Source organism: Homalodisca vitripennis, chromosome 5 (assembly GCF_021130785.1).
Source record: "Homalodisca vitripennis isolate AUS2020 chromosome 5, UT_GWSS_2.1, whole genome shotgun sequence".
Lineage (NCBI taxonomy): Eukaryota > Metazoa > Arthropoda > Insecta > Hemiptera > Cicadellidae > Homalodisca > Homalodisca vitripennis.
The window spans coordinates 47,835,990-47,980,168 of record NC_060211.1 but is presented as its reverse complement, the minus strand read 5'-3'; the positions used below and the strand labels follow the sequence as shown (position 1 = coordinate 47,980,168).

The 144,179-nt window shown below is 34.7% G+C and overlaps 2 protein-coding genes across 4 annotated transcripts in view; one reads left to right on the top strand and one right to left on the bottom strand.

The window, feature by feature from the left end:
• The first annotated feature begins 72,166 nt into the window (after positions 1-72,166).
• Positions 72,167-126,017, top strand: LOC124362111 (monocarboxylate transporter 6-like). 3 transcript variants are annotated; one of them, XM_046816309.1, is made up of 11 exons: positions 72,167-72,461; positions 77,204-77,251; positions 82,202-82,286; positions 88,304-88,436; positions 88,979-89,122; positions 94,032-94,286; positions 97,699-97,776; positions 97,955-98,099; positions 122,248-122,561; positions 123,719-123,910; positions 125,039-126,017. In XM_046816309.1, exons 3-11 carry the CDS (start codon positions 82,209-82,211, stop codon positions 125,191-125,193), a joined length of 1,494 nt encoding a protein of 497 aa, XP_046672265.1. In that variant the 5' UTR covers positions 72,167-72,461; positions 77,204-77,251; positions 82,202-82,208; the 3' UTR covers positions 125,194-126,017. The 3 variants fall into 3 exon arrangements, with proteins under 3 accessions (XP_046672265.1, XP_046672264.1, XP_046672263.1); XM_046816308.1 differs by having other exon boundaries at positions 72,169-72,457; positions 122,245-122,561; positions 125,039-126,016; XM_046816307.1 differs by having other exon boundaries at positions 72,169-72,461; positions 122,245-122,561; positions 125,039-126,016.
• A 9,865-nt stretch (positions 126,018-135,882) lies between these two features.
• The window catches only part of LOC124362110, an 18,052-nt gene continuing 9,755 nt past the window's right edge, over positions 135,883-144,179 (bottom strand). The window contains exons 2-3 of the mRNA XM_046816306.1: positions 141,659-141,722; positions 135,883-138,779 (exon numbers count right to left, since the gene is read on the bottom strand). Of these exons, the coding sequence (XP_046672262.1) occupies positions 136,156-138,779; positions 141,659-141,722 (2,688 nt within the window). The 3' untranslated portion in view covers positions 135,883-136,155. The remainder of the gene's footprint in view (positions 138,780-141,658; positions 141,723-144,179) is intronic.

Sequence of the window (144,179 nt, the reverse complement as noted above, 5' to 3'; positions counted from 1 at the left end):
ATTGTTTAATTGTAACGCACCTGTAAGTTTAATGATATTTGAAGACAATAGTTTATAGGAGATAAATACAACGGAAGCAAACTGATCATTCCAAACATTAATTCTTGTTAATCCCAAAATTGGTAGAGACAAACACAAGCGAGTATGACGAGTCGTGGATTACGTAGATTTACGTGGATTAATTAACATATGCATTGCAGTTTCTAAAAGATTCTTCTAGTACATTTTCTACAATTGAAAATCGAACAAGTCATACTCGATAATTTCATTTGAGGCAAGTAAATTACTCATTAAATTACTTCCATTGACTCTCGTGTTTAAGATTCAGCGTTATAAGGCCCTGGAGACTATTATAAGGGTGCACATAAACGTTTCTCTTAACGCATTTTGTCGCAAATCAATTTACAGACATCCACGGTTTGTCAAAAACGTATTCATAATCATAAGTCTTTAATGATTGACGTAAAGTAACTTACACTCAAAAACTTATTTCATTGAGAATTTTGCTTATTATTTGTGAGAATTGTGTTTACTGCAATTCCATGTCAAGGGTGCCACAATACTTAATTTACACAGCTTACCGTTGGAGGAAAGTGTTGAAAAAGGTCACAGTTTTTCAATTTCCATAAATACTATAAGATTAATTTCGCTGTAGAATTTCACTAAGGACTGCACAAATTGCATGACTTTGTCAGTGAGTTCGTTTAAAGTTATATTTAACTTCGTGTCAGTAAAGAATTTGACAAATCAATGTGTGTCAATTGCATATAAATTAGCTTAAGTTCATGTATGTTCTCAAAAATATTCCTTAAAAGTGTTTATGCAGTGTGCATGGAAAAATAACCAAATTATATAAATTCCAGGCACCTTTTATCGTCTGCAAAAATGCTGTAAATTTGATGAAGAAGCGCTCATTTGCAACAATAACCCTCATTGCAACATTTTAGCCTCCACGTGTGAACGTCATTTAGCGGCGGAGTCAATAAAATAATGATGAGCTCGCGGATTACGGCAGGAACAAAGTCGAACAAAGAGTTTGGCGGGTGATCGGGATACATTAACAAATTTCACTTTTGGAAGGTGGGGCAGAGCCCGGGCCAGAGAGCGAGACCGGGGGCGGCAGGTGCTGCCAAGTGGGCCACTGTCTGTGCGGTGTGCGAAGTGGAAGTGCCGGTCAGCCAGCTGCCCGAGTGGAGGGGTAACGGAAGTAGTCGATTTCGGAAGTTGATGACTTAAGTCGAACCAAGAAATTTATAGCAAAAGGAGAAAGACATTTGTATGGCCCTCTGTGAGACTGAGTTTTTAAAGTGACATTATGTTTTCCAACATTCTGACAAAGATTTTTCCGGACATTTGCCATCGTTCAGTGAAACAAAAAAATCAGTAACACTACGTTTCTAGATCTGCAATCTGATCTCTTCTTCAGGTAAATAACTAACCTGACACATAATTAAAAACTAGGCTAAAATAAACAAATCATGCCAAAGCGTGTTACTGATTTTTTTGTCTCACTGAACGATGGCAAATGTCCGGAAAAAATCCTGTTTCCTTCACAATCCTTCCATCGTGAATAATAAACTTCAAACAAAGAATTCAAACAAAATTTGAATCGCCATAATTTGGCTTTGATGCACACCCAATCCCACAATGGCTGCAAACCGCACTTACTTTAATCCTACCAAAATTTTATTAAATCCTGTGTTCTTTATTGTTCTCGATTTTTTTAATCCTTTCTACGCAATTATAATGCTGTAGTGTGACCCCCTTATTTGCTTTACAAGTACTTTCTTTACTTTCAGTGAATTGTATTACAAGCAGACAAAAATAAAAATGTATCAAATCTTTCACTTGCCACGTTTTCTACACGAGCGGAGCATACAATTTTGATGATTCCACTTTATTGACAATTCTATTTCTTCATTAAAAGTGAAATCTTTGTCATCATAAACATCTCAAACATAACAAGAAAGAAAGAAAGAAAGAAACACTTCTTTATTGAGGCGAAATTAGGACCATATGGTCCTTTCTTACATTTAACCTCTTAAAAAATATGTCTTAATAATGCAAATTAAGGCTAATTAACTATAACTTACACTTACAGTACTCCATTCACTCTTCCATTCACACAGTCACGATCCAGGTATTTTCGTCTCAGCTCCGCCACAAACCGTTTTCGGCTCTCAATTTGTTTGACAGGATCTGGTAAGGAGTTCCATAATCAACAGGCGGTAACGGTGAAGGATCGGTTATAGGTTTTGGTTCTGTGTATTGGAATTCTGAGACTTAGTGCACCAGACCGAGTCTCTCTTGCGCCACTCGCCGCCAAAAACTGAAAGTTTTCAGATAAATATTTTGGTGAATCCGTATTAATAATAGAGTACAACAATGACAAAATTCGAATCGATCTTGAATCAGCTAATTTTAGAATTGATGCTTGAATAAAATATGGTGTAACATGATCCCTTCGACGTAAATCAAACAGAAAGCGAATGCAGTAATTTTGTGCTCTTTGCAGTTTAGTGCTAAGTACAAGTACAGTCATGTCATTGATTACAGCGTTGCAGTAGTTAAAGTAAGGAAACACAAGTGACTTGATCAACAGAAGTTTAATGTGAAATGGTAGAAGTCCTTGCATTCGTTTCAGAGTGTGCACAGCAACGAACACCCTGTTACAGGTGTACACCAATGCATCGGTCCATCCAAGTGTGTTGCTTATGATTAGTCCTAGACTTTTTACCCTTTCAACGTATGGTAAAAGTTTTCCGTCTACAGTTATTGTCGGTGTATTTTGTAGGTCAATGGAGTTGGCAAGTCGTTGATGACAGACAATCATGGGTTGGGTTTTATCCGGGTTAAGTTTAAGTCCATTTTTTAAAGCCCATTGAACAAGTCGTTGTATGTCTTTACTCATCCACTTCACAGTCTGGTTTATGTCGATAATGTTAAAGTGTGAGTAGATTTATAAGTCACCAGCATAACAGTGAAATTTGCAATGTCGCAATACAGTGTTAATGTCATTTATTTACAAAATAAAAAGTAGTGGGCCAAGAATTGATCCTTGCGGAACTCCGCAGGTTACAGTTCTGAAATCAGACGTTGAGTTGTCATTGCACACACACTGCTTTCTGTCCCTCAGATATGATTTTATCCATGCTAAAGCATTTTCAGAGAAACCTAAATTTTGAAGCTTTTTAAATAGAATGTTATGAATGATTGTATTGAAGACCTTGCTGAAATCGAATAGAACTAGTAAGGTATAAAGACCTCGATCCATGGCTAATCGAATGTCATCAGTTATTTTCAGAAGTGCAGTTTCTGTACTATGGTTTTGGCGAAAGCCAGACTGAAAAACATTAATAATATTACTTTTAGATAAGAAATCTGATATTTGGGAATGAACTATTCGCTCAAGCCCTTTCGAGAGAGCTGGTAAGATACTAATTGGTCGGTAGTCTTGGGGTTCAGATGGAGATTTAATTTTATTTAGTGGACGAACTAAGGCGGACTTCCATTGTGTGGGGGAAACACCTGTTGTGAGAGATTTATTATAAATTGCTGTAATGACAGGGAGAATAGCAAAAAGAATTTTCTTATCTAATAAGATTGATCTAACTAACAAGGAGACCTTTGAAGATGTAGTGAAACACTAAACCCACTAATACGTCTTAAGGTAAATAAAGTTTACAACCTCATTGGAGGAGAGTGTTCAGGACAAAACAAGTTTTACAACCAGTTCACAATCTTGCATAGCACTAGAGTAATCATTATTACAATAAAAACACGTGTTACACTTTGCTCTGGAATAATTCAAACCAATTAAAATAATGATCAAAACTTACTTGTATGCAAAATAGACTTTAGCACATAATTGGTCTACTAAAATACACATTTTTCAAGCGGTCCTGATAAATTCGAGGTTAAACCTGTCTGAGGAATCTGCCCAGAGACATCATTTAGACATCATTTACCATTAGGAGATTTGGATAAACAGGAGATATTATAATAGCAATCAGTCAGTGTCTATCGAGCCTCCGAAATTAGTAGTGGCACATAATGACGGTGTTCACAAGTAGCAGGCTTCTATAATCACGATTACAGTTGGCGGGAACTTAAACACGTAGTTTATAAACTATTTGAAAGTTTATGACTTGCGGCGTGTTCTTCAGCCGTCTCTGTTAGCCAGTCGAGGCTATTCTGCCAGGTTGTTATTACCCCGAGGGCGGTCATCCTGCGGAAGATTGGCCGAAGTTGAGGGATGGCCCACTTGTAATTGTTAGGGACCCGGGACGCTCTTGATTGAGTTATCCTGTCGGCTCGAGCAATTGGATTGGTGGATTTTCAATTTCCGAAATGTGTTGTTTGACGCTGGACGAGGACCTCTGTTTTTCTCCTGTCTCGGACCTTCCACCGAAGACATTAATGAGATGGGGCGTTTTTAGTGAAGGAGAGGTTTTCTAGTGATTATATACTGCTACCTAAGTGGATCTAATGCTCTCAAGTTATGCAATATTTTGGTTATAATATTTCCTGCTTTGATACCACGGGTTCAAAGAAGTTTTGGCAAAGTCCTCATTAATACAGACCATTATTTTATTTGATTGTACTGCAAGAAAAGATGGCACGCGCGAGCGCGTGCGTGTTTGTGTGTCTTTGCATTCAACTATAATCTTCTGTTTTAGATTTTCCCCATGAATTTAAGTTGTAACGATTGTTTTTCAGAATAATGACATTTACTAAAGAATATTTTTTAATGGTATTACTCGTTAGAAAGAGTTATGTCTTTCAGTTGAAATTTATTTTATTTGAAGGTAATCCAATCTCTTTTTGCATGTTTGGATGTAGAACATGAGACATGGTTTGTGTGACGAGAATGTGTAACTTTATCAGTTTCCTCTAACCTCTATACATATATCTCTTTAATGCTCTGTAATAGATTATCCTATGAGGGCACAGGCATACTAATTATATCCCACTTGCGCAATAAAGGACTATATTATGTATATTGCATTATTTACTTTTGGGTTACTATTAAGAACAGATTTAAGTCAATATACTTACTAGTTTGCGATTATCAAAAATATACCTTTCTTGGGAAAAGTAACATATATGTATATATTGTGTTACGTTATTTTGTATTGTTTTGATTTTAGGATGTCCAGATTTACCTTTAAATGTAATGCCAAGATAAAATTGCCCTGTATGGGTAACATTCGATTTCAAAATACGATCTAACTTCCTGTTTCTTCAAAATTTCTTATAAAATCTAAGTTTATGCTATATTACACTTCCCGCCCTCTCCTCAAGTCCTCTACCTTCTTATCTAACCTTCTTCTTCTTCTCATCGCAGTCTAAATTATCACACTTCCCTCCTATCTCCTTCATCTCACAGGCCTCCTCTTGGTTTTCTGGTTTGCTGTCATATCACGCTCGGTTTTATTCTTGAATATGTTCGACTTTTGGCTAACTCCACACCACCATCATCAGTATTCGTAAAAGCTTAAAGTATTCTCCACACATTCGTAAAAGCTTAAAGGTATTTCGAACGGAAACATTAAACATAACCACTTCCTGCTAAAAATCCAAATCTTCGGCTGTCCTACGAACATGTGGTCAAAACTATTAAAATAGTTAAACATTCGAGATGAACGAAGATCCACAACTGGGGTTAATAATAAAATGGGAAATTTATACTGAAGTTCAGGGCGTGTAGACTTAGAAATAAATCTTAGCCTTCAGAGCTGATAATAATCATGTATTATAACACTCTGATGTGATGTCCTGACAGTTTGCTTGTGATTTAACTGAAACACGGCCTTAGTTTAAAATTATTGTCTCATTAGTCCTGATCCTGAAGAGTTCCTCAAAGAACTCTTATTTCCTCACAATAAAAATACTTTACTTTAACTGGAGCATGAATCTTGGCTCCCGGAATGCAGATGACCATGAAAGCTGATACCCACAAAATGATCTTGACTCAAAATAATCGACCAAAAACATTTTTCTGCTTTGAAATTTAACACAAACTAATTAGCTTTAAGCCGAGAAAGAAAAATTGCTTCTCCAGAATGCGTAAAACGTACAAACATCACTCATTACTGGTTTTAATTATTAAAAATAAACTGTAAGAACTGGATGACTTAATAATTGATTGTATAACACATAAATTTAATACTCACAGAGAGTTCTCCGCGTAGTAATGATTACAATACGCAAAATTAAATATTGAGACAGAGCTTTCTGTTTCATTCTCGTGTCTGGGGCAGACCATTTTGTCTAACGGAACTCACTGTAAAGGCTATATGTAAAAAATGGGCGACGTTCAGTGTGATAGATTATATTACAATTTTATTTTATAATTATTTACCATGATGAAGATATTTGTAGAAACTGGTCTCAACTAGTTTTCTAACAACTAAGCAAACTCGTATCACTTGAAGCAAAGTTTCTACATCTTATGTCATTCTGCAAGGTTTTACTGCAGGATGAACACATCATACTTTTAGAGTCCAAACAGAGAAGACTGAAAGAATGCACGCATAGGTCAACAACACCGGAGTTATGCCTGATCACAGCTGACCACGTGACCACGACATGCGTGTGACTCGGGGCCGAGGTGGGTGTAAGACGATCGGATATGGTAAGGCCGGTCGTGGTCGGACCAGGGGTCGATGATTGCTTATCAGCAGAAGCAGCCGACGGACTTTTTGTTTGAGCAACGGGAAAAAGAAATGTGAAAGAGAATCCGACAGTCGCGTGCCGGTGCGCGCGCGTGCCGGTGAGGGCTCGTGTGGGAGCGTTCGTTTGCGGTAAAAAAGAAGCCGTCGACGAAATGGGAGAGGGGGGAGACGAGGAGAGAGAGAGTAAAAGAGTGAGAGAGCGAAAACTGGCCGTGCACCTGTACCTTGTTAGCCCTGTCAAAAGAATACTTATTTAAAAAACCTACCTCAATCCATTCCCGAAAAAAGACCATCCCGGAGTCAAAAACCTCTGGCCTCCTCCGTATAAATACAATTACTAACCTACCTTACTCTTTGTTTCCATTGAGTTCCCACCATTCACTCAGCTGCCGTGTTTGTCGATCTTTCATCGGAATTTGATTCGGTTGTCATCTCGGAGACGGTGCTGAAAAGTAGTGCAGTTAATTCATCTATCGTCATCAATTCCAATTGGACAAGGGCCCTACGTGTTATTACATATTTAATATAAACCTTTCTTTCATATTTTCGTTCCAGAGTTTATGATATGAGGAGTTATTGAATGCGGATGACTTGTGTTTTCGACTGTATTAATATTTGTAGGCCAAGGTTGGCTCATTCGATTGATTTCCTGGTGAGGGGGGGATCTTGTTAATCCATATCGAATTGTTTTAGTTTAGATGTAGGACGATCTATTAGTCGGAGAAGAATTCAAAGTTTTGATGTTCCGGATTTTAAGTGGCCTGTTTCTTAAAAGATCAAACATTGGAAGGCTTCAAAAATTTTTAAACTAATGAAAAAAGTAATGTATGAGTATATGTCCATTGTTTGAGTATGTGAGTATGTCCATTGTACTTATATCTACTTTTGTGATGTATTTTTGTGTTAACAAAATTATTGTAGTGTACTTTGGAAATAAAGATGCTTGATTTTTCTTGGTGTACTTTTACTTATCACAGCGTACAATATACGAAACCCAATTCATATTTTATAATAAGTATTGGAAATATTCTTAAGGAATATTTCACATTTCAGAGAACATATTATATGATTACAACAGGAAATCTTCCTCTGTAAGAAGATAAAAAGCTCTTTGTGTAGTCCAAGTTGAATGAGTAGGGGGCTATAGAATTTAACGAAGTAGAATATTGTTGTCAAGTGTAAGACAACGGACGGAAATTGGACGGGACAGATGAGATGGGTAAAATACGCCGAGCCCAATTTGTATTTGGTGGGCAGCGCTCTCAGCCGCCCCCGCCGCCGCCACCACTGCCCCCGGCACTGCGTCTTACCATTGACTGTCGGTCGGGATTACTACAAACATATATTAAGCGTTCTCAGGAGATGACAGCCAAGTATCCCCTGAGGAAGGTTGTTCCTCAAATAATATCAGAGTTTGATGATCATCATAATACATAGGCTGTATAACAAACATAAATAAATGTATTTATATAGGTCATTACATATCTGTATAAACGACAGTAACCAAATTTAATTTTGACAGAGAGATTGATTCTATAAAGAATCTTGCTTTAAGGGGACACGACCATATTTTACCAATAAAGTTACCAATAATATCTCCCTTTTTTAATTCAATTATTTAGTATTTGGCATTTTCTGCCGTATACGTGTTCAGACACCAAACTAACATGTGATAAAAAGGTAAAAATACATACAAACGAGTTTAAAATACATTGAGTTTGTGTTAATGGGAATATCCTACTTATATACACATCGGAAAGTTTTATGTCCTTTCTTAAACTGGGGATCAGAAATGTAACATACGACCTAGGAAGGAATCTTGGCCTATCCAGTCAGGTGCTGAATTCTTCCAAGACAATAAATACTTATAGTTAATTTATTTGATGAAAAGCCTTGGAATAATAAAGTATTAATTAATATGACTTTTTTTGGAAGAGGACTGACAACCGGCGCTGGAAGTGGAAATATTGGAAGGTATATGTGGTATGAGAACATCTATTGTACGTTTAACTGGTACTTTAATTTCGTAAGGTTGTTAAAATTTTAAACAAATAATTCTGGCGATTGCATGCATATGTACATAATGTCTCAGGCAATAAAGAAATTTGTATTTTATCTTTTTAAAATTAACTTATTTCTTTTTTTGCTTGGTTGGTTCTTTGATCTGTTGAATGGGTTTCAGGAAAAATCATTGTTACTAAAGAAAAGGAAATACAGATAACACGTCTTGTTATATTTTTTCAATAGAAATTTAAAATTTCTGTTACGTTATTTATGTTGGTAAAATAAAATCCATCCTACACAATACAGCAAATACTGTATAACCAAATTTTTTAACAAAATGTATGATTTTTGAATACAGATTCTAGAAAACCCTTGTAAAACATACAAACACACAATATACCACCACCAATAAAAAGGCAAATACAAAAATAAATTTTTGTTTCCATAGAAATTACCAACATTTACGGGCCAATAAACAGATGTTTAACTTTTCATGAACTCGGCCTTTAAATTCTAAAAGTCTAACTTTCATATGAATATTTTTTGTATGTATTTCACAAAAACAGGTTTTATTGAGTAAAGGGATTAGGAAACTGAACAAGGTCACGGACGTCTGGAATGAAAAATTACAATGTTCACCAACACGCCCCTTAATTCATACAAAAATACTGGGAATGTAAGAGCACAGTAAAGATAAGTACTGAAGTAGGCAAAACTGATACAAGTTCAGTGGTGTATCTTACACACAAAACGACAGTGACTGCCGTATTTCGGTCAGTATTCACTTGCAGCACGGTAGGTACCAGAAGCGATGCCGGTCTCATTATCAGATACGATCTCCACCTTGATGTGAACATAAATCCACTTCTGATGGCAATAACCATCTGCGATTCTTGAAGAACGAGTGCGCGAATTTTAAGTGCGTGTGAGCGAAAGTGATACAAGTGCAGGTTGGTAGCCTGCACACACAACCACGATGGTTGCCTCTTGTCGGTCAGTATTCACTTGCAGTACGGTAGGTAACGGAGGCGATGCCGGTCTCATTATCAGATACGATCTCCACCTTGATGTGCACATAAATTCACTTCTGATGGCAATAACCATCTGCGATTCTTGAAGAACGAGTGCACGATTTTAAGTACGTGTGGGCGAAACTGATACAAGTGCAGGTTGGTAGCCTGCACACACAACCACGATGGTATCTCCACCTTGATGTGCACACAAATTCACTTCTGATGGCAATAACCATCTGCGATTCTTGAAGAATGAGTGCACGATTTTAAGTGCGTGTGGGAGAAACTGATACAAGTGCAGGTTGGTAGCCTGCACTCACAACCACGATGGTCTCATTATCAGATACGATCTCCACCTTGATGTGCACATAAATTCACTTCTGATGGCAATAACCATCTGCGATTCTTGAAGAATGAGTGCACGATTTTTAAGTGCGTGTGGGAGAAACTGATACAAGTGCAGGTTGGTAGCCTGCACTCACAACCACGATGGTATCTCCACCTTGATGTGCACACAAATTCACTTCTGATGGCAATAAATTCACGATGCAATAACCATCTGCGATTCTTGAAGAATGAGTGCACGATTTTAAGTGCGTGTGGGAGAAACTGATACAAGTGCAGGTTGGTAGCCTGCACACACAACCACGATGGTATCTCCACCTTGATGTGCACACAAATTCACTTCTGATGGCAATAACCATCTGCGATTCTTGAAGAACGAGTGCACGTTTTTTGTACGTTTGGGCGAAACTGATACAAGTGCAGGGTTTGTAGCCTGCACACTCAACCACGATGGTTGCCTCTTGTCAGTCAGTACTCACGTGCAGTACGGTAGGACCAGACGCGATGCTGGTCCCATTTTCAGATACGATCTCCACATTGATGTGCACATAAATTCACTTTTGATGGCTGCAACCATCTGCGATTCTTGAAGAACGAGTGCACAATTTTAAGTGCGTGTGGGCGAAACTGATACAAGTGCAGTTTGGTAGCCTGCACTCACAACCACGATGGTTGGCTCTTGTCGGTCAGTATACACTTGCAGTACGGTAGGCACCAGAGGCGATACCGGTCTCATTATCAGATACGATCTCCACCTTGATGTGCACATAAATTCACTTCTGATGGCAATAACCATCTGCGCTTCTTGAAGAACTAGTCACGGTATTTTAAGTACGTGTGGGCAAAACTTGTAAAGTGCAGGGTTGGTAGTCTGCACACAAAATTACGGTTGTGTCACTGTTCGGTCAGTTCATTTGTAATACGTTAGCTTCCAGAGGCGAATACCATGTGGTACAATACCCAATCCAATTCCAAAGCTGACATCAGCTCTCAAAGTGGTACAATCAGGACATACCAGCGAGCAAGTACAAGATGTAAGGTGCAGACGATGAGATTCAAGTTACCCAGAGCATTTGAAAGTGCAGGGTACACACGTGTAGTACTGGTAGCGGAATGTTGTGGAACAATAGGCGGCCAATGACAAGGCCGGTGCGGTACTTTGAACTCGAGTATAGGGGCGGCACAGGTGACTTTACAAGCAAGAATCTGATACCGAGTTATAACGTGTGAGGTCTTCCTTCTATTGGGTACTGCCTCCTATTGTTTGACTGGATTATTGTTTAACAGGTTGATGCTTTATCTGAAATGCTTCTCTCATAGCATTAATGTCACCGCCTCGGTTACAGAGTTTTCGAATATAGTCTACCAATTCTTCCATTAATTAAAATATGGTACGTAAGCGATATATATTTTAAAACAGTTTCTTAATTTGTAGCACATTTATATACAATTATAATGAACAACCATAGTTTCTGTTGCTAAAACGAAAACGTTGTGTACAATTAGGTATTTAACTTCATCCCTATAAAGTGCTATAGTACAGAGTATGTATAGTAGGTGTGCTCTTGTTATCAACTTACGATTGAGTTTAATTTTTATCTTATAATCTCCAAAAGCGCATGTGTTACATGTAACTTGTCTATAACGTTGATCCTAGATCCTGCAGTCTAGAAAATTGTAAAAGTAAATTAAGGATTGGCTGGTCGTGATCGGAAGAGAAGGTGTCGACGTAGCGTTAAAGTTTATAATATTTAAGAGATCTGTTGTATTTACTTTCAATTTACAACCTTATGTGTGTACAAAACGAATGTGTCTATTGTGAATTCCACGTTTAAATCATACGGACTAAGCGACAATCTGAGAATGCACATAAATCAATCATTGTCATATTGTGTTGTATTCTGCCATTGCTAGCTCTGTATTATTTTATACTAGTTGTATTTTTTACTGCACTATATACACTGTACTGCCATCTTATTGCATATTGTATGTAAATTGGCTGCTTGCCGTTAATAATAAATAAATCAAGGTAGCGATGGTGCTGTGAGGTGAGTTGATGTTAGGAAAGAGAAGTAGAAAGAGTAGTAAAATCGAAAAAGAAAGATAGAATGAGTGAATGAGGATGGAAGAAATTGAGAGAGAATGGGAGTGTGTATGTAAAAGAGACGGGCTTGACGAGGGTTAAGATAAGGTTGTTGGTTTACTCACGATGTTTTGGATGTCTAGTCCATATTTATATTATCACAATGTATTTCCACTAAGAAAGAAGCTTTAGTTCATATTAAATTCTCTCATTCAGTTATGTAAATTATAAATATTACTATACTTTATCTTGGTAAATTACTAGATTTACGTCTTTTGCCTAAGTTAAAATTGTCTAGTCCATATTTCTATTATCACAATGTATTTCCACTAAGAAAGAAGCTTTAGTTCATATTAAATTCTCTCATTCAGTGATTTAAATTATAAATATTACTATACTTTATCTTGGTAAATTACTAGATTTACATCTTTTGCCTAAGTTAAAAGTGTTCCACCTTACAGGTTACGATCTATGTGGGAACTTTCTCACGCCAAAGTATGGTCCGATGTACGAATTGTATGTGATGAGATAGATAAATAAATTATATTTGAATTTGTGTAAAAAAATCAAAAATACAGATTCAGAATGGATAAGCATCACGAGACAGTTCCTTTGCCGTTATATCGGGATTCGGAACCGAGTGAGACAATAAACGTGCTTGAAGACGGTACAGACAGTAGTCAGCTCTTCGCTGTTCTGAAAGAATCGGTGCACTTCGACTACAATGAATTACGATGTTGGCGGCACACAAAACTGGGAATAAATGGAAAAGGAAAGAAGACTCCAAGAGCAGAAATAAAGAATCCATTGATCGGCACATCAAAGCCCGAGTGAAGGATCTACAACGCAAGGACGACGTGTAACGCGGTCTCAAAGCATCCGTTAGAATGATATGTCACAGCGTCCTCAGACCTCTCCACTTTAGTCACCCAGCCTAGCAGAGGAGATGGAGAGGGTGGGTCTTCTTCAGCGCTTCAATGGAGCGGCGGAGGATCCAAAAGGCAACGAGTGCTCTTAACGGTAGAGGATCGTCTCTTGAATTAAGAACAAACGCAGTTGCTTCTGTTAGATTATCTTATTCAGACAGTTCGATTCAATTCAATTTCAATTCCATACAATTCACTTTTTTCATGAGTTTTGTGAAGTGATGTAATAAAGTTTTACTAAGTTAAGTAATGGATAAAAACTTGTATTTATAATCTCATTATTAAGAACCAGCTGTACTGGCAGCCATCTCAATTATTCAATTATAGCCTCTTAAGAACAATATTAAACCTCAAGTACTTTTACGAGCTTATTTTTAGTCCTCAAATTATTGTATATCCTTCATTTTATTGATAAAATTAGTACGCATCCAAATGTTTTATGTTTTATTTTAGATTTATTAATATTTTAATAGGTTATGCAGGGAAAATCTGAAATTCAAACCACACTCGATTTTCGTTTAGTACAAATAAGATTATTCACTTCTCCTCCCATCTTGACTACGGGACTCAAAACACATCAGTTCGCTCCCCGCTCTGTTTTACACCGCACGTTAACTAAGTCGGCACAACTTGTTGGAGCGATTCGGTAATAAAACGCTGCCATTAATAATTTATTGCAAAATAAATTGTTCTTTATTGGAGCATCAAAAAAGAATTTTGGGTTATAATTAATTATTCCGACGACACACTGTTTTACTGAGCCATGCAAATAAACTGGTTCCCGGAATGATTTCTTCCCTCAAAATGCAAATTCCTCTCCGCACGTGTCCTGGACTGACTCCAGAAATTGTCAATAATTAATGGAGATTGTTGCTGATGCACGATTAATATTTGGCAAGCCTCGGGTAACAGCGCATACCGTTGCTGCTCGCGTCGCTGGGCCAATCCTCCTTAAAATGCGGAAACGTCTCTTAAATGAAACGACAATTTAATACTAATTTCATGGATTTTTGAATGTCGAAGTACTCGCTTGCTACAGTTAATTAGTTACGGTGAATGTCGAGTTTAGCTCCAGTTCACCTTCGTCTTAGTGCAGCGCTGTCACAGACCTGAATCCTGTGTTCATCGGAAGAGATAAAAAAAGTCGCCGACGAAGAACGCTGCTGCACTAAGAGGAAGGTGAACTGGAGCTAAACCCATTCACTTTGAATCAACACTTCTCACCATAGGCATTATGTGTAATTAGTTACCGTTAATTTTGTAACTTCGTAGTACATTACATCTTTCATGCCCTTTAGAAAGACTTTTTTTTATCTAATGCGGCTCGAATATTCTTCAATAGGCATTTTAAGGTTACATAAATAATGGTTTAATAAGAAATCACGCTATAATTCAATTTTTTATCTTATTATTTAACATTATCTATACATATTAGTGAGTGAATTAAGAATATTTCTTAGTACTTCCTTTGTGTTAACAAGATGTAGTTTAACCGATTGTAAACCCACAAGTTAACTGTTAAAATATAAATATTTTAAATTTGTTGGTGCTTTTTTGCAGAAGAACATTATTGTGTTACATATATGACTTTATTTATTGTTTTGTTTTAGTACTTTGCAACTCTAATAGAATCAAGAACTTTAGTAGAAGAAACAAAACGTACTTTTTTTAAGGAGAGGCCAATCCCCTTTTGATCCTTATTCTGCCCGTCCTCATGGGCCACTGGCCTGTGCGAGGATCTTATCAAACAGAATAAGGAGAAGAGTTGATACAGTACAAGGTCGATGATACTGATAAAAAGTGCAACGGGTCACAGACAGGATTTGAACCTGCGCTATCTCTAACTCAGACCCAAAGTTCAACGTCTTAGACCACTCGGCCATCGGCACTCCCACAACACATTAACAATCAGCTATTCACGGCGTTACACACAAGTTCCTATTTGATAACAGGAACATCATTAGGAATGTTTGTCATGCTGTTTAAAAAGCATATGTATGTACCCTAAGATAAGTGTTGGTCACTGGAAGATATTTCAAACTCCTGATACATTTCAGAATAACTGGAAGTTTAAAGAGCAGTGTTTTGGCACCATAAAGTTGTAGAGTGAAACGGCTTTCATAATTACAACAAAACCACTCAAACTTCTCTGCAAGATTCCATAATATTTGAATGGATAGCTTCAACAGTTTTAGTTAAACTTGAACTATTTTGTAGACCAGTGGGAAGTTTACTGGATTATGAAAGAATATGGGATCAATACCGAAATAAAAACTACACGCCAGATTAAAACAATCCTACAGCGGGCAGAAATTATGTATTTTTACGTCGCTATTCTAAATTTACTTTTGTACTGCTGTGAATAAATTTGTGAGTTGAAAGAATTCTGTTATATTTTAGAATTCCAAAACATATTTCTCAAATTAAACTTATAGAGGACTATACCTGTACTTTTGAAAATTAACAAAAACTGAGACATTTTAAAATTTATGTTACCGGAAATGCAATTTTAAATTTACTTTATTTTCAGTACTCGTGCCCCGAATTCCTGTTTGACACTGAAACCTGTCCCTAAACAAATTTCTCTTTGAGATCGACTCCACCTAATTAAAAACGCACCAGCGCGCGCAGTCATACATTTAATGTCCGACTTCTTATTATTGGTTCGGAGAGTGCACCTGCGGTGAATTAATTAGGCCAACAATATAAAGTGGAAATGCGCGTGCGAGTGTGAGAATGCACCGGTGTTATTCCCTCGGTAACGGACCGCTTCTTGATTCTCTCGGCAATAATCGTTCATTTTGGGGTTCGGCATCTTCAATAAATCGCGGCCTTGTTCGTTTATAGCCGGGACGGACCAGTTAGGAGCAGTTCCTGTGCCTGACACTGTTTGAAATGGTGATTTCCAATTTCTGGTTCGTATTTTGGTTTATTCAATGTCTCGCCTCTCTGTAGCGTGAGAGTCGTGCCGCCCGCCACCACGCCACCGCGCCGTTATATTTTGATGAGGCGTGTTCGAGGTCCGGTCGGGTTTGCCACTTCGGCGCATCCCGAACATGTGTCGCCTTACATCCTTATACGCTCGCTGTAATTGTCAGCCCATAATGGGATAGCGAGGTTTAATGAGATCGCTATCCTGTCTCATTGTCGCTTGTGTTTCAAGACGGTCGTCTCGTCTTCAACTGAAGAGACCGACAATCTCCACACCTGTATACGCGTATATACGTAGTATGTTTAGAAGTACCACTCATACGGAAGTTACTTTGTAAGCTGTGCATGTGAAACATATTAAAAATTAAATGTTATCTGTACCAGTTTGAAGCTTAAGTATGTTTTTCTTTAAGCCTTGCTTAGCTATAGTGGAAAAAGACTTGTTATCCACTGAGACTGCCATTTATTCCTTCCTCTTCCAAAATACAAGCAATTTGTAAAGCTTAGCGAGGTCTACACTCAGGAGGCCATCAAAATGCCTCTTGTGCTTGTACATCCGCAGGATATCTCAAGTAGTAATTCAGCTTTAGATATGAAATTCACAAGAAACTTTTTCCCCTTATTGGCAAGATCGAGTTCGATGATGGTGCATATCTTTCCGTGGGATATTTTTCGCCTGCCAGAACATTGCCAAGGGTATGTCAATGGTCTCCTCATAGAAGAGGGGAGGCAAAGGTTTACAGGGCAACTCTTTTGTGGAAGTTAAATCAAGGTACTCTTCGGACAATGAGAACAATCTTTTACTAGGATGCCCTTGAGAAAATATCCATGGCTTCACCATTCAGCGGAACCTGACGCGTGTCTACTCGTACTCCTGTTTTATACGATTTGAGACAGTTCTTGACATTTAGCTGGGGATCTTAATCGATTTTGTCGACTTTTCTTTAATTTGGCTATACTGAGAAATTTAGAACGTCGATAGCACCAGAGTCTCCATAACGAACGAAAGAAAAGACCAACAAGATGGTTAGGGACATAATGTTTTTCTTTGCGATATCTTTCTTGTGTTATGATGACTGCTCGATTTGGCCTGTGTTGAACATGTCACAATCATAATGTCATCTATCACAAGCGCTGTCAGTTTCATATCAAGAGGGTTTCTGTATAAACAACTTAATTGCCATTACTGGTATAATATTTCCAGAATTATAGTTGTTAAGTTGAACAGGAGTTTGAAGAGTAAGTGAAAATCACGTTGGATTAGTTTGAAGGTAGTCGAAGTGACAAGTGGGATGTTACAAGTTTACCGCGTCACCTGTGGTGTAACACACGAAGACCCACATTTTTTGCCTTGTACATGATGTTGATCCAAGGTGTACATTTTATCTTTTAGAGCTAGAGTCAGCTATTTTCGTCTTTCGCTGAAGATCTTCTCTTATTAATGGAATCGGAGAATTTCATTTTCATCATATGGCATATAATCTGTACCCAACCACATCAACTCTTGCATTGATACGGTTGGGCACAGATAGTGTTTAGTTTTTTTTTTCTGTAACCATAGTTAAAAACGCCAAATCAGTTGCAGCCTCATCATTCAAATTGAGAAAAGTATGTTTGATACTCAGATCTATACTGGATAGGGATAATATTTATCTAAATGTGAACCGCAAGATCGAACCAGGCCAGAAGAAGGGCCGAAGAGACTAATTGTTAAACTTATAAAATTCAAACTTAACTTATAAAAGAATGTTAAGCTTAATCAAGAGTTTATTTCAAAAGGGTTCCAGAAACAAATAGGTTTTTTAAAACGGCGATAACCCAATTATATTATTATTTTTTGTGGTTAAATAAACAATAAATAAATGAACCATATCAAAGTTTTCATCTTAAAGAAATCCATACTTTACTATTCTTATAGGTTAAATTTTTCATAAAATCTTTCGATTTTTTTAGGCTTTACAGTTTGAAATAATTAATATTATTTTTTATATAAACGAAATTTTGAAAACTCATATCATAATTTTCTGATTTTTTCCAAAACAGATCTTGATTTTTCAAAACTGTTTGAACAGTTTGAACTTTGTATATTTATTCAATTTAAAGATATAGTTTTGTCCCTAAACACACAAACAAACAGACGGACGGAAAACTAAGCAATATAGGAATATACTTATATTGACCTGACAAATCAAAACTGTGAATTTTAATATAGCAACTTATGGACACCCTTTATGAGTCATCATTATATACGGATGTAACAACAGTTTACTGCTTCGCATGGATATTGCGAAAGACAAGCAGAATCCTCCTACTGGAGGCATTACTGCACGACCATTGTAAGCCACCTGCGAGGAAATAACTGAGTACTTCTCAATTGATCTGAAGGAGGACCCAAATATCACGGTACAGTATCACACGCTATGTGCTGTTCCTTCAAGGCAAACTCCATGAAACAAGATATCCACGAGAGCTCGGGGGATGTGTGAGGTCACATTTCATTCACCCATCCCATGTGTGAAAGTTCGGTAAAAAAGTTTCGGATCAGTTACTTTTGATACTTTCTTCACTCGTTCCTTTCACGCTTTTCCCGTGTGGTTCCATTCATACAGTTCCGTTAAAACAACACTAGTTGCAAGCTTGTAATCAAAACGTACTTAGCTAATGCGTACGTACATATCGTATAAATAGCTTTTAGATTTAGATTGTCTCTTGAATTAAGAATAAACGCGGAAAATTCAGTTTGAAATTGAAATTAAAATAATTAGTTCGATTCCATTCAATTGTCAGTTCGATAAAAGTTTATTTTTTGTCTAGTTTTCACATCCATGGCCTTAGTGGAATTGTGTAATTAAGTTTTATTCAGTTAAAGTAATGGATAAAAATGCTTCTTTTAAAAGTCGCCACTACTAGTGGACTGTACTACGGGCCATCTTGGTTGTAAACACGTAAGAACAATTTTTAAACTCATGCACTTTACGATCTTAATTTCAGTTCTCAAATTATAGAAAATTTCATTTTAAATATATAAACGCATTCATACTTTCTTTTAGCTTCTTTCTATACTCTTATAGGTTAGTCAGAAAAAAATCAAATTGTTTGCACTTCATTGTTTATATATTAGCAAAAGTTGTCAATAACTTTTAACAACAGCATCGTTTTCGTTTATGTACTAATTATATTATTCACTCAGAATCCCCCTCCCCCTCCAACGACTACGGTATTCAAAACATGTCAGTTCAGTTCGCCCGACCTGTTAACTAAATCAACACAACTTTATTGTTCTTTATTAGAGCATGAAATACGTCTATGTATGTAGCGGAAAGAACGTCGTTTTAAACCGTAATAACAAAGCCCTTTAAATAATCAAAGGAGATAATCGAATAATATAATGGACGTTGCTCACTTGATTGCGTTGCTTTATCTTCACGACATTCTTTATCTTTTTGCTTACTGTCAATAGTTGAAACATATCGCTTTTCAATCTGTAAAATATGCGCAGGCTTTTATTTACAAGATGAAACAGCTTTGGAATCTGAATATTGATAAAAACCAAATCGACTCGTCAAGACAATTTTAAAAGATCACGTTCAAAAGAGGTTTGATTATGAAAATAATGTGTTCACCCTGCTCAATAATTTGGGAATGATTTGTGTTTCAATTTGGGAATGCCGACTCGTCCGGGAGTCGATAATTGAAACGAGAGTGGAAGGGAACTGGACATCGCGGTTAGCACACTGAGGTGTGAAACACAGTTATAACGGCTAGAGCAGGTTCTCAGTTCGCGCCAATACAGCGGATGTTAATTGAGAGGTGGCCACAACTACAGACCTCCAACGTGTTTCTGGACAACTACCAATTTCTCTACCGGGATCTGTGGGGAATTAACTGTTATAATTATTAAAATATTCTATTGCATGATTTGTGAGAGTAAAGAGGCTAATTTTAATGTTAATTTATTCATGAACTATTCAATTAACTATAATGATTTCACATTAAACATGTCATAATTATTGTAATCCCCAATAATAACAAATTGTTCAGTTGAATATTTAAAAACCTATCAATTAATTAAAGATTACTTTATATAGAAAGAACCTGAGTACTTTTAAACACACATCGTGTTAAGTAAAACTATCTTGCACACTTTATCCATCACAATTAATTATGTAGAATTAATTGGCTGAGCTTTAGCAAAGCCTATTACTCGAAAGGCTGGAAAATATTTATTTATATCTATCTTTTCGCACGATATTTCGAAAATCCCATTACCTAAAGACCTGTAATTTTTGCATGAAGCCTCATTTCTATACAAGCTAAGCAACTCAGATGCGTGGAATTTGGCTGAGCGTTAAACAATAGAAAAAGTTTTTCATTGGTCTTATGGGTAGCCATGACAGCAACGAGGAATTGGAAGAATAAATAAATATGTACAAAAATCTGAGTACAATCATACAAAGCTGCAACATGTGACATTTTTATTCATAAAGTAAAAAGAAAATATAATAAAGTGGAAGTTCACCCTTAAGAGTCGTTGAAAAGATATCATTTCAGCGTACTCTTGCTACCTCTCTAGTTCAGCGGAACTTCTGTTATTTGAAAACTGCTGTGAAATCTGACTTGAAGAACAAACATTTAAATGGATCATGTAGCCAACTATCACGAGAAAGGTTTCATCTGTAGACTTTTTAAATTTTACATGAAACTTCATTCCTAAATAGGTAAGAATATATGCAACATATTATAATATAGCCAACAATGGAATTGGCTGAACGTAATTTTGGTGTAATTTTATTTTCTGTTTAATTTTCTGTCTACCTACCTGCCAGCGGAATATCTCGAGAATGAGATGAGTTTGAAATTTTGCATGCCGTCTTAGTGAAGCTTGTTATGCGTACACCTAGCGTACTCCTACCATGTACGTAGTAAGGGCTAACGTACTGAGAGCGAACCTTATGTAGGCTATTGCGTAGATGCATGTTACGTAGAAGCGTAGGCCGGTAGTCGTCTGAACAGCTTTGTAAAGATCGGTTACATAAACTACTACAAAATGTTAGAAGGAAATGCCAATATCCTTTCAAATCGTCCATAGTCAATAGTGACTCAGGTAAGTCATATCTTCTTATCTCAAAACGTATTAATATACCATATATTGAACAATGACCTTGATACTGATACAACAAGAACGTTGTCCAGTTATAGTAACCTAATTACTTTTTGCACATGAAGAAGCTTTTAACGCAAGCGGGAATTAAATACGCTTATATTCTGAAAAGGGTATCCATGAATCCAGTATACCTGCTTCTATATCCCACAATCTCGGATTGATTAATGTATTCAGCCCATTAACTAATCCCTGGAGAACTCAGCTGTCAGCTTGTCTGCTGTTTACCAACTGGGCAGAGACTGTTTACTTGGATGCGATTTGGTTGTATTATACAGTTTCGATCAGATTCCATTATATACCCCCGAATCTTAACATTTTTCTTCAGGCAAATAACGATCTAAAGCTGTTATTTTCATTTGTTATTCTTTATTGATAACGACTGTTAAGAGCTGGCTTTAGAAAAATTACCTGGAGTTTTTTCTTGTAAGAATAACGTTAAACTTCGTGCAATTTGACGCCCTTTTTCTGGTCGTAGCGTTATGCGATTCTCTTCTTAAAGATATAATTGATACATATCTAAACGCTTTAATTTGTTTTTGTTAAGTATATACCTGAATATTTAAATAATAGCGCACAACAAAGTTTGAAAATTCTGCTGAATAACTCATAAACCTGTAAAAAGAACTGACAAGTATATTATTTATTAGATATTTTAAATAAGATATCTTCCATTATCATACGACTAAAAATTATGACGTAAAACTGCATAAGATTTAACAATGTTCTTATTCATTTTATTACAGCCAGCTCTTAGTTTCATGGCGTTATCAATGAAACTATCAAATGTCTTATCGCTAGAGATAACGGACTTACAGCTGGTCAACTGGCTTGGAACCCCATCTCTTTCCTATAGAATACATACATTCAAATGATTTTAAAATATTTTATAGCTCTCTCAGGCATTTGAGTACCAATCATTTGGTGGTTATAGATATAAAACAAGATTTAGTTACTAAATTCCTCAGTTTCAAAACAAGTTTTGTCCCGAATGCCATAATACAATATTATTAAAATACCGATACAGTCTTTGTTACTTTAGGTACAAGGACTTTATCAAAACACTTAGTAGGTGGTACGAGAAGATGATTCTTTTTTAATTATTCATTTCGAAACTGAAAAGATGAACTTGATGAGAGCTCTGACGTACTCCCCCGAGGGGAAAGGTGAGGGAGTCAGATGTACTCCGCTCACGGTTGGGCCTGTAATCACAAGGAAGGTCAGTGAAGAGGTCAACTGACCATTGTTATGTCCTCGCCTGCGGCACTTCTAGTAGGGTTGTTCCTTACACCTGCTCTATCGTAGCTTCACAGCCTTCTTGATTAATTTACGAAATTATCGTACATCCTCTTCTTCTAGACGATTGATTTAATATATCTAGGAAGAAAAATCTATATTGGTGTGAGAATTTATTTTTGTTTACATCAAACTATGCTCGTTAACATTCAATATGGCTAATCTTGGATCTCCGTTAAAAATTCTAATCATTCGTTTCTCACTGAATTTGATACAGGTTATGTGTAACAAACGATTGTTTCGAAGTAGGGAGTTTTATTAAGTTTAACACTTTATCTTTTTTCTTTTAATCTCGTGGCTCAGAAATGATGACGGTGATAAATAATACGAATATCCTAATAGTTTCCAGCAAAGTGGAGTTGAACTAATATACCAAAGTTATGTTTACAGAGCAAAAAAATTGTATTGCTTTTCTAGAATGCATAGAAAATCACATTTGACGATTAAATACTGTACCATGGTAAACCTATATTGTTTTTAGGATGCTAGTATCCATAACTAGCTATGTTTCTTTTTACAGAACCTGATTCAAAAATATGAAAAACGCGGATCACGATGACAAACATGACAAACCTATATTGCTTTTCTAGAATGCATGAATTCAGAATCCGTTATGATTACTTTTATAGATCCAGATTCAACAATACGAGAAAAGCACGGATCACGATCGAATCATTGAGCATGGAATCTATATAGTTTTTGGAATACATGGTTCCAGAATCGGCTATGTTTATTTCACAAATCCAGAATGAAAAGTAGGACAATATTGATCATGGTCAAATGAAAATGAACATTGCTTTGCTGCAATGTGTGGAACTAGGTAGAATTAGCTTTTTATTAATTTTTGTATCTTTTGTTTTAACTTTTCAACCTGATTAAGATACTGAAGAGCATAAATCAGTTCGAAATCTCGTATTCTATTTTCCTCTGACGGGTGCCAATTTATGGGTACATTTGCAATTTATCCATGCAAAATATTCACTTACCTAGGAGTTCAGTTCACAGTTCAAAAATCTTTATTTCTACAATATGTCATAGCAAATACATATTGTCAAGTGCAGTAAGCACGTGTGACAAATCTTTACACATATCACATATAATTGTAATATAATTTGGTCGACTGCACATTAAATTAATAAACTAAATCCTGCTACTACCATTATTAAACAGTGTTTATATGGTATATAACTTATACTATATTAAACTAAAGAAATGCCAACAACAGACTCCCAGCTCATACCAGATCCAAGTTTCACATATGACAACCATAATAACAAGTCTACATATTCACACATATATTCATAAGTTAAATATAAGTACATATTAAACTATTAATACAAATAACAACAATATACATCTATATATTATAATAACAACAATAAATAAACAATTCAAACAAAATAACAATTGAGAATAATGAATTTATTCCATAATAACTAAAACAATTAAATAACATTACAAAAACCTCGGAATTACACTGCCACGATTTCCAGTTATGTGGCAGCGCAACTAAAAATATAATATATAAATAAACAGAGTCCAGTCCATCACTTTAACTGCCATCTTCTGTGTAGCTTTAAACTAAATAAAATACACCTTTAAAGATATAAGTCACCAAAACAAAGAACAAAAAAGTTTCCTTTTAAATATTGGAAAATCTTTCTACATACATACATAAACATATCCCTGTACATAAATATATACAAATCTATAAATAAAAACGTAATAATTTTGCTATTTAACAAACCAAAAATAATTTGTTTTTTTTTATTAATGGTGTTTTACATTATTATAGGTTTAGGGCTATATACAAAAGAAAAATTACAAACAAAAAGATACTAAATTAATATACTGTTTAAGAAATTAGTATCCTCCAACGAGAACAACCACCATTTAAACAGATTTATCAAAACTATTAAATGAGTTACATAATTTTATTTCAAGCGGTAATTTGTTAAAAGTACTTTGGACCAAGATAATTAAAGGATTGCCTAAATGAAGATCTGTTGACTTTAGGTACTCGAAAGATGTTCTGAAAATTACGTCTAGCACTATAAACTAATTCAAAAGTTCCAGTATTACCACTTCTGATATAAAATACTCTTAGTACCTTATATAAAAAAAGGTGCTGTATAGGGAGAATTTTCAAATGACAATAAAGAGGATAGGAACTTTCTCTAATAGATTTTCCTAATATGATTTGAATAAAATGATTTTGTACAACTCGCAATTTTTCTACGTGGTATTTAAAAGTCCCGCCCCAACATTGAATTGCGTTTTGCAACCTGGATTGTATTAAGGCGTAATATAAGATTCTTAATAACTTTTCGTCACAACAATTTTTTTAAAAAATAAAATTTTCTGATACAAGATTTTAATTTATTTTGTAAAAACAATATATGCTTATCCCAAGATAACTTTTCATCGAAAAAAACACCAGATACTTAAATTGATCCACCTTTCCAATAGTCAAACAATTACAAAAATTTCCAGTACAGTTTTGCTCGTGATATTTTACTAATTCGTTAAAACTAAAACCAACAAAATCAAAATTCATAAATTTTGTTTTATTTACATTAATTTCCATTTTGTTTTCATCACACCACTTTCTCAAAACTCGTATATCGTCCATCATGTTGTTCCAAATTGTTGAGGGTTCTTTTCAGAATAAAACATGGCAAAATCGTCAGCAAAAACGCTTGGCTTTCCGTGAAACTCCTCCTCTAACAAATCGTTAATAAAAATTATGAAAAGGGTAGCAGACAAAACGGAACCCTGGGGACCCCTGCTGAGACAGTCAGGGGGAAAACTCAGAGCACCACATACTTTTACTCTTTGCTTACGATTTGTGAGAAAACTTCGAAACCAGTCTTGTGCTACTCCTCTTATACCAACTGCATGTAATTTATCTAAAAGTATTTCATGATTGACTAGGTCAAATGCCCTTTTAAAATCAATAAAAAAGACCAGATGTTTTATTTTTACTGTTGAAACTTTTATAAATCAGATTTGAGCTATTTAACAAAGCGTCTTCGGTAGATCTTCCTTTCCTAAATCCATATTGGTTATCACTAAAAAAAAATTCAATCTATCTAAAAACTGTATTATGTGTAATTTCATGAGTTTTTCAATAAATTTTTGAGAATATTGATAGAAGGCTTATTGGTCTTAGATTATCAAATTTAACTGATAACCCTTTTTTAAAAATTGGCACGATTATATTTGACTTCAAATTTTCAGGAAAAATTCCGTTTGTAAAACTTAAATTAATTATGTAAGTCAAAACGGAAGAAATTTCATTTGCTATAGTTTTTATTAAAACAACATTGAAGCCATCAAAACCAGAAGATTTTTTTTATTTTCAAACCATTAATAATGGAAATAACTTCATCTTCAGTTGTTGGATGAATGAAAAACGAAACTGGCCTTTGCGGTAATGATACGGTAGAGACCGGGCCCTTTATCGCAAGAAACCCGATTGTGCCGCGATTAGGTAATTGTTTATTGTTTCTGCTACACTTAATGGTTCCGTTATAATTTCCCCATTATCTAATTCCAGCTTATCAAAACAGCTCTTCACTTCTCCACCACTTATCCTATTTATTACTCTCCATTGAAGAGAAATATCTCCTTGACAATTTTCAATTAATTTAGAAAAATATTGATTTTTTGCTGAGTCAATTTTCATTTGATACATTTTCCGAGTATTTTTTTATAGTAGTCTAAGTACTTGTTGTCATAAGGTCTCTGTTTTGGAAATTTTATAAAGCTTTTTTCTCCTTTTAAATTTGTTTAACAGTTTTGCAGTAATCCAAGGATTACGAGAAAATCGATTTACTTAACCTATTTTTTGTACTTACATTAAACTTACAACTATCAACAATATCAGATAACAGTTCGTGAAATCCATCAAAAACAGATGTTAACATCGCTCGATTCAATACAACTGCTCCAATCAAGAGCTTGTAACTTAGTTTTTAGTAAAACATAATTAATTTTTGAAAAATGTGGTTCTCTGAATACTACTATTTAATTGGTTTATTTCTCGATTAGTTAAAAATTCTATTTCTTAAAACCTAAAACGCAGTGATCTGTGAGGTTAATATCAAAAACCTCGCTCTTAAATTGGTTTACGAATTTGTGTCTGATAAAAGATATGGTCTATGCACGTTCGCGAGTCTTCTGTAATACGCGTTGGCTTATATACAAACTGAGTAAAACCATAGCTGTGCAAAAGAGTTAAATAATTTTGTGGGTTTTGTTTATCAGAGAGTATGTTAATATTTAAGTCACCTATGATGACTGTATGTGGTATAATTGAGGTAATTTCACAGAAAGCTCGTTAATAAAGTCATGTTCCTGAAAACTTTGTAATCTATAAAACAGAGGAGGTTAAAAAAACGAATTTTGAAAAATCAGTTTAATTAATAATGAATCTGCTGTTTGGAATTCTAATTTTAATTGAACTGTGTTTATCTCTTCTGCAACATAACACATTACACCGCCTGCTCTGTAAGTTTCATTACAATAATGAAAACACTTTATATCCCGGTATAACTATATAAATTTACCTCCTCACTTTTTATCCATATTTCGCTGAAAACAATAAAGCTGATTTTACTACCTATTTGATGGAATTCTAAAAGAAATGAATTAAAATTTTTTTTCTCAAGCTCCTGATGTTGGCATAAATTAAGTTTAAGCTACTCCCATTATTTACATTGTTGAAAAAATATTCCAAATTATTTACATTATTTTCTACATTAAAACCTGACATATTTCTTGAATAAAATAAAATCTAATGTAGCCTATTTATTTTTGAAGTTTACTGCGATAAAAAAACAAAGAAATAAAAAACCTGTATAAAGTCTATAATGTATGACAACGAAAATGATTAACAATTAAGGTAAATGCCATTTGTACCATATTTAGAAATTATAGTTAGAACTAAGTAATAAAAATCTTGACGTGTAAATAAAAAATAATAAAAGAGCCATTTCAGTTGCATATTACATTTTTCTATTTTACTTAACAGGTTTAAAAAGAATACAGAAAAAGTATAGACACAAATAATACGCATTAATACGCTATCGTAACTTAAGCTATTCAAAACTGTTAATTTGGATCGAATCATACAAATCTTTAGTAAAAAAATACAAAATTCATACGAATTACAATACATAAACAGAAAACATTATAAAATCTCTAATTATAATAACAATACAAATACCATTTAAATAGATAAATAACAAATAACGAACTGTAATAAATACAATACTATAACAAATTTGAGTCATTATAAATCAACAGAAAATACACCAATATCGTGAAATATAAAAACTTTCAAGAATTATTCATTGAAAGAAGGGTTATAGACTTGGACAGATTCACATAATATTGTTATGAATATATTCTTTGACTTTCATTTTGAATTTGGGCTTACCTTGAAAAAGCAGATCATTACCACATTCCTTCAAAAATGTATTATACATTTTAATACCGTTATAACAAAATTGGTGCCTGGAGATTTCTTTCGTAAAATTAGGAGCTATTAATGATATTTGACTAGATGATCTAAGATTTAGTATACTTTGCTTAACACTGTAATTAAAGATATGGTGTTGAATATAAATTAAAATACGTGACACATACAATTTTTTAATGTTCGGTATACGTTGTTCCATAAACAAATGTGAGACAGGTTCAAATTTCATTATATTGTTAATGTTTCTAACTCCAAATCTCTAATTAGTTATAATTGGTTTTAGGATACTCTCATATGTTCCTCCGTAGTGTAAAATACAAAACGGTATGGTGCCTTCAACCCAGGAAGTATATGAATGCTTCAAATGTTCATTTTTTATATAATCTCTTAAAAAATACAAAATATAATTAATTTTTCGTAATTTTCCTACTAAATAGTTTAGAGTTATAGAGTCCTCAATAAATTAATATTTCACAAAAAAGAATTGCCATAATGAGAAATAACTTCACAACAAAGTGATCTTTATATCTGATTTCACTTTTAAGTGATGAACAATTCAATTTTAAGTGATGAGGACGTTTTCAATGTAACCGAAAATGTATAAGAAATGGTTTAACTTGTTGATTTCAATGCTGTTTAATTAATAGGTAATAATTAATTATTGATACAAATACTGTAACATATTTTGGGCACAAATTCGTTCAAGTTTTACAACAATATTCAAAGTCACATTTAACCTGTCAAGCTAGTGTACTGTTTCATAAATCGATTACAGTGAAATTAACAAACTATGTGGTCAGATTGTATGTGATATTATATTATCTTGTGTAATACTGAACTCTTCGTACATAAATACCATATTCAAGTAGTGAGAATGAATTGTTTGTACGTGGAATGCTGGCACTTTATATAATGTAGGCGATAACCCCGATACAATTACGGAGGCTGTGGCGGGACAGGTGAGGCAAGGTAGATCTGGCGGCAGGTGCACGGCACGCGACCACTGCCACTGCCTTCTTGTTTACTTTTTCCTCTCACTTCTCTTTCCTCCTCTATCACACAGCCGTGCTTTCTCCGCCGTGCTCTTTCTCACTCCCTCCTTCGGAATTAAAGCACTAAATTATTATCCTGGCGAGAAATGAAGGTAAGCGGTTTACACTTGTTTTGCTTATTCTTTCCGCCGCCACCTTGTAAACAAACCGGGTAAGTCCGAGATTAACATCGCCCCACGGCCGGCCCTGGATGGTCGATGCTCCCGGGAATGGTCAGTTCTGGCGTGCCATTCACCTCTATAATCGCCCGAGGCTTTATCCCGTTGATAACTAGAGGCGAGTTGAGCCTTGCGCCAACAGAGGAGGTGGTCTGGCGGGGAGGATTAACAGAGACGTCTGGGGCGAGCTGGGACTGATCGAGGTTAAGTTAGATATCATCTGCATTAAACAAACAGCCTGCGAGCAGCGTCTCGTATCTCCGAGATCCCAGAATTCGTTCTAACATCGAGGTATCATTCATAATAAATTTACCCTTCTTTATGTTTTAAAGCAGTGTTTTATGTAGATTGTGTAAACAAAATCATCACATACCAAAAATGTCTGCGTAACTTCATGGACCATGACCAAAGCTATCACCCTTTCCAGAGTTGACATATATATGCTACATAATATGGCTAGTTAAAACGATAACTTTTCCAAAATAAGTTGAAATTTTGTACAACAATTTATCTTAAGAATATCTTCTCTAAGTTAGTTAGCCTACTTGGTACACTATTTCGTTTCAATATGGCGGCCGTTAAAACTTAAAAAACACAAATTTATTATCTACGGAACTGTTTTTAAGATTTTGAGTACACGTAAATCTCTTGAGAAATTATCCACTAACATACATCCTAAAAATAAGGACGTAAATCTGCACAAAAATTAACATTGTTCTTATGGAGGAAAACTCAAGGTCATTTTATTACAGCCAGCTCTGAGTTTTACGGCGTTATCAGTGAAACTATCAAATGTCTTTACAGACATTGTCATGTCTGTACCATTACCATTAACCATTAATTGGTGGTATTTGTTGTAGTGCAATATTGTTTCAAAACCTACCCACTTTTCCCGACTGAACCGGAAGGACTATTTTGTCTTACGTTAATAATATGTACAAATTATATCTAAAATAACAAATATTTTCTTTTCCCGAGATTATATAAACATACTTGGTCCATCGATATTAAAATACTACTTGAATAAAAAATCAATCTTCGACAACCATATTACTTGTCACAATACAGCCTTCGCTGAGTCTGCATGTAAAATTTTAAGTCTATAGCAGCTACAAGTGTTAATATGTCTCATGTTACAATTGCATGTTACTGTTCCAAATTTGCTTACAAACTTGATTTATTTTGCATCTTTCTCGTTGCCATATAGCATAATTACCCATAACACCTGGAAAAATGTTCACTAACGCTCAGCCAAATTAGTGAACAATTATGGTGTGACATGCACCTTCATTGAACTGAAATCTGTTTTTGTAAAAAATGAAGCTTCATATAAAATTTAAAATATGTCATTTTTTAGATATCGTGCGTAGGCTAGGTACAGAGAGACAGCAAGGAAATTGTTGGATTAAATCAAAATTAATGTGTTATATTCTTATATCTAGATCAAACTAAAATAATGTACTAAATTTAGCAGGTAATAAAAATACCTATTGCAAAGTTGTTCTATAAAATTCCTTGGCACTCTTCCAAATCGTAGGACAAATGGCCACAGACGTGATGATCCTGGTGAGAATTTGATGGACACAGTCTTCGGTTGGATATTTATAGTTTTAGGAATACTTCGGCCACTAGAGCTATAAATCTCGGAAGCAGCGTGATGTGGCTCAGCGGAGGTCCAGGTCACAGCCTCACCACAAATCTCACAGAACCACTGGCAGTGGGTCCTTGCAAGAAATCTCTGCCGTCGCCTCAGCATCGGTCCTGACTGACAGCTTCATTCACAGAATGCACTGGCAGGCGCTTATACTACAGCAGTGTTTTTTTTAATCAGGGCGTATACAAATGAAACTCATAGCCCTTAAGATAACTTCCCTGAGCACTTAAAAAGTAAAAAGGTTCTTACCACTTCGCGTGAAATTACAAGCATTGAGAGAAGGTTTAGGCAATTTCGTAACCAGACCAAAATAAAAACAAGATAAAAAATGTATAGCTTTATTGAGTGTCCTATTTTGTTTAAGGTGGAAGAATTAATTTTGAGACTGGAAAATATATTAAAATGAAACTCATAGCCCTTAAGGTAACTTCCCTGAGCACTCAAAAAGGACAAAAGTTTTTATTACTTCGCCTGAAATTACATACATTTAGAGTAGGTTTAGCAAATTTCGATATCAGACCATAATAAAACAAGAAAACGTGTTAGTTATAGCTTTAGTGAGTGTCATGATTTGTATTGATATATTGTTCAGGGAAATTGTATGTTTGCAATGAAACTTAATATTATTCCTGTATATAACTTGATTTTTAAAACGTTATTTCCTAATTAAATCAAAGTTTTAACAAGTAAGAAACATGTTACTCCCTGAAACTATAACCAATGCACACACTGTAAAAGAGGCATTCTTAAAATAAAATTCTGATAAAGGTACAATCATCTATATATTTTTGAACTCAAAAGGGATGCTCCTATTAATAGTCATCTTGTGTACATGGTAACAAATAGTTTCTGACATTTTTCAATTAAGCCGCTTTCATTTGTGCCTGACTGTTTACAAATACCCTAATTGACCTACTTAAAATGCCTGCCATGTCACGTGGGAAGTATAAAAACATTGTACTCATGTCCCTTAATCATGTACTACCTAAAATCATTGTACTACTTTTTCTGTACTCAGGGAAGTTACCTTAAAGGGGTATGAATTTAACATAAAAATTATTTCCCAACCACAAAACAGGGTTTAATTTGGATCGCATTTGTCGCATTTTGCGAAACGAGCCGAGAAAATGCGACACTGTTGAGAAAAGCTCTCGCAAAATTGCGATGAAAACGTGAAACAACAACTAAGCTGGAAAAGTATATCGCAATTTTTAAAATCAGTTTCCAGGGTCAAAAATATTATTTCCCAAATTTCATGTTTTGTGATGAGATGCAATAAGCAAGCTAAATTGTAATTTACCTCCCGTAATTTTTACTAAACTAGTTAGTTTGTAGTCAACGTTTATACTAGGTTATCTATACTTTTGATGCGAGAGTAGTATCCGACGAACTGCCGTGCTTGTTGCTATGACATCGGCTTGCACACATACGATTACGAACAAAAACAAACACTGTACGCTTCTAAACGTCTTGTTTTGTCGTTTGTAAACTAGTACTGGAGAAATTTTGAGGTTATGTTATAGTTAGATTTTATTTTGAAATGTAAGACATTAAAAAAAGACTAAGTAATAAAATGTAAGCAGTTTTTTAACTATCTCTATTGGAGGTACTTATAGAAAGTACTCATTTTAAATGACGTTTAAACATTGGTGTTTAAAAAACAAAGAAGGCTACAAAGTTAATGATGTTGGTGAGGCCTACCTAGTTTTTTAAAGATAAACTTATGTTAAAAGTAACTTGTTTTAAGAAATAAAAATCACCATAATATTTAATGTTATACTGAGTGAATATTTAGTTTTTTATAAGTGATCATTTTATTTTCTAACTATACTGTTTTTAATCAAGCATTTTTACAAAAAATCTTTATTGTGGTTCTAAATATTTTAACAACAGTACCTACATTTATTAATGTAAACATTGGTTCTGGAAGCTCAAATATTATAGAACTTCAGACAGTTTGTCGACAAGTATTACTGGAATCTCCGTGAAACACATAAGTGCTACAGGACAATTATTTTTGCTAAAAAGTCTGAAGAGCTTTGTAGCATTTTTTCTAAGAAAAGTTTCATCTCAGCTTAAATCCTGCCACAAAATCGACCACAACGCCTTAAGTAAGAAACACTGTAATGCATCGATGAAAGTACGCAGATTAAATGAGTACCCGTTATGCGAAGATCCGTTCCTGACCTGAACCAATTTTTTGCGTTGGTGATGTTAGATGAAGCAATTAAGGGAACTTTGGTGAATTCCTGGCGGGATTCTTTCTTTGGAAGACGTTCCGATTAATTATTTTAATGCGAATCTCCACGTTTCTGGAAGATTGAGAAGGTTTTTATTGACTGAATGTTTTTTCCGTTTAGAAATGTTAACGGTAGATGTATCTTTGTCATATGATTTATTCTAAAGTAAAATTTTCCTAACATTATATTGTTGGTTTGAAAAACTTAGTGCAGGTATGAGCACCTAAAATTTAATATAATTTAATAAAATTTCTGAAATGTAACAAACGAAACACGCCAAATCCATATAATATATTAGCCATCAACAAAATAAACGATGCGGCAGTTTATACAATGCTACATATTAACATATTGTATAAATATTATTATCAATTAAACACGATTTGAAAGAAAACAAGTTTTCTTACATTTGTCATCATTATGTGTAACAATAAATAATGTTAAACATACACAAAACAAGTTAAAATTGTTATAACATTATATTTTTAATTTGAAAACACCACATCCAGGTATACCACCTATAATATAATATTCATATAATTTATTACTCAAATGTAACAAACTTAATAGGCCGAATCCATAAAATGTATCAACCACCAGCAAATTAAACGATAGAACTGGTTATACAAGATATAAACATGTTAACACTCTTTGTGGTAAAATTCTGGTAAATGTCTCTTCCATACAAGGCCTAATCATTCTTAACTATAAAATATCTTTTTGAAAATACCTATAGCTTTTTTAAACTTATACATAAAGATAAAAGGCTTCAAAATAGATGGTTATGGTTACGAAGTTAAGAGCTAGAATTCCAATGAATACAGCTATTTTAATTCATATTATAGATATAAGGTGATTTGAAAGAATAACAAGTTTTCTTACGTTATTACGTTATATTACTGACATCAGATGTTACTAAAAACAATGTTAAGCATACACTAAAAGTAGTAAATATAGATAATATATAGTGATGAACTCAGCCACTGTTATGGTACCAACATAACAAGTTCTACATAAAAAGCAAACTTTCCTTATTCAAAAATGTTAGACAATAAACTACCAGGAAATCATTGAACTAAACGGATTAGTTTTATCTCAAAGAATTGTTGTTTAATTGTTGATAAATTTTTTTATTTTGTAAAACCATAGAATTAAAATTAGAATAGTTCTGCACAAAGAAACCCCAAGGTAAACTAAGATTAGTTCTAGAACTAGAACGCCTACGGTTCTGAATAGTATTAAAACATTAATTTAGAGGACCCGTGTATTAAAGGTATTCATAATAATTCCAAAAAAATGTAGGTAGGGGCCGCCTCTTGTCAAGATTCACGAGGAAAAATTTAGGGCACTAATTTCAAGTCATGTTCTCTGGGGAAGCTAGCTCTGAACCAGCCTCTCCAGTCACACGGACATGGGGTGGCACACCCTTATGTCTAGACTAACAAGAACCTTTGACTCTTCAGGAACGAACCCTACCAACTCCAACAGTTCTTCCAGTTCTTCCATCTCCGCGGTAGACTAGACCTACAGAACTACCCTTGCACCCCAGAATCTCGACATTTGTGGTTAGTGACGTGCCGCTCCTGAACATCCATAAGGTTATCCAATTTTAAGTGACTCATCGGATTTTGCTGTGTCCAGTGTGGGTTCAACTGGAAGGTATAAACCAGCAAGAAATGGACTCTCCTGAAACAAGTCACATAGTCTTTAATATTTTTTGTCATCTTTTCCTCTTATTCCCTTGCAATTCAAAAAGACTCTAAACACATTTTACGGCGGGTTCTCGTTTACCCACCATATCATTTACACTATCCAGCAAACCATTGCCAGGCTGAGGGATCTGTACAGATTCAGATGCTTGTTACCAGGTTCTGTCATGCTCAAACTCATGCAGTCTTTGATCCTGTCAGTATTTCAATACTGCTTTGTTCGTAGAATCAGATCCGCTTTGTGTTTTCTCTGAGGCGTTTTGACCATGTGTCCTAGCTGGTAAATTCATGGATACTGTGTGCAGGATGTTGAACAACTGCATGACTCACAAGTTTTTGACGCTAAGAGAGTCGCAATACCAAGGCCTTCCATCGCAGCTCCCGTAATGATCATCAGCTTCTATCTCGCAGAGTGAGGACTGATGTGGTTTTTTGCCCAATATGTTCGTTTTAAATTATTTCTTGACATTTAGTGGTTTTGTAAACCAGTAATACTGAAATACTCTCGCAATAAAAGGTATTTATTTATTTACAGTGGTTATATCAACTACTCAAGTTCTGGTATTGTTTGATGGATCTGTTTCCTCGCACTTAGACCGAGGTAGCTGACCAACCGAGGACCGCCCCGAGGCTCGACAATGAATCACCGGGATAGCAGGTTGTGTGACTTATGGCCTGTATTAGAATACATTAGCACAAGCCCCTGGGCTCACGGGCTCTCTTACGAGTAGTTGTAGCAACCAAGGTCGTTGTGGAAAATTGTAGGTGTCTCAGTGTGTGAGACACAGACAACATCTTCTGGATAGCCAGGTTCTTGTAGACTTATTATCATAAAATATGGCGAACTTGCGCCTTAGCATCGCGTTAAGTCAGTGCTAAATTTAAAACTATAAGTGGCGTAAAAAAGATGAATAAATAAATTGTTTTGAATGATGTAACAAATTTCTTTGCTTATTTTGCAATCCACGTCCAGTTTTAATGGTTGTTGCTTCAACGTTTGATATGTTTTTCACTTGTAACTGTAATTGTAGCCTGCATTATCAATTACATCGGAAATACTGTGTTAACATAAATATAAGTCATAAAAATTTATTGATTATTATTAAATGTGTAACAATAACCACACTAGTGATTTATTTTCGATCCGACACTATTACAGCTTATTTTAAAATGTATTCAAGTTAATTTTGATGCATTTATTTGGTTTATATTTCCGATAACAGTATGGTAAGCTGTATGTAATTAAACAAAGTTTTAATATATTAAATTACTGACAAAGTTGAACTTTTAAATGTTATTCGTTCGATTTTTTTCATTAAATGAACCGTTATTGAAAGTTTTCATCAAATGGAAATTAATGATGGTTTTTAGCTTTGTTTCTTTTCTACGGTGTGATGTTGGTGCGAATAAACTCTTCCCACCATAGCTGTGTGATGTTGATGTTGATAAATTGTGTCAAATAATATTTGGAAAGACGTATATAATTGGTTTCAAAAATATATAAACTTGGTAGTTTACAAAACGCTTAATTTGCCTAATTTGGGCAAACTTATACTTTGTCTAAAGCAACCAACTGTAAGTAGTATTCGTTGACACTCCCATAGAATCTCAACGTGATAACGAAATGTGAAATGCCGTGGGTTAGGCCCAATTAACCTGGATTATAACACAATCTCGGTATAAAATACTTTGTATGACAAAAGTATTACGTTTTGGAATAGATAGGTCTTGATAACTTATTACGATAGCAGTTACTGCCTTTTTTCAAAACGTAGCTCAAATAGTTGTCACTCAGTAATTACTCATGTCGGTATTTTTAATGATTTCTTAGGTTAAACAACAAAACAAATTGAACGATTTTTTGCTGACGAGTATTACCGTCTTATTCGCTTTGATATTTCATTCTGAGTCCTGCCATTGTGTAGCCAGCAAGCATTCTGAGACGTGACGTGACGTCCTGCCACCGTGTGGCCAACAAGCATTCTGAAACGTGACGTGACGTCCTGCCATTGTGTAGCCAACTAGCATTCTGAGACGTGACTTCCTGCCACCATGCAGCCAACTAGAATTCTGAGACGGAAGTGACGTCCTGCCATTGTGTAGCCAACTAGCATTCTGAGACGTGACGTGACGTTCTTCCACCGTGGCCAACAAGCATTCTGAGACATGACGTGACGTCCTGCCATTGTGTAGCCAACAAGCATTATGAGATGTGACGTGACGTCCTGCCACCGTGTGGCCAACAATCATTCTAATACGTGACATGACGTCCTGCCACCGTGTGGCCAACAGTCATTCTGAGACGTGACGTGACGTTCTTCCACTGTGGCCAACAAGAATTCTGAGACATGACGTGACGTCCTGCAAGCATTATGAGATGTGACGTGACGTCCTGCCACCGTGTGCCCAACAATCATTCTAATACGTGACATGACGTCCTGCCACCGTGTGGCCAACAATCATTCTAAGACGTGACGTGATGTCCTGCCACCGTGTGGCCAACAATCATTCTAATACGTGACATGACGTCCTGCCACCGTGTGGCCAACAGTCATCCTGAGACGTGACGTGACGTTCTTCCACTGTGGCCAACAAGAATTCTGAGACATGATGTGACGTCCTGCAAGCATTATGAGATGTGACGTGACGTCCTGCCACCGTGTGTGGCCAACAATCATTCTTATACGTGACATGACGTCCTGCCACCGTGTGGCCAACAATCATTCTAATACGTGACATGCCGTCCTGCCACCGTGTGGCGAACAATATTCTGAATACGTGACATGGCGTCCTGCCACCGTGTGGCCAACAATCATTCTAATACGTGACATGACGTCCTGCCACCGTGTGGCCAACAATCATTCTAATACGTGACGTCCTCCTGCCACCGTGTGTGCGAACAATCATTCTAATACGTGACATGACGTCCTGCCACCGTATAGCCAGCAATTATTATGTGATGTGGCGTGACGTCACGCTAATGTAAAACACCTAGTAATACCTAAGTAATGTGTAGTAAAAAGATCACAATTTTGCCAACTCTTATTTCAATAGTAATACTGTAGTTGGTGTTACAATGCTGTAGTTCCCATCGACCGACGTCTGACTCCCAGAACGCCTGTTAATAGTCGATTGTTACCACTGCTCTAACAGCTGTAATTTGCTACCATAACCTATTGGCCAACTATACACTAGCTCTAGCTATTCACTTATCTCGAGCTCCTGCTCTACTATCAGTTACTACGATCTCCTCTCGGCTTCTTCATGGGTCTGATGTCGGGTATTTGTGTGATCACTGTATTTTCAACCTCAGTTCTTTTGGAATCATAGTTCATTCATCATAGTTTTTACAGTTCTCGATTTACTGTCCACCACTTTTTTATTTATAACACGTTTATGTTCCACAGCAAACTATTGACATGAGTTTTCAATAACAGTGGTTGGTACTGCAACATAGTTCACCTCACACTGTCATCCTCAACTTTAGATAAGAGGAGTGATCCAATATTGTATCTAAAACGTTGCGACAATAAATGATTTGGTACGCATCTACTCTAGCTTATTTGTTTTTTATTGCTGTTATTGTAAATATTACTATTTTACAAACTGGTGTCAGAATTTAATATTTTTGTAAAAACTGTAGTTTTTAATAATTTTATAAAATAAATATTTACATGTACATGTAGATGTCCATAGGCACAATATTGTTCGAGCTATTGCTAAATAACTTGGGACTTTAAAAAGATTTTAGTAGCATATGTTTTATATGTATGCCTAAAACACCTATGCAATTATACGTATATGACAGATTTACTTGACTACATGTATAGTACTTTATAAGAAGATTTGCATCAAATACTAAAATCGGCTGCCACGCTCTATGTTGCAACGCTCTATGTTTTTTATTAAAGTATTCAACCTTTAATAAAAAAATGTTACAATAGAAAATATCCAACATATTAAATTTTATACATAAAAGTGCGATCATTACTATAAGATTTTAAATTCTTAAACTGTACAATAATTGCTAGCTATAATGCATGTAGTTAAACAAGAGATGCATATGGTAGCGCTATGTAACTATAAGAACAGAACCAGCTTTGCCGAAAAAAATGTCCACCACATAATCCCCGAATGAGCGTAAGATCAATTTTCCTTCAAAGTCAATTTGTACTATCCTCCTGGCATGTGTATACCAAATATCAATATAGTAATTTTTAATCCTCAACTATGTAACATATAATTTGTTGAGTAATAAAAAAGTAATTTCACAGTAACATTACATTACAGTTTGGGTATATTGTAATAACAAACCCTAGATAAAAACCTGTTTAAGTAATTACGACATACAGCAATCGAACCGCTGTGGAATAAAAACCATCCTGAATGTAAACTAAGTGGCCGACCAATCATAGGAAGTTAGGTTAGGTGAGGTTAGGTCGTCCACCATTAGCTGGTGCTAGCGTCTGCCGCCCAGTGGCTACAACTGGTAATCACCGGTTAATTCTAGTTCTCACTTACTAGACTCGTTACCATTTACCATAACGGAGACTCCGACAACACATCTATCTGTGGCGTACCCCAGGGTTCACAGTTATTGCTCGTCGGTCATAAGCGCGTGATGAGTGTAGCAAATGACTAAATTAGACGTTTCGACTGCCGTCCACGACCTAGTCTACATCTTTGCCCCATCTTTCAACGCCACGTCTACCGTTCGTTGATCTGGTCCCTTCGACTCATCAACGAGTCGGCGTTTTTAATCAACACCGACAGTCCGTTCGGGAGAGAATTTACAGCTTTTTATCTGGGCAAGGAATTTCATTCAAATTCTGTCCCGAGGAATCCACCCAATCCGTTTCTGAAATATATCCAGGCCACGCAAGTCTTTAGTTTGTGTCCGATAAAGAATCTTTTATTTTTAAGAAACCACATAATTATTTACTGACAGACGTGAAAGATAAGGATGTTCCTTACTGACAACGCGATCCGTGTTACCAAAGTCATCACAGTGTTGTCTTCTTGCATTCCTTACGGGCGTCAGAACACGAGTGGTCTGAGCGCACAGTCTATTTCAAACATCTATTCAAATCTTGGTCCGCTACAGTAATCAGGATGAAAAGCTTACAGCTGAGACCTACTGTTAAGGGACCTTACTAGAAAGCCGCTGGATTTATGTAATTATACAATGTGTCCATGAAATTCTCTATCAAAAATTTGATGATTGAGTTCAAAATAAATACGAAATGTTGTAGAAAGTATAGTCCCATCTTACCGTTTGTCTGTCTGCTTGTGTTCTTAGGGAGAAAATTGAAACTTTAATTGAAGTTCAAACACTGCAAAAATGTTTAGTCCAATTAAGACCTGTTTTGAAATAAGGTTTGCAGGACAGGATATAACCTATACTTTATATGATATTTCTGACTTAATGTGACCTAAAAGATCAAATAATGAAATGTCATAGGGTAATTTACTTTATCCTGCATATTGACTTGATTTATTACAAAAGGACATATGTATGTCCATGGCGCACACAGTATTGTCAATGACGCAGTGTAGTGGATACGGCTGTTATCGCATAATGATAACCGTATCAAGCATTGTCGAGCGTGGCTGCTGCTTGGATGGGTGACCGCTACATCCTGTCCTTGCAAGCAACACGTCTGCCCGGCCATTGATGGTGGTTCTGAAGTCACGTCTAAGCGTTGGGCCCCAGGTTAAGTGTTAGTGAGGGCTTCTTAGCCCTAACTGGTCTTGGTAAAATAAGACATTCTTTAACTTTTTTACTTTGTGAGAACTTTTTTACTTGATCTTATTTGTCAGAAATGCACAGCATGGTCATGTTATTGCCGACTCATGGACACCAACCTTACAATTTTGAAGTCAAGAAGAGCAAATCCCAGAGAAAGGACAATAAATCTATGCCTATGTATGCGAAATGTCGCGTCGCCTGATTGTACGCTATCTGCACCCGATTTTCAGCTCAATGGAATTGTTTTTTTTTTTTTAAAAAGGAGAAGCCGATCTCCTCTTATGCCTTACTCTGCCCGTCCTCATGGGCCACTGGCCTGTGCGAGGATCTTATCAAACAGAATAAGGGGGAGAGTAGATACAGTATAAGGTTGATGGTAGGGCCTACTGATAAAAATTGCAACGGTCACCGACATGATTCGAACCTGCGCTATCTCTAACTCAGACTCAAAGTTCAACGTCTTAGACCACTCGGCCATCGGCACTCTGTCGGATATGTGATGGAAGATTCTGCACAATGTTGTGATAAGTGTTAGCTTCTAGACGCCTCTGTTATTCTGAGCTTAAATATGTGATTTGAAACATCCTGTAACTACAAACCAAGGACCTCTCAAATCTACTGGTTTCATGTGATGTGCATGTTCCCCTCTCTACTCCAGTCGCTGTGCACCAACTGTTGAAGGCCCTGGTACCTGTAAGTCCTCAACCTGTGAGTTTAACTTGCAGTGAGGAGTTCGTGGTCTTTGGTTCCATTATGCCTCTATTAATATTCTAGAGCCCAGGATCACGGTTAACACTCACTTGGACTAGAAGGAAATATACGTGTTAACTTCATTAACCTCAAAGAAATGTTTTCTAAATTCAATGCTAAAACAAAGGTCTTAGCTGTTTTAGAACTGTTTTGATTTATGAGAATTAAAAAACTTAATTAAATTGTCGAGTTTTATGTATACCACTCAAAATCTCGTTGTAGTAAAATTTAAAACAACATGGGTTAAGAAAATTACAGCCTCGTAATTATTTAATTCACAACATTAAAATGCAGTCTTAAATCATGCAAAAGTTTGTTTTAATTAAGTGAAATATTAAATATAATGCTTGATAAACAACGCATTTTTAGTATAATACTTCCAAGAGTTGATTGATAATCATTTCACAACTGAAAGAAGGCTGCAATGCAATACATCAAAACTCAACAAGCAACAACGTTTTATGGTATTAATACATTTACATAACTTATTACAAGAAGCCCTTACAAACGCTCTTCGTCATCAATAACTTTTTGTTCGTAGGCTACAATTTTTGAAATGGAATATCAATGTATGTTTATTTGAAGTGTTTTACATGCATACCACTATGCTAGGATTCATATTATATACTTCATATGTCATATTCATATTACTAATGTTAGGATCAAAATGTTAGGCTAGTTTAAATCGTCACTAATTATATAGATTAAGTGCATGTTTTAGAGACAGTGTGCATGGGGTTTACAACAGCTTCTTTGTTTGAAGTTTGTTTTTGACGATAGAAAAATTGAGAAGGAAACAAGATTTTTCCGGTCATTTGCCATCGTTTATTGATAAAATACAACAGTAACACTACGTTTCGAGATCTGCAATCTGATCTCTTCTTCAGGCAAATGCCTAAATTAATGCATGACTAAAATCTGGGTTAAAATTAGCAAAACCTACCAGACGCTGTGACTCACAAGAACAACAGCAGCCATGTTGTGTGTCTATTCAATGCGCTCTAACTCTGAAACATGCTCTTAATCAAAATACTACTGCTGAAACTGTAGGTCTGCACTCGCCGGCCAACCAAGTAAAACTGTTGGAATGTTATTGTGATCCCACAACGTAATGATATGATTTGTTCATTTAACATACATTATATTATCTACGAGCTAGGTTAATTATCCACCTGACGACGAGTTCAGATTTCAAGTTTCGAAACGTAGTGTTTCTGACTATTATGTACCAATGAGCGATGCCAAATGTCCGAAAAAAACAGTCGCTTCACAGACAATCGTATATGTAATTTATGCTCACCTCCAATACTTGCGATCCATTATCATTTGTCTTTAGATCTTTGTATATATTGAGGAAATGTGAAGTGTGAAATGACGTTTTCAGGAACAGCTCGTCTCCCAGCAGGACTGCAGGACAGCAGGACATCCCCAGGAGGTGTCGGTCGTCACTGTTTCGCCAGAGCCACTCCCGCGAGTGCGAGAGGTCAAGTTCGGAACAGTGGGAAGCCGCAGCCCGCCAAATAGAGACGTCTCGGCCCGGTCGACCCTCCTTAATGGAAATTTATGGCAAATTTATGCCCCAATACCGTTTTTGGATCCGGAGAAAAAGCCGTATCGGAGGTAATAGGACGGGCGCTCTGCGGGAGCTACAGGGGCTGTCATCTGCGAGGTGGGCTGCTGTCTTTGCCTTACTTACCTCTAGAGTCGGGGTTAGACAGAGGTCTCAACGCGTTATAAACGAAATTTACAAAATTATAATAACAACGAGTATCGTAAGCAAACCATTATCCAAAAAATCTTTCAATTCCTAGAGTTTAATCCAATTCCTAGAGTTTCGAAAGTAAAGTAATAACTGAAATTTCTTAATTCGGAAATCCTAAGAATTTCTTACCTAGGTTGTCGTCGTAAATCATATTCGAAGACACTGTAGCTTATTTACAACATTATTGTAAGCTAAAAACCGTGCATTGACAATTCTAAACCCGCATTTTACAACTGGAGATTCAAAATAAGACAATACAAAAACCTATTAGAGTTCTCAACAAGTGACAACATTGTTTTTAGAGAACAAGGTATCATTACACCACACGAAGTAACGCGTAAAAGGCTTCGCTGAGGTTCAGTGCAAAATTTCAAGTCTGTAGCTCATTCCATTATTTACAGACGGAATGAAAAAATTTTGTCAGTATTTACAGACTGACAACATTTTATTAGAAAAATAAAATTTTCTAGAACTCGCGATTTTTACATTTTAAAATTTTATATGGTCTTTATCTCACAGCATTATAGATATAGATGGCATATAGACAAACAGACCCACGCAAATTAATTTTTCCAGCCTCTGCAGTCAACGATAATATACAGGGTGTAAAAAAGTCCCGCACGGGCTTGATAATCTCGAGTATCTCGAGATATCTTTCGGATAATTAAGGGTACATGTGTTAGTATATCACATGTTAAAATGACATATTGATTGCACTCCGTGTGTTTGTTTGTTGTTGTACATCACTGTTAGCCATAAAACCAATGTAAACATGTTCAATAACGCTCAGCCAAATCCGATAGGGTTGACATGCACCATCATCGAACTCGAAATTTCTGTATAGAAATAAATCTTCATACAACTTTCTTTAAATCAGTTCGTTTTCGTGATATATCGTGCGGACAGACAGGTACAAATGACATTTTTCCAGCTCCTTGAATAATAGGCTTCGCTTGCGCTCAGCCAATTAGGCCACATATTTTGGTAATTTGACTCAGACTTTCAAATGATATTCCAAATTTTCTACTATGAGTCGACCTCAATAAACCATAATATAAAGCACGATGGTGACAAAATAACTCTGGAGATTAATATTTACAAACCACCTTACACTCGTTAGCTATTCCTGCAAGTATCGACGAAGCCTGAATTATGAACTCGCAATGCTTCACCATTCAACGGGTCCGACAACTAATGGACTCGGGAACAACCGATATTTCAACCCGACACAGTCGCACGAGACAGACACAAAGCAGTCGAACTGTCACATCCGTCATCTCGATAACTTACCACTCGTCCTAAACAACCTCGTTAACAATACCGAAACGTAATCCTAATTTAGCGCCGAGCCTTCCGGACGTTGAGAAACGCACAGGGGTGTCAGGAAATTAATTGGAGTGCGAAGGGATTAAGGGAGTAAAAAGGCATCGGAGTGAAATTAAAGTTGTAGCCTCGGCGAAGGCGGGATCAACAAAGACATGATTGGTGGCGGCGCGCAGGTCCTGTCGGTGTCGTTAACTGCTAAATATATATCCTCGGCTACTTGGGGGAAGGTGTGAGAACCGAAAAGCGAGCCTCGTTTATTTTTTCGCTTGCTCCCGAAGATGAGTTCATTAGCGAGTTCAGTAAATCTGAAAAGTCAGGAAGGAATTTAAAATTTCATTTATATGTTTACTTTTGGGTCCGGAGGCACGCCTCTGGAGTGGCTCCCTAACGTATATCACCTATCCTGTCTTCTGCGGCGTTCTATCTCAGCACTTTGGTTCGGGGTTGATGATTTGATTCGGTACTTAAAACCGATACGCAAAGGAAATGGGTGTTCATAATGGTTTTTTTCAGGATTAGTGATTAATACTACTCTATAATATAATCAATAACGATTGTGCGAGCAGCTCTGTTATCAATAAAATTGAAATGAAATGATTCACTAAAGCTGGTCGTTCCAAAATAGTCCGATGACATTTGAGGAAATGTTGAAATATCTCTGCTGACCATCAGCTGTTCCCTAATGTTAAAGGTGGATCAGTAATGGTTTCAATCAGGTAAACCTGGCAACAGTACTGGGCGAGAGGTGTAGAGGAGGGATTGAAACACAATAACCACTATCGGACTATTCTGGATGTGCTACTCTAGTTGATTAACTATTTACACTTCAAATAACGTAGCTATGGTTGTAAGAGCTGATTCAACGTGAATGTTGAGTTTAGCTCTAGTTCACCTAACGTGCAGCATCTGAAATCTGATACGGTCGCAGACTTGGCTCCTGAAATCTAAAGTCATTTTTGTTTGAAGAGATCCAAAAATAGTCGGCGACAAAGAACGAAGAAGCTCAAACGAACGCTTTGCATCCTTTCAACATCAGAGGCACCTAGATGACAAAATCTATTTACACTTAAACTACAAATGTTAATTTTGTTATTCCTTGCAATACTCTTTATCGCAATGTTTAATATAATAAATGTTAACACATCTTGCATATTTTAAATTAGTTTCCCACTTTCAGTTTTTGTAAATCCATATCGTTTAGGATGGTTTGTTACGCGACACTTTATCTGGCGTATGCACCATTTAGGGGGGGGGGGGGTGACTCACCATAGACCTTGGTTTAGAACCCTGACTTTCCAAAATTATGAGTTCTTACAACAAACTCTATAAAATATCAAATCACATTTTCGTAATCTTTGTTAAATAGCCTACACTTTAATTCCATTTGAATGGTTTTAATTGTTTGTAATCTTTTTGCAGAAAACCAGACTCGTATACTAATTTATAAACCAAGTGACTTTGAAATACCTATATGAAATAGTTATTACAACAAAGGTATTATATTATTTTTGTTTATTAATCATTTATAGCATACTAGCAGTTACCCGCGGATTCGCACGTAATTTCGTTGGCTTTGCGAGTACACGAATACTTCTGGTTCGAATGAATTATATTTCCAACGCCAAAGTTGAATTTGCCTTGTTGCCACAACCAAGAAAATATTTTTAAAAGTGCAAATTTATGGTCGTTGCAATTTACTCTGGTTTTAGCGTTTTTGTTCCATAGTTTATTTTGCTTTGTTTCCCCAATCCAGAAAAAGTAATCACATACACAGGTCTGAGAGGCCTACTTCGGTCAAAAGACAACTAAGATGGGTTTATAGCTTTTAACACTTTTGCTTTAAGTACTTAATTTACAGTTAAAATTAAATTTATACTAACACTTTTTATTTTATTTTTATTATAGGTGTATTCTTACTCTGTACTCAATAGCGGTTCCAAAAAAGGTTGAAATGAGAAGTGCTGTTACTATGAAGATTACTCTATACTTTAAAAACTATAAATGTACGGTAGTTAAATTGATAACAGTGGTTGAATTAAGTAACATATGATTGAGCTTTCATACAAAATTCATTAAATTTAACACGCTCTTGCAATTATTAATATTTGTTTTTTGTAATACAACTTTAGAATCCAATATGGGATTTTCGCAAATTTAAAAACCAGTGTGGTGTATCCTGGAGAGATTATCGAAATAATGATATATATGTTGGCAACCAGGGATCAAATATTAATGCACATGTAATACTTCAGTATAATCAGACCAGTAGTTTTTAGGTGTTTGACTAAAACACACACACAAACACACAGACCGACTCTTAGATTTTTATATAATAGTATAGATATAGTTGTTGTACATATAAAATACTGTTATTTTATGATAAAATAACAAAACGTTGCTATTTAATAATATTTCCACACTCTTTTTAAATCGTTTGTAAGTTTGGTTTGTGAGTTTGTATTTTCATTACAAGATAAAGAAATGCCTACTTTACCCAATAAGTCACGTTGGTTTAATTGATTTAGTTTCATTTAAACATTAATCGTCAAATCTTTGATACAAAAGTATTCTTTACCGATCAGCATACATGCCCAAATGAGTGCTGAACATTGGACACAGCCTCTTCCATCTTCCAACTGAAATCAATTTTGCCGAGCAGTGTTTTCTTACATACAGTCAGTGCACAGTTGCAGCAGCTTCTTATCTTATCGATGACAGATAATATTATTCTTGCAACTATTGTCTATTAATACATTGTGCTTGTTGTATTCTAACTCTCCCTTCTACTGTAATATCAGTGCAGTAATGACATTCGATGGTGCGGGTCGTGATCAGTAATTTTTTTATTTACCTTACTCATAAATGTACAAGTTTCAATGAATAATTAGTTTAATAGAGTGTTTTTTGTAGTATTTATACTGTTAATGTTCGTTTGGTAAAAACTTATTCAGTAATGTGTTAATGTGCCAAAATCTTGTTATATTCAGAAATACTAGATTAAAAGTGTTATTATTATAAGTGTGTTATTATAAAAGTACAAAATATTATTTCGGACAGGTTATGTAATGAATACAACGGAGGCTGCAAAAAACCATGGTATTTTTTAAACTGAAAGCTCTGTAAACGGTGTTACAATTAATGCTTATACGATTGACAGTTGGATTGGCAAAGAAAATTAAATAAATGAAGAGAAACAAAATAGAATTGATGCTTATTTAAAGGGGACAATAAACCATAGAATACACCATGTTTACAATGAAAAATATTTTATATCTTGAAGAAAATTATACTAATGTCACTTTGTTCGCCGCTTACTACTATATGAATCCGCTTACTACGGATGTCAAAAACAAATCTTGCCGGGAGAGATTTTGAGAACTTTCACTATCTTGGGACCATTCAGCAAACTAAATGAGTGGAGAGAAAGTCCTTGCAAGCTAACAGGTGCTAGAAAAGAGCAATACTATTACATTGAGGAAGGGAACGGAACACAATAAAAAGTAATTCGTCGGGGAAAAACTGAATCTTCTAACTGTCATCACGAGGTGAAGCTGAAACATAACAAAAAATTGTTTTAAAAAATGGCATTTTCCCGTAAGTCTGCAGTAATAAGTAATAAATCAAGCGCCTTGTCACACAATGTTAAATTCTGAAATATAACACACCACTAGTAAATCGTTAAAAGTTGATTTCATCATGTGGCTATGCAATAAGAACATAATTTTGCCTGAATTCACAGTGGGCAGATATCATGATAATTAGGCATCATTTTAACGTTAGGAAAAAAAACTTAATAAAATAGCCTTGATTGCTTTGAATACATTATTTGGCTACCCTTTGCTCATTATGAGGTAATATGGTGGGGGTGGGGTGTTTATCTGAAAGGTAAAGTGATAAGCATTTAATTTGGAGATAGTATCTCAACTGGCAAAAGATATAATGTGTGAATTATTGAAAACAATATAAACACATGTCATATAACCGGACGTGCAAAGTGCATAGTGATTGGGCCTGTGATTGGTAATGTAGATCAGATTCAAGTAGAGATGGTGAAAGTGACATGGATGGCAGCAATCAACAACTGAAGATAAGTCGTGGTCAGTGTTCAACATTAAAGAAACCCAGGTAAGCCCAGCTGAATTTCATTAAGTCACAATGGTAGACATTATTACCGCTGTGTTTTGATGAGGGATAATTCAAAATTGTTTATATTAAAAGGCAACCATTTTCTCCCTTCACCTCAAACTTAAAATATTATAGTAATAAAGTATGCCATGTGCCGTATCAAACATAAGAGAATTCGAACATAAACGTTTTGGTGAAAACTAGAATGATATCGAATAGCTCGTTTTGTAGATATTAGAGTGCGTTTAAATGAGTTATCCGTTTAGGTTTTTGTTTTCACCAAAGATTATGTGTTTCAATACCCTTTAATTTGATGTCACTTAGGATACTTTAATATTTAGTTGAACTTTATAAGCTTGGGATGGGTGAGGGAATATGGGGAATAAAGGGGAGTTTGTAATACATATAGAAGTACATATTTCCCACTAACTCTGTGTTTATATCTCTTTATATAGTTTGTAAAAGAATAAATATGAAAGTAAAGAAAACTTCCATTAAATTTTTAACAAGAGCATTATTGCATGACACCTCAATTTAAAGGTCTTTATAAAAACAACAACTGTGAAAATTAAAAAGCTCTGAATTAAATGCAACTAGAGAGTTACAATTATGTCTTTGTTCAAATAGTGCCTATTTTGAATGAGGACATAAATAAAGTTTTCTTTTATTTGCGAGCGTTTCTCAGTTACAACTGGTTTTCTGAACAGCTCTCGTTACTTAAAATCTAATAACTTAGTATCGTTGCTAACTATTATGCTGCAAATAATTATATTCTGTAACAAGCTCCCTTAACCTACGCTTAAACGATTCTAGGGAGAACATTTTGAGGCAACCAGGGAGTTCATTGTATATGATCAGCCCAAAGTAGAATATCTTCCTTTCAGCTTTAAGTCTTACTTATGGAAAGTGAAGTTGACGGTCAATACTGGTGCTGCGTTCTGAGACCTCATCCCGAAACGTTAGCTTTTTACAAAAGTACTGTGGTTCCCGATGAACCAGTACTTTTTAATCATGCAGCTAGTCATAATCCTGCAAATCGTACTCATTGGGAACATTTCGTCAGCATCTCTATATGGGAACACGTCATCATATCGTCTCAATGTAAAAACAAAGAGGGCGACTGTTTTGTACACATTGAGTTCTTTGAACGTCTACAAACCTAGAACCAATGCCTAAATTCCCTGAAGTTCGTTGATACTAGTAGCAAATTCCTGAACCTGTACAGATCCCTCGATCATCCCATAGCACGCCTGGATACCGCGAGTGACATTGTCAGAGAAAGACAACTCTTGATCTAAAACAACTGCGAGTGTCTTTATGTTTGTCTTCGTCGCAAACAAACAAATTCTATTCATCAAGTTTGACCTCAGTATTACTCACGGTAAGGTTCTCCATCTGATTTTGAGGTGCTAGATGAAGGACATTGTACTTTTCTATAGTTTTAATCCATCGTCGGTTGATTATTTTAAAATAATATAGTTAAGATCACCGTTGATCTGAAATATGGCATCCATTGCTACTTTGGAGTGTAGCTGGCAATCATCCGTATATAGATGAAGTTTTCAATTCTGTACAGATCTAGGGAAGTCAGGTGTGTCAAAATTTAACAAAATTGGTCCGAGGATCTACCTTCAGGCAAACAACGTCTGTTACATAGAGCTTCGGATGCCTCAATCCCTAGTTTTGTGATATGGCATCAGTCCTCCAAATATGATTTTATTCACTCAATTTCCTTTCCACCATAATAATATGATATATTATCCATAATGATCAATGTTTCCAACAACATCTAGTGACTAATAGAATCAAAGACCTGAAAATAATCAAGAGCCATTGGAGCATTCAAGTCTCCTTCGTATGTACCTTAAAACGTAGATCCAAACAAGTTTACCAAGGCAGTGCATGCGCTGTGACCCATTCTGTCCTATCCAGACCGAGTCATGAGCCATATATTCTATATTGCATACGAGCTCCCAGATTTTATCTTTTATAGAGAGACGTCATTTCTAACCGCGGAAGACTTGATTTTACTCGATGCCGATTTAATGTCACTTTTTGTCACAACAATAAAATAGAGTGTGCAGAAATTGGTTTTCTTGGTTTTGTGTCATCAAAACCTCGTTTAAAATTGAAACGTTGATCCCAAGCCCAATTTTGGAGTGAGTGGAAATATTCGAATTCTATCAAAAACATCTTCACGTGATGTTGTTGCATTCCCACTCAAAAGTAAAGCTGGAGGGATGCGACTTTTGGGTCACCCAGTAGTAATAACAATAATTATTTTGGTTTAAAAGCCTGCAAAGAATCGATAGTCAAATAATTAAACTTGTTTTCATAATGAAATATGGTAATAAATAGTCATTATATTATAAAATTGCTGGAATTCTTACTAATTCTCAACTTGTTTCAATTTACTGCGATATAATTACAGTCTATGAAATAGATGTTATCAAAAGAAACGCAGTTATTAAGATTGTTGCGTTTAAATCACTGTTATTTCTAAAAAATTATGGGTTTGACATTAGCGTACGTTTTGAGCATTAAATAGAGCTACCACTGTAAAATTGCAGCTAAATATATTAAAGATTGTTGTGAATCGGCCCATAATCACGCGTTCCTGTAAATCTAAATTAATGTTTAAATATCATAAAGAATCTGCACGATCGGTTCGATGGCCAATCTTGTCCACAACTAATATCAATTAGACTAAGGACCAAGAGGGGTGTCTGCCCGGCATACTAAGCGGAACACACACGTCGTACTCGTTACCGACCGCTTAGTGCAAATTGAAAACTTAATTGTTGTTTATAGGTTGGCTGCACTGCACGGCGCGCGGCTGGTCCGTTCCCAAAGACCATCAAAACGGAAATGCATTAAATTGCAATTTTTATCGTCTTGTTCTCATAATCGGCCAGAATCGAATGCCATAAATCCATTGGTTGTTATTAATTTTGTACGTTAAATCGATATTTATTTCATTTCTGGTCGACTTTCTCGTCCGTTAGGCGGGTCCAATTAAAATTTGAAAATGGCAGTTGCTATTGACAAAATTTACTGTGCATAAAACCCCCGAAGAAATTTTAAAAGCAATAATTACTAAACCTGTGCGAAATTAAATCCTGTTTTGAAGAAAACCACAACAAATTTAAATTGTACGGTACATAAAGTTACAATTCGTGATAAATTAAACTTAACCCTTCAATAACCATACTCATCAATTTTAGTTTCTTAGAACATATTCTATCCATATTTACTAATAAATAGATGTTTGGAGCAGTCTACAAGATCTGTTCTCGAAACTTTTCTGTGTGTCTTAAGTACTCAAAGGTTTATAAATACTGGCACTATAATGTGAATTAATGTTACTTTAGTTATAAAAAACACAGCAAACGCACTTTAGTAAATAAAAGTACTAGCAGTCATTTAAATGCATGTAAAACATTTTGGGGGATGTCGAAACGAAATTGGGGGTTGGCCTCCCCCAGATATATTCAAAATTTTAAAATTTTCATTTAAGAAGCAAAGAAATGGTGAATTTTGCACAAAGATTTTACGCATTTGAATAGGTTGTATTGACTATTGATATTCATAACTGTTAAGGCACTTCATTATTAGGCTATGTATGATTAATAATTAAAATTGGTTAGCTTATGTAGTAATGTAATTATCTTTTATTGTCTGCAAAACACAGTACATAGTATAAAAATCTACATAGAGAAATGATAATATGTAAAAGAGTTTTTTTCAAAAGTAAAATTATACTTGACATCTGACCCATCGTACTTGCTATGGAGAAACTAATATTTTCACGTAGTGGACAGAAAGTAAGTTAAATGCAGTATACCGCTCATTCCCCATTTTGTTCCTTAAAACGTTTTTGACTCGATTCTATCTTGAGAACGATCATTCAGCATTGCATGTCAGTAGCACTGAATTATGTAAATAATAATATTCATTTGCTAAAAAAATCATTGAAAAAAATTAAATTTTCGGAGGTCCGTACCTCTTGAACTCCCTCGCCGACTACCTACGTCCTTGCTAGCAGATTGTGTCTCTAGTCATCAGAGCGGGCTGCAACCTATCATTAACGGAAAACATCCCCTGAAGTAGTACTATAGTATAACAGATCGAAATTCTAGAGCATTTGATTACGAATAATGAAGTACCTAACTACAACGTCCTAGACAAATTTTACTAGAGGTACATAAGATGATATTTCTGCAATTTTTATATTTGAAATTTGATTGCTTAACTATTTATTGTTCATATGTCATATGTTAGATTGCACACGCACATGCGCGCGCGCGCGCGCATCACACACACCTTAATGCACAGGCTAGCTGCCTTGTTCAACAATACGAATAATTCTTTGTTTAAACTTTGTCGTTAATGATGGAAGGTTTGAAAGGATAAAAGGATTTCGGACATTTACCATCGTTATATGTTACAAATGTATAACACAACATTTCTAGGATTGAAATCTAACCTCTTCATCGGGTGGGAAGGAAATTAATAGCCGAGGGAAGGTATGTTTGACCACTTTTTTCTCTTCATTCATTTATTTCTTTTTTATATATTAATATTACGGTACCTTCCTACCCAATGAAGAGGATAGATTTAAATCCTCCAAACATTGTCGTACTCATTTTGTAACAGATAACGATGACAACAAATGCCCGAAATACTTTCAATACGAATAAAGTAACAGTGGTTTAAACTTGACTTTTAAAGTGGATTTTAATTATGAGTGGTTTATTAGAGGACGTGAACCAATGTGGCGGTTTAAATTCGACTTTGTGAGCGAGTAAACAAAAAGAGGCCAACACAGGAATTGTTTCGAATTCGTGTAAAACTGCGAGTCTACAAATTATTTTGCCACCTCGACAGTTGAATTTTAAATAACTCTTTCTAACAATCATTCAACAACATAATTGTGCAAGTCGACAGTACAATCTTCATGAGTGTAGTAGGTGATATGAAACAATTCTCTGAAATGACAGACTGTGCTCTTAGTTAGTATGGTACTCTCATGGTAGATTGTCGGTGCTATGGAACAACACAATTTCGGTGCTGTGGCATTATAACTTATGGAACTCTGCAATCAGTAAGACGACTACACGGGATACGTACACTTCATCATTCATCTCAGATTCATCTTTGACTTAATGTCCTGGTGTGATAAGAACTAAAAATTAGTTGACCTTATTTTAATCATTGTTCCATGTATTTATAACTAAAACCTACACTTAGACGTACGACTTATTTTAATGATATTGTATATCCTATATGAGTATATATCCATAGCATCCTAAGCAAGGTACAAGTACGCACACCACGTATCGTAACAGGCTTCGCTTAGGCTGCATAACAATTTCAAATCCGTAGCCCATTTCATTCTAGTGATGTCCTGTGGACAGAAAGACTCATAAAACTTATAAAAATAATAAGTTGGTACGAAAATGACGCATAGTAGAACTCATTCTTCTTGAAATGACGTTTCATGCAGCATTTAAAGTCTGCATATGAAATCTTTCTAAAAATATCTTGCCACATGATGCATTCAGAATTTTTTATTAAATTGGGTTTAATACTAGTGTTTAAACAATAGAAGTCGACACACTAAGTCACTATATAATCTACTAGCGGGCCCGGCGCGCTTTGCTGCGCATTTCAATAATTTTTTGCAAAAGTTGCCCGCGGCTTCGCACGCAATTTCCCGTTGAAAACAGTACACTATATTCACTTATTCTTTTTCTATCACATTTACTTTGCTGAGATAATTTAGTCGTTGCCATCGTGAGCCTCTTGGGCGTATTATGAAGGTATGTAGCATATTCCTGCCTCTATCTAGCTGTTACCCACGGCTTCGCACGCAAATCTTAAGAACCGAAGTCCTTATATTACTTAGTAAATTTTTTTTTTACTATAATAAATTTTAGATTAAATTAGTTATATCTCCGATGCCACGATTGAGCTTGCTTTGTTGTCTCGATCGAGAGAATATGTACACACGGAGTTTTGAGAACCATACTTCTGTCAAAAAAAACAACTAAGGTTGATTTTATAACATTCTTTATATTTGTAGCCAACGTAAGATAGTAATTATGATATCTGCATTACTCTTCTGATCAAGCATGAGCATGGTTGCCTAATAATAAAAATCACAAAAAAAGTATTCTAGATAATATGTTTAATGGCTTTGACTAGTATACGATAGTTTTTCATTTAGAACTTAGAGGCCTATATTGTTTGGATCGTTCTTGACGTGTGTTATTGTGCCTAATTTCTCATTTTACAACTGAGTTTAAAATTTGTAATAATATATCTAAAATGTTCGCATTTATTGAATACATATTTTAACTCATTTTGTATTATACTTAGGTACAGCTTTGTAAATCCAGTGTCATTTCTTGGTTGAACAAACAATGTGCGATTTATTTAAACTTTTATAAATGTTTTAAATTATATAAATGTTATTTTACGTATTATGTGCTTTCCTTATTTAAAATTACGAGAGTAAAAATATATTGTTATTGTTTGGATTTGAAAGTCTAGCTCGAAATCACTCGTCAACCTACCTAGCCTAGGATATTATCATATGATTATTTGTCAGCATTTTAAAATACTATATCCACACCGAGTTGGAACAAGGATCCAAGGGCGCCAACAACCCATCTACTACGGACGGCGTATTGAATATATGCCATGTACACCGGACTGAGTGCGAATACCTGAGGCCGATTACACAGAACCGCTAACTGCATAAATTATGCATAGATATGGCTAATTACGGGGCCAACCAGTCCGCAGATGGCATCTACTAATTCGGCGCGTGCGCGTTTCTGGCCCGGGCCACTCGGCACTTGCAGATTGGCAATTACACTCGACATTCCTACTGCGCCTGCGCTTTCACGGAGCATGCGCGTGGTGCAACTGGTCATCTACATGCTGATTAACTCTGTTGAGTTGCGACGCGCTTATCTACCGACTCGTACGTCACTGTCAATCAGGTGACGAAGAAGTACTGCCGCTGTGGGTGTTCTGATTTTTGCGAGGGTTAATGAACCGAGATAAACATTTGAGTAATTACTTATCACCCACCAATTTAGGAAATATATTATTGCACTTGTCATTCCCGAGATAAACCGGCAGTTTTATTGCTGTGCGTTGGCAGTAACACGTAATAACAGGCTTTAGGTGTTTTATTATCGCATATATCAGGTAGTCTTAATTGGGCGAAAAATAAAACATTTACACCACGTGAAAGGTCGAGTTTGATACAAACAATTTTTATGAATCCATAAACATCTTCTTGGCACAGTTTCGTGCTGTTTGATCTAGTTATCACAATTTTAGGCAACGAACTGTCCACAAAAGAAATGTAAACGCCGGATATTTTTGGTGTCGATAAATATATAATTATAGACTCATGCACTGAAAATTGTATAATTTGGTCACTGCTCGTAAACTATACAAACTATAAAAACGTCACTCATCCAGAAACCCGCATTACATACACTTTCATTAATTTTTAACAAAAAAACTTCAAAACGAACTATATTTTATACTTTAGATATCCAATCTTCGTCACATCGCTGACAAATAATCGCTTGAAAATACCAAACCGACCATGCCGAAACGGGACAAGGAAAACATTGAGAGGCAATTTCCACCTGCAGATGGACTGGAGCGCATGCGCAGGTGACCGTTTACCGGGTTGGCGCGAACGTGAGCACCTGCCGCGCAGCCGCGAACAGTAACCTCAACACCCGCCAATACGCGCGTACTCCGCATTACGTCATTATGACGTCTGATACAGCTGCTACGGTAAACAAAGACAGCTGGCCAACGGCCAGATACGCTTATATTCCGTTTAGCAGAACGAAAGACTCCGAAGGTTCCGTCTGTTTGGGTGGTTTAACTAAATATAAATGGAACGTCATTCCCGCCAATTGTTTTGTCCATATAAAAACATTTGGTGCCTTAGGCATCTATTAGCCGTCTTTTCTTTTGGATCTCTTCAGACGGAAGTCGCTTCTAGATTCCAGAAGTCACGATTATGGACTGTCGGATTTCATACACTGCACGAAGCGGAAGATGATATGGAGTTGAACTCATGGAGTATTGTAACATAAACTCTCAATACACATATAATTCATCCATAATCTACTTCATGTACTTATGTTTATAAAGCCATCTATTACTATAATTTACTTTTGAATCTTTGTATTATATATTAGATTTCGCAAAAGACGTGTTTGCTGATAAAGATTGATTCTTGTTACGTATGTTATGTAAGTTATACTGTTATTGCTTCGTTGGTGATTCACTTATCAATCCGTCTCTTTTTACGAGGACTGAACAAAAGTTCCGGATTTTTTGTTCAGAAAACACTCTTACTTAAACTCTGGACACAAAAGGTTTATTAGTAGCGTATTGTGGGTTATCTCTGTTTTAGCTACGGTGTTTAAAACTGGAACCTCGTCTTTAAACTTAAAAACATTAGTGTTCGAGCAACTGTCATTTTTTGCGCTCAGACTGTTACAGGTTATAACTTCCAATAAAACAACTTAATGACATTCCCTTCAATGTATATTCATAGATCAGTTCTCTTTAAAAAAAAAAAAAAAAAAAAAAAAAAAAAAAAAAAAAAAAAAAAAAAAAAAAAAACATGCACTTATTCTGTAGTCTCCAGATTGACCATATTTTCAATCTCCGCACAAATAATATCACAATTCCGAAATATTAAAACCACTATCTATCAATGATAGTTAAGTGTGCTGTGGTTCTAGGCTCTTCAAATCACTGCTGGATTTGCTGAAAATTGAAGATAGTCTACAAGTGTATCAGAAAAGAGTTGTTGCTACAGTTATGCCACTACAGCGTTGAAGATATCTGCCCCAATAATGTTAGGATGATGGCCATTAATAAAAGATTTTCATTTTTCACCACAAACTTTAAGTAGACTTATAAGTATAAATGCGTGTGTAAAAGTTGTACATCTGATAAGACAACTCATATAGAAAATGTTAAATTGACAAAGATTATGTGGGTTTTGTAGGGGTTTAAATAAATAATTTCTGTATTTCTGTTATAATATTATTTTGACCCACTATTAGTGTCTCATCTTGAACACAGCGTACGATCAGGGTAACATAACTGCGTACGTAAATACATACCAGATCGGCCTCGAGGCGATCGCTATCAGTAGCAGGCGAGATGATCTGCTGTACCAGAACCAGATTTGGAACCGGTACCGGCACCTACTGGTTCAGCGGTCAACCGTGCGGTCAACTAGTGTTTTGATAATAATTAGAAGGCGAGGTGCAGCTGGTTGGTGGTCAGTAGTTGCCACGCGACTCTAAACTTCGCCCGCACAAGATGGCCATAACCGATATACCTCATTCCAAACAAGATGGACACAGCTGTTGCACGATATAAGCGAGGGAATTTTGTTAAAACCCGTTTGAATTGGTTTCTCGCTGGGTCAATTTAAAAAATGATCTAAACATTTGCAGACACAGTTCCCTGAAATACGTTTCCTCAATAGAGAAAATGTTATTATTTTATCAGGAATTGTAAGCATGTCAATTAATATTTTAGGGCCTCAATAGTGTTTTATAATCACGCCCACAAAATATGAAACTGCAATATAAGAACATGATTTCACGCATCGCGTATGAGTGACGGTTTTAGGGAGATGCGCATTTTTATTTACAAAAAAAAATTATTTCCTTAGACAATACTTTATTGAACTTGCCATTTTCATAAATTATATTTAATTAAAATCATCAATCATTTCAGTACATGTCATTCCTTGAAGCCTTAATTGTTATCCATGGTGAATCGTAAAACGTCATATTTTTATCATCAGCCATTTTTATTTCGGCCTGGGTACAAGACTTTGCCTCTCCAGAATAGAAAACAAATTTATCTTAATTTATTAGTAATCTTAAAAAGCTGTAACCAAGAAACTAAAAAAAGAACTTAACCAAAAATGTATTGTACTACCTTAATGCAATAGGATACTTCATTGACGAAACAACTTAAAAACGTTTAGTTTCATTAACGGGTTACAGCTAAAAGAAAATTCAGTAAAATTAAATTAGAACTCAGCATATGAATATAATCGTGTTAAAGGTTGAATATTAATCCTAAAACTTTCACAGATTTTTGGTGGAAAATTATTTTTGTCAATAAATACGCAACATGCTCTATTAAACCCTTAAAGGGCTCAGGTTTATGGCCTGGTGTGTGTGACTTAGTGTAAGTCTCTAATTAAGACAAAGCATTTACAGACCACTTCTATATAATAATGTAATCCAACGTGCATTTTTTCTCTGTAGCTTATACACATATTTCAAGTAATAGTAGGTTACGCTAAATGCAGTGAAAAGTATTCTTCATTGAATTTCATTGAGGGTGTAAAAATTACCGTTTTAAATTCACGATTATGAAATACCTCATTGTACCAGCGTGATAAAATGAAGTGATTAATAAGTAAAAAGACTGCAGCGTGTATACAAATTAGATAGCCAAATCCAATCGTCTAAACCAAGAAAAAGTTTCGCTATTGGCTTTTGGCTTTATAGTAAACCTCAATATTTCCTGAAAATGATCGACTGGGATAAGAACGCGAAATATGTTCAATTGCTTGGGAATTCGCGCCACAAAAACAGGCCAAGAGGCCTGAAAAATATTTCCACCTGTATCCACTTAACCTTCCAGGAAGTTACCTTGACCCAGCTTGATTACTTTCGATCAGTGACATATATGGCTTATGACAGTGTTTCTATATGACAGAGGCATTTAGTGAAAAGCCGAAACTCCAATTTCTTTTATTAGTGTTTGAAATCATAATTTCATATTTCGCGTTTTTGGCTTGAATAGACCACCCTCAACATTGCTGGTAAGGAAACAGGATTTTTCCGGAAATTTGATATCGTTCAGTGAAACAAAAAATCAGTAACAATCAGTAACATTACGTTTTGTGATCTGCAATCTAATCTCTTCATCAGGTAAATAACCAACCTAATGCATAATTACAAAATAGGTTAAAATAAACAAATCATACCAAAGCATTGTGACACGCTTAAATAATTTAAATAAACAACTATACACAACACTAATCGTTAAAAACTGAACTACAGAATACAGGTCGCACCAACCACCTACGTCTACAGTCGTATTAAAGTGCATGTTTTACAGTTAATGAAGTTGACACACAACATGATGGTTGTGATTCCTGATTTACGCGAGTAAAAACGCTTTGGTATGATTTGTTTATTTTAACCTAGTTTGTAATTATGTATTAGGTTAGTTATTTACCTGAAGAAGAGATCAGATTGCAGATCTCGAAACGTAGTGTTAGTGATTTTTGTTTCAGTAAACGATGGCAAATATCCGGAAAAATCCTGTTTCATTAACAATCCTACCATTGCCAAAAATAAATTTCAAACAAAGAATTTCTGGTAAGGTGAGAACCGAGTTTTCACTAGAAATCATATTTAAAATCCTGTCGGCGAAGGAACAAGACAACCGCCAAACCGCCAAATGTAAAGGATAGGAATCCTAATGGCTAACAGTTCTCCTCACACGCCCACAAGGATGCACCTGACTCCTCAGACGTTGCCAAGACTTCTAGAAGACCTGTCGACCCTAATGGCGGCCTCTCCAGTGAATCATGGACGTGACAGACAGTTGCGGGCGGCAGCGGCACGAGAGTTGACAAGACTTCCCGCGGAGGCGGGCGTCCATCATGTAACGGGACACGGCATAAACAACAGGCATCAGAGAACTTTACGAGAGCCAGAAACACATAACGTAGCAGGTGTGAAACCCCCTGCAGTTGTTTCCTACTACAAAACTATTGTTTTAACTCATACCTGAGATGGCCGAGAGTGTCCTTGTTGTTCTTCAAGGTAAGTTAGAGAGACGATACAAACAATCGTATATTCAAGGTGTCTTACTAAACTGGATTGTCTTGAGTACACCCAAATGATAAGTGTATTACGAATCTTTTGTGAAAATGATAAGCATTTTTATTATATTTTACATAACATTTTATGATTTCCTTTGCTATGGGTTGTGATATACTAGGCGTGGTGTCATGGTTATTAATCAGCGCGAGGGTATGATTTGAGACTTTAAGCTAGTTGATCTAATTTTTTTTAACTGAGGTTATGATTTTTTAAATTGTACAAAGATATTAGTAATAAACTAAACGAAGGCAGATATCTAAGGAATATTGTTATCAGTTAATACATAGACCAAAACTTATTGGTTCAGAATCCACTTTGAAGTATTTGTAGTAAACTTTGGTTTTATATCAGCCAGAAAAATGTTGAGGAACGAGGAAAGGACACTTATTGCTTTATCAAGAGCAGCTGTGGAACATGAGACTGAGAAGTGTTGCTTTATCAAAAGTAGCTGTGGAACAAGAGACCGAGAAGTGTTGCTGTACCAAGATCAGCTGTGGAATGAGAAGTGTTGCAAGTGTTGATGACTGTAGGATGTGGGACAGATAACGTAAGTTTTGTTTGCCAAGAGAACGCTGTTGATGTGTGACATGGCAGTGTTGCTTTGCCAATAGAACACTATCGTACGTGGAACAGATGTCTTGCTTTTCCAATAGTATTCTCTACAAGGATGTGTCGCTTTGCCACGATAACACTTACATAACACAGAGAATTATCGCTTTACAAAGAGAAAACACGTGGTTTGTTCCATGCTTTGTTAATGGAACATGGCGAGACTTGGGAAAGATAAGTACGCAAGCGAACGCTGTGGGACGTGAGATTGAGGAATGGTAATATACGGCCTGTAACATTGAAGAACACCGAGCGGAAAGCTGCGAAAACCAACAAGAGAGATCTCCCAATAACATACATTACCAAAACACATGAACAACCCACTATATCATTACGGAAAATAAACAGAGTACAGTTTGGCCTTTCTTTACCGGGGAAGGGTTAAAATTAAGTTTTCAAGAAGTCGACTGGGGTCCGCAAATAAACGGTGCGGCGCGCAACACCACGCAGCATTCCGCTCACAACACAAGCGGCGCGGGCGGCGGCAGAACGTGCAAAAACATGACTCAAACAGAGCCTTGTGGCCGAAAAACCAGGGCTATAAACGGGGAAGTGTAAATAAAAAGTGCAATGTGCTGTGGTCACTTCCTCCGGTATTTTTGAGAAGTACCCCTCTCTCACCACTCCGACCGACCACTCCTCCCCTTTGGGCCGACAGCTCTTGCAGCTGAACCAGCTCGGCCATTTCCGGAAACTTCTCCAATATTCAATCTACTGCAGAGTTGTTCTCTTGGATTGGTCTCTATTTGGATAATAAACGAGGTATGAGTCAAGGTAATAAACGAGGTATGACGCCAACACGCGTCACGCAACTGGATTTGCTGATGCTACATCAAAATTCTATAGCTCATTTCATTCTTGATACATCCTGCTGACAGACATACATTCATACAGAAAAGAAATATAAACCGATAAAAGAGGAAACTGGCCAAACTACTGAGACTTCAAAGACGCTCAAATAACTATCAAGAACATGCACCATCATATAATCCGTTCTTGTCTACTTGTAGAAATGAAGCATCGTGCAACATTTAGTCTACACGGACAGTTAGGTTACATGTGTTACTTTTCACGTGTGAAAATTTCATTTTATCGAACATAGTTTGTTTATTTATTCTAGGATGTTTCGTTGCCATCATGGTTACCACCAATGTAGAATTGTCTTTGCCAACGTTCAGCCAAATCCTATGGAGTGACATGTACTGTCATTGAACCCCTGTCATTTCACAGTGTTGCCCACATAGAAATGAAGCTTCATTCAAAATGTTAAGTCCATAGAATAAAATTTTTCCAGCCCCCTCAAGCGATAAGCTTCGCTACCGCTCCCGCAATGGGTCCTCATTTTCAATTGTTTCAATTAATTTTTAGTAAACATTATTATTATTAAAATAATTCAGTATTACTGACTGAATAATTCATGTACTGCTGAGTGATCGTTCTCGACATAGAAATGAGTTAAGAACTTGTTAAGGAACAAAATGGAGTCTTGCTTTTTGTACTCTGCGGGAAAATATCAATTGTCTTGATCCCCCAAAAATTTTTTCTGGCTACGTTCTTGGACGGAACCTATACAAAAACCGTCCCATAGTTCTAAAACTGGGAACCTCTGTGTTAAGTTATTAAGCTATTGCATTTTATTATCAGTTTATTGCATAGTTCATCGCCATATTAGTTTACCAAACAAATAACAAATTAAGGTATTTGGAAACGCCGAAGAAGACATTTCTTAGTAGATTTTCTCGAGCGATCTTTTTATATGATGTTGTTGTATTAAAATTTAAAGCCAACGAAAATTTAACTTACCCCTCAATTCAGTACACTCTCCACGTAACCTAGCATTTGACCAGATCAATCTCGTAAGATACAGAAATGCAAGCAACTGCTACTTTTTGATGCGGCTTCAGGTTTATTTACTCCAACTCGTCCTGTGAGCCAAATCTTGGCTATATACAAAAAAATATTTAGAATACGTTCTATCTATTATCTAATGAACAAATAACCTTAGCCTTCCTCACATCCTGAAAATCTTACGTTATCGTTATAACTTGAAGTATTCCTAAAACTGTTATTGTATACAAAATATGTTACAAGAAATCAATTACTATTATTTTTACACCATTAAAAGCGACATTTAACAGTTATTAAAGCACAGAAAACAGAATTCGTTTACGACCTTTGACAACTTCCACAAAGAGTGTAAAAGTTGCACTCTATAGTTTAAGTGCATTGTGGAGCTCAAGCCGCGGCTGTCACACCTAGACCCTCCTTCTAGTTGTAATGAAATATCTCATTATGTATGAGCTGCATCGAGACTCGCTATGTCGGGAAAATAAATCTGTGCGTAAGTTAAAGCTACTTAATGTCCATGCTTGCCCGCCTGCAAGGAGACCCTAATTGGCAAACAGTTTTATGCGCTGCTACTATGCATTTGTCTCGAGTGTAATAAAATTTGCATAAAGAGTGGGTGGTTTCCTAATTAAAGGTCACTGGCTCGGTATTTCTTTTCAGTACCGAAAGCAATCCCTTTGTGGGTGTAAACATCTAAATTTTAAAGAATGAATCCAAATTTATGTGCATGCCATTTCTTGTACAAATGCAAGGTTAAATTAATAAGTGTATAGGCTTACCCAGTTACATTGCAGGGTTCTTTATTGTAGAAATAGTCTGACCAACGATTATAACCATCACTGCTGAAAAAGCGTCCTTTGCTGAAACATCTGCCGCAGTATATTTCTCGGAATAAACCCAATTTTCTTGTTTCAGACCCTTCAATGTCTCATGGCAGTTACAGGTAATCCACAATATGACAGAACGTGTAGTATATCTTTATTATCACCAACTCAAAGGAAATTCACCGACAAAACCCAGTGCAATGGAGTATTGAAACGTAACTTAAGATAGACAGACCCACGGACCGACTTTCCTTATACTTTTTACCCTAAAACCAACAGAGTCCTTTCTTGGGCCAAGAGGAACCTATATCTCAAGTTTTATGTCTAGGACCTTTCTATCCGTTTATACCTTTATCCGTTTGACACCAAGATCAATAGCATTCTTTCTTGTATTAAGAGGAACATGTTGTCCAAGTTTAAAGTCTAGAACCTTTCTATAAAGAGTTATCACGTATGGGAACGGACAAACGTCCTGCTCTTTAACCGTTTGACACCAAGATCAATAGCATTCTTTCTTGTATTAAGAGGAACTTGTTGTCCAAGTTTAAAGTCTAGAACCATTCTATAAAGAGTTATCACGTACGGAAACGGACAAACGTCCTGCTCTTTAACCGTTTGACACCAAGACCAATAGCATTCTTCCTTGTAAAATAGCATTCTTCCTTGTAAGAGGTACCTGGTGAGCAAGTTTCAAGTCTAGGACTTTTCTACCAAAAGTAATCGCACATATGAAGGATAGACGGACGGACAACGACATGATTTCAATAAGGCCCTATCGGGTCCTTAATAAACATTAGAACAGAATCAATCATATTCTAATTCACATTACGTTGATTCTATAGCATACGTTCTGAAATGTACATTCCCTATAAGGCAGTTCAGTGGGTATCGCAGATTTTAACAGTAGGGTTCGAATCTTGAGTTGGGCATGACATTTTCGCACCATAGCAAATAATTTGAGTCTAGCCTGAGGTAGTCTGACAAATAATTTCGGGTTATAGTTTTAGATAACCGAGAAACCCAACTGTTAGGAACACTGACACAGGCGCTAGGAGTGACGACTTACAACGCGGACAATCTTAACAACAAAACGTTTTCCAAACCACGGTTTACCCTTGGGTTAAGAAATAGAAGTCAATTTAAAACAAATTAGGACGGTAGAGTCAGCGGCCGCCCTCTATTACAGAGGTAAGAGGGGCAGACACCTGCTCGGCAGCTCATCACCATTCCCGCCACGCGCCTACCTCTCTGCGCTCTGACAGAGGGAACTGAGGGGGTGGTGGCTCTATCAGTGTTAGGCGATAAATCGGTACGTCATCAACGGAAAGTGCCTTTCAATTAGTAAGGTTAATACTGAAATATATCTATACAGTATAGGGTGAAAAATACGTTTTTAAATCCAACATGAACTGAAGGAAAAGGCGAGTTATTTTAAGAACAAACTTTTAGGATTTGGCGATGCAGGAATCTTCTTGCATGCTGTCCTCCTGTCCTCCTCCAACCAGTGTTTGGCTGTCTGGAGTGCTGAAAACATCAATTTCCAGTAATACCCTAGTATTTATAGAGATTGTCTGTAACCTACACACAGAAATAAGCACAAACTTTGATACGACAACCTCACATGCAACAAACAAACCAAGATAAAGTTGCAGTCCCTTGGTTGATACCCACAGCTTCTCTTGACAAACAAACACTTTTCTGTCCCACATTCATCAGTAGTATTTCCAGGTCTTACGGTGAAAGTTATTTTAAATTTATGTACATATGGGGGATATTTTCAAGATATTTCCACACTCAAGCTGGTGCCAATCATCAACCCCTGATTTTACCAACTGCCTTCGTAGTTGGGATTACTTTACCTGATATCGGAGCGGTCTAAGACCGCTTTGGATCTGGGTTAGAGATAGGGCAGGTCCAAATCCTGTCTGTGACAGGAGCACTTTTTATCAGTACCATCGACCTTGTACTGTATCGACTTCCCCTCTTATTCTGTTTGATAAGATCCACACACATGCCAATGGCCAATAAGGGCGGGCAAAATAAGTCTTAAAAGGAAATCGGCTTCGCCTTATAAGAATTCTAATTACATCTAATATAAACAAGCTAGGACTATGCATGACAATGTGGTGCGCAACAGTACGTAATAACGCCCATAGGTTTAGCCTTTATAAACTATGGGCGTTATCTTAACGACATCCTTATGGGATATATTTCAGACCATTGTCCGAAAAGCTGTCCTCCTAACTTTCACCTGGACGTACCCTTGACAGTACCATGGCCGTTTTGGGATATCCAATAAAGTTACATCTATCTTGCATATAAGATTATTGAGTTTCATTGTAACTTCAAGCCCATAACTTAATTCGTTATGTGATATTCGTTACATCTATTCGAAAGTTTACTATGATAAAGAACTTTTAAATAATAACAATATGGCTATTCAATCTAACTGTAAATAAACATTTATGTCGATCTTTGTAACAGAAATAAAAAGTATATTATTGGAGTGTTTGTTTTTAAATTGATATAATATTTCTTGTTTTCATGTACCAAATCACTTTTAAATATTAATATTATCCATATATATGATAAATTGTAATATTGTATATAATAATAAAATAATTATATATAATATTAAATAACATAAATGTCTTCGTAATGCTTCATTTAAATCAAAGCACTCATGCAGTGCTTTTCATCAAACCACACATAACATGACTTATTAACTTTCTGGTTTAGAACTCCGGATGAAAGATTGAATTAAGTAAGTACTTACACAATATCATATTTTCTATTTTTTAAATAGTTAGATCGTCAACTTCTTCCACCGATGTCAATGAATTATATAAGTTGCTGTAATAAACGGTTTGGTGGCAAAGGTGGTTAAAGTAGGAAAGAAAATAATTAGAACGAAATAATTGTAATGCATAAGTTATATTTTTCTTTTCTACCTTACCTTTTAGCCTTTTGTTATAGTTAATTATTTTTAGCAAGGAATGTAACTATTTATTTCATTCACATATTAAAAAACCGTATGTTACATGTTTTATCTTAATAAAAGTGTTTCTTTGTCATAATAACGGTATTGTTTATGGAGTATTTACGAAGAATGGGGGCCACGACGACTTCTGCCGGTCTCGGCAAGAATGCTGCTTCTCTCTGTTCCACCAAAACCAATTACTTCTGAATTTGATTTACTGCGATTTTCTCGCTCCTTTTTTATTTTCATTCTCCTCCTTTCCAAATTGAAACATAAACCAATTGAGAACGCCACTGTCCAATTTGGTAGGTTCCATTTTGGGAATTTTCGCACGGTTTTTGCCGCTCAGAGCAATGTTTTATGACTGGAAGATTAGGTTTAATGCCCTACATGGCGTACCTCAGGGCTCGTCGCTGGGGCTGTCTTCTTCCTTCTAAGGAGAGGCATGTATTAATGTGCCGCGTACCCTCTTCAAAGGCAAATCGTCGCAATCGTTTCCGGTACACTTACAGAGTACCGTTTTCAATTCTGTAAATACTTACCTACCTACTCGTGCAGGTTTTTCTGCATGGTATGTGGCCATCTTTTCATAACTTCTTATTTATTGTCTTCTTACAATCTATGTTACAATCACACAGCTTTAACTACTGTAATAGCGTAATTTAAACACTACTTCTGCAACGAATGTAGTTTTTAAAACATGAGTGGTCTATTCAGGCCAATATTACTTCAAGGAATTCTAAACTAACGTTAAAATAAAACAAACATTTCTCCTACATATTCAAGCCATCTAGACGGTTATCTGAACAATATTAGAACTATATGTCTGTAGTATTACTTACTGTGTTTTTTCTATAATTGAGCTAAATATTTTCATTATTATAATATAGAAAGTTGACTTCCTCTTTTCTTTAAACCATTGTTAAACTGTTTTACATAGATTAATTCCAGTGATAAACAGATATAATAGATCGGTGGTTTATAATAGTACAATTTAAAGAAAATTGTCATTTAGCACATCTTATGTATTATTACTGACTGATCTAAACATTTTCGAGACAAAAAAGTTAAAGAATATGAGAACTGAAGCTAAACTCAAAATTCAAAAGAATATTTCTTCACTAACAGGATAAGTACCAACAATAAGCTCTATAAAGTATGAAAACGTTTGGAATTTAAAGAATGTACACTCTGCATAAAACTAAAATTATAAAAGAACATAGGCATTATCAGATCATGCGATGATATCAAAATGATTAGTTTAGCCCGGAGATAATCAGCTGACAACGTAGCCTCTAAACTTTTTTCTTCTTCTTAGAACATAGAGTATCTCAGAACCGGAATCCATAAATATTGGCGATAATTTTTAAACAAAAGCGAAATTGGTCGATAACAAAAGTGTTTTTTGAGGATGAAGCCATTACGGGGAAGGTCGGCTTTGGCCGCAGGCCTTAGATTTGAATATCGCAACAATGGTGAGATTAGGGCCTGTCGACACCACTCTCTATATATCACAGATGTTATCTTATCGCCCGAAGACGCGCCAAATCAGATCGCTAACGCGAAAACACCGCGAATATTTCACTTCTAGTATTCGATCGCGGTTTGAGGCCCGCTCGCGTGTTGCCACATCTGCCTGCCGGAGGCGGCGAGAACTTTGACCCCTCTGGTCCAATGATTGAGATGTTCCGTGGGTCCGTCTCTCCCAGCAGATTTTAAATTCTTTAAGATTCTCTCACGATTTGACACAGTTTACCGTATAGTTATTAGTCTATAGCAATACTTTAGTTGAAATTAAAAAAGAATCATTCAATTTTTTGATGCGGTTGTTCAGCTTCAACAAATAACTAAAATGCATCGAATACAACAAAATTCAGTCGTACACAATCATATTTTACACCACATGATCGTTGTAGATTTCCAAAATTTTTTGGTTCTGATTACATTTCATCTTTTAATTATAATTCAAAAAGGTGCTTAATTGAGTAACAATTTTGAATGAAATTTCAACTAATTCTGTTATGCGATACGTGATGTAGCCTAATTCTACCTTGTACTTGAGACAAATATGTTTCCGGTATTTTATGTGTAAGTTCTAAATGTACTTTTAATTACAGAACCGTAACCGGTGGAGCAAGCACTTTTTGTGGTTCAATGTTTATTGAAAAAGTTAAATTAGGATATTGCCATTTATACAAATGTAATGAATGTAAATAAAAGTCGTTTGACAGGTATTTGGTCTTCTGATATGTTAGTTTGGTTATTCAAATGCTTGTGTGACGGATACGGCCAAATACAAAATAATTTTATCGTAACAAGTAAGGGCTCTGTGGTGATGTGGTAACACACTCAGCCGGCAAGTGAGAGAGATTCGGGTTCGTGTCCCGGCGGAGCAAGTACATTTTGTGGTTCAGTGTTTATTTCAAAAATTAAAATAGGCTATTGCCATTTATATATATATATATATATATATATATATATATATATATATATATATATATATATATATAATTTTGGTAATTGGCTGAACGTTAGCGTAGCGTTGGTATTTTCAGGGAAACTGGCAAACGTATCTTCTGTCTGTCCATTCGATATCTCTAGAACAAACTTATCTAGGAGCTTGAATTTTGCATTAAGCTAATTCTGCATAGAAGCATCATCGAATTCAATGATGGTGAATGCCACTCAGCGGGATTTAGCTTAACATTAATGAACTTTGTTATTTGGGTCTTATGGGTAACTATGAAGTCAACGAAGGAATCTCAGAACAAACAATTTGTAAATAATCTGTCAATCATATGAGATTTTAACTTATCACATTATGGCATACACATAATAGACCTAATACACATAAAGAGGTTACTATAGTGTGATGGAATGGTTCGTAAGACTCATTACGTTTTGTCGGTCCCTCGATATTCTGTTGCTTTGGTTTATTTGTATAAATAAGATAGTTTTAAATTATGGTAAATATTCCTCAATGGGATCTGGCTCAGCATTAAGAAAGTCTATAAATCAGGATGATATCACGACAATTAATCGAGTAATAAACTTAAAATTATGTATATTTATGAAGTAAAATAAAAACAGACTATAAACTGTAAAAGCTAGGCTTTTAATTACTTAGCACTTGGACATGGATACTAAGTGTGAACACAGTTAGTAAATACAAACAATACGTGACATATACTAAACATATGACTATTAAAACAAATGGTTAAACGTCATATTATTCTCTACCACCAAATTTTTGGTAGGCCGTAGATGCAGCACATTTGGGAAACGAGCTGGTATCCTGTGCTCACATTATAGGAACGTTCTCTTATTTGGCTTGAAGAAGGCTATAAGGTAATATTTTTAGTTTCTTGATCTTGAGGATTTCTTCCCCTCGCCTTCAGAAATTGTATCTTGAAATTCTTGTTCTTCTCCTTCCTGCGAAATAATTCGTTCTCCTTCTTGCGACAGGTTGATATTTGTTCTTGGAGCAAAGTGATGCATAGATATAGTTCTTTCAGTGTCATCCTTCCTCTTAATGAATGCTTATTCTACATTGGCTTCTATTAGTTCTGCTTCTTCTACCACGTCATCACTATTATTCTATTATACTAGTGCACTCATTATTCTTGATGAGAACCTTTCCTTGAGTTAAGAGCCAAGAGGGAAAGGATGAACAGTTTAAATTGCAACGTGGGCATGAAGACAGAAATCGTTCGTGGGGGATACAGTTTGTAGATGTACATAACAGCGTACAAATAGAACACAGAGATTCGCCAAAGACAAATTCTCACTAAGTGGTAGGAAACAATTTACTTTTCAGCGTGTTTTCCAAATTACCCCATTGTACCTTTCTACTTTACCATTCCCTCTCAGGTTGTAATTAGATAAGGCTTATCGCGATTCTGTTTGAATAAAGGAAGAAGGTTAGTTCATGCGATAGGAGGAAGGATCCATCTGTCTGAATGAATAATAGCAAGTAGACCGAAAATGGTGAATGACTCAATAAGCGTTTTATCACTGTAGCAGAATAAAGATCGGGGCAGAGAAAGGCAAAAGGAAAACGAGAATGCTCATCGTCTACAGTGGGGATGTAAAGATTACGAGAGTTGGGGGGAAACGTAAGCTTTGAAGTCGAGATTAAGTGTTCCATAGGTGCTGTTGCTTTAATTAAATAACCTCGATGCTTTACAAAACGTGGTTAACCTCACCACAGTCGGAACGATTTAATGTTACCCTTCAGACTTCTTCAAAAGAGCAGGGTAGATTTTTTATACGCAGATTTTTGACTCAGATTACCCCTGGCGGTTTCGTTATGGTATAACTCATCTGACTGGTTGCTCTACATGCTCGAAACCACATGTCTGATTTAGTACTTTTGGATCCTGAATGTTGAACCCTTTCACAATCGTAGAGAAACAACTACAGTCTTCATTGAGATGAATGAATAATAGCTTTATCATTTTTATTCTTTGGATCTGTATAGACTTTGAAGGGGTTTCCTAGTAGAAACCCTTTCCACTTACGGAGTGATTCCATTTTGGCAGTAGCCTCTTTCTGAACAGCGGAATGAATCCTTTTACTTTTGGACATACTACGAGAAAAAGACTCCAGACCTGTTGTCTGGGCTAAGTGTGGCGGTGAAAACAAAATCTGAGCCATCCATTCCAACAACGAGAGGAGATTTAAACGTGAGTTGAGACGTGATGGTTGTGATGGTAGCGCTGGCAGGCTATATCTTGTTTTATCGTTTGAAATTTTTTAGGGTATCAGGAGGCAATGTCAAAGCATCGAAGGAGATGAGACTGTGGATGTTATAGGAGAAACGGTAAATCCACTTCGAGTGGTAGGCAAAACACCCAAGAACACGCGTGAGTGAGGTTCAGTCTTTAGGAGCAGCAAGGTCAAGCGTAGGTATCATTCTCTTAGGTCAGGTTTGATGTTTCTGTTGCTCACACAATGCCCAAGATTACTCTCAGTTTCTTTGAAAATACACAATTTTATTCATTGAATACTAGGCCGTACTTTTTGGCACATTTCACTTTTCTAAATTTAGGCAATTCTTCGGATTTTTATCAAATTTCAAAATTTTTAGAAATTTTTAAAAGTTTAGACATTTCAAAATTCACAAACTAAGAATCCTTCCAGAAGATGTGTCTTGATCGAGTTGGGATAGGTCTGCAATCTAGTGTCAGGCTGGAAAACAATTTAGGTGGTGGTGTGATGGAACGTGAAATTTTAAGATTGTTTATCACCTAAATTAATTCCGGTACTCTCATTCTCTTCATTTTGTTGATTTTTAAACTGTAATCTGATAGTAGTGGTTAATCCAAATCTACAATTACCTTTTATGTAATTTATATATGTATTTGTTGGCTTTATTCGTATACCAATTGTCAATACGTAGCGTTGATATTTTTTTATGTGTTGACAACTTAGAGAAAAAAAATAGACCATATGCGGTTGTGCACTATGTAGCATTGCATTTCCCTCTATTGTTTTGTTAACTACAATAATAGCATTCGAGTTGGTCGTTAAGCTTTTTTTTTGTTATTGTTGTCACTATTATTTTACATTGTGTTAATTTACTACAGCGAAAGGATTTTTATTCGTCACTCTAAAGACGATTTGTTCAGTGCAAGCTCTCGCTTGTGTGTTTAAATTTTAATGTAACAAAGGCGTGTTTGAATAATAAAATTAACTTTTAGATTATTAATTATTATTGTTGTGTACATGTTAAACTACTAGGCTATCCTAGTTCAATATACAACAAATGTAGGTAAGCTTTTAAAAACTATAAAATCTTTCAATGTCTACATTAACTAGAAGATTAAGAAACTTTGTTAAATTCACATGAATAAAATTTGAACATTTTATTGTATAGATTTAGTGTACAATATGGTATTTATTCAATTACATAAAATTAAATGGGTAGGGTACGATAAGCGGACCTGTTTTTTATATCGAAATTGGCAAACAATATTACTTAATCATAACCATCGATATAATCAATCGATACTGATTAATTATTTTGAATTATTAACTTAAATAGTCTATACCAACAGCTGTAAACATTAAAATAATACACGTAGGGTAATATTTCAATTTTACATAAATAATTTTAATTATTAAAAATGGCAGTCTATTTTAGAAAACTACACGACATTGCGTTGAAAGATGATAAAACATTTTAAATAAAATATATTGTTTTTGTGGCTTCAACATGTTGGACTCGTACCGAAAACCCCATTGTGTGAAATTTGTGAGAAAGAAACAACTGTAACTGTGAGAGAAGCAAATATGGTAGACTTCAGTTTTCCTAATTTTTGTTATAATAACTTGTTTGTTCACTGTAAATATTACATTCATATTTTAATATAAAACATATGATTGTTATTGAGGACTATAGATACTTTTAGCCTATATCAATTGATAGTCTAGGATTTGAGATGCGAATATTAGGTATCGAAGACTACATTCTTCGATATAAAAAACCGAGTCCGCTTATCGTACCGTACCCAATTAAATTATCTACCAGTTTCTTTCCATGTTGCTTCTAGTTTGTTTTCATACAATTCTATTGATAAAATGATATGTTAATGACAAGTATGAGGATTGTGAGATGGATATATAATTAAATAAGCCCAAAAAATAAAAAACAAAAATAATTAATCAGCATTTTGATTAATTGATCATTAAATCTAATCTTTTAGCTGTATTATAGTAAGTGCACACCACATCAGTTGAATCAGTGAACGAAATTATCGATTAGAAATACGTAATATCAAATAGGCCTACACAAAAAGTTATTAATTATAGTTATTTACAATTATTTATTGCCACCTTTTTAAAATAATTTATTGAATAAAAATATTGTCCAAAATAGCCTAGTTCAAAGTAAAATAATTTGTATGGTACTTGAGTAATGGCCGTAAGTATAATAGCGATTACAAACATTTACACTTCAGATTGGTAACAGTAATTAAATGTTACACTGCTTTGTCGTAGGCCTATATGTTTAATAAGTATACACATAACCTAGGTAGTTTTTATTCATCATTAAATTACTACTTTTATACATAAACAACTGATCTATACTGTAATTAGAAATACATATAACGTAATTCAGTTTGATATTATGGTTTCGGTAGTTTAAATGATCATAAATATCGATGATTCGATTGTGGTGGTGACTGCTTATTATGCTACAGCCAATCTTTCTCAGGATAGAGTTCCATAAGCTAAACACTAATTAAATTTAAGTGATAGGCTGTGTGATTTATTACTATTAAAATGGTATGAGCTACTATACTTAAAAAATTTAAGGGTTTTGGAACACAGACAAAATTGTCAATTTTTCACTTCTTTTTGTTGTGTTTGCAAATTTTTTCTAACTGTTGAATGATTTCTGATTCTCCTAACTGCTTACAAACAGCTTGTTCTTCCTGGTTTTCTACTTTTAATAAATTCTTTTCTAAACTTATTTTTACTTTGTCAATTTTTGTAGTTGTGTAGATATGAACATTTATCCTTTTCTTCTTTAGCGGTGACTTATCTACAAGTTCAAGTGATTTATATAAATATTCTACAGATGACTGGGGATCGGTAAACGAATCATCTTGACTTTTATACATGGTAAAACATCTTCATCTGTCTTGTTTATTTCAGAAATCTTTCACATTTATAACATATTTTCATACCACTGGATATTTTCAAACCTAAAGGGCACATCCATTCTGTTATAGTTCTTAGGGATGTATATTTTTTGTGATTTTCTTCATTAAAAGGATTACAACATCTGGCAGAAATAAAAGTTCAGTTTTTTCTTATCCCATAGTTGCCTACTAAATTTGTTTGCATGCATTGCCGGTTTTAGCACTACTAGCGGCCTGGGCGAGATTTCTTCGGCGCCCCCTAACTGCAATTCAATTACATACAAAAAAAGGCTATCGGCTCCCCTTTTCGTCTGGCGCCCCTGGGCGGTCGCCCAACCACGCCCTACCCTAACGCTGCTCCTGTTTGCATGAAATAATGTTTTATGCAAAAACCCCCCTGACTATTTACCAATAACTATTTCAAAAAAGGACAAAAATATGAATACTCTTAATTTAAAGTGTCAGATGAATAAATTCAGAAATTAGATTTAACAAATACTGTATATTTATTTAATTCATAAATATAATTAACTATAATATAAACCACACACAAACACACTAACTAGTATCAAATAGTAGAGCACTCCCAAAACCTATAAGAATTATGACAGTAGATAGATCTGTACTATTTGAAGACTATCAGACAACTGAATACTGAAGTCATTGAGATTGGCTGGCTGGCTTAGTTTGGTTGATGCAGTTCCTACATGAAACAGGACAGACTTGTCACTTTTCAGGATCCAGCCTGTCTGTGAAATTGAATACACTCTTTTCAAGAATTACAAAAGGTAACATTGAAACTATATAGCCACAGCCATGCAGTGCTAAACTTGTACGTAAACTAGCTACATTGTTAAAATAATAATTTTACTAATACATTTTTCCCTAAAAGTTAATCTAAAAATTGAAGAATGTAACTGAATATGCAAATTTAAAGGTATCAAACAAATTATTTAATAAACATTATCTGGTTAAGGGAGATAATTATTTCATACGTAACTGATTATGCAACACATTGTCTTACCTAATGTACATAGCAATGGCAGTTTACACCAAACCACTGTGTACTCTGGTAACAAAATATTTTTTTTAACAAGAACCTATTTTCGTCCCATTCTGAAATTTTGTATGTATGTAGTCAGTTATAGTGTAAATAGCGTATATTTTTAAAAAAATCTAAGAAGATTATTTTTGGTTTTTCTAGAACCGTTTTAGGTGAACAAAAAATTTCAAAATGTATGAAACCTAGTCATGTGATACATTAAATTAAAGAGCATTTCAAATAGAAAAGAATGTAAAATCATTTGAGCACCTTAGCTTCAATAGTCTTAAGCTACATTACTTAGAAAATTTTAAGATATGACTAAAAACTGCCTTTTTTGTGAATTTTTAAAAGCTGTGTGGATCACTCAAAAACCAAAAGGTAGAGAAAAGTAAAATTTTGAATTTGAACTAGTCTTGGTAGATACAACTTCTATTAAAAAAAATTATCAAAATCTGAGAGGTCAAGGTTTAGACCAATTAGTTCATTTGACATTGAATGTCAAAGTCGAAGAAAGTAACCCAGTTATTACTTTTGTAAAACTTAAAAAAATTGTTGCCATAGGAAAAGTTGTTTGTAACATACACTTCTATAAGTATAATTTTTTTCTACCTATGTACTTTTTAGAAAAAAATTTGTTCATCCAATAGAAACCAAACTATCACAATTACGTACAAAATAGTGCAATACGAGGTTTTTGCATGTTTTGTGGATTTGAAGGTATATATTATTTAAAAGTACAAAAAAGTCCTTTTACTTAAATACTTATTCATAATTTGTGAGTTAATTATATTACAAAACATTTTGATATTGTAGATTTATTCACATAAATTTTATTGCCTGCAAGCTTGATATACTGGCAAAAAATGTATTTTTTTATGAAGACGGTTGACTGTCTGGACCAAATGATGTGGCTTACTACCCATGTAAGGGCAAAAAGCTCAGATGGCATGAACAGATTTTTGTCCATTTTCTGTCCACTTACAAATAATTGTAAATAGTGTTTTACATATATTGTGTATGAACTAGTCACATGTTGTGTGAAATATCTCAACGACGACAGCTTCCATTGGGCGGACTACTTTGTTTAACAAACCAGAAATTATGTTATTTGTTTTTAACGTAACTTATTTTTACTAACATTAATGTCTTCTAATAAGATTTTACCAACATTGACACAATTTTTTATGAGTAATCAATAAAAAATTTGTCAGAAATTTAGGTATGCAATGTTAAGCATTTTCAGCACAACATGTTAATAAACCTGTTTTATACAAATTTATCAACTAACTTATTATTTATATATTTATTATGAAAATAAAATATCAACATTTCTATATTTGTACTTTTAGAACTTCTAGAAAAAGATAATCTTTGGACAACCCTGTATTCATTTTTCCCTTAAGTCCTTACCACAGATGTAGGGTTCTTGATAGCTCTCCTCTCCTCTTCAATTTAGAATTTAAATAAATTGAGCACTGCATTTTTAACAAGATTCTCAATTCTGGCAGCGCTTCAAATCTTAGCAGTGATGCTGTTTAAAATCATCACAATAATCAAAAGTTTTGCTGTTTTATCCAACTGTTTAGGGTTCTTAAGTGAGGTGTCTAATAATAGTCTTAGAGTTAGCCTATGAACTGTGTTGACAGCTATTTTTACATGTGTATGACATCGTAATTGGGTCGCTTCTATCAGAGATAGCAGTTGATACAACATATTTTCAGAGATATGAGATCTTTACGTTGCTGAACATGTGTATGTTGCAACTTGAGAAGTGTGACCAGTTTGCGTGTTCTTATGTGACTTTGGCCTGTTTTGTTTCAGGAATTGTGTAAATTGAACTCTTCATAATTACATTGTGGATTTGAAGTGGTAAGTTTTCTGATTAAATTTATTTAGACACTCTTTAGAGCTCTGTTATATATTGAGCATTTTGAATTATAAAAATATTTTGCTGTTATTTTTTGTGAATATTTGGAAACATTATTTATTGGTACGGTAATGAATAAAAAATATGTCCTAATGTTTTATATTTAAATTCTAAAAGTTTTAAACACTATACAATTTTTAGAACTATCTTCCAAAACCTTTTAACTAAGAGAATTTACTATGAAGCAATGTGATATTTTTATATGCAAGACATGTGTTTGTTTTAAGAGTACGATTTTATCTAAGAACAATAGCTCTTGATATATATACTTTGCAGTTACAATGGCTTTGCACACAATTTCATGCTGAATAAGAGACACGTAATATACATATCTTTTTTAAGTGCCATACTGAACACACCTAGATTAGTATTAGTGATTGAAAGATGTTCCAATTTTCTCATCGATTTTGAAATAGTTGGAAGTTTAAAAGAGTATTGTTTTAGGGCACTGACGTTGGGTAGTTTTATGATCTTATTTGATTGTATAACTCCAACACTTCATATAAGTTACAGTTAGACAAGTGCTGATGAAGTTACAACATAAGAATTTAGCCCTATTATAATATTGATTAGGAAGTGGGCATATTTTAGGTACATATTATTTCATTGTTCAAGGTTAAGAGGTTTAGAGGTTAAACAAAATTGCTGCTGGCTGTTATTTCAGGTTTCAGGTTTTGCTCATGTAGGAATACTTTAGTTTGAATGTTATATATTTAATACCAATGTTATATATTTGCCTCATTGAAAATATATTCATAGGTAAGTTAGGTCTCAGAAGCCTGTTTCGGTCAAAAAGAATATACTTACAGCATTTGAAATCTACTTCCAGAATATAAGTTAGAATTAAAAATATTAACTTCTGGCTATGCCTTACTATTCCATAGACCAACAACATTGGTGCTAAATGTATGCTGTATGTCATTATATCCGGTTTTCGAGATACATTTGCAAACGAACTTACGTCAACACAGAACACAACAAGAACTTTTCGGACGGGCTTGATTTACTAATAATATTTATGATTAGTTTAATTCCATTGAAAAGACATGCTTGCTTGCTCTGCAAGCTACCCGGTTCACTGTCTTTATTTGTACCCTCAGTAAAAAGTATGTTTATCTGTAAACTTGATACAATACAGGGCTTGTTCTTGTTTTCCAATGTATGTTCGTTGTATCATCCTTTTTTTATGTTCAAAGAATTATATCAATGTTTGCATTCTTAATCAGTATCATACTCCTCATTAATGCAAAACGTAACCACTGCCTCCTCAATAGTTTTCTCTACCATGACAAAAATTGCACTTTGTGTCTGGTGCATTGCGTTATGCTTCTATTTGCAATGATCTAGGCCAACTGATCTAATCTTCTGAAGTTGTTGTTACGAAGCGAATGTTTTGTTGTATCATGCATTGCCCAGTCCCATTTTTATTCCTTTAGCTACCACAAGTATGCCATCCCTCATGCCGAAAGAAGCAAATTTTAAGTACGTTATGTGCACACAATAACAGTTGGTATTTGTTAAGTAAATGAAAATTTCTGTGACACCACATACGTCTTTCAACTTGATCAGCTGTGTAAATACAACCAATTCTACATACAAGTAACAGTTGAAATTTGTTATGCCAATAAATTAATCTGTGATACTGCTTACGTCTTTACGACTTGATGAACCATATAAATACTATGATTTTAAGCACTTTGAAAAAGTCAATTTGAAAAAAGTATAAAAATGTTTTACTACAAATAAGTTTTAGTTACTGTTACCCACTTCATAAATGTAACTGTACATGTAAACCCAGCTTCAGACTTTTTTTTACAATTCACCTCAAAAGATTTACAAGTTTAATCTGCAAGCAAACTTTAAACTTTTTAGAAATTAACAACAAATTAAATATCACACAACCAAAACAAAAGCTTCCTCAGAGTTTTATTCCGATATTGACAACATAAATGCTGGAGTCCCTCAGGGTTCCTTCCTGGGCCCACTTTTGTTCCTTGTCTTTGTTAACGACATTAATAAACATGCTCCCAGTGAGAAATTAATTGTTTATGCTGATGCCACAATTTTATAAATATGAATAGTTCTCTTTTTCTGTTAGAAAGTGACACATATATCTTGGTCAATCAGATTTTTAGTTATTTCCAAAATATTATTACCATAGTAAATCTAATCACATAATTGAAATAACAAGAACCAATATTTATAACTTTTTATTTTGTGAGGCCTTTCGATAGCAAGGCTATCTTTTTCAGACACATCACAAAAGTAAATGATAATGAATTAATTGCATATCATCCAAATTATTAATCGGATTTTTCATAATAAAAAATATATGCTCTGGAACATAAACTTTCATTCAATTGTTTATATCCAAAGGAAAATGTATGAAGAATCATTATTTTACAAAAAGGAGCAATTAGGTTTATAGAACAAGTATAAGAAATGTTTTCCTGTTCAAACAATTTTCGGGAAGTAAAATTTATTTCAATAAAATGTTTGTCTATAAATACAAACACCAGACTTTATATTATATACTATGCACACTAATTTGTAAAATTTAGTTACTCTGTTTCCGAATAATTATAACATAGTACTAATTGCAATTTTGACCAATTACAAACTGAGATTTTATGCAAATATCATAGCAGAAGCAGGGTAATACATTCTTATATTTGGTTTCTTAAACACTACAATATATATTATGTATTAGTTAAATTCTCAGTAATACATGACAGTTTTACAAAAATATAAAAAACAGCTAACATTATGCAACAGTACAGAACAAAATACCTCCAACCTGAAAATCAAAGAACACAATTTCCAAACAGATGATAATTCTTGTAAAACAATGACTGCAGTTCAAATTTGTACCAATGAGTAAAGTTTGCATTTAAAGTGACTAATAGAAATGTTAAATATTTTAGGGATTGTCCAAACAGTAGTGTGATAGCATATTTGACCATTAGCTCTGTCCCTATCAGTATCAGACCCTTCTGTTATCTTGCTTGTGTTATCTTATATTGCTTAGGCTTTGTCCTCATCTTGTTCTGCTCAGTCTGTTGTCATCCAATCAGAGGTATGTATCACAAACCTTGTACCTCAACTTTGTATTTCTCTAAGATATACAGATCAAACTTTGGATTAAACATTATATAAAAAAAGAAAACCACTGTTTCATGCTGTTTCGTTTTACTATCATAGTGTGCTGTTTGTCATATTAAAGTTATATTTGATTATTATGTCTGTTATTTTGCATGTTACATAACTGACAAGGCATTATAAGAAGAATTTGGGAACATCCAGTTTAGTTCTTTGGTCATAAGTTGCAGTTTCTCTTATTGTATAGTTTATGTTCAGAGTTATATGTAAAAGCATGTGTATGTTGGTGTGTATGCCAGATACTTTCATTATTTTATTTAATCCCTATAGGTTCATATAAAAGTTTCATCTACTCTCTAAAAAAAAGTGTAAGTACTTTGAAATACCCTTTTTGCTTCACTGTCGTTAAAAAACTAGTTTTTTATAGTTTAAAATAAAAATTAAATAACATTCAGTCTCTAAATCATATATTGTTGATTAAATTGATTTGTAGTAATACAATTTTAATTTCAGTCACATATAGAAAAGAAGAGATGAATTCATTCAGAATAGATAATTCGTGATGAAACAAAGTAAATTTTACATTACACTATCATACAGCACGGCCCTTTTAAGCAACCATTGAGAGTTCAAATAAGGGTTTTAGCTTAATATAATATACCAAATTTATTGTTAGTTGAGTCTGAAAACAGCCTCAAAATGCAGTATCAGAGCATTAAAATTAAAAAAAATAAAAGGAAATCCAGTTTACTAAGTTGGTGTTTGTTTTAATATCGTGAAATTCAATGGTTTGTTTACTTACTTAGTTTTAAAACATTACTTCTAGGTCTATAACATATTGTACGGAAAACTATTATAGAAGCAGTTGTTCTAAGACTGGTGTGGTGTGGATTTGATTAGAGTAATCCACACAGTTGGCCTTTGTGTGATATCAGTCTAATCACACCCTTTATCCTCTCAGAATTGCAACTTGTTTAAATTACGGTTTTAACTATGATTACTTTTAACATATTAATGTTGTCAAATGATCGTTAAATATTTAAATAGACACTGTAATACTCACACCAAAGTATCGAAATTTTCCCATGGAGCTTCTCAAATAACCTAAACTTTTACTCCTAGTATTTGTTCATATAGACGTATATCTTCAGTTCTTATGGAGTCCAAAAGGGTAAGATATTGAAACCATTACTTTTTCTTTGTTATTTGAAACATCTTGGATTTTTAATAAGCAGTCATAATAGTACAACTGTGTTGCCATCCTAGATAGTTAAATATTAGAGTAACTTAATAGTTAATACATTTTTGTATGAACCCTGAAAATGGCCTATAAACTGTAGAAATCTATGTGTTATGGATCTAGATTTCTACATGTTAAAAGATAAAGTGTTTTTGAATGGCTATCGGTGATATGAATCAATATTTTGAAAAAAGACGTAAACAGAGGCCATTTTGAGTCATTTTGTAATATAAAGAAATTGAATAAATTTGCTATGAGGATTCCCATATTACATCATTTACTATCTTAAGGTCACTGTAAAGTCTTATTCCTACGTAACAGATTTATTAGTCTTCAGTTAAATAAACACAGATAATTCATCCATTGTATTTGTGACTATCTCAGGTTTTTGGTAAAATACATATAACCACAATTCACCACTATTGAATTATCCAATTTTTTTTATTTTAAATTTGATACTGATTTCCCAACACTAATCCACTGTTAATTCTACAAAAAATTCTGAATTTCAATAATCTCGTTTGTAATAAATGTGATAATGCTTGTGTTCCAGAAGCGAGATGGTGGGGGGAGTGAAGCTCGTGGCCCCGGACGGGGGCTGGGGCTGGATGGTAGTGCTGGGGATGTCCATCAATAACGTGAGTTTTTTTAAATTTTAAGTTTATTTTAACATGTTATATAAATAAAGTAAGGATTATCAACTGAAAACAAAGATTTCAGTAATATAACTAGGACTTGGCTTTTGAGGGATGAATCAGAATGAAGAGCATACCACACAGGGGATATTGAATAAATTTGGAAAAGTATAAACTGAAGTAAATTGAATAGACCTAAATCAAAGTAAAAAAATTGTACTGCCACATTTCCAACGAGTTGAATTGCTGTTATACATATTTTTAGGACTTACGAGGAGATTCTATCCCACCCATTCACCTTAGTTACGTTGTTGAAAGATTTTACTTCTTGAATAAGAAACTTGATTGCCCAATTTTTAAACCTTTTTTAAGTAACTAATTAATACTACGATAAAAGTCAAAGGTATTACTATGATAGTTCTTTTCATGTATATTATCCATCAAGCGAGTATCTTCAGGAGAAACAGAGACACGTGTTTTGAGCTACAGTACAGACAAAGAAAAATATTTCAGTGGTTTTACTTAGGCTCTAGAAATTTAATTTTAATGCCCACAATGAAGGTAAATCACCTCTAATTGTTTAAAACCCTGGATTTTCTCTTTTCTGAACTTTTACGTAATATACTTAATGTTTCGCTTAAATAATACACATTGTATTGTTTACCACCTACTCATAATCATATTTCAGCTTATGAATTAATTCAATTTAGACAATATTTTCTGTTAAATTATAATTCAAAAGTTTTAAAATGTTTGAGATGACAGTCATGTCAAAACATTACTGAGTTAAATCTGACTGTTATCTGTGTCTTCTCCATCACCCGTGCTATCAGTGGCTCGGTGGCTCGGCCTGTTTACTGCGGTGATAGCGCAGTTTTGTTAGGCATTCTATACCACACTACTTGTGTACCTCATCATTGTATTAGTTAATCACACCTCTACCAAGTACTTTGTGTATGAGACGTTTCCACCAGTAATATACATTATCTTTTGAGCTGATGTTAAAACATTTAAATTAAGTGTAAGAGAGAACATCATTGCCCTAACTTCTCCTACGATTATGCCAAGTTTCATTTCAATTCTAACTCTCTATTGTGACATAGTATACACTAACAGCTCATGGATTTTCTAATGCTTCTTTTCTTTTAACTTTTGCAATGTACAAATGTTATAACAATGTTGTGCATTGTGTGTCTTAATAATTTTTTACTCTCTCTTTCACACTTACTCTAAAGTGTATTAAAAAACAAATAAACAAATCTTTCTATAAATAAATAGATATAATGAGCTGTTTTTAAAAATATGGAAGTGTTAATTCTTTTATAAAAATTGGAAACTATTATTTAATCTATATAAATGGTAGTTCATTAAAGTTAATCTGTAAATAATCATTTATAACAACACATAGAGACAAGAGATAACAATGACGTACACAACAACACTGTTTCAGCCATCAACTAATGCATCACTCGTGGGGAAGCAAAAGATTAAATAAATCTAACAAAATCCAATATTGTTGTTAATGACAAGGTTGATTCTGTTTTCTTGTAACAATATGTAATTATTTCAATTTGAATGTATTTATTCCTTCAAGAGTTGCAGTACATAAATGGAATGTATATCAGTCAATGCCACTGTTCAATTTCGGATATACGACTACTGTCAGCTTGAGGCTATGAAAGATTAACCCTCGCAAGCGCTACTATCGCACTGTGCGATATGTTTCAACCACTTTAAAGTGCTACTATCACACTGTGCAATATGTTCGTTTTTGTTAAATTGCCGTAAAACGGTTTATTTAATTATTCCGTAATTTTCATAGTACAATGTTGGAGAGATTTCTCTGCGCACTGGCTCTATTTTGTAAGCTTTTGAGTAGAATGAAAAATAACAGTCAGCTGTTGCCGCTCTCGCTCTCGCCGCGCTGTTCTTTGTTGTAGTTTTCGTTTAGGTTAGTTATCGTACGGCCGCGACGTATTGTTTTGATTTGTGTTATTATTCACTGTGTGATAGATTCTTGCTTCTTGTGTGTGTATTTTCTATTTTATTATGAGTTGCTACAGTGCCTTAGAGCACTTCAGGAGGCCTGTAGGGGTAGGCAGAAGAAAGAGGGTAGCGCAGCAATCAGAATCTGACTCTGACTAACTTTCTTTAGCAAATGTAAATATGTATATATACATATGTATATAAACAAAAGGACCATAATAAGATTTTTTTACTATTCATAATTATTATAACAGACATTTAGCTTTTGTGAAGTTATATGTACATCCAAACCAATATTTTCGAGAAGTGTTTACTTTGAATGTGTCCATTGTGCAAATTTTGGTGTTCGGAACGTTTTTTTAGTTTTTATATTTTGTGTGTGTAGTTTTTGTTCAAAAGGTTTTGAAGTGACATTTTTCTTGTTCAAAATGAAATTTGAAACAATTTGTATATTCTGAAATATTTATAACCATGTTTTAAAACGCATTTACAACATCACCATCTAAAAAAAAAACAAAACAAAAAAAATATCTACTATTCATCAAGACTTTTTTTAGAGAAAAGTGGCAATTGTTTTGAATTATATTTATTTCCTAAAGCATGTTTTTCTGAAAAGAATTATATATAACACATGATCTTTGAATGTATATTTGTATCTAAAAAGTGGCCTTTACAAAACCATGTATTTTGCTTCAAAACAGCCCAGCACTTTAAAGTGATTTAATTACCATATGGAGGGTTAAGAAAAAAACATTAAATTAGAGGAATAATCAGGAAAAATGGTAAAAATGAATATTTGTCTAAATAATAACAGTATCAACTCTGTAGGTTGTAAATAAACATTTATCAATTTTTAATTATGATTAATTGAGCAGTGTGTTTTAAGCATGTCTATTAATATCAGTTATTTGAAATATAATACTCTGGTTTCAAGTTTCAAACAATCTTTATCCATTCAATATTTTACTTGGAATTACATAGCTGAGTAAAATATAGCTTTATGTCATAGATACATAAAACATTTCCGATTTGAACCAAAGGTTTGAAACTATTTGTCCTGTATATAAAGTGTTATTCTTTAAGAAAATATTCTTCAATAGAGTACAAAGGCACTAAAACCAAAATTAAAAAGAAAGCTTTTGATTTTTTTTTTAATTTGCATAAGATTTGGAACCAAATTTGTAAATTCACTTCTATAATAATCATAGGTGTAGGTAAGTTCTGTCGAGGAGTAACTTTTTATTTTGTCACATTAAAAATGTTTTGTGTGTGTGTGTGTTTTTAATTGAAAACTAAATAGAAACTTACAATTTTTACATTATTTTCTTAATTTTTGCAAATCAGGTATTTTTGGATTAAATAATATCTTAATAATAATTAATGGCCATTTAACCAGTTGCAGTAAACTAGATAATGGGTTCTACAAATAATCTCTGTGGGTTTGAATCCCAGAGAAAACATTTTATTAATTAACAGTTTATTTGAGTAGTCAGGAATATCTTCCTTTAGTTTCTTATAGGACTGTTGATGTAATAAAAATTGCTCATAAAAGTAAAATAAAACATAATAAACTAACTAATAATAATTTTTAATTCTTGTACAATTTTGAGCACATTTTCATTTTTAAAAGAACTTTGGATTTTAAAATGTTGATTTTGTTTTTTCTATAAATGTTTTTGGATTAAAAAAACTTTGATACATGGGCCCATTAAAAAAAACTTCAACAATTAATTGGATACACATATATTCTACACAAACCCTGTCACATAATCAGAATTATCAGTTATAAAATGTGTGTTACACTCTGGAATTTGATTGTTCATTTTATCTTGAGAGGTCAAGATACTTAAGTATGGCATGTGATCAGTCTCTCCGCTCAGCTCTCTAGATCTATCTCTGCCTCTCTGACACAGGACCCTTGAGTGTTTACTGGTTATTTTTACACTGGCGGATTGCCATTTTGTTGCAGTAAAAACTGTCGATCTTTTACAATGCTATAAATATTTTCACTGTTTCAAGAGTTTATGTTCACACTTGTATTGAATACTTTTTCATTGTTTATTAGTAAAATTCTATTGGAATTTTTATTAATTGCTGTATGATTTTTGATGTTTTCCCTGTTAGTATTTTGAATTCTTAAAAATCGCATCATGATCTTGAAGTGTCAGAAAATAAGTGTATTTACTATTGTTTTTCCTGTAGGTATAAAAATTCCTAAAAAATGCAGTAGATAAAACTATGGTAGTGTAAATCTTAGTATTTACTATGATACACACTCGTTCTCAAGCAGTGTCTCCAAAACATTCTTCGGTTAGATTGGTTTTGTATCTCAAGAATCGCTACAATTTGAATTGTCATTTACAATTACTAAAGTATTTTCAAGTGTAACTTTTACTTCAAGTAAACGTTTATAATTCTATCATTTTATCAGCTGCACATTGCAATTCTACTATCAATTCTAACAATTCTATTTGATCAAAACTATTATATATCATACATCATTGTAAATGTTATTAAATTCTCTATAAAATGGTGGCATTTTAAAAATTATTAAGTTTATAAGTTAAACTAAATCTAAATTAATACTTATTTGTAAATAAAATTTTAGTTTGTATAGTTAAATAATTAAAATAAAACTACATGTCTTGGTACAAGAACTATAAAAACAACCTACATTAAAAAAGGTACTTGTTACTTGCAGTTCAGTTAATTTATATAGGTAAAAGTTTGATCTAGATCTTGTTAATATGACTGGATGTCTGAGAGGCAGTGTCAGACAATAGTAGGTTTTCAGAGCAAGAGATTTGGGTCTAATGAAGCCTCAAGATTTAGGTACATTCTCATCTGTTATTTAACATCTGATCAGTGTGTAGTCATGTCGAATTGTTCCCTCGGTTAGGTTCCCTAAGTTGATACCTTTTTTTAGGCTTTGTTCATTTTAGGTTCTAAGGAGACAACATAGAACACTACATCAAAAGGGTTGAAGATGTTCTCTAAAAGTGTTAAGAATGATTTTAAAACAAATATAATAAGGTTTTAAAAGTTAGGACAGTTAGGTTTCAAGATTTTAAATTAATATCTGTTTCAAAACCCTTGGATAGTTGGGATATTTGCATAACTGAACATATGAATTAAAATTTACACATTTTTATAACAAGCATTTTTGTATATTTTCACTTACTATGTTAAAATTTTGCCATTCATTTTATTCTACTTATTCAAAGAACATCTAATATTATTCTACTTCCTCCTAGATAGTTGCTTTACAATTGATATCAATTGCCTCAATTAATTAATGGTTAGTTAATTAATTGAAGTTTTGTCATTATTTAACAAGGCTGTGATAAGAAGTAACTACAGTATCAGAAATATAGCTTTGACCTAAAAGTAAACGGGTCGTAATTCATAATTCAATCGTTTTATCAGCTGCACATTGCATTTCTGTTATCTTTTTAGATATTTATATACAGCAATAATTTTTATGTGTATAAAAACTTTGAATACGTACAAGATTGTTAATTAGTTGAATTATATTACTGCTGCATTCAATTATTTTATTTTATTAAACATAAAATAATTGTGTATAGATATACCCATACTATTCTGTACATTAATGATAATCACGAAAACAGGTTGTTGTCTAAAACGTAATAAGTAATTATAATTGAGGAGTCTAAAACCTGCAATGCATGGTTAACAATAATTGTTCTTAGTCATGAAAACGTGATTGTAAAAAATGTATTGAGTTTTAGCATTTGAGTTAAGTGACATAATTTGTAAAAGTAACGTAAATAATGTTTGCTATTGTAACTAGTAAGCAAATTATTGAGCAGATTTATTGACAGTTAAAATGTAACTATATTATTATTTTTATAAAGATTGGCTAAATAAAGTACATTGAACATTAGGAATTCACATTCAATATTTTCAAGATTTAGCTCTGGGTTTAATACTATGAATGTTATATTTAGACACAATTTGTATTCTTGCTTCTTCTACTGCTTAATTAGTCGGATAATGTTTGTTCTGTACAGTTAATAACCATCCCGATCCTGCAGAACTTTGGCCTGCTGTTCAGAGATGTTTTCAGGTTGAAAGCTCTTGATATGTCCGTACGAGAAGCCAGCATTATTATTAATACCAATTCTGCCTTCGGTTATGTTCTTGGTAAGAGAAATTGTCAAGTTTTATTAAGATATTGATTATCTAAGTATAAAAAAAATTAAAAATGATATACTAGGCAATGAAAATATGCAGTATTTAGATTCTACAGACAGATTGCTTCCATATCATTTATTTTTATAAGCTAAAACTGGCCTTTATCGTCTTAAAATTTTCATAAATGAGAAAACTTTCAGTTGCACAGTTTGCAGTGCTATAAAAAATTGCTCAAAATGTGAGAAAATCAAAGTATGTTGAATAAAACTACTTTCGTGGTCTAAGTTGAACGTCACATCAGTTATTCTCAGTCTGTGTTATTTTGTTTCTATCCAATAGTCTGTGAGTCTATAAAATTTCCATAAATATGATTTTCCATTTGTATTTTTAGTGAAACACTTTTTAAAGTTGTTAAAGAGTGTTTTTGTATTAAATGTTTATTTGATTGAATTTAAAGTTGCACTGTAAGTTTAATTTATTTACTCATGTGTTATTTTTTGTTGGTATTATAATTTGTACAATCACTACAATTTGATTCTCTAACGCTGCAGGTGTTTTGAACGGGCCTATTCTACGCACACTGGGCTTCAGGAAGGTGGCAATCTCTGGGGGTCTGATGATGTTTGTGGGCCTCTTTGTCACCAGTTTTGCCAACAACTTTGCTCTCTTCTTTGTTTTCTATGGACTAATCAATTGTAAGTCTTTAAAAATATGGGTTAATCTAGAAAAGTTGTTAGTTATTGTAATTGATATGTGTTTGAGTACCTTAAAGTTGGTTGTGCATTTTATTATTTTCTTTGGTAATTTTATTCATGAGAATAAAGAGAATAGAGATAATTTTTACGACTAGATGCATTTACGCTATTTGTATATGTAATATATAGCATTAGATTAATTTAAGATATAGTCAGTTTGATTCTCAGTAGCAACTTTCCACACAACCTTAGTATATTTAGTCAAAACATTTTAAACACAAAAATCTATAGGTCTTTTTAGTTTTTATCGTATGAAAAGTATTAATGAATTCTATATAAGCCGAAGACTATTTGACAAAAGTAATCATCAGAATAAGTTGATCCCAGAAGTGTAGTGTAAAGAATAAATTAGTGTGAAAATTATGATCTTGTCAGTCATGCTTTTACCAACAATAAAGTTAAATAAGTTTAAGGAAATCAAATTAAATATACTTTTTAACAACATGCAGGAATTTGGCTTATGTATTTTTTCTCTCGTGAAAACTTTAAAACATTGCGTTTTGTGCAAAATCTTGTTTTAACTCTTTGTGTGACATAAATGGTTTTTGTAATTTTGCTTTAACGCCATGATAACTAAGAAACAAATTTTTGTGATACAGTTCAAAGCTAAATTTTTTATAACTAAGCTTTAAAGGGTACCTAAATATAAAACTATGCATTTTAACTAAAATTAGCCATTTTATTTACAACAAAATTAAAATTTGTTTACAAAACTGACAATTTGATGATATATGATGTCATAATACCATAGACTGGAAAATTATATAAACTACCAATTATTACTCTATTTCTTGTCTTGTATATTATTTTGTCTTATAATTCGAACTTAACCTGTATACTAGTGGTTTATAATAGTATAATTTAAACTCAATGCAATTATAATTTAATAACTCAAGGGTCACTGGCCTGTGCGAGAATCTTATCAAACAGAGTAAGTGGGAGAGTCGATTACAGTACAAGGTCGATGATGCTGTTAAAACGTTTTACAGTCACATACAGGATTTTAACATAGGCTATCTCTAGTTCATATCCAACGTCCTACATTGTAACACTAGATAAAACAATTAAAGTGACAAAACACTATCATACGAAAAACAAAATTAACAATTAGACTATATTTCACAACAGATCAAGTGGTAACACATGCCACTGTCAGACAATGGATATGTTTGGTAATGGCTCTGTAGAACACTAAGGAAGAGGAAGGTGTGTGGAGCTAGACAAAAAGCCTCCCTCTTCTCCTCTGTTCTAGAATGTAGGTCATCTTAAAAGACTTCCTGGCAGCCAATATAATAGGTTTTTTGTGAACTGGAAAACTATCCAAGATACACAGTGTATTATTTTACAATTATATTTAGGTCAAAGTTTATCATTAGGATACACTGTCTACAGCTTGCAAAGGGTTAAGGTAGTTTTTATTTAAAAATTTTGTTTCAATAGGATTACATGAAAACAAAATTAAAAAGCTTTTATTGTAACATCTATATATATAAAAATGAATGTTTGTATGTTTGTCCTTTATGGAATCGTGAACTATTGGACCGATCATGATGAAAATTTGTACGTATATGTATTTTTCCACGGAGAAGGTTTATAAGCTATGCCCATCCCTTTCCCGATTCAGGATTCCGCCCCACTGGTTACAGAAATACCCATAAGAAATGCATTGCAGCAAACATATGTTAACGTCTTTTCAAATTTTTAATCAGCTGTTCTTTGTAAACATATATTACACTTATAGTTTTTAAAGCATAGAGTAAGCTTAAGAGAAACGACAAATTTTGTTTAAACTGTTTTTTGCAATCACTGTTAAACATAGACTTTACTATCCAGATAATACAATTCAAATTTGACGTAAAAATTCACCTTTAACTGCAATATTTATTTAATATAAACCATGATCATGCTTGATCAGAAGAGTAATGCAGATATCATAATTACTATCTTACGTTGGCTACAAATATAAAGAATGTTATAAAATCAACCTTAGTTGTTTTTTTTGACAGAAGTATGGTTCTCAAAACTCCGTGTGTACATATTCTCTCGATCGAGACAACAAAGCAAGCTCAATCGTGGCATCGGAGATATAACTTATTATAGTAAAAAAAAAATTTACTAAGTAATATAAGGACTTCGGTTCTTAAGATTTGCGTGCGAAGCCGTGGGTAACAGCTAGATAGAGGCAGGAATATGGTACATACCTTCATAATACGCCCAAGAGGCTCACGATGGAACGACTATCAATTATCTCAGCAATGTTTAGAATGTGATAGAAAAAGAATAAGTGAATATAGTGTACTGTTTTCAACGGGAAATTGCGTGCGAAGCCGCGGGCAACTTTTGCAAAAAATTATTGAAATGCGCAGCAAAGCGCGCCGGGCCCGCTAGTATGAAATAAAAGAACAGCAATTTTACCAAACCTGTACAAATAGCAAACAATAGTCTGGCACTTCTTAGTATGCTAATAAAAAAAATTACTAGCACTCACAAAGTTAAGAGCTAGTTTTATTCTGAAGAGAGACACAGCCAGTGAAAGCCGTTGATTAGTTTCAATCAATGTTTATAATACAATAGTTTATCAATTAGAGAAAGTGCTCTTTACACAATGTAAGCAATGTTCTTTATTCAATGGAGGTGTCATTGTCTTTCAGATTAGTTTAACCTGCTTCAAATGTACAGCACTACTTTTTACTAACTCTAAAGAATCATTGAGTTAAAATGGTAAAAAATCGTATATGTCTCTAGTCATATCCAAACTACAAGTTTTTGCAAAGCACATTTTCATGTAAAAAATGCTCTCAATCAACTCCTAGTACAGTACGTTATTATAGTTTTTCACTGATATTAACACATTGATTGTTTGTTTTTTATTTAATTTTCAATGTTTTTTTATTAACAATTATTGGCTGACCTTAAAAAAGACTATTACCCAGTTTTCAAAACTTATCTTCTGTTTTCTGTACGATATTTTTAGAAAAAATTTAGCTATGGCTTTAAAGTTTTGAAAAAAATCAGTGAAGACTATTACATGATAGGTATATATTTCTACCTTGTATTTTATACTTCTACCTTATATCACAGGATTTTTACTAGTCTACATACAGCCAGTTACGATAATTTACTGACACCATGAGTCAGCTACTTCGTTTTTGCTATTTTCCATTTTTCAAAATTACTTTTTAAAGTATAGTAAAGAAAGAACCGTCTAAAATAATAGGGTTACATGACTGTTGTTTTATAACTGTTTACATTATATAAAATAATGACAAAATTTATATTATAGACTATGCCGATAAGACACGCATTTTTGGCAAGCTATTTTTGCTTATTGTACATTAAAAACATATTTACTATAATATGTATCAGCTAATGTTATGTTTTTATTGTACATTAAAAACATATTTACTATAATAATAATAATATGTATCAGCTAAAATATTGGTACTTTAACACTATTTAGTAAAAATAAATGTAAACTTGAGCCATTCTAAAGAGCAGTAAACATCACATTTTATAATGTTAAAGCAATCGAGATTATCTGTGTCATTAACACTTTGAGTGCTGGCCCTAAATGACATGTAACTCTGTAGAATGCTGGGCGTTTTTGGTGGTTTTCAAAAATTTATTAAAAAAAAGTATTTAAGGTATGAGAAAAATACTTACATGCCTTAATTCAGCTTACTTTCGTCTTTCTTTTAACGTGAGATTGTTAGTGGTTATTTAAAAAACTACACATAAAATATGTTTTTTAAAAACATTTATTTTTAGAAAAAAAAATTATTTTTTGAGACAGTTTTTTTTATCTAACTTACTAAACTAAGCATATATACAATTATTTACAATGACCCATTTACAAATATAAACTGTCCTTTGAATAATACAAATCATGTTTTTATGTTTTGTAGTTTTTTGAGAAAAAACTATGCCGTCATATTGATGCGTCGGCATCACTTTCGCTGTCAGCACTGTTTTCAGCATCTGTAACATAATAATATACTATGTAAAATATGAGTATATTTTCATTTTATTCATAAGAATAGAATATAGTTGAATAGTTAATTTATTATAATACAAATTATAGTTTGATTCACGAAAACAATAACATAACCAAACTTTTAGACTGATGTTTATATGATAAATAGACTTACTTATTCTTACCTGAAGTATGTGTCTAATCTTCTTCCATTAAATCAGGATCAATGTCAGAATCGTCAAAAATACTATCTACACCAATAAAACTATCTTCATCTAATACATCACTGATCGCAACGTCGTTCAAGCTGCGAGAAGCCATGATTGCGACATCGACTGCCGGCTGCAACGAACGTCACGTCAGCGGCACGTAAACAACGCGACCGAAGTTACTTTGTCATTAACCTCATACAATACATCTGACGCTTTCTAGCGGTGAATTGTGTTACTAAAAACCCAAATAACATTGTAGAGTAGGCAAAACCCGTTTAAATACGGACAATGTAATATAATACCAATTGAAATGACAACCACGTAAAACTACGGGATTAGCATTCTTCGGAAGTTTCGCCGTTCCGTAAAATTACGGGATTAGCACTCTAAGTGTTAAAAGAGGCTGAACTAAATAAACAAAACATGTTAGGAGGTAATGACTAAAAGATAGAATGATTTGACCTCTATAAATTGGGACAAATAACTGCTTGAAATAGTTTTCACTGTTATTGATAGATCATGTATAAATATTCTCTACACAAAAACGTGGTTTTTACATGAAACAACTCCTGCAGAATGAGTTTATAGACTGAACTGTCACGTGAAACCACTCTGAAGGGTCAAGTAAGCAGGTAAATTTCCTACAAACGAACCTTTATTCCAGCCTTGGGCATCGGCTGGTCCATGGCATCATTTCACCTGGCACTGTCCACATACTTCGTGAAGAGACGAGGGATGGCCATGGGTATCGCGATGACTATCACTGGCCTGGGACCTGTCTTCATGCCCCTGGTCATCAGCTACTTGATGGGCCTGTTTGGTGCGAGAGGTACCACTCTGCTACTGTCCGGACTGGTGCTGCACTGTGTCCTGTGTGGCCAACTGCTGCAACCTATCAAGTGGCATCGGAAACGCATCGGTGAGTCCAGAGGATTTGGCTTCATTCATAATTTTTTTCTCTACCTACAGATTATGTCACTTTATAACAGTTAGAACATTTTACAGAGCAAAATATTTGTTTTTCAAGACATTTATTTTTACAAATGACTGTTTTGTTATAATTTTTGTAAAACAACCTTTAGTTATGCTTTTGACAGATTTTTCAAGTAAATGTCTTATCAGTTGGAAACCTAGTAATCTTTATAAGAATTTTACAAAGACTCAAATGCAGTGTGTAAGGTATTATATTTGACACCCTAAGATGGATCAGTTCAATGATCATGTATTGAAAGGTTGGGAGTACTTTTCTCTTCAGTCTAGAAAATTCTTCAACACGTGTTTGTGAAGTGAGAAGATAATGTTTGCTATCTTACAGCAAAGTTTATACGTTGATAAGATTAGTTTTTACATTGTCAGTGTCAAAGATCATATGTTAAAACTGACTGTCTCAAAAATGTGTGTTTTTCTTTCTACTGCTATAAATGATTCTTGACAGGTGTAATAAAATAATTGTGGCTATATTCTAAAATTTCATTCTGGTGAAAAACTATGGTACTCATCAGTTTACTATAAAAACCCTTCAGGTAAACAAAAACAGGATGGAAAGAAATACAGTCATAGTATTCTTGACTTGGAAAAAATATACCATATTGTTTGTAAACCAAAGTTAGGATTATTAAAGTTGTACAATTAATTTTTTGTTGGGTAATATTTCAAGTCCAAAATTACAGCCCCAATAACTTCCCTGAAAAAGTTTTTGATCTTTCCATGAAAAACTGTAATAAATACTTAATGTATCTTTTATATATATATATATATATATATATATAAATGACTAAAGCAGATGACCTAGATTCGAGACATATAGAAAGGCAGACAATATCACAAAACAAATTTTCATATCCTCCTCGGCACACAAGAGATATTGTCTCAGCCTCCTGAGTTATAGACTTTAATGGCGCTCAGCCAAATTCCATGTTTGATCATCCAACATCAGCTAATTCTTGTCTTTGTAGAAATAAAAAATTATGTGCAGTGGCGGATATAGGAACAAGTTTTTGGGGGGAGGCTGATAACCGGAGGGTCTGCGAGGAATGTAATAAATAAATATTAAGAATTGGCTGCCGGAACTCGCTCATGTTTTTAACCTTTCCAGCGTTATTGACGCGGATCCGCGGAGGGCCACTACAAGCTCAAAACGTTATTGCCGTGGATCCGCATTTTGCATTCTTTATTTTCTTACTGCTATGTTAGTTGAATATTTTGCTGCTAGATGGTTCTAGTAGTCATGCGACATACAGACGGGTTGCCCTGCCTCGAATTTTATTACAATGGGAGTGGCAGTGGCTTGTAATTGGCCAAACACTGTCTAGCGGGCGTGGCCCGCGCCTTTCACAAAGTCATTGACGGGAGCTCCTATCAAGGCATCTAGCCAGTTAGTGAGAAGCGTCCGGTACACGCATATATATTTCGGTTATCGCTAATTTTCTGTTGTGTCCTATTCTTTTTAAAGTAAATCATTCATATTATATACAGCAGTTTCCAGTATTTATTTAGTGTTTTTTGCCATTATTCGTGTGAATGGCAAATCTAGACGATTCGGAATTTGAAGATTTAGTAATTCTGAGCAATTACTTGGTCAACCCCAAACTTTTTCATATTTTACTACGGTCATAAGGATGTTATCAGAAAGCAAGAAACATAATTCAAACCCCCCAAGGCTGTCCTACAGGTTGCCGAGCGATAAGAAGGTTCAAAGTCCACGCGATAACAGTGGCTTGCGGGAGACGCGCGGAATGCCAGTTGTGACACTTTGTCTACTTTTGTATTTTTCTAATTTTATTGGTTTGTAATATAGTATATTTTTATCTATAAAACTGTGTTTCATTCCCCTACTTACTGAATAAATGATAAAAAATATTAGTGACAACTACACTGATATTCTACGATATTCTCAAAAGTTAAAAATTAGCCTAGGAAATCCAAAAAGGGCTAAACAAATTTTATTTACCTATTTTGACATACAGAAACGAAAATAAATTTAACTTTACACATTGGAAATTTAAAACAATTGTAACTTAATCAAGGATAAGATCCAATTTTTCATGACGCTTAAAGGGTTAAGCTACTTTGAAAATATATTAAAAAATTTATTTCGTTATTTATTTGAGTGAGTAATGCCTACACCAAATGTGCAACAGTTATAAGTAAAATAGTATATTTGTGTTTGTTTTTTTTAAGTAAACTGTTGTATGATTTAGCTACTGTAGTTATCAAGGTTTTGTTATAAAGCAGGCTATTTTTTTTATAATGGTGAACGTAGTTTTTGATTTTGTTGTTAACAAAAATACAATATCGTTAGAAGTAAGATTACATGAAAAAGTTGACTTTTATATGTTAAGTTTACAACACAAAATCAAGATTTTTTATTACATTCGCAAACTTGTGAAGAACTTCTTCGTTGCGTATTATAAAGCATCTGTGTATTGAAACAACACTAGCCCATTAAGCTTATTTTACGAAGTGGTATTTATCAAGTATTTTTTATAATGCCTTAAACTTGGAACTTCTCTCCATGCCTGCCACAGAAACAGGCAGAACTTTTAGCAGTGTTGGGGAAGAAATCTTGGACACATGTTTCAAGAGAGCTTACAGTTGACTTAGGAAGATTTCCAGATTTCTTTTAGCTCCACTTTTCTTTCCACAGCATAAACTCGCTTTGCACAAACTCTTTGTGTAACAAATCCTCTTCATAGAAATTTAAAGCAGGTTCCAATGCACAGAAATCAGTATTGACACAAAATTCTTGAAAGATGTTTGTAAGGATGCAACTGTTTCGTTGTGACACTCAAAGCATTCCTTCTGAGAATTGCAAAAATCGTCAAGGTAAGGTAAAAGTTCTGGTGAATTGGGAAGGTACTATAATGAAAGAGTGCTCTGAAATCAAATGTGGTCACCAACTTTGAGCACTGACTTTTTTTTACTGTATGACTAAGCTTAATCTCATTATGGTTATCCATAAAACCAATGTAAAAATATTTGCTAACGCTCAGTCAAGATATCGTACTGTAGACAGACAGACAGAATTGAACATTTTCCAGCCTCTCAAGTGATAGACTTCGCTAGTGCTCAGTCAATGATTTCATTTTATCCATGCATAGCGAATCATCATAGATGTTAAGATTGCTTAGTATAATTTACCATTACTCCATTCAAAAAAGGTTTCAGGTATCCATTATCAGTATTTATGTATTTTAAATCTCTATTAATACTAATGTGGATTGGTATTGCACTCTTTCCATCTCTAATGTCTATCAGTTACCCTTGTGGTTTTTTAAGTATATGTTTATATAAAACTTATATGTTTTATTTTAATAATTTTATTTTTTCAGTAATCAATGAAGCTAATGGTTCAGAAAAACAGCCAGATGAAGAAAAAGCAATGTTGAACGCAAACTCGGATGTTGATGGTATGTTTAAAATTATCTTCAAATGTTCCTAGGATATTTCTAATGATAAACTAATTTTATAAAATTGTTTGATAAATGACTGTAACTGAGTTGGATATACATGAAAACGGTAAAAGAAAGGGTTAATTGTGTTGTAAAGAGACTAACAGTGTGTAATTCGTGTGTTTGCGTTAGAAAGCAAGAAGAAGCAAACGTATCTCTGTGGAGGTGGAAGCTGAGTTAAATGGAGAGAAGAAAGATATAGAAATGAAAAATCTGGCAGCTCCTGAAGAACAAGAAGAAAATTTGCTTAAAGGAAGTGCAAGTGGAAAAGCAGAAAAAGCGTATGTAACTTTAAACAGATTGTAATCGTTCAAATGATTATAGTTTTGTTTTCTAGGTTTTGTCCATTGCAAGTCATTTTTTCCTAAGGAGTAGTATTTATCCTTTATATTAAACTAAATAGTACAATTTCTGGTTAACGTTTACATACCATTTAGATACATCATCCTGACTGTGACTAGTTTCAATATTGTCACACACTCACTATATACTGCTGAGTAAACAGTTAAACTAACTAGTACAATTTCTGTTTAACGTTTACCCTGACTGTGACTAGTTTCAATATTGTCACACACTCACTATATACTGCTGAGTAAACAGTTAAACTAACTAGTACAATTTCTGGTTAACGGTTACCCTGACTGTGACTAGTTTCAATATTGTCACACACTCACTATATACTGCTGAGTAAACAGTAAAACTAACTAGTAAAATTTCTGTTTAACGTTTACCCTGACTGTGACAAGTTTCAATATTGTCACACACTCACTATATACTGCTGAGTAAACAGTTAAACTAACTAGTATAATTTCTGTTTAACGTTTACCCTGACTGTGACAAGTTTCAATATTGTCACACACTCACTATATACTGCTGAGTAAACAGTTAAACTAACTAGTATAATTTCTGTTTAACGTTTACCCTGACTGTGACAAGTTTCAATATTGTCACACACTCACTATATACTGCTGAGTAAACAGTTAAACTAACTAGTACAATTTCTGGTTAACGGTTAACCCTGACTGTGACTAGTTTCAATATTGTCACACACTCACTATATACTGCTGAGTAAACAGTTAAACTAACTAGTACAATTTCTGGTTAACGTTTACCCTGACTGTGACTAGTTTCAATATTGTCACACACTCACTATATACTGCTGAGTAAACAGTTAAACTAACTAGTACAATTTCTGTTTAACGTTTACCCTGACTGTGACTAGTTTCAATATTGTCACACACTCACTATATACTGCTGAGTAAACAGTTAAACTAACTAGTACAATTTCTGTTTAACGTTTACCCTGACTGTGACTAGTTTCAATATTGTCACACACTCACTATATACTGCTGAGTAAACAGTTAAACTAACTAGTACAATTTCTGTTTAACGTTTACCCTGACTGTGACTAGTTTCAATATTGTCACACACTCACTATATACTGCTGAGTAAACAGTTAAACTAACTAGTACAATTTCTGTTTAACGTTTACCCTGACTGTGACTAGTTTCAATATTGTCACACACTCACTATATACTGCTGAGTAAACAGTTTAAACTAACTAGTACAATTTCTGTTTAACGTTTACCCTGACTGTGACTAGTTTCAATATTGTCACACACTCACTATATACTGCTGAGTAAACATTTAAACTAACTAGTACAATTTCTGTTTAACGTTTACCCTGACTGTGACTAGTTTCAATATTGTCGCACACTCACTATATACTGCTGAGTAAACAGTTAAACTAACTAGTACAATTTCTGTTTAACGTTTACCCTGACTGTGACTAGTTTCAATATTGTCACACACTCACTATATACTGCTGAGTAAACAGTTAAACTAACTAGTACAATTTCTGTTTAACGTTTACCCTGACTGTGACTAGTTTCAATATTGTCACACACTCACTATATACTGCTGAGTAAACAGTTAAACTAACTAGTACAATTTCTGTTTAACGTTTACCTGACTGTGACTAGTTTCAATATTGTCATTCACACACTCACTATATACCTGCTGAGTAAACAGGGGGGTTAAACTAAAACTAGTACAATTTCTGTTTTTAACGTTTACCCTGACTGTGACTAGTTTCAATATTGTCACACACATCACTATATACTGCTGAGTAAACACCTTAAACTAACTAGTACAATTATCTGGTTATCGTTTTACCCTGACTGTGGGACTAGTTTCAATATTGTCACACACTCCTATATACTGCTGAGAAAACAGTTAAACTAAGTGGTATAATTTCTGTTTAAACGTTTACCCTGACTGTGGACTAGTTTTCAATATTGTCACACACTCACTATATACTGCTGAGTAAACATTTAAACTAACTAGTACAATTTCTGTTTAACCGTTTTACCCTGACTGTGACTCAGTTTCAATATTTGTCACACAAAAATCCTCACTAATATACTGCCTGAGGAAACAATTAAACTAAGTAGTACAATTTCTGTTTAACGTTTACCCTGACTGTGACTAGTTTCAATATTGTCACACACTCACTATAAACTGCTGAGGAAACAATTAAACTAAGTAGTACAATTTCTGGTTAACGTTTACCCTGACTGTGGACTAGTTTCAATATTGTCACACACCCTCACTATAATATACTGCTGAGGAAAACAATTAAACTAAGTAGTACAATTTCTGGTTAAAATTTACCTTACTATGACTAGTTTCAATATTGTCACACACTCACGTATATACTGCTGAGTAAACAGTTAAACTAAAATAGTACAACTTTTGGTTAAACGGTTACCCTGACTGTGACTAGTTTCAATATTGTCACACACTCACTATTATACTGCTGAGTAAACAGTTTAAACTAACTAGTACAATTTCTGTTTACGTTTTACCCTATGACTGTGACTAGTTTCAATATTGTCACACACTCACTATATACTCGCTGAGAGGAAACAGTTAAACTAAGTAGTACAATTTTCTGTTTAACGTTTACCCTGACTGTGACTAGTTTCAATATTGTCGCACACTCACTATATACTGCTGAGTAAACAGTTAAATAAACTAACTAGTACAAATTTCTGTTTAACGTTTACCCTGACTGTGACTAGTTTCAATATTGTCGCAACTTCACTATTATACTGCTGAGTAAACAGTTAAACTAACTAGTAAGTTCAGATTGTCTGTTTAACGTTTACCCTGACTGTGACGTAGTTTCAATATATGTCACACACTCATATATACTGCTGAGTAAACAGTTTAAACTAACTAGTACAATTTCCTGGTTTAACGTTTACCCTGACTGTGACTAGTTTCAATATTGTCACACACACACTCACTATATACTGCTGAGTTAAACAGTTAAACTGAACTAGTACAATTCTGTTTTAACGTTTACCCCTGAGGACTTGTTGACTAGTTTCAATATTGTCCAACACACTCCACTATATACTGTGAGTAAACAGTTTTAAACTAACTAGTACAATTTCCTGTTTAACGTTTACCCTGACTGTGACTAGTTTCAATATTGTCACACACTCACTATATACTGACTGAGTAAACACTTAAACTAACTAGTACAATTTCTGGTTAAACGTTTACCCTGACTGTGTGACTAGTTTCAATATTGTCACACACTCACTATATACTGCTGAGAAAACAGTTAAACTAAGTGGTATAATTTCTGTTTATACGTTTACCTGACTGTTGACTAGTTTCAATATTGTCACACACCACTTCACTATATACTGCTGTGTAAACATTTAAAACATAACTAGTACAATTTCTGTTTAACGTTTACCCTGACTGTGACTAGTTTCAATATTGTCACACACTCACTTTATACTGCTGAGGAAACAATTAAACTATAGTAGTACAATTTTCTGTTTGTAAACGTTTACCGCTGACTGTGACTAGTTTCAAATTATTGTCACACACTAACTATACTTACTGCTGAGGAAACAATTAAACTAAGTAGTACAATTTCTGGTTAACGTTTACCCTGACTGTGACTAGTTTCAACTATTGTCACACAACACTATATACTGCTGAGGAAACACAATTAAACAAAAAATAAGTAGTACAATTTCTGGTTAACATTTACCCTTACTATGGACTAGTTTCAATTATTGTCACACACTCACTATATACTGCTGAGTAAACAGTTAAACTAAATAGTACAATTTCCTGGTTAACGGTTATACCCTGACTGTGACTAGTTTCAATATTGTCACACAGCTCACTATATACTGCTGAGTAAACAGTTAAACTAACTAGTGGACAATTTCTGTTTAACGTTTACCCTGACTGTGACTAGTTTCAATATTGTCACACACTCAACTATATACTGCTGAGGAAACAGTTAAACTAAGTAGTACATTTCTGTTTAACGTTTACCTGACTGTGACTAGTTTCAATATTGTCACACACTCACTATATTACTGCTGAGTAAACAGTTAAACTAACAAGTACAATTTCTGTTTAACGTTTACCCTGACTGTGTACTAGTTTCAATATTGTCACACACACTCTCTATATAACTGCTGAGTAAACAGTTAAACTAACTAGTACAATTTCTGTTTAACGTTTTACCCTGATGTGACTAATTTCAATATTGTCACACACTTACTATATACTGCTGAGTAAACAGTTAAACTAACTAGTACAATTTATCTGTTTTTTTTTATAGGTACAATTTCTGTTGAAAGTTTAGCCTGAATGTGACTAATTTCAATATTGTCACACACTCACTATATACTGCTGAGTAAACAGTTAAACTAACTAGTACAATTTCTGTTTAACGTTTACCCTGAATGTGACTAATTTCAATATTGTCACACACTCACTATATACTGCTGAGTAAACAGTTAAACTAACTAGTACAATTTCTGTTTAACGTTTACCCTGAATGTGACTAATTTCAATATTGTCACACACTCACTATATACTGCTGAGTAAACAGTTAAACTAACTAGTACAATTTCTGTTTAACGTTTACCCTGAATGTGACTAATTTCAATATTGTCACACACTCACTATATACTGCTGAGTAAACAGTTAAACTAACTAGTACAATTTCTGGTTAACGTTTACCCTGAATGTGACTAGTTTCAATATTGTCACACACTCACTATATACTGCTGAGTAAACAGTTAAACTATAGGATGTTAAACTATTGCTGATACACATAAAACATGGCTGACTGCCAACATTCTCAGTAAAAGTGCTCTCAAGAAACAGTAAAATAGTGATGGTTTTAGGTTCAATCAACAAATAACCTCTAATCAGCACCTTACCTGGAGTACTGTGAGTCCATACACTAAAAAACTTATCACTTACAACACAAGATAAGTGAAATACTTAACTTATTAAAACACTTGCCACAAGCTGACCTAATTTTTTGAAGTAAGCACATTTCATTTTAACAATCCAGATTGTGACAGTAATATTTTCAAATGAACTGAACTCCCATTACCATCTAGGATTTCTGAGAAACTAAAGAGACAAATTTTAATATATTTTATAAAGTAATTAACACTATTAAAAATCACCAAATCTGGTGTGACGTCATAACCAACTCAATGCTGCTAGATACGTCAACTTCCAACACTACACCAGTAGACCAATAGGAGACAGACAGACAGCTAGAGCAAGTGTGTCAAGCAGACGAGAGCAGTAACCTCACCTGCTGACTGTGTGTCTGCTGATAACTGACCTCAGACATCTGCTCGCTATTCATTGCATGGCCACCAATGAAACTGTTTGCTTTACCATAACTTGAACTTCTCTTTCAAAAATAATTCATTTTTGTTACTCATATCTTTCTTACTACTGTACACAAAAATGCCCACAAAATATCCATGCGGTAACTGTGGCATTGGAGTTAGATTTTCAGGTATAAAATGTACAAGTTCTTGCAAAAATTGGTACCATGCAGGATGTCAAAATGTCATAGAAAAGAACCTGAAAAAATGGACTTCCCAGGAAATTGGGAAATGGCAATGCATAAATTGCAGAGCAGAAAATCAGCCTCACCTATCCGAACAAGTATTACCTGAATCACTCTCTTTCAATAGCTCTGATACCATCCAAGAACTAAAAATTAACTTAATTGAAAATAATTTTCTAGAAAATTCGAACAGTCAAGAGGATAAACTAGAAATGGCTGCAAAAATAGGATCAGCGTTAGTAGAAGAAAATGAACTCTTAAAAGAAGAAACACTCAAGCTAAAGACCAAACTGAGCATCATGGAGGAAAGATTTGAAGAAATAGAAAATGAAGAAAAGAAATACATAGACAAAATAGAAAACCTTTTACAGCTAAATGCAGACGTTGAAGCTCAACTCACTAAAGAGAAAAAACTTCGCCAAGAAGCGCAATTTATCTATGAGGAACATGACCTAAAACTAAGTCAACTTATTGATGGCTATGTAAAAAGAATAGCGGAGCTTGAAAAAACTATCTCAACACTGCAAAAGAAAACTGAAAATCAAGAAACTAAGTCTGCCACTTTTCAAGATTCTATGACGCAAACTTCCCCTCCTACCGAAATAATTAAAGATAGTCCCTCATCCCTCCTACTTGAAATGTCAGGTATCAAAACAAAACTTGATCGGATAGAGATAGCTATTAATAACCTAGCTATTAATACTTTAACTTCAGGAGACAGCCAAACCTGCAATGAAAAACTGTTTAAAACCTTGACAGAATGTAACTCACACCTGACTTCAGGAGCCAGCCAAACCTGCAAACAAAAACTGGAGAACCCTTTGATAGACTGTAACCCAAACTTGACTTCAGGAGCCAGCCAAACCTGCAAACAAAAACTGGAGAACCCTTTGATAGACTGTAACCCACACTTGACTTCAGGAGCCAGCCAAACCTGCCAACAAAAACTGAAGAACCCCTTGACAGACTGTAACCCACACTTGACTTCAGGAGTCAGCCAAACCTGCCAACAAAAACTGAAGAGCCCCTTGACAGACTGTAACCCACACTTGACTTCAGGAGCCAGCCAAACCTGCCATCAAAAACTGAAGAATGTTTTAACAGAATGTAACTGTGACGGCCATTAAGAAAGCCCCTGACCATTTGACACTGTGAGGTCAATATTATTATTGACCAGTGAAGTACTACAGTATTTATATTGTAGTATTACCAACCAACGATTCTTCATTGTTCCTAACAGTAAAATGTAAGTTACTATTACTTACAAAATATCTACCGTCACCTAAATTATTAAAAGGAAATTAAGGAACAGTGATTATTATATATTTATTTAGTAAGATATAAGTCCAAGTAATAGTTGCTCGGAATATTCTAGTTGATCTCAACTGAGTTGTTAAGCGGAAGTAGCCCGATACCCGTGGCAGCTTTAGCTGCAGCTGGCTGAGGAATTTGCTGATTCTGCTGACTCCAGCCTGTGTCTGGCCAAGTTGTGTCGTTTCTAGACTCTGTTACGCCCAAGTAAATCGTTTGGGAGCAGCACCGTACGGAGGTCTAGTCCGCCATTTTAACAAAAATTTGTAGCGAAAAAGTACGTGCGTGGGGTGAGTTGATCGCCGGTACTCGCACGTAACGCGTCGCTCCGTGTTTGGCCCTTCCCTCTAAAATCTTAAATTCGTAACCTACTGTTTCGCTGATGAATTATTAATATATTTTAAAAGTACAGTTTAGGGAATGTGAATAGTATCGTAATAATTATTAATGTGAAAGATTAAATTAAAATCAGATTTTTGCGGCCAACAGTTTTCTGATTATCTAATTCCCAAGTCCCGTCTCGTCCGTTACAAGTGGTGTCAGGTGTGAAGGTGCGGTTCAAAAGTCCGTGATTGAATTGTTTCCACGTTTCTGCGAGTCCTACGGAGCTGAGAAACCCTGTGGAGATGGGACTGCGGATCATCAGCGATTCCAGTAAGTAAAAATAATCTATTACGCTTAACCTAAGCTAGCAATAATAATCAGCTAGCAGATTAATTAATAGTTTCTTCTATTCAAAATTTATTTTGTATATTTTTAGAGGAAGGGCACAGATATTAATCAATTAGTTGAAATTTGAAAATAAATCTGGTAATATATTATCGATTTAAATTAAAGCATATTTTGGAAGACGTATTTAAATTTAATAGTGATGCATTGATCTAGGCATCAGTTCAGGCTATCATAAAGGCAGTGAAGCCTAACAGTCCACGTTAACTGCTACTTATTCTTAGTTTAACAGTATTCTAATTATAACTTAACCTGTTTAAACATACAATAGAAGCTTTTAAACTAACCTAGTATTAGTATAAACTAATAATTAGAATAACCATACCTAGTGTGTTAAAGTGCGTTGGAAGCCGTCTGGGCGTCATTGAAAAATGGCTGATAATTAATTATAATTGATTGATTGAATTTAATGTCAAATTAAAATAAATAGAATAATAATAACTTGAGACATCGACTCTGAAAAATATAGAGTCGCATGTGGCTAATTTTCCATGTCAGGTCAAAAGACGCCAGCGCATTTGACATACTATAAAAATTAACTAATTATTGATTATTTATTATTATTATTGATTGATAGTATGAACTTACAACATAAGTAGTAGAATCAAAGCAAAATTAGAATTGAAACGGTTACCGATTCAATAAGTGATAACTAGCTATTCTATGATAATTTCGGGATTTAAATTCGATATTTTGAGCTAAGGACTTAGTCGAAATTTTTGGACTTTACTGATTACGGTAGGGTGCCTATGGCGGTGTGAGGAATAGCTTAGTGACTAATTCAATATTAAAACTTGTTATTGACTAAAAAGTTTATTCATAAATCAGGAACTAAATTTATCGACTTTTAAATTAAAAATATTAAACGCTACGTGGACTTAGGCGTATAACTGTGATGATTAGTTAGACATTTGAAGAGATATTGCGTGAGGGTATGATTTAATGACGAGTAATTAAAAAAAAAATTTAATTGATTTAATTGAACGTGACAATTTTTGAAATTATTTGAAGAGTTGAGTTAGTGTATGGAATTTTCATTTCCCTTTGGAATTTAGTATTGGCATACACTATGAACGCGTATCTCTTGAAAAAGGAAGAGAATCAATATGAATTGAAAATCCGAGGACAGCCTACTTCCGGTACGGCTGAGGATTTAAGAAAACGGCTGACGAAGTGTGTTAAGGCAGGTACGCCTATTGATCAGGCTGTCTTAGCTTCCTTAAATGTAGATGAGGAACTGGAGGCCTGTGAAGATAAATATAAGTCATTGGCTGCCTCCGCGAATGAATATGAGGGGGACTATACAGACACTGAAGGTCAGCGTCTTCAAGCCAGGATGTGGCATAACTATTTAAAAGGGCGGGACGTATACCAATAGGCGCATTGGGTGACAAAAGTATCGCAAAACGTCATGAGGTGTTAATGGATAAGACCAAAGAACTGTGTGACGCGGCCGAAGCCAAGAAAGACGCGGCAAACGCCGAAGCTGAAAATTCAGCAGCCGAGCAGACCCCGCGGCCCAAAAATGCGGATGTGCACTCGCCTCCAGAGGCAACAAGCCACATCACTGTCGGTGCACTTGCTCGACAAATAGATTCAAACCATCGCGATCACACCGCAAACAAAATTTTAACTTAACGTCATCCGCACATAGTAGAGGAGTGCCTGTGTATAAATGGGGCTTACAATTTGACGGCCAATCACAGAGCGTAGGGCGTTTCTGCAGAGAGCAGAAGAACTGCGCAGAGCTCGAGGGGTCACCACAAACCGAACTGTTTGATTCGGGGCAGTGGATTTGTTCACGGGACCTGCCCTAACGTGGTATCGATCTACGATAGGACGTCTCAGAAACTGGGAACAGCTGTGTAGGGATATGAAAACTGGTCTTCCAACATCCTGACCATGACATATACCTACAGCAAGAGATATTCAATCGAGTCCAAGCCGAAAACGGAACCCATTGACTTATTTATCGCTGCGATGGAGGGGTTGTACAGTCGCTTGTCAACACCCGTAGTGGAAGAAGTAAAGCTTAGGCAAATATTGCATAACTTACATCCCCAGCTGCAAGACCGGCTTGCTCTTTTCGATGTTACCTCTCTTGAACAACTGGAGAGTGATGGGTAGAAAGGCAGAAGCGGGACGCTTGAGGTCCATCACCACGCGTGCGGTAGCGTCTAACGTGGGTGTACTCGAACCAGACTTAGCATATCCTCCTCCCTCCTCGCGGGCCGACTCGGGGCAAATGCCCGTCCCACGCCTGAACGCAAGGTGTTGCAGGCAGCCAATACCTCAGATATTTACATGTTTTAATTGCCATATGAAAGGCCACATCTCTCGGGGACTGCAGGAATAAAAGAGAGGAGCGCTCTAGTCGAATAACGTGCTGGCGTTGCAACAAGGCAGGCCACATACAGAAAGATTGTAGAGTTCGACTAGACTCTAAAAGACCTCATTCGGGAAACGGGAGCGGGGTAAGTGGATCCACCGACACGAAGCCCCGGAATTAAAGGAAGCTGTTTCGCAGCTACCTACTAAGGTGAACCTAAATATGTGTACGACTCGTAAGAACTGCACTACTGAGAAGCAGGTCAGGACCGTCCCCGAGATTCGAGATGTGGTAGATGAACTTGTAGCCATCGGTAAGATAGAAGATGCAGAGGGAAAGGTCCTAATTGACACTGGAGCGCAGGTTTCCCTCGTAAAAAAGAGGAGCCTCATCCGCTGAGCTCACCAAACCAGACGTAATTTTGAAAGGTATTTCTGGTAGGACATTGAAAACTTACGGGCGACAAGAGTTGACTTTAAAAATGAAACCGGGCGTTGAAAGTGGTAGGAAATTTTGTGGTTGGGAACCTCCCTAAGGGATACCTAGCCGTACTTGGTTGCGATATTTTGGGCAAAGGAAACGGAGAAATAAATGTTGAACATGGTCTACTTCGGTTGTATGGTGGAGACATTTGGTTAAATCGGATAAAGAAAGGGGAGGCCGTGCCGGATCCTAACCGTCCCTCAGCTAGCTGTGCACCTCCAAAACAGCAACGTTATGTGTACTGCTGTAGCGATGTGAAAATTCCGCCCCGGTGTGAAAAGATTATCCAAGTGAAGACTAACCGATGTGCCACCGGTTCCGACGACTTAGAAGGAAAGGACGTTGTGATTGAACCCCCTGACTTTATCATGCACGGTGTTTATCTTGCTCGAACCCTGACAAAGGTAAAAGGAAAAAACCGCTGTTGGGTCAAGACCGTAAACGCAAGTGCTGAGGAGGTTAACTCTACCCAAGAACTTGAAGTTAGGAACGCTCGACAGAGATTTCAAACCCAGTGGAGGGAGGAAATCCTGTGCGACAAAAAACTACTAGTTTTAGCAGACAGTCATGGTCGTGGACTCCAGGAAATACTATCCGAAAGACTACCTAGAAATTTTGATGTAGAAGTCTTTTTCATGCCCAATGAAAACTAAAACAAGTAACCTCGAAATTTGGTAGTACTATTGATAACATTGACCGAGAACGACACGGTGATCTTGATAGGGGGAACAAACGATGTTGACAAGTGTGCGCCCTTACCCGTTAACCCTGAAACAAGCATTTGAAAATTTTCCGGTGAAGTGGAAAAGCGAGTGTAACTGTTCTGTCGATATTTGACCGCTATGATCAAGACCTCAAATCCGAACGTGGAGATGCCAACGGAATTCTTAAATCCATCATTCAAAATTTAGCTAAAAATAGAGATAAAATTCAACAGGGTAGGATTGAATTTCTAGACCTCAAGGAAAATTGAGCCATAACATGTACACAAAGCACGGGTTGCATCTGAACCAACAGGGTAAAGTGAAATTGGCCACTGTTGTGCGCGACATAGCACTTCATAGCTACAAAAGGCCACAGGCAAGAGTAGGCATGGTGAGTCGTTCTGACGAGTCCGACTTAGAGGCGTGCTTGGACGAGAAGCTTAGGCATCTGCCAAGTCACGAGCGAGACCTTGTGAAGTCCACTCTCATGGGATTCAAAAATGTTCTTGCTCACAGTGAAGGACCAACCTCTGGGTTGTACTTCGGCAGTGACACATGTCATACGAACCGGGAATGCAGCCCCTATTTACAAAAAAGCGTATCGCGTACCATACCATCAGAAGGCCACACTTGACGAATTAGTTAAAGATCAACTAAACAAAGGTATTCATTGTTCCTAGTCAGAGCGAGTGGGCATCGCCTGTAGTACTTGTGCCTAAGAAATCTCCCGACGGTACCCCTAAATTAAGGTTTTGTGTCGACTACAGAGGACTTAATGCGGTGACCACCCCTGACGTGTACCCCCTCCCGAACATCACAGAAACACTTGACTCACTTGGCGGGTGCCAGATGTTCACGACGTTAGATCTCCGGTCTGGGTATCACCAGATTCGAGTTGACGAAGATAGCCGACCAAAAACAGCATTCAATGTTCCCGGCGGACATTATGAGTATCAGCGTATGCCATTTGGACTAAACACGGCTCCGGCCACTTTCCAAAGACTAATGGACTCAGTGTTAATGGGCTTGAAAGGTGAGAAATGCCTTGTCTACTTGGATGACATAATTTTGTTTTCCAGGGACTTGCCTTCACACCTGGAAGCCCTTCGTGAAGTGCTATCGAAATTACAAAATGTGAACCTGACAGTACAACTTAGTAAATGTAATTTTTGTGGTCAATGAAGTCAGCTATCTTGGTCATGTAATCACTAAGAAAGGTGTTTGAACCCGATCCTGGAAAAGGTATCGGCTGTAAGGGACTTCCCTGTGCCCACTACGGTGAAGGACGTGCGCTCTTTCCTAGGTTTGGCTGGCTATTATCGGCGTTTCATTGACGGTTTTGCCACCATTGGACGTCCACTATTCGAAGTTGACCAAACAGGATAGCGAATTTGTGTGGACACCAGAATGTCAGGAGGCTTTTTGATCTCTTAAAGACAAAACTAATATCTGCCCCTGTGTTGATATACCCTGACTTTACCAAGCCGTTCATATTAAGCGACAGACGCGAGTACTGTTGCCTTAGGAGCAGTCCTCTCACAGGAGATAGATGGCCGGGAACACCCCGTAGCGTACTGTTCTAGAACATTATTCCCAGCCGAGAAGAACTACTCGACAACCGAGCGCGAATTACTTAGTCTAGTCTGGAGTACAAAATATTTTCAGATGCTACTTGTTGGGGCGTCCTTTCAAAGTAATCACCGATCACTCCGCTCTAAAGTGGATGATGTCGCTGAAGGACCCTAGCAGTAGGCTGATGAGATGGTCGTTGCGACTAGCTGAGTTTGATTTCACGGTAGAACATAAAGCCGGAAAAAAACACACTAACGCGGATGGGCTAAGTCGCGCAGTGCGAGCGGTTAAACAGGAAGTGCTCCCTGTCGTTGACCTTGAGTTAATTAGAACACGTCAACGCGAAGATCCCGTAGTTCAGGGTCTGAGACAAGCCAAGAACTTCCGGATGAGCCCGGAGAAGGTACTGTACCGTTTGAGCTCAGGTGAAAAGAAAATTGTAGTACCAAACTTCCTTAGTCCAGGAGATAATTAGGATCAATCATGATTTGCCCACAGCTGGACACGCCGCAGTGGCAAAAACACTAGACCGGGTGAAAACAGAAGTTCTGGTGGAGAGGTATGGAAAGAGACGTTATGAATTACGTCAGGACATGTCGTAGCTGTAACCAACGAACGAATTACGGTAAAGCGAAAGCGCCCCTGGGTGACGTCTTCAACGAACCCCAGGAGCCCTTCGAAGTGATAGCGGCAGATATAGTTGGTCCTCTGCCCATTAGCGAATCCCGCAACGTTTATATTCTCAGTGTTATGGATCACTTTTTCCAGATACTGTGAGTTTGTTCCACTGCCAGATCAGACCACCGAAAGTGTTGCTCGAGCACTAGTGCAGAGGGTGATAACCAAGTTTGGCGTGCCAAAGGCCTTAGTTACCGATCAAGGAGCTAACTTTACATCCGGCTTAATTAAAGACTTATGCAAATTTCTGCACGTTCGAAAAATCCAAACTACTGGTTTTCATCCTCAGAGTAATGGCAGACTGGAGCGGGTCCATTCCACTGTGATGAGAATGTTGAGTCATTTTGTTAACCGGAAACCAGACCAATTGGGATGAATACTTGCCTTATGTCACCATGGCCTATAACTCCCAATCTCATGAGAGTACTGGTATTCTCCGTATGAGTTAATCTTTGGTCGGAAAATGGAGGTTCCTATGGAAGCGGATCTGAAGATTACGGATGAGACAGATATATATGACAATCATATCGAAGCACTCCGGGAGAAACTACAGGAAAGCTTACAAGGAAACTGCAGTGCTTAAAGCCAGAGCCCGAGGCCGTAATGAAAGTCAGTATGATAAGAAAGCTAAATCAAACCGAATTCCGCGAAGGGCAGTTTGTATTATTGCATGTACCCAGTATAGGACGGCATCGTGTAAAGAAATTATCAAAACTATGGAAAGGACCATATCCCATAGTTAGAGTGGTATCACCTCTAAATGTTGTTCTTCGAATACGAAAGCGAGAGGTCGTCGTGCACGTGAACCGTATCAAACCTTATAAGGAACGTCCGCGTCCTTCGACCGCCGCAGAAAGAAAAGCAAAACGAGAATAGTTCCAGTGATGAAGAGGTAGATGATAGTGGTCTGCAGAACTTAAACGGAGATGTAAAGGGTGACGATGAAACCCAAGCCCCGGTAGCAGTAGCCGGGCCTGCAAGTATCGGACGCCCAAAACGGAGTAAGAAAGAACCGCGAGATGGGGTGACTTTGTTAGACTTTTGAAGAGCTTTGGAATAGTTGGGAGTAGTGCTCGCTACATAGCCTGGGAAAAGGTGGATATCGAATTTGATCGTGTCACATGAAATCATAGATGTTCTGTTGTAGGCCTTTTAGGCGTTTTGTTGATCCTGGAAGGTGTCCTCTGCTTTCCACCAGGGTGTCATATTCGAGAAAGAAGGGGACGTTTTACTTACAGACAGCTACTGGACTGTGGTGCTCCAGTACAACCTGACAGGACGTGGAAGAGGAAAACAGAAATCTAAGTATAATCTTGGTGAAGGTAAGAGGTCAGTATGATGAGTTTTTTCCAAAAATCTTCTCTCGCAAAACAACAGCTTACATACCATAGTGCATGACCTTGAAACCAGTTTCAGATACGAATATTATGGACTACAAAAGATGGTGACCGACTACGTTGGCAAAACGAGTGACTTGGTCACTCTGCTGCCGCGTACCCAAAAGAAGCGCGGTCTGTTTGATGCCGGTGGTCATGTACTAAAATTCTTGTTTGGAACTGTAATCGATAGCGATTTGGAAGTTATGAATAGTAAAATAGATGATGCCAATATAAGGAATGATGAAATTTATCATGACACAAAAGATCAATTAACTGTCTTAGATAACATGCACTTAGAAATTTTAAACCATTCGAGGGTAAATAAATAAAATGATTTACATCTTGAAAGCGTAATCACCAAGTGATGCATGACAACATGGCTCAAAACTCAAGAACAGAATCCGTTTTCTCAAGTTTGTTTAATACTCTTTTCCAATACTTAAAATTAAGTTGTGCCTTGTCAGAAATTAAAGATGCCATTAACCTTGCTGTACAAAGAATGAATCAACTTCACCAAGCTGTAGAGGACTTGGCTGCTAATAGGATGAACTAGCAACCTATTACCCCCTCATCAGTTCCTAGAGGTCCTGAAATCTGTAAAACAGGTGATACCACCACCTGCAAAATTATTCTTAGACGTTAAGTTAGAAAACCTCCATAGCTTCTATAAATTTGCAATAATCAAATCGTATGCTACGGAAACACAGCTTAGAGTACTCATTAAGCTCCCCTTGAAAAATGATAACCAAGTGTATGAAGTTTTCAATGTAATAATAACTTATCCTGTTTTTGACCCTTCTCTAAAAAGATGGGTGAAGTGGGAAGTAGACGACCAAAAATTAATAGTTAGCAAGGACAGACAAACCTATACCGTTTATTCATCTGACCATTACCGAAGTGAGTGTAGTTTCGGCCCTTTAACAGTGTGTCCTCTGTCGGAAGTATTATTTAATGTACACCAACGACCAAATTGTCCAATTGAACTTTTGCTGAAAGAGAAAATTACGTTGTGCACTAGAAAGTTGATATCCGGCCTGAAATCCCCAGTCCTAATTAGAACTCCAACCCGATGGATCTATACTACCTCGGGTGAAGCCAAAAGTAGTATTGAATTGCTTTAGACGGGATGCTGGTCTAAACGTTAGTACACAACCATTCTGAAAGGGGTGGGTGAAATTCCGAATCGGGATCGATGTGACCTGATTGCAGACGGGTACAGGATGCCTGCCCGATTCTTCGGCAGCTCCTGGCACTCGAGCGATTTTGGAAAGATAACTTTTCCTGAAGTAGATGGGATATATAGTAAAGAAGAAACCGAAACTGTTGAATCAGGACGTGAATGATACTTTGAAGGTCCTCCAAGCATTGGACGACCAACTTGGCACTCTAAGCGTAAAGGAGTATTCTTTAGAGAGTACTTTCCAGCACCTCAGAGTCAATCATTTTAAGCATCGTATAGTTTAAGCAGGTCATATTGAGTGGATCTACGATTACTGTGTTATTAATTGTTGTTTTTATCTGTTTGAGATATCGAGTACGAGTTGCCAATCTGCTCCGTGCCAGCCTGAGAGGTAGCCGACGGCACCCCGAAGCTACCCGGACCGATGCAGAACTCAGAGACCTTGGGAAGTCGATTGTCCCAGATGAGCAGACCGTTAGAGAGAGTAACCAACCAGAACGAGAGTGCGTGCCAGGAGGATCTGGTATTATCGCATAACCGAAATCCAAGCTTGGTGTGTACTAGCCGTTACGTATGTGTCAGACGTATGAGGATCCTACGAACGTAAGTGAATTCTAATATTGTGTTGAGCTCAACCTGAATGAGGAACTTTCGACAGTGTTTCGAGATTGATGTGTCTCCGTGTGAACTTACAAGGGTCGACCCATGGTGCACTTATCATAGGCCTTGAACAGGAAAATCGAATTTTTTCTAATATTGGGACCATTTACAGGGGTTTTAGTTAGTAAGTAACAAGATTTTGCCATGTTTCGTCATAGTATAAATTTGTAACATTGTAAAAAATTTAACGTTGTATTATTAATGTGTAACCGAGTAGTCGTAGGGTTTCGTTGGAGGCTGGTAAGGGAGAATTTTTCATAAATTAATATTATGATCAATATCCAATGAGTGATATCTGGTGTCCACAGAAAGGTAAAGCCGGCACCCCCTTCCCCTTATATACCCATTCCCATCGCTTCCCAATACTGGACTGTGGATGCCTAAAGAAAATAAATAAATTATTAAAATTATTAATACATGATGAGCACACAGCAATTAAGACTGTGGTAAATGCCTTGCTGTGGGATCTCCCGGGCCCCATCAGCAAGACAACTGCTGTAACCGTTGCCAGCCCTACCAAAATGTTACGCAAGCACTTTTAATATTATTTTAAACTAGCTCACGAATAATACTCAAACGCCAATAGTATATAGATGATTGTTTAAGGAAACTATAGGTTGTAATTCGTGAATTTTTGCTGTTCAAGTGAACTAAATAGTACTTGCTGTTTTAATGTGTTTGCTATGATAATCGTATGCATGCCTCTAAATTTAGTTTTCAAAATGCTAGATTAAGAAAATATCAAGTGAACACTGTTTGGCACTACTAGGTGTATGGCAATGCCAACGACTTTAGGTTCTGTTGTAAGGATTTTAGTTGCCTCGTTTTTGGCTATTACTGGCAGTGTATATGTCAATTTGTATATTGGTATTTTTTAACTTAAAATGTATTCTCGTTTTAGTAGTAAGACCTTGTGACTTAACAACTGTTTCAATTTTAAAGGGGTGACTGACCTACGGCGGCCCCGAGTGAAAGCCCATGCGGCTTCACCTATACTGGGCAAGTAGCGGTTAAAATTTTCCTAATCGACACACTTAAATACCTTTTTTTGTAATAATTGGACCTTAACAATCCACTGTGGTGGAAAAAAAAAGAAAAAAAAAGGGGTAGGAAACTAAAATTAACAATCTCCTCCTTCTCCATAATCCCGCAAATAGTTGTTGTGTCACTAAGGGTTGTTGTTTAAAACATGTTTGGTTGCCTAGTGTTAGAGTGTCTTTCTTGTTGTGAGCGTATTAATTATAGATGTCACTATTCAACAACCATGTTACTTTAATTATTTATGTTAAATTTTATTTCGTTTCCTGAAACGAAATTTGTTATTGCTGAGTATGTTAGTCAACCTTGAATTTTGAAGTTTATTTTTGAATTAATTGAAGCTTTTGTTTTATTGACTTTCTGTGAAGGGAGAGGCACACCCGAGCGACGTATGTTTGCAAGTTTCCATCGATTTTTAGCAAGATATGTTAGTACAAATTTAAACTTCGAAAGAGAGTCCAGATAAGGACATCCAACATTTTTTTTCTTTTTTTCTATTTCAATATCTAAATACCAGTTGAGATTAGCTGAAACAAATTCCTGAATCAATTAAAAAAAAAAAAAAACAAAAAAACAAGGGACACCTGTAGAACATTGGACTTACCGTTTTATGTTACCTCATGCTGAGGACAGCATGGTCTAAGGGTGAGGGGTGTGTGACGGCCCATTAAGAAAGCCCCTGACCATTTGACACTGTGAGGTCCAATATTATTATTGACCAGTGAAGTACTACAGTATTTATATTGTAGTATTACCAACCAACGATTCTTCATTGTTCCTAACAGTAAAATGTAAGTACTATTACTTACAAAATATCTAACCGTCACCTAAATTATTAAAAGGAAATAAGGAACAGTGATTATTATATATTTTATTTAGTAAGATATAAGTCCAAGTAATAGTTGCTCGGAATATTCTAGTTTGATCTCAACTGAGTTGTTAAGCGGAAGTAGCCCGATACCCGTGGCAGCTTTAGCTGCAGCTGGCTGAGGAATTTGCTGATTCTGCTGACTCCAGCCTGTGTCTGGCCAAGTTGTGTCGTTTCTAGACTCTGTTACGCCCAAGTAAATCGTTTGGGAGCAGCACCGTACGGATCTAGTCCGCCATTTTAACAAAAAATTTGTAGCGAAAAAAGTACGTGCGTGGGGTGAGTTGATCGCCGGTACTCGCACGTAACGCGTCGCTCCGTGTTTGCCCTTCCCTCTAAAATCTTAAATTCGTAACCTACTGTTTCGCTGATGAATTATTAATATATTTTAAAAGTACAGTTTAGGGAATGTGAATAGTAATCGTAATAATTATTAATGTGAAAGATTAAATTAAAATCAGATTTTTTGCGGCCAACAGTTTTCTGATTATCTAATTCCCAAGTCCCGTCTCGTCCGTTACATAACCCACACTTGACTTCAGGAACCAGCCAAACCTGCCAAGAAAAACTGAAAAAACACTTTTGACTGAATGCAGCCCACACCTGACCTCAGGAATTGACCAAAGCTGCAAACAAAAAACTGCCAGGACGGACAAGGACATGGAGAGCCAAGTCTTCGGTACAAAATAACAATTTAAATACTCAAGCAAGAGCATATGCTCTCCAAGCAACCGAAGGCAAGAAAGCAAATATGTTTAGTGTCTCCCTTCAAGTGGCAAAAGCTGGCAGTAAATCAAATACTTTGGGACTTCAAAAACCTGCCAACTTGGACGTAAAAATGAAGCTAAATAACTCCCCACCACTAAACTCAAAATTAAAGAAAAGTGATGAAGATTATGAGCAATTCTTCCTAAAATACATTACATTCTACATGGAGCACATGAAGAAACACTATGGCTATACTGGAGCTTGTGATGACCTATCACAGTCCAACCATAAGTCTCAGTCCGTTTCAACCGAAAATCAGTCACAGATGCCCCCATCCCCTACAGGTGCTTTGCAAGACCAAAACACAGTCCATTTTTTAGAACAAAGACAAGTAAAAGAAAGCAAATTCAAAAATTGAATAAAAGTCAAACCAGAAGCACTTCTCATAAAAACAACAACTACAGTATGTCAGTACTTCACCAAAATATCGATGGTCTTCGTAACAAAATCGAAAGACTAACTCACCACCTTGAGGTCCTTACACCTAGTGTTGTCATACTTACCGAACATGGTCTAAAAGAAGAAGAGCTCAGAAACATAAAGCTACAAAACTATACTTTATTATCTGCCTTCTGTAGGAAAACCCATGCTAAAGGAGGTGTAGCAATTTACATCAAAAGTGCCCTAGAAGTCATGACAGAACACATAGACACAACATCTTTTTGTGAAGAGTTAATTTGCGAGATAGAACTGTGTCGTTTAACTGTAAACAACCTGCAGTTATACATATTAGGCACATACAGGTCTCCAAGTGGACAGCTTGAAGATTTTCAAAATATTATGTCAAGACTTTTAGCGGACACCAAAGCATACAGTAAATTTCTCATCATAATGGGTGACATAAATGTTGATATGCTTAAGGAAACCTCTGATAACAAACTAATTAATGACATGCTATTAAGTTTCAATACCATAAGACTACCCCTGCAAGCTACTAGGATTACCAGCTCCACACAGTCCTCTATTGATTGGGTGTGCACAAATAGCTCGGAACTTGTTGTACAAGTGGAAGTACTACAAACTGGACTCTCTGACCACAGAGCTCAGCTGTGTACCCTAAACATCCCTACAAAAGAAAAACCAACAGTTTCTGTTACAAGACGCAGGTTCAATGATGACAATATGGCAGTGCTAAAATCTCTCTTACAAGGGCAAAACTGGGACAATGTCAGGAATGTACACCACCTACAAGATGCTTATGATACTTTTTCTAAGACCCTGAATGTTATCTTGGATATGGCATGTCCTAAAAAGAAAATTAGATCTCGAAAAAAAGCCAAGCCAAAATACTATTTAAATGACGAAGCACTAAGCCTTAAAAGGGACTTTTTGGAGGCTCAGCACAAATTTGAACTAACAGGCTCTGTAACAGACAAAACCAACATGACAATCAAGAAAAAAGCATACGATTTTAAACTGAGAGACATGAAGAGGCAACACATAGTGACTTACATCAACCAAGCTCATGACAAGTCCAAAGCAACATGGAAGGTTATAAATGACGAAAAGACAGGGAAGAATGACAATAACTCAAAATTAGAACTACTTGTTGATAACAAAAAACTTGAAGACCCTCAGAAAATTGCAGACTTCCTGAATGAATACTTCACTAATATAGCAGATAACACTTTAAGAAAACAAACCAAAAACCATACAAGACCAGTATTACCTACATTAGTACCTGTTACAAACAGTAAACTTGAAGTATTTCATCCCACGTCAGTAGAAGAGGTGCGAAATGTAATAAAATCCCTGAAATCGACTCATTCAGCTGGTCTGGATGAAATATCCTCAAAGATATTGAAATTTTGTTGTGAGGAGCTATCTGAACCTCTGTCATACTTAATTAACAGATCTTTTCAACAAGGAATTTTTCCCCAACAGCTGAAAAAATCCAAAGTTTATCCAAAACATAAGGGTGGAAATAAACTGGAAGTCAATAATTACAGACCAATATCAGTAATTTCAACAATTTCCAAACTGTTCGAGAAGATAGCCCTCAAAAGATTATTGGATCACTGCAACGAAAATGAGTTGATGACACCTAACCAACATGGCTTTAGGAAACATAAGTCTACAACAACGGCCTTAATAAGTCTGCTTGAGGAGACTGTTGACCACATAGAAGCTGGCAGAATAGCAGCAGGTATTATGCTAGATTATAGCAAGGCCTTTGATTGCCTCAGCCATGACCTTATCCTCACCAAGTTACAATCCCTTGGTATTGTGGCAAAAGCAGCAGAATGGGTACATAACTATCTGGCTGATAGACATCAGCTTGTGGAGCTTCTGTGTCAAGAAAAGAGTACTACCAAAAAAGTTCTTTCAACACCTCTACCAATAACAAGAGGGGTACCCCAAGGTTCTGTTCTGGGCCCTGCTCTCTTCATCCTTACCACAAATGACCTACCAGCATATTTAAGAGACAGCTGTACCCCAATAATGTACGCTGATGATACCACCCTTGTGCTGGGCAAAGAAAGTATAGAATCACTTCAGATAAGCGCATTTATTGCTACAAACCTAGCCACTCAATACTGCCACGAAAATTACCTAGTTATAAACACACAAAAAACAAAGCAAATCATGTTTGGTAGAAGAGGAAGGGAGGAACCAGCATTACCTGAGGTGGAAGTGGAAGAGACTGCATGCTTCCTGGGCATTACCATCGACAGTTCCTTTACCTGGACAGCCCACATTGACAGTGTATGCAGGAAGTTGAACACTGGCATATTTTTAATTCGAAGAATGACGCAAATTGGCACTCCAGAAATAGCAAAAATCATTTACCATGCTTTCTGTGAAACTCACATAATGTATGGCATAGCCGCATGGGGTGGTACTACCAAGACCAATATGAACAGGATACTAATATTACAAAAGAGAGCATTAAGAACTATACTAGGCCTACAACCTATGGAGAGCTGCCGAGAACATTTTAAAAGTCTTAAAATCTTGACTGTGTATGCAATGTACATTTGTGAGGTGGCACATTATGCATCAATCAAACAACCAGCTCAAGGATCAGCCCTTCACAACTATAATACAAGACATGCAACCCGTTTCAACCTCCCAGCTCATCGAACTTCTCTATATGCAAGAAAACCAATATATGCCGGTATGAAAATCCTCAACCACCTACCACAAGACTTCAGACAAGAAACTGGGGCAACACTAAAGAACAGACTGAAGAACCTCTTGTTGGACAATCCAATCTATTCCATGGATGAATTTTATCAAACGACCTGGACTTGATGTTATGTATTGTATTACAATTTTATGTATTTACTCATATATTGTATACAGTATTGTTTTGACACCATTGCATTTCTTAAAGAAATTGTAATAAAGAATATTCTGACTTCTGACTTCTGAAACTAACTAGTACAATTTCTTGTTAACGTTTACCCTGACTGTGACTAGTTTCAATATTGTCACACACTCACTATATACTGCTGAGTAAACAGTTAAACTAACTAGTACAATTTCTGTTTAACGTTTACCCTGACTGTGACTAGTTTCAATATTGTCACACACTCACTATATACTGCTGAGTAAACAGTTAAACTAACTAGTACAATTTCTGTTTAACGTTTACCCTGACTGTGACTAGTTTCAATATTGTCACACACTCATTATATACTGCTGAGTAAACAGTTAAACTAACTAGTAGAATTTCTGGTTAACGTTTACCCTGACTGTGATTAGTTTCAATATTGTCACACACTCACTATATACTGCTGAGTAAATAGTTAAAAAGTGTCGTTATAAATAATTTATAACCTTAATAAATTAAATAAATAATATTTTGTGGACAATTTTGTTGTGTATCTTGTAATATTATTTTAATAAACTAAGGAAACAAAAAGTTTTATGGAAGAATCAGTTGTAATTTATTTATAAATAGTGGTAATTAATTGGTTTAACAAATTGGATAGGATAACATTTTAAATCATTAAATATTTTTATAATAATTTCAAAATGAATTCATACAAATCACTAAATGAGGAACAAACATTATTGATATCAATTTTAACTTTGGTTACATTTCCAATAATTAAGATCAAGTAATGCATATACAGGCTAACAGTTAAAATTGTTTTATTATTTTTAATATTCATATTTCAAGAAGCCTTTGCATGCTTCTTTACAAGTATGTTCATTATGATGATAAATATTTCAATTTATTTCAATGGTATGTAATATCAATAAATTAATACCATTTTTACAAGTATCCTGACTCAATTTTTAGAAATAAGCTTTATAGGTGGTTACTGGTTAAACCTTTTTACAGCCTTCAGGAGTTAGTCAAATTGCTTTTTGAGAATTGATGTGGTTTGTCTCAAGTCTTCACAGTTGCTTTTTTCTTGTTATTGAAATTAGTCTGTAACCACCTGTTGTTATTTTTATTTTATTTACAAATATCTTATTAATTGCCGAATTTTGGTTTTGTTGATAAATTCCATTGTTTTTAATTTTTTATTTGTCATTTAATTGAAGTAATTTATTTTAACTAATTGCTGGTGTTCTTTTAACAACTCTTTTTACACCTTAAAATACAAATATTATCAAATTATAAAAATGTATGAATTTGAAATGTAATAGTTTATCTGTAATTGAAAGTATATATATATTTATAAGTATATCTAGACTTGGCGTTATGCTGCAATACTGGCGTTGTTAATACTTGTAAAAAGTCTTAAAACAATAAATTAACTGATTGATTGATTTAATTAAGTATGAACTTGTAAAAAATATTCTTTTTTATTGAGTTTATACAAGTGGTTACAAAGTGCTTTGATTACAGCAGGGAGGTGAATGAGAGGTGGTACACAAAAGTGGTCCGCACGTTCGACTTGGATCTCCTGCGGGATCCTGCGTTCCTATCGATGTGTGTGGGTATGGCAATAGCCCTTGCCTCAGACATGAACTTTTCGCTCATGCTTCCACTCATCTTAGGGGACTACCAGTTCAATACCACCACCACAGCCATACTCCAGTCCGTCGTCGGTGCTGCGGATATCCTCTCTCGGCTCTTCACACCTTTCATCATCAACAAGACCAAGCTCTCTGCTAGGTTTGCGTATTTACTTGCCCTCTTCGGACTCATCATCAGCCGATTTTGTGAGTACACCAAATAATTTCTTCTAGGGTATCGTCAAAAATCTTTTGCTTCTTGTCCTCCGACTTAAGATATTGACTTTTGTTTATGATTGACTCTACAGATGAAATGTGTATTTCATCATGGAAAATCCATAGTTAATCAAGACTCTATTTAACATATTTTTAGCAAACTTTTTTTATTACTCGGACTCACAAAATAAATAATGAGATATTAACAGTTTTAAATTCTAGATCCGATATAGAAATATATATAATACAATCAAGTTTTGTATATATATATATATATATATATATATATATATATATATATATATATACTATACAAAGTTAGTTTATGAAGGATCTTAAATTTTTTAAAGTTGAGTTATCAAGGTTTGAAACCTTGATCAAGATTTGAAACCTTGATAAATTAACTTTTAATAATTCAAGATCCACTTGATTATTTTCAAATCTCTTGAAGTCCTTATAACAGCTGATGTTAATTTCACCTTTACAACTCAAATATAATATTACAAACACCTTGATAAGTCAGTTATCCATTGTTTGAAACAATAACCCACTATAACTCAGAGCTGTACATAAGATAACCTTATTCACAGTTCAGCTAGTAAACAAGCCAATAATTGCCATGCAAACTTTTGTATTATGATAAGAATCTTACCTACTTGTAGCCACTGGTAGTAAACTACCCTGTTTACTGCAAGTATTTTCAAGTTAATTTTCATTTTACACTTTATGATTTGTATCGTACTATACATGAATGCACATTTCCTTCCGTAATTTGATTTTAAATTTAAGTAATGTTTTCCTTGATGCTGTTATGTGTGTATCATAACAGTAGATACTGTATGTATCATGTTCAATTAAATGTATAATTACGCAACTTTACTGCCTAGCAAAAAAATCCAGTATAAAGTCAGTAACCTTAGTACCTCTATAAAACAAAGTCAGTAATCCCTTTTTATTCAAAGATAGTTTAATTGAAATATATTCGCTAGCTCAAATTTGTTTCTCTGTTCTTTTAAGAACAGTAACATTTTAAGAAAGTGTATTTGGATTTGTTTACTAAATATATAAGATGTGCAATTAAAAATATTTATAAAGTTTGTTTCACTAACTTATCTAACTAAGTGATCTTGTTTACTGTTATTAATTAGGGTTGACGCTGACATATGACTTCACATGGGTCATGGTGGTAGTAGCATTCTTCGGAGCGTGTAAGGGGGTGAGATCAGTGTTCATGCCTCTAGTCATCCCCAACTACGTGCCTCTGGACAAGCTGCCCTCAGCCCAGGGGCTACAGAACATCATGCATGGACTGTTCCTCATGATGTTGGGACCACTTATTGGTAAATGGATAGTTTTAATTGGTTTTTATACAAGTATAAAGTTTACAAAAATTTTTATTAATTACATTTTATAGTTATTTAAGGCTTATATTGATTTGAAGAATAGAAAATTTTAGATTTTTTCAATCTCTAACATACTATAGCAAATAGGTTTTCATAACGACATGGTATTATTAAAGATGAGTAATTTCGTACTAATTACTGGCCTAGACTCTTTAACTTATCAATACCCTTAATTAAAGCTGTTTAGTTAAAAATCAGTTGTGTATGTGAATATAATTCTCATTGGTTTAATTTTTCACACTGAACTGCAAAAAATACGATGACCTAAACATACATTTGACCTATACATACTAGCCAGTATAAATTTACTTAAAATTTTGTAAAGATGCAAGAAATTTTGAAGCTATTTTTGAAACATTTGAGCCTCACTCAAACAAAGTTTGAATTAATAGGGAAGTAATTTAAGAGTAAAAGAACTTACTATTTAAAAAATTTTTATATTATTAATTAATATTTTTTAATACTTTTCAGACTATTACTGTATATATTATTATTGTACTAACAAAAGTGGTCTTAGAAACGTAATTAAATAGTTTTTAATTGTTTTAAGAAAATTCATCTGAGCATTATAATTTCACTGTTTTGTAAGGAATTGTGAGTATTAAACTGAAGTTTTAATTTATTTTCCTAAAAAATTATAAAGTATCAAACCATGAAGGAAACAGGATTTTTCCGGACATTTGCCATCGTTCAGTGAAACAAGAAATCAGTAACACTACGTTTCGAGATCTGCAATCTGACCTCTTCTTCAGGTAAAGAACTAACCTAATACATAATTACAAACTAGGTTAAAATAAACAAATCTTACCAAAGCGTTATGGCACGCCTAAGTCAGGAATCACAACCTACATGTTGTTTGTCAACTTCACTAACTCTATAAACATGCACTTAATAAAAACTATACAAAACACTATGGCAAATGTCCGGAAAAATCCTGTTTCCTTCACAATCCTTCCATTGTCAAAAATAACCTTCAAACAAAGAAGTATCAAACCGACTAGACAGTTTAATACAATATAATGTTTATTCAAAATGAAATTTTAAATAGATCTCAATTATGTTCAGGTTACCTGAGAGACAGGACGGGCAACTATATTTTGTGCATCCACGTGATGAACAGTCTGACCGCATTGACCATCTTTTTGTGGGCTCTGGAGTTTGTCTACATGAGGAAACAGAAGAAAAACACCTTTGAGGACCAAGCAGATGTGGAGAGATAGCTGGTGATCGTGCGGCACTTGAGGTGTTTAATGCTCCAAAGTGCTAGGTGGTGTCTTGCGTGTGGTGGCAGTATGCTCGAGCTGAGTGTTTCTATTGGCTGGAGGCAGTGGTTCATCTGTTCAGCCTGAAATTGTATGTTGTGTACTTTTTGTTTATTACCTTAAAATAGTCATTGTTAATATTGTGTTCAGAAGGGTGAAGAGTATATGAGTGATAAGTTTATACTTGTTGGACATAATTACGAAATTCTGCTTTTATATAATATACAAAACTAGGTATTTAAAATATCTCAATACTGTTTTAATTGATCATATTAACTTAATTTATATGATAAACTTACTTGAAATGTTTCGGTAAAAGCAGTGTGTTTGGGATGTTTTCTAAGAACTTTAGCCGATCAAATGTAATAGAAGTTTAAAGTTCTCTAATAATTATTATCAATGTAATAGTATTTTATCCCCATTAGTTAAAACATACCTTACATCACTACTAAATTCAATTAAATAAATAATTATCTTTTTTATTGTTAAATTAAATTAATCTAAGACAATTCCCTGCAGGCAGATGCAACAAATCAAATAGGAATTAATTTAGTTTAGTTAGTTTTTAATTTAAATGACTATTTTCTCCATTCTCTAACATGTAAATAGAATTATTATTAGTTTTTATTAATAAGTGATAAAGGGAGCTATCACATTCTCATATTAATAAAGAATTTATTATTATAATAATTATTATTATACATAAATTATATAATTTAATTATTTCATAATGTTTATACATAATAGTAAACTGTATTTTAATAATTTTGCTAAACATATTGTAGTTTGAAAATGTATTAGAAAATGAACCAGCCAAATAATTTTGTTTCCATAATATTTTACTTTCAAACAACGTTTCCAACTAGAGTAATAAAATCATATAAATGTAACAAAAATATTCTCTACAAGAAAGTGCAACTAACTTTATTTAATCTTTTAATTGTTACATTTTAACCCTTCCCACGCAGAATTTATCTTTCAATTTTTACTCATAACGCGTAATTAACTTTAAAATTTTTTTTTTCATTTTACCAACTCTAATTTTTTTTCTTAGTTAGTGGTGGCTACTAGGAATAAAAAGTAATGCAGTATCACAAAATAATCAGACACCTATATTTTATAACAAATTTTCAAATTTTACACAAAAACATCAGGATTCGCCATTGCATAGAACAACATAGGCCTATAACGACACAACAAATAAAGTAATAACAAAATAAAAAGATAATATAATGCTAAATACAACAGGAACACAAACAGTAAATAAGGAAATATGGCAAAACAGCGTTAAACACTAAAATATGCCGTGCCGGGATATATCCGTTTACCGTGTAATGGTTCGCCGCGGACTGAGGCTAAATCACGCCACGAGGGACAAAGCCACGCCCTCCCACCACTGCGATGCGCCAATGAGGTTCAAACTGTAACATCTGCTTTTCGGAACAAGTATTCAACACTCCCTTGAACTCTAGCGGATTCCACAGCAACTACAATTTATTAAATAACACAAAATAGACTTTGAAGGATATATCCGTTTACTGCGTTTTGGACAAAATTAGGCCTAACGGATATATCCGTTTGCTGCGTGGGAAGGGTTAAGAGTCAACCATTACTATTGAATATTTGCTATTCAAACTTATAATAGTTTTAGAAACCAATTGATATTGGTTTCTAATTGATATTCATATATTACTATTCATAATAATTGTCATGTTAGTATTTTTAACAGATAAGGTATTAAACATTCTAATACTTGTTCTATTCATCATTTAAGTTGGTCTAAAATCGTGTATTGGATATAAAATATAATTCTCTATAACTCTTAAGTGAATGGGTGAAAGAGTCAACACTACCCATAAAGTTGTCACAACATGGTAGTAGTTATTATTCTGCTCTGTTTATAAGTTTTTACAAATAAAATCAATATTTATTGTTATATTTAATCAACAATGCTGGCTGTAGGAATATTTAACAGTGTGTTATAACAAAACGTCTGGATGAATTTAGAACCAAATATTAGTTAACTTTATTGTTTTTCCATATAATCAGTTTCTGTTCTATTTCCGTTCTTATTTTTAGCAACTGTTGGTGCTGTAAAAATTACTAATGTAAATAATAATGTTTCAATACTTTTTGTTCTATATAACTAGGTCTACATTAATTTAATTATATTGATCACATATTATATACATTTGCATTGCTTTGTTATGATCTGCCAAGTCTAATTTATTGAAATTTTATCTTTTTACGTGAATCCAAAAATTGGTTACACAAGCCAAAAGTTTAAGATTTTGTCTCTGTTTTTATAGTTCTTAAAAAACCAATTCTGTTGGTGGCTATTTTTAAATTTTTTTCTTAAAAACCAAGATGAACTGTAAATAATTGTATTCCCTCATTTGCAGTTTTAGTCTTTTCTGTATATAATTTTCAAGGTGTATTTATTTATTGACTGTCTCTTTTCATTTCCTGATACCGTTGCTAGTTATTTAAGAGATAAGTTAATTTCTTTTAATTAAAATATTTAGCTAAAAAAATGTGTTTATGTAAAAGGCATCTGGATGGATATTTAAGTTTCAACTTTAAAATAGGGTGTGGAGATCGTAAAATTAAAGTTGCTCAAATATTATCTGTATTAACTTGAGTATGTGTTTATTTTCTTAATTCTGTATATATGTGTGTGAGTTTTAATTTTTTGACAACTAACTGTTAATTTTGGGTCTCAAGTGACAGATGATGGATTGTAGTTGACCTTGAACATGTCTTAATTAATAAAACTCATAAAATTGTATCAAATGTTTCAGCTGATAGAACTACAATATCTTCATAAATTCGTCATTATCATTAAGACAGTTGACTCGTTTAAATCAAACACACTTTCAGTGGACGTTAGAGAGAACATGAATATGGAATAGAAACATCCAGCTTGTTCTAGTCCCCTAACCTTTCCTGATAGAGCTAGAAATCTTTTTATCAGTATTAAATCACAGTGGTGGTCATAATTTCCTTTGTTTTATATCAAACTCATTACTTTATTTGTGGTATCACTCGAATATGTGAAACTTTTTAATACTATTACATTATTAACACCACAATTTAGGATCAATTTTATAATTAATATAACAAAATTAATGTATAAAAAGGGTTTCAGTCTCTTATTTTCATATTCATTTTCTATACTAATTTTCATGTTATATCAATTAATATATGAACAAAAATTGTGATTTTTACAAGTTCTTAGTTTAGAATGAGACATTTTGTTAATCCAGCCAAATCTAAAGGAAAACATGTTTGAGGTTTAATATGCAGAGATTGTGATGTGAATGGATCATTAACGAAATCAACAATAAAAATGTTTTCCTCCTGAAACTCTGCTACCTAATTAAAGTACGATTAGGTATTTTCATCTCTTGTTTTAAAGAAAACAAAAGGGAGGGAAGGGCAAAATAAAAATAGTGCATATTTGAAAAGTTTTCTAGATCCATCACTGTGTCCAATTAATAAACTTTTAAAATATGTATTTATAGTAGATAAGTAATAAGATAATACTAAACCATTTATATTACTATCTAATAAAAATATCTTTACTGTTTTACATAACATGATTTAAAAAGTTACTCAGAATTTGACTAAATGAGACATTAAATTTTGTGTTGCGTTTGGTAATATCCATACTGCAATATCCATAAATTGAATTTCTAATCTGACATTGGTTATAAATAAGGAAAGTAATAAAATAAATGTATAATAATCATAGAAATACACATAATGTAGCTACGATGGGAAGGGTTGATTCAGTGAGAAATAGGGTTGATTCACAATGATAGAAAATTTTTTTCACGTTTTATGTAATTACTTGTGAAATATTTTATAAATATCACATGAAATACAGTAGCACTGTTCTTAACTTTCAATTAAAATTTGATAACCTTTTTTCAAGTGCTTGGTTTATTTTGTGTAAAAGTAGCTTTCTTCGGAGTGTCAGAGAGAATATAATAAGTTTAAATGCTTTACCCAAATGTACATAATTATTGTATAATGTAATTGCTTAGAGTGATATTTAGATTTTATACTTAACCTCAAACGCTCAAGACTGCATACATCCTAATAGAGCCCATCTACTTACTGCCTTTTACAAACAGTGTATTTTTATGTTTAATATATATGTGTAACAAGTAAGTTGATCGCTTTATAAATATTATGTAAATCGTTCAAAATTTCACTTGTAATTTTTGTAAAAATAAATATTATTAATTTTGATGTAAATGGTCTTGCTTTATTTGTTTCAACCCTATTTTAATAAGTCAGGAGATTAAATATTGCCTATATAATTAGATAAAGCAAATTGCTAATTAGCAATAAATAAAGCAAAAATTTAAGCCATCAGCCTGTTGTTAACTCCTTAATTGTTAGTTGCAATTATTCCAATACAACAGTTTAATTATTTAATGTATAAATTACAATTGTGGTGGTAACAGCTAGACTCTTTTAGTGGACATTTCTTATATTTGTTCTCGATAAATTTAAGTACCGTCTAAGTCTTGCTCATTCCTCTTTAGTGGTAAGATACACCTGTTTAAATCTCCATACTTGATAAAGTGGTCTCTCATTTGTGTTTTCGGCTGTTGAATGACCTCACACATAGTGGAAGTGTAACTTACAATAAGTATTTGGGTATTATATTTTGATTGGTATAAAGTACCCCACCAGGTGTTGTAACAGGCTTTGTCGAGACTGCATGTAGAATTTCACATCTACAGCTCATTTCATTCTTGAGAGTCCTGCGGTCAGATAGACAGGCATTAAAAAAAAATGTTGGCGCGATAATTACGCATCATACAACCCATTCTTCTAAAATTAAAGTTTCATGTAAACGTCTACATATGAAGTCTTTCTCAACATATGTATCTTGCCACCAAATACAGGGTGCGGCAGCATAACTTCCTTTTTTAAAATGTGCGCCATTAAGTTAGTTGATGTCATAGCGGAGCGCTAGTGGTCTCATTCAAGAGGGGGTACTGTAAAGTTTTGTCCCGACACGGTTCAGTCGCCATCATGCGTTGGAATAGTGAGGAGCATGCCTTTGCCGTTGAGGCCTACTTTTCAAGCGGATGTTCGGTTATTGCAACACAGCGTGCATTTCGGAATCGCTTTAATTTAGCCCCGTTGGCTCCCGTCCCAGACCGCAAATCAATTGTGTTACATGGGTCACTACATTCAGACAAACTGCAAGTGCGACAAAACGAAGAACTGGAGTCCCTCGGCCTGTTAGATCACCTGAGAACATTGAAGCAGTGAGAGCGTCAATGTTGCAATCACCACGACGTTCTGCGCGCAAACACGCATCTGCCCTTGGACTATCCTATCGTTCTGTGAGAAGAATTCTTCGTGATGATCTTCATTTTCATCCCTATAAGATGGAGATAGTGCAGGAACTTTCAGAACGTGACTTCAATTCTCGAATGAACGCGTGTGAGCTTCTTCTTGATGTCGTTCCCGAGGGTGCTATTGTTTTTTTTAGCGATGAAGCCCATTTTCATTTGTGTGGGTCGGTTAACAAACAAAACATGCGCTACTGGGCTGACACCAACCCTCGAGAATTGCATCAAAGGCCTTTGCATTCACCGAAAGTCACAGTGTGGTGTGCAATTTCCTCAGCTGGAATTATTGGTCCCTGGTTTTTTGAGGAAAATGAGGTTACAGTGACAGTGACTTCGGACCGGTATGTAAACATGCTACAGAATTTTTTTTTCCCACGGCTAGAAGATTTGGATTTGGGGGACACTGGTTCCAACAAGACGGTGCAACAGCACATACTGCGAGAGCATCGATGGCTGTTTTGAGGGAAAACTTTCCAGAGCGCCTTATCTCAATTAGAGGTGATTTTGAATGGCCGGTACGCTCTCCCGATCTGTCACCTTGTGATTTTTTCTATGGGGTTTTTTTTTAAATCCCGTGTTTATGTGAACCGTCCAAGAACCCTACAAGATTTGAAGACCAACATCCGGGAAGAAATTGCCAACATAACACCTGCTACGCTAACAACAGTCATGACAAACGCCAGAAATCGGCTTACGCAATGTATGGAGAATGGGGGACGTCACCTAACAGATTTGATCTTCAAAACAATGTAAATAAAAACTTTAGACATGTACCTACATTATAAAAATAAATAAATATTTTCTGATGCATACAATAGTTTTTATTGAGTTTTGAAAAAAGGAAGTTATGCTGCCGCACCCTGTACATTTAGATTTCTTCATCAAATTGGGTTTTATTTCAGTGTTTAAATAATAAAAGTCTTCACACCAAGTTGCTATAAAATGATGTATGTGTTAGGATAGTTAGGCTACATGTTTTAATATGTCACATGTTATATAATCTCTTATGGGTGAATTGAGTTTATTCACAAATTTATTTATTATACTATTTTCTTGTTGCCGTCATGGTTACCTATAAGATCAAGGTAAAATATTCGCTAATGCTCAGCCAAACTTCATGAAGTGACATGCACCATTGTTGAACTCAGTATTCCTCATACAAAAATGAAGCTTCATGCATAATTTCAAGTCTCTAGATCAGTTCATTTTCAAGATACCATACAGATAGACAGAAATAAAATTTGTTCAGCCATGTTTCAATTAGTATAGTGTGTGTATTGTACAAGGCTGGAAGACTAATGCAGGAACGAAGAGAAGGAATTTATTGTATAAAAAATGACATTCAGATTTTTGTTCAGTAAGTTGGGTTTCATAATAATAAAAGTCTACTCACTAGACAAGTCACTATAAAAATGAATGTGTTGGAATGGTTAGGCTACATGTGTTAATTTTTAAAATGTTTGAAACTCCTATCAGTGTATTGAGTTTATTTACAAATTTATTTTGTCATTTTGTCATCATTATAGTTACCCATAAGACCAATGTACAAATATTTGCTAATTCCCAGCCAAATCCCATGGAGTGACATGCACCATCATTGAATGCAGTGTTTCTCAAATAGAAATGAGGCTTCATGGACAATTTCAAAACTTATTTTGTTTCGTCTGTGGACATTAAAATTTTCCAGCTCTATGAGTGATAGATTTCTTTAAATCTCAGGCAATAAAGAATTGAGTTTGACTGTAATGTGGGGAATAGAAATGATAGTAAGACCTTGTTAATATTTTAGTAAGTATTAGATATAACAAAGAGTAAAATTCAACAGTATGTCTTAATTTTGATTCTCAATTACTATTTCATTTTTAATATTAGTGCCTGTTAGGTTTTGATTATATCAGGTTAATAAAATAGTATATTAAAGGTTAAGAGGGCAAAGGGCCAAGTTTTAAGATGAATGTTAAATGGGATTGTACAAGCAGACTTGCCTTTACCCTTTATCCTTTTTACTGGAAGGATATTCCCTCTTCTTTATAGAGAAATTAAAAAAGAATGGTATATTTCATGCCTATAGGATACTTTGTCAACCACAGAGAGATTAAATTTGAAGTGTCCAGTATTACCAAATTGCAGGCATCAAAAGTTGAAAAAATAAAGAGGTTACTCTTTCACTAAAACACATTACTATATTAGCCCATAAACGTTGAGGAAAATTTAACTTGTATACAGATAGCGTGAATTTAGATTTTTTTAAGTTTAACTTGTTTCCTTTTTTTAAATAAAGTAATAAACCAAAAAATATTTTTTTACAAAAACTCAGTAGCCTTACACGTTGGCAATAGACGTAAACGTAACATACATGTATCTGCATGCATGCCGTGTGTCACCAGATAAAACAATGCATAGAGATTAGCATTGGTTGTTGATTGATTTTCGGCACAAGCGGTTTGCTTCCCAATGGTCATAAATAGAACACTTTATGTACTTACGACACTTTTGTGAATTGCAATGTACAAAATAATACAATACAAATATTTCCATATGGTGTGATTCCGATAGTAAGGATATATCCATATACTGCACTTAAAACACTGCAAAAGAAGGTGCTAGATTTTATTACCCACTAGTAGGCTAGCCCCATTTCCTCAGTTAGGGTTAGTTTAGCTGATTGGGAATGGCTTTTATTACTCTGGTTGTGAAACGGGAATACTAATTGGTAGCTGAGTGTTGGGTAATAGGCTTATCTTTGAATGTGTTTTTTAGGTCTGTATATAACTATTCAATTGGGGTTCATGATGTACCATAGTTCTAATTCTTTATGCTGAATCGCGGTAGGAAGTAGGCTCCTGTTAACTAGACGCGGTGCGTGGACATTGTTTGTTTAGTTGAACCGGTAATCAGCTGATCGGTCTACGTTCCGACCCGGCAAGCCTGGAGAGGGTCGGAAGTAGTCTGTCGAGTCTTGAAGCCACGACGAGAAGGTGTACCGGTCGAAGCTGAAGTTTTCTTCCTCTAACCCTATAGTTGGGATTTAGAGTAATTATTTATCGCGTGTAAATTCAAGTTCAAGTATTTAAATTTTTAGTGCGTTTTATTTTGCGATCTGCCTCCGTAATCTTCAAAGTAGTAAGTCCCGTACCAGCGTATAGTTAATATCTTTTATTTTATAATACTGTAATTAAAATTTCTAAAGTTTCCCATCTTTCAGAGTCTGAAAATTTAATTCAATTTTTTGAAGTATTGTGAATTAAATTTTGGTCATAAAGTAAATATCAAGTTTTGTGTTATATTAATTTTGAGTATTTTGAGAAGAGAACTTTTTATTTTGTTTTGTTAATTTAAACCATTTTTGGAGAAGTATACATTTTAGTTTAATTTTAATTTTAATATCTTTTAATCAGACTCTTAATTAGATTTGTTCGATTGAGTGACATTTGAAGAAAATTGAATCAAAAGTTTGTAAACTTTGTAAACTTTTGGGTGAACTTAAATTTCGGAATAAAGCAAGTATTTCCGAAAAGTTGTTTAATTTATAAAGTATTTGCTCCATATAAATTTAAAATATATGTGCTATAAAAACGGTACAATGAAATGAAAAAACATAAGATAATTTTTTAGAATTAACTCACGGTTTCAGAATTGCAATATGAACAATTATTTTAAATCTACCTAACATGTTTAAAAGGTGACAAGTTCTACTGAAAGGTGTCACCAAAGGATCATAAAAGATCAAAGCCTTAACATTTTGAAAATTGACTTGGCACATAATTTACAGCTTTCACTATTAAAATTAAGTTTTTACATGATTTTTTGTTAACTGTAAGTAAAATGTTTATATGGTTTGTTTAGTACCCAACATCAAAAGACAAATGGCTGCAACTCCTTTCAGAGTATAGACATTTTATTTTTCTTGAATCACTAGTCTCTACGGACGGCCAACAATCAACAACATATGTCTTTAGGCTCAGACAAAAAAGCTTTTATATAAAGATGATTTTTATGATACTTTTTGATGTAAAACTTCAGGTGATATTAAATTTACACCAAATAATTTGTTGACAGTTGTATGGTGATAAAGGCATGCCTATATACCTAACTATAGTATTGCTAACATAAAAAACTTGTTTCTCAAGAGTATTTATATTTTTGTAAATTCCTTCTAATAAATACAGTTCTACATAAAAATAAAAGTTGCAGTTTGCTCCGACTTTATGGATATATCTGCAAACCGCTTGTTACAAACAAAGTCTTTAGTAGATATATCAGCATCCGTCCACGAAGGATTAAGGGTTGTCTCACATGCTGTTGGTGTTGGTGTGTGTTCAGGCTGTAATTTAAAACTAGAGCTCTGTAGTTTTCCAGGTGGAACTGGCTGATCACCAGAACTTCAGAAGCCTTGCTGCAGAATCACAGGTCTATCCACCTATGGTACTGGGGCTTCTAAATTAGAAGAGGTAAATTATTTGGTTAGCAGTGACCTTTCTTCCCTCTTGTTACAGTCCATTTTCTTGTTTGTTTTAGATTAACTTACTCATATTGTCTTAAAATTATAATTTGACATAAAACGTGTTTACTTTGAACATTTTATACTATCTCCTTTTCGTTTTCATAAACTTGATGGCTGTATTTCTCTTAAAGTAACAGAATGTCATCAGTTTTCTTTGAGATATTTCATTAAACAAAATAACACTTTATGTAATTTTTATTCAGTTACAGATTTTGGAAGTCAGTATTTATATCAATAGGATATAAATACTGACTTCCAAAATCTGTTGCTAATAGACTTCTGATTTTTTCTTTACAAAATCTAGAAATTATCATTCTCAGAATTGAAACTTTTATTGCACATAGTCCAGTCAGATATATTACTAGAACTTGGCATTTTTTTCATAACAAAAATAATTGTTTATTCCTAAAATTAAATTAATTTCATTGTTTTTCATCTTTTTATAAGAAATATAATTGAGATATGAATCTAGATTTGTTCAATATTTTATTAATCCTGTTATTTTGAAAATAACTCAAATTAAAAATTTCTGATACTCTACTTTTCCTAAAAATGTTCCTACCAGGCAATTTATAAATAGCCAAGATAAAAAAATTGAGAGTAAAAATTGAACATTGTTTTATACTTGAATTCATGGAGAATACTTAATACAAAATTATAAGCATTAATAACTACGACCAATGCATACAGCCTGGGTGATATGAAATGGATCAACCAGGTCATGAACTATGTATTTGAGAAGGAAAGGGTGTTTAGCATAGACAATTTAATAATAATTTTTATTTATTTATTATAAAACAAAATTACACAAACATTACTATTAATCAAATCAGAGGTTTTAAGATAATATTAAGAGATAATAATATAATATAACTACAAGATAATACCTTGATTTGCACAATTAACATGAAGATTAAAAATAAGAATTCAGGTGCAAAACTAAACTAGGTTATAGCAAATATAAAAAATCCATTAGTGTAAACTAAATATAAAAAGTTCAAACTTTTTTCATTTTCATTTAACCAAAGATTACTTCAGTTAATCTTGATTTGTATTGTCAGATTGAGATTGCATGGTTTTGTTTTGTTTGTGCTCTCTGTTTTGTCTTCTGGAAGTAATTTGTTGTCGAGAATTATATTTGAATTGAACTCTTGATTTTTTTCGCCTTTTTTGAATATTTGTTTGGCGGTTGTTGTATTCTTTATTTATTTGTGTGTTTCTTCCATTTTTCACTTTGTGATCTCTATTTCTTAGCTTTCTTATCTGGATTCTAGTCTTGCTCTTTCCTTGTGCTCGATTCACAGGAGGCTTCCTATTCCCTTTATATCTTGGTCTAACTCTCACTCCATGGCGGTTGCTGTCGAGGGAGGATGCGTTGTATGTCCTCAGGCAGTACAGATTCCGCTCTATTTCATAGTTTTCATAGGCTCTACTAAGTTGAAACTGTTGTCTCAAGTAGTATCTGCCTTTTTCCAACCAGATACTAAACTCTTTAATGCATTTTTGTAACTTGAAGTTCATGCAATTAGTGAATACCATGTATCTTCGATTGTTATTTTTCTTAAGTAAAACTGGTATTTTCTGTTTACCTTTGGAGGACAAGCTCTTGTTAAAAATTCTTGTGCATTTTTCCACCTGACTTTCCACAACTCTTTTTACAAATCCTGATGGCTCCCTGCTATTGGTCTGCTTTTTCATCTGTAAATTAAATTTCGCCAACTGGCTCGACATCTCCATCAGCTCAAAAATGTTTGTAGCATTCTTAATAGACTCAACTTCCAAGAAAGAATTACTCTCAGCAGTCCCCTTTTTATCAGTGAAGTTCATTACAGTGAAATAACTCATCATTAAATTTTTCAACTCCTCCAAAGTGTTGTCCTGTTTGTTAATCTTCATCACACTGCTGCCATCTTCCTTTTGCCCGAGATAAACGGAATCACTTTCGCCTCCTAAATATTGCTTAATATAGTCCTTGTAACGCTCAGTTTTATTCTTCTCTTCTTCCTCTAGACGTTTCTTCATCCCAAGGATCCAGTTGGCCGCCTGTAATACACTAATTGAGGCAGTATCCTGAGGCCCACTGATGTCAATCATTCCAGCATCAGATGGAGGTCGGTTCGATATGGATGGTAAGACATTTTCGTTCACTGTATTCTTGTACAGTTCTGAAATATCCATCCAGTCTTGCGTCACCATGGATGGATTCATCAGTGAAGTTATATTTTCTGCTGTTGGTACACTTGAAGTAACATTAAAATCTGTGTTATTAGCTGTTTGAGGGGTATGTACTTCGTTGACTGTCTTCTTTTCAGTCAAGACTGTTGAAGGTGTTGCTGTTTCTACTGGCTGTGTTTCCGACACACTTACGACAAGTTGTGGTCTTGGAGTATGTAAGGACGGTACTTTAAGATCAAAATGATTTAAATTCGTCTTTTTTCTTTGTGGGCTCAAACCATGCCGAACCGTAGAAGAATTGTATGAAAATGGTAACTTGGAGTGCGGTTGTAAAATCAATTTTGTGGTGTTTCTTTGAATTGGACTGAGAAAAGTTGTTGCTGTTCCTGTTATAGATTTGTTAACATCATCTTTTTGTTCTTTAGATAGATTTTGTTGGTCGATGAATTGATGAAAATTATTATTGTTGGAAACAGAACTGTTTACAGGCAAACTCTTATTTCCTTGAACATCATATTTTTTGTGGATGTAATCTGTTGAAATTTCAGCATGATAACCATTATTTTTAATTACTGGCAATTTCTTTGTATCTTTAAAATTCGTTGTTTCAGCTTTAAACTCACTGATGTTTGAATGCTTGGATTTAATGATTTCCAAAAGATCTCCATAGTCTTTTTCATTAAATAAATTATGAAAATATGCTATCGCCTGATCTGGATTGGTGGGCATCTGACTTGATGGACTTGTACTGTTTAAAGAGGGTGTCTTCTGTGGTTCTATTTCTGTAAGATCCCTGCTGGTAACTTGTTTCCTTTCATCACCTATGTCAATGTTCACAATTTCATTTTCTCTGTTTTTGAAAAAAGCTTTTGTTTTGTTCTTCATGTGTTCCATAACAAAATAATTGATCACATTGTACTGGGTCACACTTAGATTTGATATACTAATTTTAAAATACTTTTTTGTTTTGGGTATTGGCAATACATATGTCACATTAATTCTCTTCTCATCATGATTGTAATTCATTGAGTCCGTTCTATTTATATTAGTGTTAATTCCAGTGTTTACAAAGTCCTTAAATTTGTAGAAAAGATCTTGATAGTCATTAATATACTTTTGTGTTTCGTTAGTATCTAAATGCTCTGCATCCTTTTGCAAAAATTGTTCCACAGTATCATTTCCTGTAGGATTTTCTATTGATTGGTTCTTCATTAAAAGTTCAGAGGGAATTATCCATGATCCACTGTCTTCACTTTGCTCGTCATAGTCGCCTATCTTGCCAACTAAAGTAACTTTCCCAGATGATTGGTTGTCCAGAATCTGATCAGCGAGGTATCCTTCTGATGTTTTTGGGTTTCCTGAATCAATTTTGAAGCTATAAGGTGCAAATCTATGATTGATGTTCTCGTGGGAAATTTCAGCAGTGCTCATGTTAGTGTAAGAGCCTTTAAATAATTCTGTATAGTATTGGATTGTAGCAGCAATTCCTGAAACAAGAAAATCTAAATTAATATTCATACAATATGTAATGCCAAAGAGCAAAATTTTATAACATTTTTAAAACAAACTTATTAGAATTTAAAAAGTTATTTCTTGGTAAAAAAAAACCATCATTATGAATTGTTTTGACATCGTTATTTACTCTCCATGGGTATAGAGTGTGAATAGAAGAAAGAGAGAGATGGTCAAACGTTGAATGCTTGAAGACTAATGTAGTAATGAAGAGAAGGAATTTACAGTATAAAAAATTAAGTGGATAAATAAAACGAGGTAGAAGTGCGCCACACCATGTCATGATAAGCTTACTGAGGCTGTATGCAAAATTTCAAATCCATAGCTCATTTCATTATCGACAGATAGCTAGAAAGACAATCATACAACAACAAAAAATAAGTTGTCACAAAAATGACGCATCTTAGAACTCATTCTTATAGAAATTAAGATGAAATTTTTCAAAAAAAATGATACACCACATGATACATTCAGATTTTGTGTAATAAATTGGGTTTCAAATAATAAGAGTCTACTCACCAAGTCACTATAAATGTTGCATGTTTTGGGATGGTTAAGCTACATGTGTTAATATATCAGATTTTTGAATCTCCTATTAGTGTATTGAATTTGTTTACAAATTTATTTATTCTGCTATTTTGTTGTTATCATTATAATTACCCATAAGACCAATGTAAAAATATTTGCTAAAACCTAAAACTCCTTGCCACATCCCATGGAGTGATATGTAATTTCATTGAATTCGGTATTCCTCATATAGAAATGAAGCTTCGTGCACAGTTTTAAATCTATAGGTCAATTCGTTTTCAAGATATTGTCTGCACAGATAGAAATTTAATTTTTCTAGCCCCACGAGTGATAGACTTTGTTAAATCTCGCCAATAAAAAGCAGTGGTTTCCTAAGTATGATTTTTCAATATTCAAATTTAACTCAAGAGCAGATAAGAGACGACTATTATATATATATATATATATATATATATATATATATATATATATATATATATATAATTTCACACACACACACACACACATATATATATATATATATATATATATATAAATATTGAATCGCAAAAAGTACTTGCTCCGCCGGGAATCGAACCCGGATCTCTCACTTGCCGGGTGAATGTGCTACCATTACACCACAGAGCCCTCACTTTTTACGATTCAATTATTTTGTATTTGGCCGTTTCTTTCACATATGTGTTTAAATAACCAAACTAACATATGATCGGAAGACCAAATACCTGTCAAATGACTTCTGTTTACATTCATTAAATTTGTATAAGTGGCAATAGCCTAATTTAATTTCAATAAATATTGAATCGCAAAAAGTACTTGCTCCACCGGGAATCGAACCCGGATCTCTCACTTGCCGGGTGAATGTGCTACCTATATATATATTTAGAATAAATAAATTCTAAAAGCAATTAGAATAATGTTAGGCTTGGCTGGTAAAGAGTCAGTAAAAATGCATTTCCGAGAACTAGGAATTTTAACGGTATTTGATAGGTATATTTTAGAAACAGTTAAATATTGTAAACAAATTAATATTCCCACTATATCACAAAGTCACATATATAATACAAGGCATCATTTTATTAGTGATAGACATAATTTGGAACTCTATAAAAAAAAAAACAACTTTTGCAGGACTAAAATTTATGCAGTACTTACCTCAAAACATTACCAATGAACAGAATATGACAATATTTATCAGAAAACTAAAGACATTTCTTACCACCATATCTTGCTACTCTCTAGAAGAGTTTTATAATCATAGAAATAGTTAGTATTTGGGTCAACAAATTTATAAAATATCTACTGAAAAAGTGTATGTTAGTTAATCTTGACTAGGTCTAAGTTAGTTATCAAGGGTGATTGGCGTACTTTTATATCAATATTTTCATTGGCACAATAATATAAGTATTTATAATATTTACATAATAATTTGACACTATTCTGTACAACATGTGTATACAAATGAATAAAGAATATTTTGAATTTGAATATAGGCTATATATATATATATATATATATATATATATATATATATATATATATATATAGGAGGGAAGGTAACCATTCTTATGGTTCTTATCCCACAATCTTTCAGGCAGAATTCATAGCCATTATGGAGTGTGCTTGTGAGAATCTTCACCAGATTGGTGTGGAGCATAGACCATCTTTGGTAGTTTGGACAAGGGTGGCGAATTTCTCCAGGAGGACCTGATCGGTTGTTTTCGGCGGTTTGTAGAACTGCTGAAACCGTAGACTGGTCGGCTTCATGACGTGATTCCAGGGTGCGCAAAAGACCTTTGAGGGTTAAGTGCATGGCAATAGGCTGCCCCATAGAAGAAGGCCCGATATAGGAAGTGCCAGTTGTCATAGAGCCAGGCTTGACAGATTTTACTGTAAGGTAAGTTTCAAGTCTATAGAAGCATTATATCAAGAATTATCACATATATGGACATAAAATGATATAATTTTAAGAAGGGTCTACAGGTCCTAAATAACGGTGTATTTTTGCACATTACTTGTTGCAAAATCTGATTATCCAGATTGTTAAGATCATAGCACGATTGGCTTTCATGTCTTGGCTCCTGAGAGGATTACAGCTAAGGTTTGCCTAGTCAGCCATATGAACTTTAGTAGGTGGAACAACAGAAATAAAATCAAAGCTGCATAAGTTTCAAGTAATTTGTCCATTCATCGTTTGTGTAGTTTTAGGTGAATTAAACTGAGTCAATATGATGAGTTAGCTGTATCCTTCACAATATTTTATTCCTCACCTCTTTCACTCCTTCGTTTACGTTTCTAAACATAACTATTCTAAAACTATAAACTCTACCTGATAGTAGAACTGCATCTGAAAACCCTGTCAGTCCAGATATCAGCAACCACGTCACCAGCATCTGAAACATAAAAAGTGATTCACCGTCTTTCACAAAACAATTCAAGCATTCACAGATGAACTTATCATTGCAGACATACTTCTGGGCTTTTAGACAAATACGTTAAATGAAGGCATAATCCCAAATATTTAAAATTCGTACAAAATTAGTGTTGAGTTTAGCTGCATAGTTAAAAAAAGGAAGCAATGAAGACATTCAAGATGAACTCTTTGCATAGTTTCAACATAAAAGACAAAATAATTCTATCTGGTTTACCCAGCAGCTATCCAATGTAATTTAGATGAAGAGGTGTTCTCATTAGCTCATCAGATGTTCTAGCTCACCATTGAGTTCAAGGAGAGATAGGACCATTGCTTGTTTTGCGTAAGATGTATGTATATTTCACATTACATTCTGCAATTATTTCACTAAATGTTTAAAAACAATATGTGAATAATTAAATCTGAGCAAAATATATTGTTTTATAGGAACAAAAATTCTCATCGTGAATAATATAACAGATATACATGTCACCATAAAATTTTCCCTACATAATAGCCAGTATCTAGTCAGATAGTACTTTACCCCACATTAACAACCTTACTGAGGACTTTACTTCACAGTATACATGGACATGAAGAATATATAATTAGCTGTGCTCCAGGTTGGTGTAAATTACCACTTCAATAATGGCCTCACCTTCACTGCTACTGGCACTTAAGCCCACTCTATTTTTATTAATATTTTGTTAACAAATTTAACTTTTAAAGCTTTTTGTTCTCAGATTTAATTATTTCATTCTCCTTTTTTAATTCAGAGTATTTTTTCCTAATACTTGCAATTAAAGTATTTGATTCATCGATTTTGTCAGACAAGAATTGTACAGCTTTTCTGAATTCCTCTATCTGCGACGTATAGTTCTTTATTTCAGTAAACACTTCCCTCTTGAACGAGTCCATTGTCGATATAAGAAACTCCTTAGTAATTGAAGTAGATGATGATTTACTGCTGCTGGTGGAGGAGGTCTCCTTCTTTTGTACACAGGTCTCACATTTCCATTCTTTGCAGGTTCTCGTTTTCACTCCCTCGTTTTCACTCACCTCGTTTTTAACACACATAGTATGAAAATACTGCTCACATCCACCACTACACCTAACAGATGATTTATTTTCTCCGCACACTAAGCCACAAACACCACAATTTAACAACATATTATAAATTATTTGAATTCCAGTATTAAAACGCACGATTACACAAGAAATCACACGCATGGTATCTTATCAGTAGCACAAGCGAAACGATAAGCTGCCTGCACGACGGCTGCAACTGAATGCAAGGTACTGGATCAAGATACCAATAATGGTAAAAACCCCAGGACTATTTTTAGAAAATGTTTTTATATTGATATTTTGTGGAAGCACTGGAACCAAAAAGTTATTGAGATCATATCTGGAACATGTGTTGGATACTACCCAAGGATAGGATTCAAACTGTATATTTATAATTTTTGTTTTGGGCTTATTTCCTTTCCCAGTAAGCTAGGTTTCCAAGACCTAAAAAGTAAAGTTGTCTCCACACAATCCTCACAGTTAGAAACGAAGCGATAAAGCTTGCTTGACTGGTGTGCTTAGTCTAGAAAGAGAAGCCAATGGCGCAGTCTAAAGGGTATGGCACCTATCACAAGATAACCGAGTCAAGCAACATTGAGTATGGCTGCTGCTTGAATGGGTGACAGAATGATCCTGTCCTTGCAAGCAACCCGCCCTGCCTGTCTGGGCACGGACGATGGTTTGGAAGTCACATGTAAACTGTTGATTTCTCGGTTAAGTGTCACAGGGGGCTTCTTAACCCTAGTTTCATCTGGTAAAATAAGGTATTAATTACCTTTTTTTAAGGCTCTCTCAGAGCCTCTATTGGAATAGCCTCCAAATTTGGATTTTTTTTCTATTGTAGCCAGGACCCCCCGAATGGAGGATTTCCTTAAATTATAATGCAATGTCCTTTTCTGGTATCCATTAGTTTCCCTTCAATTATGAAAATGACAACAGACTCTGCAGTATGTAAAATATTGCCATGCTACAATGTCCGTTGTATACTTATGCTGCTCAGTCAATGTAAGGAAATTTTTCTTATAAAGGTCTAAATTTCTCTATGCTCACAAAGTATTTTTGGTGATTCAATGTTTATTGAAATTAAATTAGGATATTCCCATTTATACAAATATAATCTATGTGTAAATGGGAAATATATATATATATTTATTTATTTATTTATTTATGTATATGTAAATGAAACTGTTATAATAGTGTAAAATATTTCTATAGCCTTTTGATGATAAAATAATGATACTTAATTTTTTGTACCATCTAACTTTTTACAGTTGTGAAAAAGTTATACATATGTTTGAAGAACCCATATGATTTAAGCAAAACAAAATTTGCTTACACAACAACAACATAACAGGAACATTCCCAACAA

What these genes read in the sequence shown, in the direction of transcription:
- LOC124362111 (XM_046816308.1), top strand. Translation starts at nt 82,209, where the DNA reads ATGGTGGGGGGAGTGAAGCTCGTGGCCCCGGACGGGGGCTGGGGCTGG. An exon ending in CGCAAACTCGGATGTTGATG is followed by an intron (nt 97,777 to 97,954) that starts GTATGTTTAAAA and finishes TGCGTTAGAAAG; the next exon opens with CAAGAAGAAGCAAACGTATC. An exon ending in ACTCATCATCAGCCGATTTT is followed by an intron (nt 122,562 to 123,718) that starts GTGAGTACACCA and finishes GTTATTAATTAG; the next exon opens with GGTTGACGCTGACATATGAC.